At 27.3% G+C, this 144179-nt stretch overlaps 4 protein-coding genes and 1 long non-coding RNA gene across 12 annotated transcripts; 4 read left to right on the forward strand and 1 right to left on the reverse strand.

Annotated features, from left to right (window-relative positions):
* The first annotated feature begins 15729 nt into the window (after positions 1-15729).
* On the forward strand, positions 15730-93366 carry LOC135931679 (uncharacterized). Of its 5 annotated transcripts, none has more exons than XM_065468943.1 (12): positions 15730-15765; positions 56444-56563; positions 56986-57120; positions 63160-63249; positions 63627-63719; positions 64887-65010; positions 66953-67138; positions 69311-70004; positions 71236-71939; positions 76294-76682; positions 87603-87933; positions 92806-93366. In XM_065468943.1, the coding sequence occupies exons 1-12, from the start codon at positions 15745-15747 to the stop codon at positions 92895-92897; spliced, it is 2979 nt and encodes a 992-aa protein (XP_065325015.1). In that variant the 5' UTR covers positions 15730-15744; the 3' UTR covers positions 92898-93366. The 5 variants fall into 5 exon arrangements, with proteins under 5 accessions (XP_065325015.1, XP_065325017.1, XP_065325014.1 ...); XM_065468945.1 differs by having other exon boundaries at positions 15736-15861; positions 92806-93365; XM_065468942.1 differs by lacking the exon at positions 15730-15765 and adding an exon at positions 31043-31176 and having other exon boundaries at positions 92806-93365.
* Positions 21459-22997, forward strand: LOC135922084 (jerky protein homolog-like). Of its 2 annotated transcripts, XM_065456501.1 has the most exons (4): positions 21459-21672; positions 21715-22437; positions 22485-22653; positions 22695-22997. In XM_065456501.1, the coding sequence occupies exons 3-4, from the start codon at positions 22488-22490 to the stop codon at positions 22910-22912; spliced, it is 384 nt and encodes a 127-aa protein (XP_065312573.1). In that variant the 5' UTR covers positions 21459-21672; positions 21715-22437; positions 22485-22487; the 3' UTR covers positions 22913-22997. The 2 variants fall into 2 exon arrangements, with proteins under 2 accessions (XP_065312573.1, XP_065312572.1); XM_065456500.1 differs by having other exon boundaries at positions 21715-22653.
* Positions 93367-103106: 9740 nt separating the features above from the next.
* Positions 103107-104335, forward strand: LOC135922228 (uncharacterized). 3 transcript variants are annotated; one of them, XR_010570797.1, is made up of 7 exons: positions 103107-103217; positions 103302-103367; positions 103413-103546; positions 103682-103799; positions 103841-103968; positions 104013-104084; positions 104163-104335. It is a non-coding gene; the product is annotated as an uncharacterized LOC135922228 (long non-coding RNA). The 3 variants fall into 3 exon arrangements; XR_010570798.1 differs by having other exon boundaries at positions 103413-103473; XR_010570796.1 differs by having other exon boundaries at positions 103413-103799.
* A 2286-nt stretch (positions 104336-106621) lies between these two features.
* Positions 106622-108462, forward strand: LOC135923855 (uncharacterized). Its single transcript, XM_065458833.1, has 7 exons — positions 106622-106921; positions 107643-107712; positions 107752-107793; positions 107837-107908; positions 107957-108013; positions 108051-108116; positions 108162-108462. Exons 1-7 carry the CDS (start codon positions 106622-106624, stop codon positions 108386-108388), a joined length of 834 nt encoding a protein of 277 aa, XP_065314905.1. The 3' UTR covers positions 108389-108462.
* A 15827-nt stretch (positions 108463-124289) lies between these two features.
* On the reverse strand, positions 124290-125568 carry LOC135923869 (mitochondrial substrate carrier family protein Y-like). Its single transcript, XM_065458854.1, has 2 exons — positions 125226-125568; positions 124290-125041 (listed from the first exon to the last, which is right to left on the reverse strand). The coding sequence occupies exons 1-2, from the start codon at positions 125566-125568 to the stop codon at positions 124290-124292; spliced, it is 1095 nt and encodes a 364-aa protein (XP_065314926.1).
* Between the last annotated feature and the right edge of the window lie 18611 nt (positions 125569-144179).

A 144179-nucleotide genomic window follows, 5' to 3' on the forward strand; every position in this document is an offset into this window, starting at 1 on the left:
GTCTAGCTATATATTTTAAATAGCCATTATTATCTATAAAAATTGAAAATAAATATAATATATTTTTTAAAAATCCAGACCAGGCCATGTCAAATTTTTTTTTTTAAATCCAGGACATGCTGTGGAAATGGTACCTACAGGTCTCTGTATATTTATTACCTTCAATATAAATATATAATCGGAACATATGAATTTTCATTATTAATTTCATAAAATCTAAAAATTGTATTTATGTGATCCATAAAAAAATATTCCTAAATGAATTTTTATACATTTATTTGCAATTTAAAACCTAAAAAATGTATTCTTGATAGATGAAGGTTTTGCCTAACTTAAACCAGTCTATATTCTGTGTATAAACTGAAAGATATTGGGTTGGTGAGTGGAAGGGTTAAAAAATATTTTTAAAACAATGGGCAGGTGAATTTGAAATATATTTCAGGCAAAATGAGCAACTGACTTCTATTTATTATTATATATCATTTTTTTATTTCATAATTAGTAATACACACAACCAATATAATAATCTTTAAACATTGGACAAGAAGTTAAACCAAATTTTTGAATAAATGAATAAACAGGTGCACCAAAACCTGCCCATTGCAGACCTTTAGTCAGAATGACATCGGAAACAGCACATCATAATGGATTTTACCTCTGCCAAAGAATCCATTTATAAATGCGTATGCCACTTTTATTTTCCCATCACCAGAGGTCTGAAAATGGCAACATTTTCAGGCCCAACGAGAATTTAGTTAATGCCCATCCCAAGTTTTGCTTGGTCCAATTGTAATTTTTTTAAAGATTGTAACAAAAATATATAATTGTATAAAATGCAAATATTTATTAGATTGTGTGAATATTTATTGGATTACACAAAGTATTCCTTGTTATTTGTTCTCCAGAGTTTTGTGATTTTATTCATGTAAATAAAATTTGTTAAAAATTATACTTTTGGAAAATGAATATTTTACCTGCGCCTAACTTGCCATTTTTTGCAGTAGAAAGAAAAATTGGTAAAATTTATGAATGAGAAAATCATTATTTTCATATCATTTTTTTCCAATTAGCTCTTAAAGCAAAATCATAAATTTTATATCATTTTGAGATCCAATGTGAAATATTTATTAATAGAAAATCATCTGCAATATAAATTACCAATATCTTAACATCTTCTGATAAGGAATCTTGGATTGAGTATATAAAATCATCGCCATTAAATATAAAAAATAATCTGTAAATCACATGATAAAATTATTATTGACTTAAAACTGCTATGATGATTATCAATTGACAAATATTTTTTAATAGAATACTTTTGGCTTGACTTTTTAAGAGGATTATATATATTATAGATGCATTCCTTACTACATAACTTCAACTTGATTAATAAAATAAATGGGCAAGTAATTAGAAGAAAAAATAAATACATTTAGGACATATAATTATTTAAATATTTTTAAATGGAAAATGAAATTGCTGAAATAGTTTTTGTCAAACGGCAGGATCTGATCTGATTTTTTTAAAAAGCCTAACTTAATATTTTATCTAGAAAAATATGATGCAAGCTTAAAGATTTTGATAATAGATGGCACACAGGTTTGGACATCTATTAATTGCCATCTATTAATAGAAACTCAAGGCTTAGGCAATATTTTTCTGGCTAAAATATTGAGTTAGCTTTTTTTTTAAATCAGCTCAAATCGAGCCATTTAACAACATTATGCTGGAGGATAGAATAGCTCCATTTAATATTTTGGTGTAGTTGAGCATAAATTACATTTAACTTTTACTATATTATTTATTATATTGTTAATTTAAAAAAAATATATCATATAAGAGTGTTAAATTATACTTAGAAGAGGATGTTAATTTTGTACAAGTGAAAATTATTATAAAAATAATAGCTTAATAAAAATAAACTTAACCGAATAAATATTTTCTGCTTCTATTTCTCTGTAATTATATATATTATAAATATAATGTTTTAATAAAAAAAACTCCGAATTGGATCTATATCTTAGTAATTTATCAAGCTGAGATGAGATATTAATTATTTCTCTCTGGTTAATATTCAATATTTAAATTAATAAATTGTTGATTTGCAATTAAAATACGATATCAAAAAAAAAACAAAAAGAGAATAAATTACGAAAAATAACAATACCATCAAATACATAAAATAAACCAACATAGGGTGCCCTCGATCAAATACTTTTTAGCCTATACTAAAAAGCAATTAAATATCCAAATTAAGCCGACCTAGGACACGGTCTAAATACTTTTTATTTTTAAGTTTTTAAACTATAAATAAATACTAAATATTTTCTATAATTTAAAAATATATATAAATACAAATATAATTTGGTATTTTAAATACAAATATTCGCGTTACTGCTCAATCCTGATTGTAATGAGCATAATATAATATAATATTTTGATAAAAGATTTATCAGAAAAAAAATTTATATTTAAAAAAAAAAATTAATGCTGTAAACATTTTTTGAAAAAATTGTACATTTAACGTTCATTGACAAAAATCAAAAGCGTTCACGTTCAAAAAAAAGGAACGCGTTCACATTCAGGAACGCCTTCACGTTCGTTCAAAATTATAAATTTTTTTTAAATTAAATTTAATATAAATAAATTATATTTTTTAAAACAATATATTATTCATATTAAAAAATAATATAGTTTTATTTGATAATATAGTTATAAATAAATTATAACAGTGAATAAAAAAAGATATTTTTATTTATAAAAAATTTTATTAATTTTTAATAACAATTGTTTTTCAAAATTTTCACCCGATAGACAGGAACGCTTGGCAGTTAATACGGCATTAGCTATACTAAAAATGCACTCTACAGGGGCAGATGAGGGGATTGCTGTATTATACTTAATAAACAACTCTTTTAACGAGGGAAATTTATTAACATTTATTGTTTTGACCTTTGCTTCAATAAATTGAGATAAATTATCCTCCTCCAATTCATCCTCTACTTCCTCGTTTTATATTAAATATTTTTATAAAAACATTAAATTTGTCATTTACAGCATTTTTTTGTAAATAAAAATATAAAATCCTAGGTATAGTGGATTCAAAGAAATCATTTTTATAACTTTTATATATCATATAAAGGTTAATTATTTCTACAATATAAAAATTTATACTTCAAATTGTGTTCAACAATTAAAATATAAAATCCTTGATTAAAATAATAGTGATTAGATTATAATTTCAAAAAATGACATTAAAAATAAATTCTAAATGATATCAACCAATAAATTGTTAACTGGTTACTTAGTTATATTGTATAGAATAAAATAAAATAATTAAACAATCAAATGTCGTTTTAAATTGGAATTTGAAGATTTTGAAACTGTTATAATACATTTTAGGCACATTTTAGATTTGGTAAGTATTGAATTAGTTCCTTCAATATAGGATGTTACTGTAAAATATTGTCATATTTGGGTTATGGTAATGTTAATTCATCTGATTTTGAATTTTCAGAATCAAATGATGATGAAGAAATAATAATATTCATGCTTATGTTAATCTATTAAATTAATATATAAACAATAACATTCAAATTAATAAACTATAATAATGGTTTGTTAAAAAAATTGAAATGTTAAAAAAGAAAAAAAGCTGATTAAAAAATGTAAGACTTTTTTCTAAAAAAATTCGGATTAATATTAAATTTTTCAAATAAAATAATAAAAAGTGTTTTTAAAATTGAACCAACGTTAAATTCGAACGCGTTCATCAAAGTACGTCAAAAATAATAAGAACACCGTTCATCATTTTTATAAAAAAACGAACTTCGTTCACGAAAGCATTCATTTAAAGCACTAAAAAAATAATCCATAAAGAAATAATACTTCTTTATTAATACATTATTATAAACATATGAATCATAGTTTATGTAAGAATAAAATATAGTTACAATTTTCATTATGCAACCGAACATAATTTACAATATATGACATTCAACTATATTAGATTCTAATTTAAGATAAAACTAAAATCGGTCGTAGAATAATTTAAGAAATTTATGACTCAGATATATAAAGATGTGCTACAAGAGAAAAAATTCTAATCATCAGGAGAGAAAGAATTAATGAAACAAACGTAATTAGCCTTAAGAATGGATATTACGATCCTTTGCCTTAAGTAAAAGCTTTTTGATTAAATATTAATTAAATAAAACGATGTCTTAATCAAATTTTTCATATACTGGCCCATATTTTACCATGGTGTAGAAACCTGACCCCTCCACCCCCTAGTTGTATAATTCTTTTGGCAAAGCCAATATAACACTGAATTAAATAAAATTTAAATATATAATAAATAAATTTTTTAATGGAAGCAATATGTGAAAACATTATAATCCCTCACATAAAATGAAATAATACCCCGAAATTGGCGTCTAGTAGATTCACGGCCGGGGGTATTAGCCACAAACAAATATAAGAATAGAAACCTGGTATATAAAAACCAGTTCTATAATAATGGAATTAAATTTGAAAAGTTGTTTATCAGCCAACAATTTAACTAAAAATATAAATTTATTACCCCAATCACCTCCGAATTATAACATAAACATTTTGGAATCAGCAACAGTATGGATCGAAATATATTATTTCCATAATATTGTAATAAACTAAGAATTATGAATGATTAAAACTTTTAATATAATATTAAATTTCAAAGTTTTTTGTTTTACCCATATTTTACACTTATAATGTAATTGCATAGTATATAATATATAAAAATCATTTATATATATATTTAAATATAGTTATTTTGAAAAAATTTATGTAAAACAACTAATTTATGTAATTAAATAGCATGATTAATAGAAATGCTTAGTATAAAGTCAAAAATGATTATAAATTACAAAATAAGTTATAATTTTCACAATTATTGGGAAAAAAATATATAATATTAGTAAATCACAATTATATAAAGCATTAATTTTTGCTGTCTGATCTGAGATCTAAGTTCCCTTCTAATATCAAAGTTATAATTGGGAGTAAAATAACTATCTATTCTATGTATAGGATGTTCAATCAGGGCGTTTCAGTGATTAAGAGTATAAAGCTGAAATAATTGCTCTTTATTATGTTCAGGGGTAACGTAGGTAGAATTCCTCGTTGGGATCCTCGGTCCTAGCAGAGATCCGTTTTCCCAGCTTTTTAAAAGGCCAGGGCTTGAGAGCCGATGAAGCTATGAAGGCAATCAAAATAATAAAACCCAATGAGAGCAGTTTAGGATTATGAATTAATCAAGATAAAGGTGAATATTGTCATCTTAGGATCATTGACCTTAACCACGATTCTATGTTCAACCATCACCATTGAACGCTTTGACACATCTCGGATCTCCAGTAGATTAAGACGAGTCCTTTAACAAGTCTTCACCGATATTTTAGGAGATATGTGCCTCATGCGCGATACCCTATCCCGCCTCCCAGCCAACCAAGCTTTCTTCCCATTTAAGAACTACCTTCTAATCCCGAGAATTTTATATACACTCCCATCATAACGAATCTTTGAATACGATGTCAACCTCGTTGCGCATGAACTGAAGATTAAACGCTTACCGAAGATATACTCAATCTTAAATTTGGAGATCTATCTTGGTTACAGGCTACCTTACCAACCAAATCCGGTGGCATTGGGTTTGCCCTCCTTACTTTTCGTTAGTGCGTTCATATCCTCTCGCCTGTCTTGCGAACCCATTATACACACAAAAAATCCTGGCCCCTTGCTTCTGTAGGAAATTGATCTTTGGAAGTTTCTCTCATTAGTCGATCCTCCCTCATCAGCATTATGGAATCGCTGGGATAAGCTTATAGTCGAGGAGCCAACAGGAGGACTATTCTCTACACTTCTCCATTTCCGCAGATAACGGGTAATAATTTCTCGAGGCTTTCACATCGCGAAACCTTGACCAGCTCCTAAGTAATGATGAGCTACATCATGTCATCGGTCTTAGACATAATTGTGATATGGTGATATCCTATCACTGTATCCTCTGTCAGACATTGGTCAACTCCAAAGGCCGCCACTCTTTACACTGCGAGCGCTGTATAGGCAGATTTATTAGGCATTCAAAATGCATTGATACTATTTCCAGGGCCTTGAAATCTGCTGGCATCCTGTCTACCCTCGAGCCTACTGGCCAGTGGCGTAGCTAGGAATTTTCCTTAGAGAGGGTCCATACATATAAAAGTTGGGGGGCTTCGCCCCCCAGACCCCTTTATCTGGCCTTCGGCCCTTTTGCCCGGCCTTCGGCAGGGTTTATCTTACATATAACCATATCTTCGATAATATATAATAAATATATTTTTTAAATGCATCAATAATATGTTATTATAATTTAGTAGATTATTCTCAATGACTTTATAATAATACTATCCAAAATAATTTCAATAGTAATATAATATCCTTTCACAAACATCAAAACCAGAAAAATATAATTCATATAAAATCACTTTTAAGTCTTTTGAACGTATAATCTAAAAAAAATTTTTGCTCTGGAAGGGGTCCAAACCCGAAAACCACCCCCGTAGCTACGCTACTGCTACTGGCCTTTACAATACCAATGGTAAGCAGCCTGATGGTTCTACCATGATTTCTTGAAAGAGGGAGGAAAATTTTTAACTTGGGATTTCTCATGCATCGATCCTCTTGCTCCTTTTAATATAAATAGGGGTGCTCTACTGGATGTCGAGACGAATAAACTCGTTAAATATTCGCCATCGCTACCTGTCAACTATACATTCCTACCACTAATCGCCACAATCCTAACATCGGTGGGCCACCTAGTATACCATCGTCGGTATGTCAATTATGAAGATTTAGCTTGCATTGGTCATTTATGCCTTGTATTAGTCTCTTTATGCCCAGACAGAACAAAAAGGAAACTAGAGGGTCATATTGTTGTATTCCATCTCTAGAAGGAATATCTATCTCCAAATAGAAGATGCGAATTGAAGATAAATTGTGAGTATTCTGGGGAGAGTGTGAGAATAGAATTTAGAAAGGCTCTACGCCTTAGAGTGTTAAAGGCTTTCGAAAAGTCTATTTTAACTAGGATATCGTCACTGGGCTCTCTAAATGCATCCGGGCCTTGTGAAGGGTTACCACACATCCACCTTTTACGTTGATCCCTAATTGATTCGGGCACAGGTGAATATTGTGAACAATATTCTGCTTACTACTAACTTGCTGTTTAATCGGCGCCAAGTGGTTCCAATAGCGATAGAGCGAATATCTTTATTAAGTTTATGGAGAGCGATGAATTTAGCTCCGTATAGGAGGGGAACAATGGTGGGTGGTGTACTTAGTAAGAGTACTGTTGATGAGTTGGGTAATTTTTCACAAAAAAGTGATAAATTTCTGAAAGGGGGGGGGATTTCCCTTTGCCCCCTCCTATGACTACGCTTATGAATATACCTCAAGGAAGGCAAACACTCTTATTTAACATTAGTTTGCGATCAATTTGGTTTATTGTGTAATTTAGAATCTCAAATTTAGTTGATTTAAATGATTTATAAGAATATGATATTAGATTAGAGTGAATATAATGTTATTTTAAGTGGTTTTTAACTGAGTAATATATATTTTAGCTTAATTGCATATTAGCTTTAAAAAAACAGCTGTTGGGCTGAAAAATAAATTATATTAAATATAATTAAAACTAAATCATTTAATTCTATAATATTAAATCAAGTTGCGCATATATATTTCCAAAAATCATATTAAAATTATTACTTAAATATAAACCTTATTCCTTTCTTTGAAGATAACTTACAAATGGTTAAGTTTTAATTCTTATCTATGTTTAAATCTAATAACCTAAACTAAAACAAAATGATATATTTAAAAAAAAAATTTGTCTATTAATATTTTTTCAATAGAGACTTGGGGAAAAAATGATCTCACACATAGTTTTATAATAAAAAAATTTCACTGGGTTATATATATCCTTGTATAAAAATTCGAATAATGTAAAATAATCTTAATAGTAAATTTTTTTATTGCAGAAAACATGTTTATGTAAAAAGTTCTCCCAATAATGGATCCCAGGGGGGTAAGATAGAGGCGTTAAGATTTTTCATATTTATTTAATATTTTTATAAAAAATTAATAAATGACTTATTTTATATTAATCATAATATTTATTATTGGTATAATGTACTGTGTCACAACGACAGGTTTGTCATTGTGCATCAAAACCTAAATATAAAAATAGAAAACAAATATATATATATAAAGGAAATTAATAATAATTAGGAATCACGAAATCATAAAATCAACTTTAATTCTTTATTCAAAATTATAATAGTAAAAATCATAAAAAAAATAAAATAAAATATAATTAAAAAAGTTAATAATTTAAAAAAACATCAAAGATTGTTTGTATCGTAAAAATTTTGCCTTTTTATACTCTTTTCAATCTTCTTATAACTAATCATAACTATTCAAATATAATCTTTTTATCACGCGTTATAACAATAAATCCACAAGAATTCTTTATGCAAATTACATATAAAGTACAACAAAATCCAACAGAAATCTTTATGCAAATTCAATCTTACATTTACAACATACTGTTATATAAATTAATTGAAGATTTTATTAATTAAGATGTTAATAAATTCGTTATAAAATACATAAGATGTATATGTTAAAAAATAATTTCTTAGAGGAATATTTAATTATTATATGTATTGCACTGGTAATAATTTTAATGGTTTTCGTTTGTGGACAGATGGGCCAAAGAATAGTAATACAGGTTACTTTTGATAGGGATGTTATAGAATATTAGGAAAGAGATCATGAGTAATAAGTGGATAGGAAGTAATGAAAGGATAGGGGCAATAATATGTTATAATTGTGGTCAAGGCGGTCATATATCACGGATGTGTGGTAATACACCTGTGAATTGTGTAAGATGTGGTCGAAAAAGGTATTTAGAAATAAATTGTAGAGCCATAAGATGCAATAAGTGTAATAAGTTTGGACATTTAGAAGTTAAATGTTTTGTAAATATGAATAAATAACTAGATAAAAATAAAATTAATAGTTATAGATTATTAAGTAAGCGATAATTTAAAATTTTGTAATATAAATTTAATAAATGTAATAATAATATAAATAGGGTAGATTTTGAGGAGGTAGAGGATAGGTTTCCTAGAGTTGAGGTCATGTTATTAGGATGTAGAGACAAATTTTTGTTAGATACGGGTTCAGTAATCAGTGACATGAGTGTTAAGCAATTCAATAAGATTTGGCCGGGGCATACATTTACAAAGGAGAAGATGAAGGTGACTCAGTTTGATGGGATAATAATGATTTTAGGATTTTATTCAATTGAATACCAGGTATTAATAGTAGTATTAAATTATGGTTGGCCACCCAGAAACTGAACCGATATTAGGAAAGGATAATATTAAGATTAGGTCCAAGTAACGCATGGTGGAATTTATTTAAGGTACAAAAAAGTAAAGAGAAGTTTTGTAAAAATGGTGTGAATAAAGGAAATAATCGTGGTAATATTATTAAGGAATATGTTAACGATGAACATATTAAAAATCGTATTAATAAGGAGGAGAATAAATATAATAATGAAATAAATAAAATAAATGTGGAGGATTATAATATTAAGTTTTCCGATATATACGTGTGCAGATAAATTATATAAGGGAGATAATAATCGGGGTAATATGAAAGTAGAGGATGAGGTTAAAATTAGTAATAAGGGTATAAAAGTAATAAGATTTTATATGTGCGGGAATTGAAGAAGGTACTAAATAATAATAATTTTAGTATGCCAGATGATGAAACTTTTGCCATGGAAATGTTAAAGGATAAGTTAGCTTATAGGACGATTGTGGCGAAAAAAATTCTTAAATATAGATGACAGAATAAAGGGGATTTATGGTGAACAATTACAAAGGATTAATGACGATAATATAAATAACTATAATGAGGGAGACAAATTACCAAAAGGAGAAGATAATATCCAACCTAATAATAACAAATATACTGGTGAAGATAAATTATGCAAAAGTAATGATGGCGGTGTGGAAACGGATAATGAAAATAATGATAAAATAAATAACACAAATAATGATAATATAAATATGGATTCTTAAGAGGAGAGGGGTTTAAAGAAAATAATGCAATAAAGGATAATGGAGAAGATATTGAATAGGGGAACATGGTTTGGGTGAATAAAGACGGAAATGAAGTAATAGTAACAAATGACAATAATATGGTGAAGGAAGCAGATAAGGTGCTGGAAGATAAATGTACACAAGAGATGGATGAATTATTGATACGACACAATGAGATTTTTGTAAAGGAATTGGGTACATTAGTGAAAGGATACATTTGGATTTTTTTGAGTAAGGGAGAAAAAATATAATTTTAGTGGAGGTTTTTCAAATAGATTGATTGCTCAAAGGTGTCGAGATTAACGTCAGTTATAGTTATACGAAGATTGAAGGATTTTTTGGGAAATATGGAATGGTAAAGATGATAGTAACGGATGGTGGTACGGCGTTTACAAGTGTAGCGTTTAAGGCGTTTTATAAGATACACAGTATAAAGCATGTTATAATGGCTCCAAATCATCCTAGTTCCAATTGTCAGGCCGAGAGAATGGTTGCAGTGGTGAAATCGTGGTTGAAAAAGGAAAGGTATGGTGACGGTGAAAGATGGTCATCGCAATTGTTTTACTAATAGCAGGAATGAAGATTTATCTCCGGGGGAAATTTCTTGCGATGAAAGACATTTTTAATGCTGGATTCACTAAAGGAAGGAGGAAATGAAAAGGCTGGATGTGTAGTGAAGTCTAGTTAATTTGACTTGAGGGAAGAAGTGTATATTTTTATGTTCAAGGACGATGGGAAAGGTAGAAGAAATAATTGGCAATGCCAAATACAAGTTTAAAGATGACAATGGAATAGTATATTGTAGGCATCAAGATGAATTGAGGCTAGAGAGGGGTGCAAAGGATTGGAGATGTTGTAATTATGAGTATATGATAGAGAGATATGTTGATTGATGTTGGAGAATGTGGTGTATTTTTTTTTAAATGAATAACGTTTTTTATTTATTATGTTTGAAGGAAGAAGGGGAAAAAGATATTTTTTTGATGATTGATAAAATGTTTTTGGATAAAGATGTCATATGACTTCATAGCTTGACTTTTATTAGGTAAATTATCAGGTTCGGTCTCTTCTGTAACATCATTCATGTCATAACTTTCTGCACTATCATACCCTTCTAGAAAATAAGATAAATCTTTCATTGCAGATTATGTGAAAATTAATATTATGTCTTTCCTAAATCTTTGCAGCCAACTAGCAGTAGGAATCCCTAGAATGTAAAAAAATATAGATATTTTATAAAGGTAATTAGAACTAACTTCATAATGTTTTGCCGTAAATTCTAGCCTTTTCCAGCATGAAAAGGCAATTTAGGGCACAATTTTTACTTCTCATCTGTGCAAACCAAATTAATAATGCTTCCTTTGTTTTCGGGAGACTACTATTTCTGATTCTATTAGTTGCTGCTGGTTTATTTGTAAGTCATTGCGATAATATGTTTTTTTTGGATTCAATTCTGTAGATTTTAGAGATGTGGCAATTATAAACTTTTGCTAAGTGATCCTTCGTATATGTTTCTAATTTACAATAACTTCTATCTTTTGTTTAGTATCAATGTTTTAAATTTATTATAAAAATATAACGATTTAAGCATAAAATATTAATTAATTTCCATAATTCAAATTGTAATTCAAGAATAATTTTTTAAATATTTAGTGCTTAATCTCCCATTTAAAAATCTTCGCTTCGCACTTATCCGATAAAAAATTACATTGTTGACATATAAATGGTACTTAAAATTTTTCGCATTTAACCGATTTATGGCAATTAACCGATTTGCATTTAAAAATATATTTTAACATTATGCCATTGTAGATTTTAACAAAATGGCGCTTTTTCGCATTTAAGAGTATTTGCACTTAAGTGATATGCAATTAAGCGGTTTTGACTTAAAATTTATTATCAAATTATAAACATTTTATTAATGCCAAGTATAAAAGAATCTACAAAAGGCATAATTTAAAATCTGCAAAATCATTTAATTTTTAAATGAGCCAAGAAATAGCCGAAGTTATAAAACCTATATCCATATGAAGATCACCTTCAAGGATCTTCAATGATTTGCCAAAAACTCTATAACATAATTATTGTTTACGAAAAAATAACGATTATTTTGATATTTACTTGGCTAAATTTTTTAATAATTTACGTTTTTTAGAGTTATAGCGCATAAGCCTAATGTTATGATATAAATGATCAAGCGATTTTTTTCAAAATATTTTATATAACAATATCATGGATTAATATTAATCACATCATAATTTCTAATTGTATCTTCAGACGTATTTGGGAACATATTTTGTTTGTTCCACAAAGATTAACACTTTTGAATTAAGCATTGGGATATAATTTTAAAGCTCCAATTTTAATTTAGGCCTAAAATGCGAAGTCTTCTAAGTGATCTCACTATGTTATGAAATTATTTCGATGAAAACTAGTGTGTATATTTTTTTTTTATAGGTATATCAATATTTATCAATCGTTTTTGAATTTTTAAATAATTAAAATTTTAAGTAACCACATAAAATTGACTGCTGCATATATGCACCGTTAACTATAGCATTATAAATTATTTAAAAAAATTCAAACAAATCAAATTTAACATATAATTTTTTATATTATACTTAAAACCAGTACAGTCACTAAAATGGGGGGGGGGGCTCAAACCCACTGAAAATTTTGAAATTTTTTTATACCCAAAAAAGGTCTTTTGAAAATAATTTTTAAAAAAATTTTTGAATTCCCAGAAATTAAATCATTGTTCCTTTTATAATTTTTTTCTCTCAATCAAATTATATGAAATTATTTGCAAATATTCAGTTCAAATATTTAAAAATATTTAAAATTATTTTTAAAAATTTAAAATTATTTATAACCTCTTCCTTGCTGAACATTTTATTTTATCTTAAAATTTATTTAATTTTTTCTTATTATGCACCTGTTTTGTCAATTCAATCAAAATTATCAATATAATAGATGACTAATTAAAAAATCTGGACTATACGAAATAAAACGAAATAAATATTTAATTTTTTTAATTAAAATACCTAAATGAATCGCAAATGAACAAGCCCTGCACAACTTTTTGAAGAGGAACCAATTGAAGAAAGAGATATAGTTCTAATTCCACCAAACTCCTCTGCAATTAGTGACGAAGAAGATTTTGATGAAAATGACTTAATAAATGACGAATTTTTACCTTCAGATACTGCTATTGAATTGGAGATTAGATTCATAATTCATGATGACGACATTCCAGAACCATGTTATACAAGAAGTTATCCTGCAATTCTTTGCCATTTAAAATGTAGAAAAACCTATGCGTTCTATTCTACATGCCCTTTCAATGAGGAAAATGGATATAATAAAACTTGAAGACGATTTACATGGTAAAAGTTTAACAGATATATCTTTAATTTTCGACGAAGACTTATATTCCCTAATTGTAGATCAAAGTAATCTTTATTCAAAAAACATGTATTAGGCCTAATATATGTATAACCATCCCAGATATAAGATTTATTGGAATTCTATTACAAGAAAGGATGTATTGGTTTAATGATAGTGATATTTATATTTAATCCGAAATATAATGACCAAATTACAATTTGAAATATAATATTCATTTGGCAGACTATACTAAAATAGATATGCATGAGAGATTTTATAAAGTTAGGCCTTAAATTAATATATTGAATAATAAATTTCAACAATTGGGAACTTTCAAACATCATTTATCAATAGATGAACAGATGATACTAATATGTTTTAACATATATATATAATAATAATCAAATAAAAATAAAGATATACCTTTTTAATAAAATCTTTATTGAACACAATGAAAAATAAAATATATAAAATGTTAAAAAAATAAAAATATTATTCAAAATATCTCAAATCCACATCATCAATCGCATGATAATAATAAAAATCATAATATTCAATAATATCTCGCATGATTATATAAAATGAATGAATGCTCATTTCCACTTTTTCCTTTTCATTCGACATCCCATATATACGACATCCCATATATATCATCATACATAACATCTCCCCTCTTTATTTAGCCCTGCCCTCCTCCTATTCTCTAAGTATTGACTTACCTACAACCCAAATCCTAGCTTTATAACAACTAGTTTCCTAGCTGTTATTTTTTCAATACTTCCCGCATCTGATGTACTCGTACATCAATGCTCTAATTCTTGTGTCATCCTCGTACTTCGACTACAACAATTCCGTCTATTTCACCACATCATCTGTCTTATCCTTTATCGTTATCATTTTCTTTATGCACCATTTACTTCATATCATTCATCCTTCTTTTTCGCCCTTTAACTTCTCTATTCCTCATTTCATCTCCATTCTCACTCTTTCCCCCAAAATTCATTTCTTCAATATATCTTAATCGTAAATAAACGCCTATGTATATTAATTGTGATCATTGTTATAATAAAAGAAATCTGCCCGAATAACCAATTTATATGTTAAAATGTTTATGTGTGACTTATATAATACAATATTGTGAAATTTTTCTTTTTTGGTTGTGTTTATATCAACATGGAATGTTTATCATGTGTGCATATGTATTATAATATTATTTTTTTATGTAAAAAAAAAAGACAGATCTATTTAGTTAACAAATAGATAGAACAATTATAAATTAAAATTCCTAAGTGCATTACATAATTATCACTATTCAAACTGAATTATATAAAACTAAAGGATATAGAAAATATAGCATCATATTACAAATAATCCTGACTAGTAAATCAAGTCCAAAAGAATATTTAATTTTACAATAGATAAAACATAACAAAATTCTAATTTTTTAATGATCGATTTATTTTTATCACTCCTTTCCTAGCAGCCTTGATATCTACCATTCCTTATCGATAATTTCCATTACCCCTACCCCACATTCCTAAACTTTTAAATCCCTTCTTTATTTTCCTTTACAAGTTCCACGTTAAAAATATTGTTAATAAAATCATGTTCCAACAATGGCTAAAAAAATAATATTAAACCAGAATTAAAATAACAATGGCTAAAAAAAATATTCAACCAGAATTAAAATAAAAATCCAGTGTAGGCTTGTTAGTACTATGACGTACGCTTATAAAAAAAATCTGGTTAAAAATGTAATAGAATTAAACCTATTGTCTTCTGATATAATTTTATTAACTCCTACAAGAATCATTTAATTTAACTATATACAAAAATCCTCTTTTTATTTTTTTCCTTTACATCTTTTTTTTCTTATATCATCCATTTACCAAAATACTTTTATGCATTTCCAAAAAAAATCCTAATTTAAAAATAATCATTACTTCATTTATATTTGCCCAACCAAATCATCATTAATTAATAAACACAAAACTTATACATTTATCCTTCCATCTACATTCAATATATTCGTCCTTAATACTTCACCTCTTTCCCCTTTATTTTATGATATTAAATTTATGTTGCCTACCAATTTTTATATCAAATCTTATTAAAATTTACCCAAATAAAAATCCGACCTCTAATTGAGCTCGATTGTGGCATGAATTTTCAAATGATGAAAGTCAATTAAATTTAAGATAATTTTGTTTAATTACAATACAATATACCAAATATTATACACTCATTCTATCCCTGGTATTCTAAATAAAAATAAAAGGTAAATATTTAATAAAATTATTATATTATCAATTATCCCTTTATCCTTTTAATGTCAACATAAATTATATACCCATATTTATTTATTAAATTAAATATTTTGATTTTTAAGTTAATAAATAACATCCTATAATTTATTTCTCTACATAAATCTCCTAATTACGAATAATCCCTGAAATTTTAACAAATTTATAAGATAATTTATTGTTAAATATTATATAACGTCCATTTATTCCACATCTTATCTCCGATCTCTCTTTCCTTCCTTTTCTTTCTCCTTAAGTCAATTTTTCCTCTTATTTCCTTATCTTCCTCTCCTTTCATTGATTCTGTGTTCTATTTCCTTCTCCCCTCTTCTTTCCTTCCGTTTCCCATTCGAATAATTTCAATAATCGAGTCGTTCTTCAATGAATACTCCTATCGTATTTTCGTATTAGTCGTCAACTACTTTATCTTTTTATTCAATTTGAATCCTTCGACTTGAATACTTCCTCGAATTATTCGCCGAATTACTTTATTCATTCAACGCTTAGTTCTATTATTCTATTCTGCCGAATTTTCCTAAATCAAATAATTCTATTTCACCTCCCGACTCTTACGAATATACTTATATTTATATTCAACAACCTCCGCGTCGATTATTAATACAAAAATATTACATTTTTCGTAATTCGTTATGGGTTTAACTGTTTACTTACCCCTTACTTATTCTCTTCCCCTTAATTGATCCTCATGCCTGACCATACTAATCTCATTAACTAATACTAAATAAGTTCTACTCCCTGTCAGTTTATTTATTATTCCTTTCACCCATTTATTTACTCCCCGTAAACATTCTTACACAAACTGCTTGACCCTCCACGAATCGTGTTAACCCCTCTTTTCTCTCCGTTCGTTATCCTTTTCCTTTAATATATCTAAAAATAATCTGGTTCTCCTTCCCAAAAATTTTCCGACGGTATCTTGCACTATTATTATAATATAACCACAAAATCCATATTTCTCCCCCTTCTTCTCTCGATTTCTTTAACCACAACTTCACTAACACTACTATCCTCTGTGCTTGTCCATTAGAGCTTGGATGGTATGGGGGTGATAAAATGTGTTTAATACCTAAACCTTTACAAAAACTGAACCTGGCGCTTATAAATGGCGGCCTTCCGTCTGATATTAACGTCTTTATTAACCCGTATCTACCCATCCATAACTCCAATTTCTTTATCGTTACGTTAACCCAGTCACCTTTCCCCACTCTATCCATTTTGGAAATTCATCTACTATGATAAAAAGTTCTTTCCATCTATTTCCAAAATCTATATGTATTCTTTCTCCTGGCTCTTTCGACGGTTCCCACTTATCATTATTCCTTATTATCGGCATCTTAGCCCATTTATTACAAGTTTCACATCTTCTACTTATTCCCTCTATCTGTTCATTCATTCCTGGCCACCACATATATTCCCTTCTAAGTCTTTTCATCCTTACTATCCCCTGATGACCTGCATGTAACAACTCTATCATTCTTTGCCTTAATTTAGTATTGAACAAGGGAGAAAAGTGTTCAATTTAGAGTAATTTAAATATATCGTTTTTATTTGAAAGTATTAATCCAGAATAATTTAAATATATCGTCTTTATTTGAAAGTGTTAATCCAGAATAATTTATTATATAAAAATAGAATCGAATATAAGAAAAACAAGTGATACAATTAAATTCGTTTTCACAAAATCTCAATATATATATCTATCGTAAATCAATTTATGGTCAATCAATTGTGGCTAAAGGCTTCGTATATAAAAATACAATATAATATGTGAATCATTTTTAATAATATATTATGCAACAGTATCACATCTTCCACCTCTTACTATACAATCATCCTCTATTGTCAATTCTTTTATATGCTCTTTCCATTTCTCTTTCTCCGTTAAACATTCCTTTACCCTACTCATCTCTCTATCCTTTAAAGTCTCTTCTCTTATATCTTCCCATGTAACTTTATTATCTTGAATTATCCTGGTTATCCTTTTTATCATTTGATTATTAATAACTTCTTCTACTCCCTCTTTATCCTCTTCTTTACCCTCCCCTATTGTCATTCTTGACAATACATCCGGGAGATTATTCTCTCTACCCTTCCTATATTTAATCTCCACATCAAAACCCCCTACCATTATGATCCATTTTTGTAACCTAGTGGAAAGCATCATATCCTTGTGTTCCCTTTAAATAATCCTAATAAGGGCTTATGCTCTGTCCAAATCGTAAATCTTCTACCCATAACATATTCTCTACATTTAATAAACCCAAAATTACAGCCAATGCTTCTTTTTCTATTACCGAATAATTTTCCTCCTCGTTTCGATTTCCTCGAAAATTAATACTGGTCTCTCATAATCATCCACTAACTATAATAATGCTCCTCCAATTCCTTTCATTGAAGCATCCACTGCTAATATTACTTCTTTCTCTCTATCAAAACAATGTAAAATCGGGTTTCTTCCTATTAATTCCTTAAGTTTATTAAAATTACCATCTTGTTCCTCTCCCCTTTTAAATTTAATAGCCTTTTTAACCAACTCATATAACGGACTAGCCAATTCTGCAAATGAATTTATAAACCTATGATAATAACTTATCATACCCAAAAAGGATTGTATTTCCATTTTGTTCCTAGGTTGTCTCATCTTCTTTATACTTTCTATATTGTTATTTAACGATTCTACTTCATCTCCTCTTATTTTATGTCCCAAATATTCAACTCCTTCCCCAAATATACTTTTCCTTTAACTTGCTCTCGAACCTTTCTCTCTTATTCTTTTTAACACTTCTTCCAATCTCTCGTCATGTTCTTCCTTCTTTCCTGTTACCAATACAACATCTATGGAAAAAAATACTCCAACTAATCCTTGAAATATTCCAGCCATAGTTCTTTGGAATACTGGAGCTGAAATATTTAAACCAAACGGCAATCATAAAAAAGCAAATAACCCTTTCGGCATGGTTAAAGTCAATAACCTACTGGTCTGCCTACTCACCGGCAATTGTAAGTATGCATTTGAAAAATCTAATTTGGAAAAATATTTTCTTCCTTTTAAAGCCGCTAATATTTCTTCAATCCTCGGTAATGGATATTTAACTTCCATTATCCAGGGATTCAGAGTTATTCTATAATCTGCGCATAGTCTCAAATCTCCGTTTGGCTGTCTTATTGGAACCAGCGGAGTAGCCCACTCGCTATTATCAACCTGTATAATTATACCTTCTTTTACCCATTTATCTAATTCTTCATTTACCTTATCTCTCCATTCATAAGGTACTCTCTTCTTTAACCTTATTTCTACCTCAAATTTTTTTAAACACCCTAACTCTTCCTTGAAAATCTCTCCATATCTTGTTATTAATCCTTATCCCTTCTTTCCAATTTATATTTTGTTTCATCTCCTCGGACATTTCTATTAATACTCTTTCATCCTTATCCACCCTTATCTCTGTTTCTTGGTTCTTAACCATATAAATCTTTCCATTTGTTTCCTCTCGGCCATTTTTCATTTAATTCGTTCTGATTCTTCGTTAATTGTTCCTCTGAACGATTCCTACTTAATGTTCCATTATCTCTATGTGTATCTTGTAACCTCTTATCAATTTTAATTTCACACCTTATTTTCCTCTCATTATTTTCCTCTGTCTCTTCTTTAACCTTTCTCGTCATGGTTTTAAATATCTCCCTCTGGTTTTACTTTATTTCAGGGATTCCTGTCTTAATCTTCTGATACATCTCTTCATTTATATCTTCTTTTATCATTTCATCAACTCCTTTAATATCTCTTAATGTATCCTTCATAAGCAATTAACCCCCAAATAGAAAACCTCGTTTACTTACTCCTCTTTCATCCACTACCTCGCCGTCTTCTATTTTCTCTTTAGACACTGTTACAATACTACATAATATATTCTTTACCCACTGCCATTCTTGTCTTAAACTATCTACCCTTCCTACAAGCCCTATACTTCTCTCTGAGCACCTTTCTAATTTTACCATTGTTATTTTTCTTTCACTACCTTCTTTTTTGGGAAATATACCCCACCAATTCACTTCTGGGCCTATAAATTTAGCCCAATCTCATCCCCTTATATTCTCTGTCTCTCTTTCTGTTACTCATATTTCTTATCTACGTTTGTTACCCACAGTTCTCACCTCTTCCCAAATCTTTCCTATTATGTATATTTCGGTTCCATCAAATTGATGTACTTTATGTTTATTAGGATATATTCTTCTCGTAGGCCATAATTTCTTAATTTCAGTTAAACATATTATGGTAATCATGGTTCCCGTATCTAATAACATAGTTACAATTTCTCCCTCCACATTGACCTTTAATATTGGACAATCCTCTTTTTAATTTAATTCACTAATCTGATATAAGTTTACTTCTGATATATATTTCTGATTATGATCTTGCTGATGAGACTCTACTCCATTCTTATTTCTTGTTATGCCTTCCTCCTCTCTCCTCTGTCTCCCATTATTCTTGCAATGTCTTTGTTCTACTTCATGGCATATAAAACCTCTTGTCCCTTCTCTTTTCCTATAATATCTCCTCCATACTTTCTCTTTATCTCGGCTACCAAATAACATTTCTAATATTAATACCACTAATGTATATATCATTGCTAATATAAAAATTATAATCTTATCTTTTTCATTAATTGATAAGTACATTATCCTAGATTTTTACTCATAATGTATTTATTAATAATTTAACAATTAAAACTCTTACTTCTCTAAAATTTAAAATAATGATTTAGATCAATAAAATTGTCTGCCACATATTAAAATTTTCTTTATATATTGTTTAAATTAATTATTTTATTTAATATTTCTTCTAAATCCTTCTTTTAGACTTCCAATTAGTATTTATACAAAATTCTTCTAAAAATTTCTTTATTGTAACTCAGGTTCATTATTTCAATGATTATTTGTCAGCGGTACCAATAATATGCTTTAACATATATATATAATAATCAAATTAAAATAAAATAAAATATACCTTTTTGATAAAATCTATATTAAACACAATGAAAAATAAAATATATAAAATGTTAAAAAAATAAAAAATATTATTCCAAATATCTCAAATCAACATCATCAATCACATGATAATAATAAAAATCATTATACAATCAAAACCGTTTAATTGCATATCGCTTAAGTGCAAAAACTTTTAAATGCGAAAAAAACCCGCGATTTTGATAATAATTACTATGGTATAATGTTAAATTTATAATTGCAAATCGGTTAATTGCGAAATATCGGATAATTGCAAAATTTTTCAGGTCCCATTTATATAACAATAACGTTAATTTAATCGGATAAGTGAAAAAATAAAAAAATTTATCGAAAAAAATTATTCATCATTTTTTTTATTTAACCTTTTTCCATTCATTCATTCATTCATTACCACGCCAGAAATTAATATAAAAATGGTAAAAAAATCATTCCAAACATTAACACTGAAGCATAAAAAAGAAATAATTGATAAATTAAACACTACATCAAAAACACAATTAGCATCAAATTACAATTGCCACGTCTCGACAATCTACCGTTTAATTGCGAATAAAGAAAATCTATGCTCACAATTTCTAAGGAATAAACCTCCTACAACTAAAGGAGTTAGAATGAGTTGTTACCCAAAGACAGAAGCAGCTTTATTGGTTTGGTTTACCCAAATGCGAAGTAAAAATTGCAGTCTAAATGGGCCAGTGATGTTAGAAAAAGCTATGTTTTTAGCCAAACATTCAATGAATGTAATTATAAGTTTTTATAATATATATATATATAAATTATAGGCATTCCTACTAGCAGCTGGTTGCAGAGATTTAGGAAAAGACAGAATATAAATTTTCAAAATGTTTGCAATGAAAAGGGGAGTGCAGATATTATTAATGCAAATGAGTGGAGCAGAAATACACTCCCATCTCTGATTAAAGATTATCAAAGGAGTAATATTTACAATTGTGATGAGACAGGACTATACTACCTAGCATTACCAAAGGGCACAATGGAATTTAGTGGAACTCAACCACTGGGCTTCAAACCAGACAAGAAAAAGGTCACAGTTCTATTTATCATAAATGGGGATGGATCTGATAAAAAATTATATGTTGTAGGGAAATTTAAAAACCCTAGGTGCTTTAAAAATAAAAAATTACCAGTTAAATACTACTCCAATAAAAGCAGCTGGATGACAACCTCAACTTTTGAAGATATTCTTAAAGAATGAGATTCCTCATTAAAGAAGAAAATTTTATTGTTTTGTGACAATGCTTCTTGTCACAAAACAAAATTAACATTTAACAATATAAAATTAATTTTTTTACCAGCAAATACAACATCATTAATTCAACCTTTGGACATGGGTGCAATTAGATCCTTTAAATGTCATTATAGAAAGGGTATCATGAGAAAAATGATAACATTGATGGAAGGAAATGACACCACCTCTTTTTATAAAAGATTTACACTTTATGATAGCCTCTATCTTATAAAATTTGCATGGGGTGAGGTGACAAGTACTACAATCATAAAGTGTTTTATTGAAGCTAAATTTTTTGATAAGTCTATGGCATTTGATTGGGAATCGGAGGATGATATAGCATTAACTGACAACGAAGAATATGAATTTGATCCCATATTTGAAGAATATGCGTTACACGATGATGATGCTAGCTGCCATGGAATTTTAGATGATCAGGATATTTGTAATCAGATAAGATTAGAGTTGGAAGGTTTAATTACTTAAAATTTTAATTAATCTTATTTTTTATAGAAGGTTATGAAAGCTCCGAGAATGATGAAGGGAACCTAGAGATATCTGATCATTTAATTACAAAAAATCAGGCTCTTAATGGTTATTATACTTTTCTTGAATATGCTCATGAACATCTAAGGGATCAAGATTCACTTAGAAAGCTAGAGAATATAGTGGAAAAAGAATTATTTACTCCAGAGTCTAGCCAAACTCTTATCACAAAATATTTTTATTAAATCTTATATTACTTTATAATAATTGTGATACATGTATAATAAAATTAGTTCAAATAAAATCTTATGTTATAAAGCATTAATAAACTTTCATTCCAGCATGGTCTGTTAATACATTTACATTTATAATATTAGAATTTATAAGATTTGAATAGGCATAGGATTTTAAATCAAATATCATGTGAATGAAAACAAAACACTTAATAAACTTAAATTCTTTTATATTAATCTTATTGTTTCCAGTTTTTTAGGCAAAATATTTTAAAATTTGGCTTTAATAATAAATTAGAATTTAAAAAGTGATAATATATTTGTGTAAAATTATTTCAGTAAATTTAATGAAGGTAAAATGACAAAAGTAGTTAAAATTAATGGAAATAAATATAAGGGTATTGTAAAGGAAAAAATGTTATTATCTTTCACAAAAGCTTTTTTTGCTTTAATTCTTACATATCTTAAATAAAAAATGAGATAAAATCAAGTAAACAAATTTAATTATAATTTTATTCAATAAAAAATAATTTATCAACAACGCTAATACATAAATAATTACAATCTTTTTATAATTAAGTCTTGTTTTCTTTGTTCCTTTCTGTCTATAATCATGTCTAGATCTAGAGAAAATATAAATATATATATCACATTACTTTCAAGTGCTTCAGATATTTTAATATTATTTGATTGATCTAAATTAATTGAATACTTTTTATAAAATAATAACTTGATGAATTGACGATAAAAATAAAGGATTATTGGTGGGAAGAAAAAAAAAGCTATGATCATATGTTTCAACAAATAAGATAAATTTTTAAAATTTAGTTTTTGTATTCGTTACATAACTTATTCAAATTAAAATAAATAGTTGGTTACATTAATTAAAAATTGTATTTATTGCAAAGTTTGATGGCTTATATGATTAAAATATATATAGATGATAAATATCTTTATAAAAAACACAAACTGATTTTTAATAAATAAATTGTTGAATTTTAATCGTATAATTGCGAAAAATCGGATAATTGCGAAATTTTAAATATTTTGGTCCCAAGCTTTCGCAATTAAACGGTTTTGACTGTATTTAATAATACCTGGTATGATTATATAAAATGAATGAATACTCTTTATTTCCACTTTTTCCTTTCTATTCGACATCCCATATATATCATCATATATAACAGATCGGTATGACTAGCTAAAAAGCAATTAATCATAAGCAATCAAAATTTATTTATATAATATTTTTAAAAATAATTTTTATTTTTTTTAATGTACATAAATCAATTTTTTATTAAGTAAAAAATTGAGATTAAATATCAAATAATTATTAAATAAATACATTTACTAGCTTATTACAACTTAATTTTATTTTTCAATTATAATATTTAACAAATATATATCCATAAGAGGGCGTTAAATACATAAATATGAAAATATATTCTTAGGAAACCAGAATATTTATTGGATAGCGCTTTTTTTATATTTGGGTGTAAATGCATGTGAAAAACCTAAATTTTTTTAAAAAAATATAGGTTTCTTTGACATTTAATTAATGAGTATGAGTGGATTTAGAATCGAAAAATAGTAGAAAATTTGTAAGGCACATATTGCTTGCGTTATTGATCAAATTCTCTACATTTTTGGTTTATACGTGTATATTTAGGTATTAAACATTATCCTAAAAAATATTTTGAAAATATTATGATTTGACCAAATGCCGAGCTCAAAACCTTACTAAATATTCGATCGACCAAATTTGGTATTAATATTTAGAAAATGATTATTTTTGGTTAATTTATCTATATATACGTGTAAAACATTATCCCAAAAAATATTTTAAAAATATCGTGATTTGACCGATAACCGATTTGAAAACGGGCCAAATTGCTAGCGTTATCCATGGAAAATTCTTCATTTTTGGTTTGAACAATAACGTGCTAAGTATTATCCTGAAAAATATTTTAAAAATATTATGATTTGGCCGAATGCCAAGCTCAAACCCCACCACTTAATAAATAATCTTAATTATAAAAAATTTTTAATGTTCCAAAAAAAATAATTTCAATATTACAAAAAATTATTCCTCCCTCCACCTCCGTCGAGATTACCTTAATGCCTGGTATTTTTCAATTTCATGAAAATTTAAATTTTTTAAAAATATTTTGGCATTTTCCTAAAGCTAAAATAAATGAAAAGTGAAAGTACGTAAAAAATATAATAAACAAATGAATAATAATTTTAAATATAGCGGTTAAAATTTAAAAATATTATATAATTCTAAATCATATTGTTTTAAAAATGTCTGATTTCCTGCTATATTTAATTTGGCAAGCTGAGATCGTGCCAGGCCCTCCTAATTGTCTTTATTTAAACTATATATCTATAATTTTAAAGTAAAGACGATTGATATAAACATATCAATATACAATTGGGGTAAACTAAAATATGGCGGAGTTTACATTATATATAAATCATGGCTTATTACAAAATAGTCGGAAATTTTTAAGGGTATCCCTGGTGAGTTAAAAAGGTTATTAATTCAAGTTTGATAAAAAGTATTATAACCTTGTGTCGCATTTATATGCATAAGACTTTATTTCTGCTCACCCGAGGAGGGTATCCTTAATAAGTTTCCGACCCTAAGAGAAGGGAAGTCTATCGACTTTACAATGCTTAGCAAATAAATTTATCGATCATATATAGGGGCTTATCGGCGCTTATAAAATTAAGTATTTGGGTTTGGCGGACTATTATCCCCTATATTGGTGTTTTATTTACGAAAATATGTGTACTATATCAATTTATAATTGCTATAAAATGTATTAGTGACAAAGGCTATCAAGTATTAAAGAGTATGTTATTGCGGGGGAGGTAAGACACGTTCCTCTGGGTCAGGGGAGGGTTCCTCATTGTCCAAGAGTTCGTCCGATCCGACCGTATTATTGCCTTCGGTTAGATTTAACTTTCGTCAAACTAAACAAAAATGAACTTTTCAATTAATATTACTATCAAATTTGATCGAATATTTAGTAAGTAGTCGGTTTTGAGAACGGCATTCGGTAACATGATATTTTCAAAAATTTTTTTAGGATAATGCTTAACATCTAAATATACACGTATAAACCAAAAATGAAAAATTTTCCCTGGATAACGCCAGCAATGCAGTATTTCGGTTCCAAATCGGTTATCCGTCAAATCACGATATTATAAAAATATTTCTTGGGATATTGTTTTACACGTATTTATAGATAAATAAACCACAGATGAACATTTTCCACATAATATTACTACCAAATTTGGTCGATCAAATATTTAGTAAGTGGTCGGTTTTGAGCTCGGCATTCGGTCAAATCATAATATTTTCAAAATATTTTTTAGGATAATGTTTAACACCTACACGTATAAACCAACAATGAAGAGATTTTGATCAATAACGCCAGCAATATATGCCTTACAAATTTTCTACTATTTTTCGATTTTAAACCTACTCATACTCATTAATTAAATGTCAAAGAAACCTATATTTTTAAATTTTTTTTTAGGTTTTTCACATGTATTTACACCCAAATATAAAATAGCGCTATCCAATAAATATTCTGATTTCCTAAAATATATCTTCATATTTATGTATTTAACGCCCTCTTATGGATATATATTTGTTAAATATTGTAATTGGAAAATAAAATTTAAGTTGTAATAAGCTAGTAAAAATATTTATTTTCCCATTAATAATAAGTAAAAATAGAATATTATATTAGATATTTAATCTCAATTTTTTACTTAATAAAAAATTGATTTATGTACATTAAAAAAATGTTTCTAAAAATTATATAATCAAATTTTGATTGATTATGATTAATTGCTTTTTGGCAATACATTTTAGCAATGCAGTTTAGCAATGCAGTATTTAGTCATACCCCATAACAGATACCATACCAAGGAAGACATTCTTGCAAATTGTTCCTAAAAGGAAAACCAAATAGATTCGGATACAAATCTTGAATATTGGCTTCTTCCGACGGTTACATATTTTCATTTGATATATATCAAATCATAAAACTATTAAAGGCATTACAAAAATCAATTATCATAAAATATATTTTGATAATTTCTTTACCTCATTTAAACTTTTGTAATACAACGAATAGGATATTTTACAATTACAAATTATGATTATGAAAAATTACGAGATATTATTAGTTTGTTGGAATGATATTTATATAACTAATACCAAAATAACTAATTTCAATTTTCCAAATTTTATTTATTCAATTTCACTTTCCAAAAATAAATTAAATTATCTCCATCATTCTATAATTTTATAAAACCCAATCACACAATGAAAAAAAACAAAATGATCCTTTTCAAAAATTAAAAATAATCAAAAAAAATAAATTATTGATTGACATTCTTTTTTTTAAAAAAAGAAAAACATTTTTCTCCGTCTTTAATTCAACATCTGCGACACGCCCACCCTTCATAAGCGAAGTTACCATCTAATTATCGTAATTTGAGGGCATTGATCATTTCTTTCGTCATTTATCGAATCGTACCTTTGAATTTTGTCGACTTTTAACCTGGTTAATTACACTTTTGAATTGCAATTTGACATATGAAATGTGGGTTATAATACATGTATTTATATGAAATAATTAATATAATTTGTTTTACAAGTGTTTCATAATACATATACCCGTATAATTTTGATTAATAAAATCCGTATTTATGATTGTTTTATTCAAACAAAAAAATCAACATATAATTTTTAACCACTTTTATTTTACTTTAATAGGTCAATACAATAAAGAAAATTACATATAATAATTAAAATAATAATGTCTAATAATCATTTATAAGGTCCAACGAAAATTTATTTTGTTGTAAATTTAAATCAAAGAACACATAAGGTTTTATGGTATAACATTACTAATCTAGATCTTTTTTCTTTATTTTATTAATGTACTATAAATATATATATAGACAAAATATAATACCTATCAGTATAAATAAATCGGATAATTCTTTGATTTCCCTGGAAATCTGCCGGTCCAATTTTTTAAGCATTCACTCTTCTCTAAGGTGATTTGTACCCTTTTTTTAAACATTTTAAACATTTTTATTTTATCCCATTTCTCATTTATACATACATATTTTTTAAACATTTTTATTTTATCCCATTTCTCATTTATACATACATATTTTTTAATTCATTTTTTATATATCATTAGATTTTTTATATATATTTTTTTAATTAAAATTATTATAAAAGTTTAAAGATTTAATCATATTTTTTTTTAAATAAATTTTACAATTATTTTTCTTTTTAATTTTCAATTATAAAACCAATAAGTATGGACCACAAAAAAAATATAAAGATATGAAGAGGGGTAAAAAAAATATAAATTTATAATTATAACTTTTAGAACTTTTAGAACTATAAACATGGAATATAACAACATTCTATTTGTTTTTTTTTAAAAGGAAAAAAAAATGAATATACATATCGCTTTAATTAACATATGTTGTAAATTTTAATATTATATACATTCACATTGCTGATCTTAACAAAATTACAAAAATAAAATTGTTAAAATTAAAAGGACATATTTAAGGAATACCACTTCATTAAGTACTATCCTTTTACAAAATAATTCATGCCTGAAATTTTTTTTTAAAATAATAAATCTTTTCACTAAATTTATTTATTTTATATCCACAATTAATTCGATATGTTGGGTTTAAGACTACCCATATACCAAGAAAAAATGTTATATCATTGAAAATCACCCCCAATTTGGTTTTGCACAAAACCAAAATTTCATACCCATCAAATTGTCTAACACATTGATTCTTTCTCAAGTGTACCATCAGACCAATATTTATAATAATTTGCTCTAGACATTATTGAAATGCTTGCTCCAGTGTTAAACAACATTCCTATATTTTGTCTATCAATTTTTATATTTACACGAGGACATGAACACTGATTAACATCTTTCTCAGTCATTAAAATTTTATTCATTCTAATCAGCTGAATTATATTTATTATATTTAAATTATCACTAAATCATTAATATTCATGCATAAATTCAACTCTGAATTTAATGGGTTCTGAATATCTATAATTCATTTATTAAATATATCAAAATAATTATTAACAACACTATATATATTACAAATTTTATTATTAATATATGATTTTTCAATTTTTATATGATTCTCTTTCAAATTATATAGTCACTGCAATCCACTCATGGATTGAACACAATTCAGAGCAACATGATCCATTTCCTCACACTTGAAACACATTCGGTCATTATCCGAATTACATACATCTTTTTCACTTAAATTTGCAATAATAAGATCTTTTATATTACGAACTAATGGATTTATCAATACTGGTGGTCTCCTTGGAAAACCATCTTTAAAATTTACTTCTTTCACCATACAATTTCTCTTTATATGACCTGTGAAACCACATCGATGACAGATTATATCATTTTTATCATTAATTTTTACACTCACATTTTCATTAATTTTTCTATCACGTGAAAAACAATTTTTCCCACTATGACTTTTTCGGCCACAAATATCGCAATTTTCCCTAAAATTATTATTTTTATTTCTAAGTATATATATATCTCTAGAAATATTTTTTAAAATTTTTCTAATTTCTTTGATCTCATTTGGAATTAAACATTCATTATCCATTTGTTTAACATTGTTAGTAACACCATTACTTTTTATAACCTTCAAAGGTTTATCAATCACAATTTTAGATATTTGCTTTTTAATTTTACTCACAAATGTTTTAAACTATCACTTATATCTTTTGATATCATAATACTTTTACAGTATTTGACTTCTCATTCCCACTGGAATTATTTATTTTTTGAATATTCAAATTTCTAAGTTCAAGTAAAATCAAAATATCTTCAAAAAAATCTAAAGACTTAGCAGATGTCATAGAATTTACATCCAGAACACTTGAATCATCTAACTTACTCACTTTATATATAAAATATTTTCTCTTAATTATCTTCATTAATTGTATAATAAAAATCAATGAAATATATAAGATGAAAAAAATTAAAGCTGTAACCTTGGTCACATCCAATTTATCAAAACTTGAATTAAATATTTTGAATATATTATTCTTATAAATCTGCATCTTATTAAAAGTGAAATTCCTATGAGTACTAATAAATATTCTCATTTAAATATTTATAATAAAAATTTTATCATTAAAATTGTACCACTTGTGTATAAGAATATATTTAAACAAAATTTCTTTTACCTTGAAATCCTGATACGAATGATCTTCTTTAGGAACCTCGTCCTGGAATTTTGTTTTTCTCTATTAAAATATTTTTCCCAATTAAAATTCAGATCCTGGTAACCAGCGTCACCATTAATATAACTAATACCAAAATAACAAAATAACTATCAATTTTCCAAATTTTATTTATTCGTTCACTTTCCAAAAATAAATTAAATTATCTCCATCATTCCATAATTTTTTAAAACCCAATCACATAATGAAAAAAAAAACAGAACGATCCTTTTCAATCGAAATTAAAAAAAAAATTAATGATTGATATTCTTTTTTTAAAAAGAAAAACATTTTTCTCCATCTTTAATTCAATATCTGCGACAATATTGATAATTCGGCGATGACCGTTGCATCGATATACCACACCTCTCTTTGCTCTCTAATGTTTCAAAATATTCCAAGAGAATATCTTCCAATTCCTTAACTAAATATGATCACTGCTTATAACCAACACATGGGTGGTATTGATCTGTGTGATAATCTTATATCTACAAATAAAATAAAAAGAGGGAAAAAATGGCAGTGACCAATATTCACCGATTTTATCGATGTACCTTTGATAAATTCGTGGAAAATCTGAAAATTCCTAAGTCAAGAGACGAGAAGCCACTAAATATCTCCTTCGAGCTCCAGTAAAAATTGAAAAATATTTAAGTACTAAAGCCAGTTTGCATAACAGAGTGAACCCTACTGATTTATCTGAACATTATTTCTCCAAATTATAGATGGAAAAAGACATAGATGAGATGATATTGCCATATGCCTCAAGATATATATGCCAAACATGTCAAATCACACTTTATTTCATTCCTAATATATTTGTGGATCACCTATCCAAAATTAAATTAATAATGGTTAAGCAAACCGTATTATTTTTTATTACATGTCGCCCCCATATAAAAACCTATTGAATAATGATTGTCCTTTAAGGCCGACTGTGAGTTTATTTTGAAAAATATTTTATTTTTAAGATATATTATTATTTTAATATTATCAGTATATTTAATTAAGATATCGATTTTATAAGACAAAAATAAAAAAAATTATTTAATATAAAAATACAATTTTTTTATTAAAATTCATATACAAATATGATAAAATATTATTAAAAAATTAACATTATAATATAAAGAATATAATAAAATATGTCATATATAAGTTTAAGTTAAAAAAAAAGATTTATACAAATGTATATTTTTATAAAAAGAAAAAACATTTAAAAAAATAAATATCAAGTGGCGAGATTGGGCCATGTTTTAAATATTTAATAATTAGATCTAATTATAGATATGGTGTTTTTTGCTTGAGTCATAAAATGGAGACAGGTATGATTTTTTTATTGATTTGAATTTTATTTTGAAGAGATCTAATGCTGCTTGTCCAAAAGAGCAGGTTGATGTAGCTGCTATGGGAACAAAGTGGTTGTCACACATTAGGTGTCTTTACACTTAAAAAAAACAATATACATTTGAAAATATTTTAAAATCATTAGAAGACAATTTTGTTTATTTACTGATTAAAATTCTTATGATGAAACATAATTTTTAATATTCTAAACCTTATCCTAAAAATGAAATTGATTGCAATTTTTCTTACTGAATTTTGGAATTAATCTAATTAAATATATAAGTTACATTGCTAAAAACAGTAACCAATTTGCATTAAATAACATCCTAATTTGGCTAGAAGATTCATGATGATTTTTTTTAACCAGGATGGGTGGAATATAACGTATTATTTACAATTTTACAATTTTTATAAAAATTCCTATATATACATCTATGATATTAATATAGCAGATCTCTGTTACATTTTTCTATAAATGCTATTTTACTTTCGTTTTTAGCATATAATGATAATTTAACCATTATAATTTATTGTCAGTATATTTACATAAAACATAAGGCTTAAATACACCTTTGAAGTGTAGGTGGATACATTCTAAAATTTAAAGTCTCAAAAATAATGTGAATGAGCCCATAAGAATATTTTGGCCCTAAGATGCTTGCAATACATTACTGGTATTTGGTATACCTTAGGCTAATATGATTATTATTGAATAAGAATTTTATTTCATAAAATTATGGCTACTAAAATAGGAATTGAATTGAATAATGCATTATTATATTAACTATTAATATTACAAATATATTCATATTTGTATGAACAATTAAATTATTATTCAATTTGTTGATTATTTAAAAAATTTAACGTTTTTCAAAAGTAAATAGATGGATGATTCTTATGCATAATGATTAAAATCAAATATTTGAATCATCACTGATTCTAATATTTATTGATAAGATTGACAAGGCAAATTTAAAATAATAACATCCAGTTAAATTTTCATTTTATTAAAAAATTCAAAAAAATGGTGTTTACAATATAAATGTGAGATCCACTAGCAAAATTCCAAAGTTAACAAATAATGTCAAATTTTTATCTAACAATAAGTTTTGAATACAATTGAACAAATGATAAAAGATTTGTTTGTATGCCTAATTGATTTGTGATGCATCACCAATGTTATTTTTACTGTTCAACTTTTGCAACTAAAATATGACTTTTTTTTTTAAATATGTCAAGTTTTTGATAGCAATATTAAAATATTTTATTTATTGGCATTAGTGTTGTTAAACGGCTGGTTGTGAACTTAGCGGCTAACTTAAAACTTCATCCAGATAAATATTACACAAACCTGAAGATGTTCATAGAAGGAACAAAGCTCTAGACATATATTATCGAAATCCGAGGCTTATACAATATTTTTCCTGCTAAAATATTGAGTTAGCCGTTTTTTAAAATCGGCTCAAAACGAGCCGTTTAACGACACTAATTGGCATTTATTATTTTTTTTTTCTGGAAAAATTTATCATACTTTTTATGTTTATAAAAAATGTCCAATCAATTTACAAAAAAACAAACATATTTTTTTATTTGTAATTTTCTTTTTGAAATAATTTTTACACATACGATATCCCCAACTCATATCGTTCCATTTATTGACAATTTAGTTTTTTGAATTTCTTTAGAAATCCTAAATTTGTAAAATATTTCCCGCCTTTATTCTTCCTCAGTTCTAACATAATAAACGATCGCTAATAATTGGAGCCCTGTATGCATCGTAAGCTGTTTTAACGGTCCTGCTTGTCCTAAATTAATCGGATTTTTTTATGTCCTCCGACAATAATAGGTTCTACATATTTCCAAGTTTTCCTCACTATATTTGTTTATAGTACAATATAATCATTGTTTCAACATAAAATTTTTAATACCCCGCCACACAAGTAATTAAAATTTTATTATTTTTGTTTTTCTTACAAAAAAAAGTGTTTTCTTCTCGAAGATCGACTACGAAAGAAAGATAAATGGAAGGAAATAATGATGGCATGTTTTTAAAAAATTTTTTGGTTCTTGATTTCATTACAAGGAAAAGAATATATGAGAAAAAATGTGTTTTTTGAAATTTAAAACAAATTAGTTATTAGATAAATCGTTGCTGATGACACAAAAGAAAAATAATCAATAATTTAAATCAATTATAATATAATAACTAAATAAGACACGCGGCAAGGACTTCCTTTACTATTGTAGTACGTTAATGGGTTATATTATAATTATAACAATACAAAGTACGAATTTTATAAGTTCCACTAAGTACATAATAGAGCATCATAAATCGAGTGTTGCAAAATAGCATTTCCAAAAAATTATATATTTCGGGCATTTTTTGTAATTGCATTAATACCTAATATTTTAAAATCACACATTTAGAACTACCCTGTATAATTTTATAGCTTTATTTATTTAGTTTTATTTTATTATTAAGGACTCAGATTTTTGGGTAATGATGTATAGCGCCATCCAACTTTATTGTTTCTTTGTGTTTTTATTAAAATAATGAATAACTTCGCTAATTATCTTTACACACGCATCCATTGCGCAGTCATCATAGACGTTAATTGGGGAATTACTTTTAAACTTTGCCATCGATCGAATCCAGAAAGAACAAGTTTTTTTTCTCCTGAAGAACTAGGTATTCCCTTGCTACGGGGTATAAAATATTGCAGATCGGAAACTAACATGATTTGGGGTAAGTAATATTATATTAAAAATGGGTCTTACATTTTAAATTTGGCCTTTGTTTAGTAAATTACTATGTAGTGATTGACGGCATACATCATTAACAGATTTCTCTAAAGCTGACATTCCTATATAATAAGCGCGATTTTCTCAATTAAATACGCATAATTTATAAATATGGAGCGAAATGATGAAATGATAAAATTGCATAAAACATATGTTGCGACATATATTTCAAAATAATTGTCGATGCAAAGAAATAGCTGTGATTTCGATAGCGTTTAATACCGCACCACTTTGACAAAGTGCGTACTATAAATTAGGCATAGACAAATTTTATTTGCCGCCTTTTACAAACTCTAAATAATACGCGCTTTTATTGATTATTAATATATAATTTTGTTCAAGACTTTGGACAATTTTATCAAAATTTAAGTTTATATATACGCCAATTCGGAATCAATGGATAACACCGAAAAACCAGTTAACTTTTATCGCTCATGGTTGACCTTAGATCTTTTTGTTTGTGTTAACTTCTAACGATATTATTTGTCATATGCCATTGTTATTAATATCGTTTATGTTGCCGAGTTGGCCTAAATTTCCTGTATAGTTTTCTATCGTAAATAAATTTCAAGTTACAGCTTACGAATAAATTTTAGTACAGCTTGCGTTATACTTTTTGGTGCAACGAGTTTGTAAAACAATTTTAAAAATTGTTTAACACATCCATCTTAATGTATCATTGTTCCATCAATATGATTATCAAATCTTTACAATATTTGAGAGAGATTTTGTTCTCCACCTCCTCCAGTCAATCAAAAAAAAACTACCACTGTATATGAGAAATGAATACTGACAGTAAATGAAGCTCGCGATTAATAATATTTATTTGAACATATCCATTTTATCCTTAATAGTTTTTTTAAATAAAATCTCAAAATACTCTTGATAGCGAGTACTAAATATTTGGAGAATACAACTCAACCGTTTGCTTGTGGACTATTTGCACTATGCTAATTACTAAATTTTAACCCAATCATAATAGATTATTTATAATATATAGTAACAAATAATTTTCGCATGCGAGTGCGCATCTATTTTGGTTGGAAGGCATGTTGAACAACCTATTAAGTTCATATCTTGAATATAATTAGAAATAAGGCATCGTAGAGTTAGTTAACTACAACTTAGCATTTATGATGTAAATAAGTGACTCCACCGACTATAACGGACCTTTTTTAATGCTATGTAAGAATTTAATTCGAGTTTTCTATCCGTAGACGCCGAGAGAGAAAAAAACATAGAGCAGTTTAGGCCAAAGAATGATCGAGCATCTACAATGCATTTTGCGCAATCGGTTACAATAAATGAAAGTCACAGAGAAAATTGATTTAGTTTATCATCAGTTTTTGAACCCCATTATACTCCCTCCTTCGCCCATATTCACGCCATTACCTTTTACTTTGGTCGCGCATGTTTCCGATATCTTTATCGAGATGAGAGAGTTTATTTATCATTCGTTCTCTTAGCCCTCAAATAAAACGAATAAACAAAATAAATGATAAAAGGTTGACAAAAAATAAGTATATTTTTTATGACATAAGCTTTGCGTTGAGTTTTTTAGATTTAGTGCATGCTATGCTATTTTATTATCCATTTCGATCTCTTTCATGCTTTAAATAATTTTTTAAAATTTTAAATATATATTTTGCCTCCCATTTTTTTGTCACTCTTTATGCCGCCATTAGGCAATGCATAACGGTAAGCGGAAAATAATCTCCGGAAAAAAATCACCAATAATAATTCCCCGGAATTGATTTTCTCAAAATTTTAAAATATTTTATTTGAAAATTTTTATTTTATGGATATATTTATAGGGAATTTTTTCTCCTATTTTATTAATTTTGTAATTTTTTAATATCTTAAAAAACGGGAATTTTTTTTTCGGAGATTTTCCTAGATTCATGCATAACTAATGCAAGCCGTAGGGATGCCCCTGGATAGAACGCTCTAGCACGGTCGCTATTATTGATTAAAAAATTTAAAAAAAATTCCCTCCCCGAATAAATTTATTGGTTAAAGTTATAAAATTGATTATTTTTTAAAACGTTATTATCTCAAATTAGTATTTTATATATGGCCATTTCACCTCCTTTCTGCTTATTATACAGGTAAATTAGTTTTAATTTAAATAAAACCCTCCAAAACAATATTACTTTATACTTGTTTATTATCATTATACATTTTTAAATGGCTTGCAAATATACATAATTATTAGTCTTGTTAAAGGTATCTTGTTACAGTTACTGGTAACATTCTTATAAAGATAACTATATTGCAAGTTACTTTTTAAATAATTTTTATAACACATTATATTAATATAATAATTATTTATTTTTTTTAAAAAAAAATTAGCATCAAAGGCATTTAAATAAAAATTTAAATTTAGAAATAATTGCACTGAAAAAATATAAACATTTTCATCATAAAATGTCAAAATATTATATATATATATATCAGAGACCTGCAGGCCCGGCCCTAAGCCCGGCCCGGGCCGGGCCGTATTTTAAATTTTTTAAATATACTTGGGCCGGGCCGGGCCTAAAATTTTTTTTTTTTTAAAAATATATCCGGGCCGGGCCTAAGATTGTTAAACCCGGGCCGGGCCTTAATATTTTTTATAAAAATTTTTACATTATGAGTTAATGGTTATAAGATTATATTATATTATAGTTATGATTAATATAATATTGGGTGATGGTTAACACACCTAACACCCATAGATCGATCTAATTATTAATTTCCTGCAAATTTATTTAAAGTATTAATATATTTTTTTATAATTCATATCTAAATTTTTACAACATATTTTACCAAAACAATCAAATAAAGGAATATCTTAACCCAATATTCAAGTATTAATAATATATTTTTTATAATTCATATCTAAATTTTTAGAATATTTACCAAAACAATCAAATAAAGGAATATCATGGCACAAAATACTAATGATATAATTAATAAAATTAAAAATAATATTTATTCTTTTAGAAATACAAATAATAATTTAAAATCTGAAATATGGGCTAAATTTAACATCATCATAGATGAAAATAAAAAAAACATTGGCTACGTACAATGTAAGAATTGTTCAAGTATATTATCTTATAATTATAAACATGGTACATCCTAAAAAGACATAAATGTGATGGTAAATCTATGAAAATTAATAATTTTTTTTTACACCTGAAAAACCAACCTATAAATGTAATATAAAATATTTAAAAATTATAAAATAAATTATATTAATATTGTGCAATTAGATTATATTTTCAAAATACTATTTATTATACATGCATTTTTTTAAATAGCGATTTATTTTTATTTTATAAATTAAATAGTAAATTAAATACAATATATTATATTCTCAAAATATTTTCCATTTTTATAAATTAAATATTAGTTTTATTTTTTTTAAATGCAATATAAAATATAGTATATGCTCAAAATATTATTACCATTTTTATGAATATTAGTTTTATTTTTATAAATGCAAAAAATATAGTATATGCTCAAAATATCCATTTTTATAAATAACAGTTTTATAATTTATATAAATTCAATATAATATTCTCAAAATATTAGCTTTTTTCATGTATTTTTTAAATAATAAGCGATAATACTCGCTGAAAAATATGGTAAAATACCTCATAGGTGAATTTTTGTATATACCAGGTCGAATATAATTTTAAAAAATATTGAGCCGGGCCTTATATTTTTAAATCCGTAACGGGCCGGGCCGGGTTGTAAAAAATTTTTTTAAAATTTATCCGGGCAGGGCCTTAAATCTTTAAATCCGGGCCGGGCCGTGCAAATGGTGCCTCTGCAGGTCTCTGATAAATATATCAGAAACCTGCAGAGACAGACCATGCCCGGATACACCGTCTGGGTCGTATATTTTAAAACGAAATATCAATAATCACCATTGTTATCTATAAAAATAAAAAATAAATTTAATATATTTAAAAATACCGGGGTGGATCTGAAAATATTTCTTTATAAAAATCCGGACTGGGCCGAAAATTTTTTCTTAAAAACGGTCCGGTTTGTTAATGCGACATTATATTAGAATAGTGATTTTAAATTTAAAGCAATGTATTTTAACATTACGATGCAAAAAAATAACTATTTACAGCAACTACATTTATTTTTCAAATAAATATAGCAAGTTACTTTAACAACACTTATAATTATATAACCAAAAGTTATTATTACATATTATGATCGATATCGTTTACTTTTATTTGTAATATACAATAAATATTACGAAACGCATTCTAATTAATTATACCATGTCATACTACATTTTCATTCATAAACATATCATGTAAACGACACCCTCCCCCATCCCCTTTAAAAGAAGATTATTTGTACACTTATATAATACACTCCCCAATGTCATGTCATAATCATTGATATTTTTATATAACCTCTTCCTGTTTTTATTGTAAACTTATATTATAATGATAATTATACTCAATTATTATCTCATCTATTCATTTTAATAAAAATGAGTTGTTCTATGTTCTGTCCACGTTATCGTGAAATGTAATGTAATATAACCCAGTAAGGTTATTATCTAAACTCTTTGAGTATCTATAATTTTGATTATTTCATACGTAATTTTGTTTAGTTTCTTTTATAGTATAAATGTAGAATAAATAATTTTCCCAACATTTTATCATTCCATTTTAAATATGATATCGTTCGTGAATTATCTGTAAAACGATTACCTATTTATTAGATGTATACAGTGATATACGTCATTTCATGACATTTAAAAATATTTAAAAAAATGAATAAAAAACCATCAACAAAATAACTCAACGGTGAATACAAAACCCTATCGTGGGAGGATTTCGAGATTGGTTATTATTTAAAAAAAAAATTATATATCTCCTTTTTTTTGAAAAACTAAGATTTATCGTTATTTGGAGTGATGAGGAATGAGTGGGTGTCAACTTAAATATTCTTATTTTTTTTAGGGTTATCGATTTAATTAATTAGATTTAAATCATGATTATAAAATTATGTAAAAGCAATAATTTTTAGAATTAGAAACAATGAATTTTTGAATATGGACGAAGATTTACATCTATTTTATTTATTTTTGCTTGTAATTGAAATAATTATTAGTTTTTTTTTAATTTTTAAATAAAAACATTTTATTATATCTTATTCTATTTTTTTCATTAAATGTAATACCAAAATTTATTTAAAATGCAAGTTAAACAATTTTATAAGAGTTGTTACAAATATATGGAAATGGTTTACAGTAAATAAAATTATATTACTGTAAAAACTAAATCCAATGCAACTATCAATATTTAATATTTGACCAATTTATTCTCCTAATTTTAATACATTATAATATTTTTTTTTAAATGTAGGATAATGGTTGATTTACTAATATTTTATTTTTATATAAATTTGGAATTAAAAATAAAAATTTTTATATTTATTATTTTAAATTTACCAACCCCCCTAATTTCGATTGTTCATAATAATACTTCTTACGAATCCCGGAAAAAAACCCCGGAAAATTTACCCCCGGAAAATAAACCCCCCGAAAAAACCCCCGGAAAATAAACCACCCGGAAAATAAACCACCCGGAAAATAAACCCCCAAGGATTTTTTTTCATTTTTATAGAATTTAGTTAAGACCTAATAATATAGGTATATTTTTATTTGGCCTACTCTCCATAAAAAATGCTTAAATAAGAAAAACTGATGTTTAAATTGGTACTGGGAAAAAATGCCTCAGTAAAATAACTATGTATTGTAAAAAATTTTTGCTATAGTAAAAATACAATACAATCTTTAAATATGATATTAAATAGACTTAATTTGACAAAACTTAGAAATAAGAAATGTTTATTTTATTGGTAAATCATGATTATGTATATACAAATTTTATAATAATAATTATATAGGTTGACATCGAATATTGAAGGAAATCGCTCTTATAAAATCTGGAAGGCTTCGCACACCATCACAGTATTCTTCGCAAAGTTTCTTTAGACGAATCTGGTTGTTAGAACTCTGCGATTTTGTTTTCGATGTCCAACTACCTACGCGCCATCTTTCAAGTTTGGTTTCATCGGCAGCCACCTCGCATTTCATTTTTTAAATGAGTACCCAGATTGATGGGTGTTTATTCCCAACCAGATTAGAAAAACGATGATTCCAACCTTCGCATTGATTATTTGTTCGTTCTTCGTCTGAGAGAATGCTCTGATTCACGTTCCAGGTTTCTGGAGGAAATCGAGGCTCAATTCGACGTGTTTGGGATTGAGAATTGCTTCTCATGACCTCCCTTGATACTCCATTGACATAATTTTTATCGAAATAATCAAGAATGTCCTTACCATTGCTCGGAGTAACTGATCTCAGGAATGTCATTGCATTGTCCATATCACATAACGGAACGAATGCTAAGCCGTCCATCATGCCACAAAAAAAAGTTTCATCGGTCCTGTATTCGCTTTCCAGACCCAGCTTCTGAATTTTTCTATGTGTACTTTGACACAAATGGTAAAAACATCCTCTAATTACGATGTGATCCCCTAATTGAAAAAATAAATATAAATTATTAAACATATTAATAATCATACCAATGATACTCTTAACCGCGGTCATAGCAGAATTTTCGAAATCCATGTATATATATAATGGATCAGGAAATAAATCCCTTTCCTGACATTTAGACATTATTGTTTGAAATATTTAACGGAACGAATGCTAAGCCGTCCATCATGCCACAAAAAAAAGTTTCATCGGTCCTGTATTCGCTTTCCAGACCCAGCTTCTGAATTTTTCTATGTGTACTTTGACACAAATGGTAAAAACATCCTCTAATTACGATGTGATCCCCTAATTGAAAAAATAAATATAAATTATTAAACATATTAATAATCATACCAATGATACTCTTAACCGCGGTCATAGCAGACTTTTCGAAATCCATGTATATATAATGGATCAGGAAATAAATCCCTTTCCTGACATTTAGACATTATTGTTTGAAATATTATTTCAGAGTTTTTTTCTGGAGTACACAATAAACCGCTGTGATAAAAATATTGTTTATTGCTACTCTAATCACATATAATTGTAGAAAACTTTTTGGGGACATGGCAAAATTACCATCCATATACCACTCTGTCCTATTAGATATTAGATTCAAGGAATCATCTGTTACGAACATTATTATGCGTTCTTCAGCTTGTGGGCCATTATCAAATAATAAAAATCGTTTTGAGTTCTGGGAGCCACAATTTGCCCAATCACCTATAATATTTAAATTTTTATGAAAATATAATTATATTTAAACTAATACCTTCAAAACTAGGCCTTCCAAATTCTCAAGATTTGAAGGGTTTGCATTGCTTTGTGATTCCTTAGAGTTCTTTTTATAGAATCTTCCGATAACATATACGATTGAACTCTTTGGTCTAATTTTACAATTTCCTCTGCATAAATTTGAAGAGGTTTTGCCAAAGAGTCTGCACATCGCTTCTTCATGTTGGCAATGGATTTCATTGCTACTAGTCCATCAATATTTGATGGATGATTATGAGCTGTATCAAGAACCTGGTCTTGATTATCGAGTGTTGAAAAAAGTATTGCTCTACTTTGAGCAGCGCCATCTAATCTTGTTTGAGCATTTTTTATGTATGGTATAAGAATAACCTTCAAATATGAGCTTTCCAGGATGAATAAGATCCATTAAATTTTTTTTATAAAATATAAATTTATGAATAAAATATTTTTGTAAATTTAATTTTTTTTTTGTCTTTATATACGGCATAAAGATCCAAATTATTATTGTTTAATTTTATAAATAAATACCAATTATAACGTTTTTAATTGATAAACAATTTTTATTCTTTTGATTAAAAATACATTTTAAAACATAATGATCATAATACATTTTAATATCTGTTCATTTAACTAGTTGCTGAACAATAATATTTTTAACAAATTATTAACTTGCAATTGTCTAAATACCAATTATAGCGTTTTTAATTTATAAACAATTTTTATTCTTTTGATTAAAAATACATTTTAAAACTTAATGATCATAATACATTTTAAAACTTAATGATCATAATACATTTTAAAACTTAATGATCATAATACATTTTAATAAGCTAAAAACTAAAGGTAGTTGCGTATCAATGAGGTGAGAAATCATGAATAAATTAAAATTATCACATATATTCAAAATACCAAATGCAAAAAAATCGAGTATTTTCCCTTTGCATTTTACTGGTTTCAACTGAATTAAATTGTATATTGGGTGAATGTATATTTGTTTCTATTATAATAAATCACGAATTTATTTCAATATTCATCTTTTAAATATGCAATGAATTAAGTTTCTATTTCTTTATATACTGGCTGCTAACAACCAATCAATTTATATACAGATGTAATTCTAAAAATTGATTATTTGCTTAAATAAATTTGTATTTTAAAAAAATCTGTTTGGATTGGCCTATTTATGCAAGCAGTTACTTCTAATAATTTGGAATATATACATAACGTTTTAAGTAAACCCATCATATTGGGGGGTAAATTTGGATGTTGCATCATATTCATAGGAGGCGCACTAACTCCAGCAAGGCCCATGACAGTAGGAGAAGGTGGGGGTGGAAGCATGAATGGTCTATCAGCAAAAAGTTGATGAGGTCATAATATTTTTAACAAATTATTAACTTGCAATTGTCTAAATATAAATTATTGCTAGATTATACTTAAATATGAGAGTGTATAAAAATAATCCCAAGGGGTTTTTTCCGAGGGTTTTATTTTCTAGGGGTTTTTTTCCGGGGGTTTTATTTCCTGGGAGTTTTTTCCGAAGGTTTTATTTCCTGGGGGTTTTTTTCCGGGGGTTTTTTCCGGTTTTTTTTCCTATTACCACTTCTTACAGTTCTTGAATCTTTCTTTTTTTTTCAATTTTCAATTTTTTCTTTCCCCCATTTTTCTTGTTTATACCTTATTTTTTGTTCTTAATAATACTTTTTATACTTTATGTATCTAGTCTTATTTTATAATTATTATTATTTATTTATTTTAAATTTACCAACCCCTCTAATCTCGATTATACTTCTGATAGGATAGCTGATGTATCCTTCTTTTTTTTTCAATTTAGATTTTTTTCCCCATTTCGCTTGTTAATATCTTTTTGGTTTCTATTTCTCCTATTCAAAGTTATATCCGTTAATATTTTTTTTTGTTTTCTCCCTTTCAAAGCCATCCCATGGTAAACTCTTGTTGTCAAGTATGCTTAAAAATAATTTCGCTTAATTTAAATGGCGTGTTTAGGAAACATGGTTTACCCGCTTGCCCCAATTCTGGAAAATTTCCCCTCTCCTCCGGCCCATATCCTTTTATTAACGCTCCTCACTCGTATGACCCCAGTCCGGCCTGTTGTTCCTCAAGCTCTGTTGATTTATTCCTTAATTCGCATAAGCCCCCAGTTCTTTCTAGGATTTCTATAGCCGCTCGAGAGTCTATCTCAAGGTTCCTTACGCCTCTTATGAATAATTTAAACTCAGATTTCTCCTCGATACCCTTGTAGTTAGATTTAATTAGTTTCTACTTTCGAGTTTTAGTTAAGCCCAAGAATAGAATAAATAACTTATCTGCTCAATCAAGGAGAAAGTGTCCAATTTTGGAAATACTATTATCGATGAATTTTCTCCATCTAACTCCTTAAATCCCAACTCTTTCCGTTGTAAATTGATTTCTGAATTAGATCTTGGAGATATTCGCGGTGCTGCCCGAATATTGACTTACGATGATACTATTTCACCTATCAACGTTACTCAACTCTCGAGAAACATCCACTAGCTTCCCCTTTTAACATTCACCCGCATGCCTCTTCCCCTATTCCTTTTACCTGTGATGAAGTACTTAAGTGCTTAAAGTCCTTTAAAAAAGGGACGATAGGTGGGCTGGACGGTTTCAGACCTGGTTTTTTTGTGGATTTAATTCAATGCTCTGATAGTGGTTTTATTGACCCTTTGCTGAAATCATTAACTGAACTTTGCAATAATATCCTCTTATGCGAAGTTCCTCTTTGTATTCGTCCTATTCTTTTTGGCGCACGTCTTGTTTCTTTAACCAAACCGGATGATGGCATTAGACCCATAGCCATAGGGTCATTCTTTCGTCGTTTAGTCGCCAAGGCTATTGTAAATAGGATCCGGCCTAAGGCCAGTTCCCTCTTATTTCCCTCATAGTTAGGATTTGGAGGGAGAGGTGGGTGTGAAGTGGCCCCACATGTTGCGCGTATTTTTATAAATACTCAGGCCGATAAGGTTTTCTGCAAGTTACAGAAATGCCTTCAACACCATCCATAGGGGAGGGCATTCTTACCATCTTTTTTACATCATTTCCCAAAATACAGGAATTTCCTTAATTCCTGTTATGGATTCCCTTCGTTCGGGGAATTTTCCATATCCTCTGGAGAGGAGATTTAGCAAGGTGATCCACTAGGTCCCTTGCTCTTTACTATAGGGATTCAGGATTTGATCAAAAATTTAAAATCTGATTTCAAATTAGACCTTAATTTATGGTATCTCGACGATTGCTCTTTTGGCGGTTCTTTATCCAATGTTATGTCGGCCATAAAGTACGTTGAAATGGAAGCTTCTAAATTTGGTCTTTCCCTAAATAGGAAAAAGTGTGAAATTTCCTCCCTCAACAATAAGGATTTTATCCCTCCCTTAGATTTTACAATCATTCCGCACGAGGAACTCTGTCTTTTAGGTTCCCCTCAAAAAACTTTTGAGGATTTGTTCCAGTCCCTTTCCAATTCACTTAAGAATCTTCCTCATCTCCCCAAGCATCAGTTCTTCTTTCTCACCAAAAAATGTCTTTTTCTACCGAAATTCTTACATTTATTTAAATCTTCCCCCGTTTTCCAGTACAATCTCCTTAAGGCCTTCGAATTAAAATTTAAACATTTTATTGAATCCCTTTTAGGCTTTTTCCGATTTCTGGTCCCTCGCCTCTATGCCCGTTTACTGGGGTGGTCTTGGATTTTCACCCCCCTTCCTAATGGCAATTGCGTGCTTTCTTTCATCTCGAATACCCTTTAACGATTCTATTTCCTCGCTTATCGAGTTGGACGATCCCCTCTATCTTCAGCTAAACAAGAGTGGCTTACTCAAGTTATCCAAGGCTCCGAGCAGCCAGTTTCCAGTCATCTAAAGAGCTTCCTGGTCCCTATGATTCAATGCGCGTTTGAAAAACTTTGTATGTGTCCCGATCTAACTAACCTTCAACTGCTCAGAAACGGAAAAAAAAACTCTAACGGCCATGAATGGCTAGACACGATTCCGAGTGGTAAAAAGGAAACGTTACTCACAGACGATGAGTTTCAAACTGCCATTGGCCATAGGCTTGGTTGCCTTATCCCTTCTGTGGACACCCGTGCTGCCTGTCACAAACAGGTTGATCCTTTCTCTAGACATTGTTTTTCGTGTCTCAAAGTCAGTGGCCGTTTCCTGAGGCACGACAACCTTAATAGGTTAATCGGCAAAGCCTTGATTTCGGTCGGTTTCCCCAATAGTTTGGAGCCATTAGATCTCCTAAATGCGGAAGGTAAGCGTCCCGACGGCATGTCTTTAACGTCTTGGCACGGTGGCAAAGATTTGCCTACGACGTCTCTTGTGTTACCTCCTTTCCGGCTAACGGAAATACCGACCCCTTGGAACTACAAGAAACCAATAAGTTTAATAAATATAGATACCTCCCTAATTCTTTTATATTTATTCCCCTAATTTTTAGCGTCCTTGGAAACCCTGGTCCCCAATCCCTAAAGTTCTTAAATCAATTGGATAGAAGAATTTCATTGTCAAAAACGAGTCCCTATCTCTTAAACAAAAAATCCAATTTGAAATCTTAAAGGGGAACTACAAATGTTTTTTCGAAACACTCCTATTTCCTTCCTAGTTCATCAAATATAGTTATTTACAATAAATTTTTAATATAATCTGTATAAAATTTCTACATTTTGTAATTTATTTTATTAAATATTTTATATATTTTTTTTTATATACTTGATATAATTATTTTATAAAACAATTTTTTCTATATTCATTAGTTCGACAGAATATAGATATTTTTTTTTTGAGAAATTCCATATTGTTTATTTTTCAAAATTTATTCGCTTTTGTTTCATGGATGTTTAACTATTTTCTTTTTATTTAAATAATTATAATCTTTATATTTTATAATTATCATTACCCTCTAGGAATCGAAAAATCTATCGGCAAATTATTAAAAGGTAAAAAATTTTTTTAATTAAATACAAATATCTATTATAACCAGAAATTAAAATTAATATTTTTATATAAGCTCTATAGATTAATTTTCTTACTATCAAAATAGTTGCTATTTATTTAAATAGGGACAATTTGAAATAATTATAAATTATTCCTTTAATTTCAACAATAATAATTAAAAATTACATATTAAAAATTTTTTAGGATCAACTCAGTAGAAATAATTTTTATTCTTATCACAAAATATAATATAAAACATAAAATTCTTTTAATCTTAGTCTTACTTACAATTAAATTTAAAAAAATGTCAAATTTATAGAGAGAAAAAAACCTAAATTATAAATTTATATCACAATATTAGTTAACAATCATATTATCTTAACATAATTAAATTGTAAATATAATAAGAGCTATAAAAAGTATATAAAAGATAAATTAATGTGATAATGTTACAAGAAATATATGAAATTGCACAGTAAAAAAACATAATTAAGTGGATTATTAAGCATCCCATAATAACAATTTTTATATATAAACTATAAATAACTTATTAGATATATTCATATATATTAAGGAAATAATTGCACTAAAATAGAAATAACTATACTTAAAGAAAGTAGGATATAAAACATAATTTACAAAAATATAGCAAAAGGTTTCTGATATAAGAAGAATAAAATATGAGAAAAAAATTATGTCATATATATTATGAGAATTAAGAGGGTTAAGGAAATGTTTCAAAGAAACACTTGTAATTCCCTCTTAGAATTTGAATTGCGTTATGTGCTTTAGGAATACTGACAACTCTATTTTTTTCCAGTCCTTATTGACAATTAGACTTTTTGGTTTCTTGTCCGAGGTGAGAGATCTATTTAGAAGAGAATGAGATGATGCATGACACATTCTACATAAACCTTTTAACGCTGTGCCAAGAAGTTAAGGACATGCCATCAGGACTGTCATCCTCATTTAAAAAGCTTAATGGCTTCATGCTAGTGGGGACTTGCAGAAATCAAGGTTTGCCAATCAATTTATTTAAAATCATTTAAAATAAATTTTGGTATTAACTGAATGCAAAAATAGTAAAATATGATATAATAAAAATTTTATAAGAAAGTTATAAATAAAAGGTTTTGCTACAAATCATACTATAATACTATATTGTCAATCCATTATAGTCTCAATTACCAATCGTTTATAAATAAATTTCACAAAAAAACAATATTTAATATATGAATGTGTGTTCAACTGATAACTTTTTCCAGAGGAATTATTTTTTTCTATGACACATGTTATAAAATATTTTTATGTAATTTTAATGCCTCCATAGCAGAGTTGTTAAAGTAGCGCGCTAACTTTTTTGGTAGCTATAGCTAATAGCGGCTACTTTTTTTGTAATAATTTTTTAGCGCGCTACTTTTTTTGAAAGTAGCTTAGTAGCTGCTACTTCGCTACTTTAAAAAAATATAATGAAGGTAAGTGTAAACATGAAAATTTAAATATATTATCAAAATTAATTATAATTTTTATGATTTATTATTTAATTTTGAAATTAAAATATAATTTCAATTTGTAATTTATATTTTCATTTGTATTATAAACCTAAATCACGTGTTAATAATTTAAAATGTCATCGCCTATGGATATCCAAATCGTTGAAAGTGATTCAGACAATGATATTAATGAATGAAGATACCATGGAAGAAAATGTTTTTAATAGCTATAATACAAATTTCCCATTCCCTAGATTAAATTTATTTCTTTAAAATGTAAAAAAAAATATTTCCTCAAATCAATCCAGTAGCTATAACCTCAAGAAACACCTAAAGGTAAATTGTCATTTTTACATTCTAATAATATTTATTTTATAAGACTGTTCATGAGTTTTAAGGAAATCGAGAAACATCTAAATTATTTTGGTATAGGCGACTCTACATCCAAAAAGACTAATTCAATTCAAACCAAATTAATTAATAATGCAAATGACAATATTTCTCAGAAATTGGCTGATAAAGTTATTGTTGATTTTATAATTAATACATTTCAGCCAATGTCCTTAGTTGATAATCCATCATTTACCATGATAATTAACACTATCCCCTGGTACAACAATTTTATGCGCCAGACACTAATGAATAAAATAGCAGATAACTTTAAAATGATGAAAGATGCTCTAATAGTAGAGTTATCAGAGATATCATATATATATGTACCACGAGAGATAGTTGAACACATAACAGAAGGTAAAACTTATTTATATTTATAAATTGATCTGATTAAATATTTTTGAGCTTATTTGGGAATCACAGGCCATTGGCTAGACCCTGGAACTTTAAAAAGAAGATCTGTGGCATTAGCCCTCAAAATGATAATAGGATGCCAGACATACGTGATAATCTATCTTATATTAAAAATATGATAAGATTAAATACGCCCTTACCCTCAAGTGCTAGTCGAGAGATTATTTAATAAGGCAAAACTTATACTTTCTAATCGTCGCTCTAGACTTGGGGATGATAATATCGAAATGATTTTATCATTAAAATGCAACAAATTACCATAAATATTTATTTTTATTATATAAATTTTTTTATAATCAAAACTAACTATATTTTAATATTTATAAATGTTGATTTTTATATATTTACTATACAATAACATAAGCAAAAAATAAAAAATTTGTTTGTAAATTTTTTTAATAAAAAGTAGCTTTAGTAGCTAATAGCGAGCTACTTTTTTTGACAAATAGCGATAGCGGTAGCGCGCTACTTTTTTTAACAAATAACGATAGCAGTAGCGCGCTACTTTTAAAAGTAGCGTTTAACAACTCTGCCATAGTCACAAACACCTTGGGAGCCTTTGGGGACGAGGCTTATATTTAATTAAGAGGCTGGAAAAAAAACTGTCGGCACCTCCAAATAAGGAGTACCTACGATAGAATCTCTGCAGAGATTTGTCGATTTAACGTTCTAAGCATCCACCTCCCTAAGATGACCCCACACTCTTATATATATAATTTTTTTTATATTTAGTTTTCTTTTTTTATAATGCATTTTTTAGTCATGTTTTAAACCACTCTTTTAGAAATTTTTTCTTCTATATTTATGCACCCTTATTTATACAATATATGCTTTTTTTAAAATGTTTTTTTTTTATTTTTTAACCAAAAGCTTAAATCTTTGGATATTCTTTTTTTCCTAAAGAGAAAACATTTTTGATCAAATTTACCTAAAAATCACAAATTTTTTTTGAAAGAAAAATTAAAAAGATAGTGATTTAATCAAAAAAATCGATTTTAAAAATATTTTTTTATAAAAAAATTCATTATTTTATGCCAACCCTAAACATATCTTCATTCTTGAAGGTGTGACTAGCAGGGCTGTTAGTCATAATTGGTAAAGATAAATACATTTATTTTTAAATTAGTTGCACATTTTCACAATTTTATGTTGTACATATCTATCAAGTTGCATTCCATCTCATTTATTACGAATGATTTAATAGATTAAAAGATTTCTCAGTAATATTCTATTTATTTTGAAAAAATATTTAAACACGTAATTTTTTGCTACGAAGAAAACCCGTGTGATGAACTTGGTTGGAAATTTTGCATTTAAAAAAAAGTAAAATAAATTACTTCACCACATTATCCCTTATCTCACCGAAATATATTTCTTTGATTCTGAACAAAATAATAAAAAAAATTCCCCCGCAATCTGATTAAAATTTTATCTTGTTTAATTTTGATTTTTTGAGAATATGCACATGTCAAATAACAGAGTATAAAATATTAAATCTTCATTATATAACAGAGCTTGTAAGGTGCCCAACACTTTTTTTAAGAATCACCAAAGATTGATCAAAAATCTTATTAGCATATGAATTCTTCAAGGAACAAAATTATTTTGAAGAGTATTTCAAACTCTATTGTATAATATTTAAAAATGTGTTTTTTAGCGGCATTTTATATTTTACTTGGGGTGGTTTTTGACATTTATGTCATTGCTCTAGTGGTAAAGGTAATGATTGATTGATTTATAAGATGATCCTCAAATGTCAACAAACCATATACCTATTGTAGATAAAAGAAAAAGTATAATATTTTTTTGCATAATTTACTTCTTAAAAATATAATCATTTAGATAAAATCAAAAATTAGGGTAAAATTCGAACAAAAATCAATAGATAACTGAATAATCTCTATAGATCTAGAATATATATCATTCAGATACGACTCGATTCTCTGAGAAAAATAAAAATTATTTCTGTTTAATAGGGGAAAAAATAGATATTTTTGCTGTATCAAACCAATAATCTAAGAATTAGCACCAGATTGGCAGGCAATTTTTTATGCGTAAATAGTTGGAATATCGAATACAATTATGTTATAATTAACAAAATTATTATAAAAAAGGGAAGAATGGGCCGATTCAAAATTTGTTTAAAAACATAAGCTGCTGTTTTCTTTTGTGTATAACTGACCCCTTCTTAAGATATGATTACAAATCCAGGGTCCGAGGAATATATTCTTCAGGTGAACGTGCTTTATGAAACATTTGAGCCATTATCATCTCAATGGAGAATCCATTTAGCCTCTCCAATGCTCCCTCATATAAGATGACAGATTTTTGCACCCTACGTTCAAATGTGCAAGGAATGCAATATGAATGAGGCTGGCAAGAGGTTGTAGAGGGTGACAGATTTACGTGTGAGATTGGCATAAACACACATACATTAATATCTCGAAAGGGTTATTTAGTAAATATAATTACAAATTAATGGAATTTTTTGTTGATTTTATTCAATTTCCATTATATATGAAATAAAAAATATTTTATAAGACTTGCAAAAGTACTGCACAACCCGCCCCAGATTTTAAAAAATTTGGCCCGGAATATAATTAAAAATTATTTAAAAAAAATTTAGACATGGGCCGGATCTGTTTTATTTAAACAAACTTAAAATACGGCAGGTCTCTGATATATATATTTACACAATCATAAAATATTCAAAAACAATGATAATATGGGATCGGATCAGTTTTTTTGAAAAATGGGCCCGGGCCGATTTTTGAGATCGGTTCCGATTTATCCTATATTTAATATCGGAACAATAAATTTGTGTTTTATTATAAAAATTAATATGTTTGGGTTCCTTAACGACATAATTAGATTAACCTTCTTTTTTCATGAAAGTCATATCCTCCTTTTTCGTTGGAACTTTTATGTCTTTTATATTATTTTTATCTATAACATCCTTTGAGAGATTCAATTAACATTGTTTAGGTTGAAAATCTTTACGATTTCTGAGTTTTCTTGTCATACCTGTTTCATTTTCATTATCTACTACAATATTTATATGATTGATTACATTACCATAGTTAAGATTACAAATAATGATAATTTCTCATTTTTCGATGAAGCATTATTCAAGGTATACAGATTATTAGAGAAGCTACACTAAAATATACACGGGAAGGGAAAGTGAATCTACGAATAGTATCAATTAAAAATTCCGCATCATCTGATAATTCCAATCATTTTTGTTTTAGCCCTAAGTCTATACCTGTTAATTTAATAAGATTTTGTATAATCTTGTAAATCAATAACCTTATTATTTTATAATAAAAAATGTTTTAATAAACAATAAAAAAAAATTTCAATACCTTAGAATAGGTTAAATCTTCCATTTCATTAATCATGTGATTAAGAGAATTTAATTATATAATAGCAGTGCGATGATATAAAGATTCCGTTCCAATCAAAACAAATATTTTTTTAAGAAAAAGAAGCGAGTTAATAACAAGTATCGTCTTTCTTACTGCGCAAGGCCTTCTAACGACTCATTCATAGTTAGCCCGATACAAAATACGTTATATTTTTATATTCTCCGCCAACCCCTCATTCACGTTTAGCATAAATTTTTGGCGAAGTATACAAATTATTTTTTTTATATACTTAGCCTCAAATTCGCGCTAATTGATTTTTTTCTTTCAAAAAACACATTTTTTACAGAAATGTGTTTATATCTACAAAACCAGCTATCATCTCTTATAGGATCATTAACCAATTAAAATTTTTTTTTTTATTTAATAACATAACACCATATTTATAAAAGGAAAGAGCAAGTCACACCAAAACCTCGTTAACTGATATTTCAAACACTTTGCTCTTGCAAATTTTTTAAAAATTGTGATCAAAATTGTAATCAAAATTTTAATTCAAAACTTCTTGACTGATATTTTTTCCCAATTTTTGCAAATTCTTTTTTATATAGTAGAACCAAATTATTATGTTATTAAAGTCTTTGAAACTTTTTTCTAAAAATAGTTGTTTTGGCAGAATTTAATAGTAGAACCAAATTTTTTGATAATTTTATTGCTATTATATCATTCATTCATTACCTTCTGATTGATCACAAAATGAATTAAATTGAAGATTTAAATTATTGTAAGGTATTGTAATTATTTTTATTGTTTATTAAAACATTAATTTATAATGATAAAATTATTTATTAATTTACAAGGTAAATCTTATTAAATTTTCAGATCCAGGCCTTGAGCTAAAAATAAATGAAGTTACCGGGGATGATATGGAACCTTCTAAATTGATATTATATATAAAATTCGATGATAATTATATTTTACTGATAAATAAATATTTTATAAAATTATTAGGTACAGGCAGTTTAGTTTGAACTAAAAAATGATTGGAATTATCAGATGACGTGAAACTTTTTATAATGATATTATTTGTAAATTTACCTTGTTCACCCTTACCCATTGTATTATAATTAAGTTGTGGATGAAAATAATATAAAAGACATAGGGAGTGCGACAAAAAAATGTTTTAAAAAAACTAAGAATGACAGGAGAAAGAAAAGTATATGGATTTTAAGAGAAATAAAGGGCGGATCTGATTATGTCATCAAGGGACCCTGACATATGAAATTTTTATTTATAATAAAACACAAACTTACAGGGTTGTACCGATATTAAGTATCGGATCGGAGGCGATATTTTCAAAAAATTGGCTTTTTGGTTATTTTATAAATACAATAATATTTTTTATTTTAAACATAATTTCTTATCAAAAAAAATTGAATAAAAAATCAACAAAAATTTAGTCACCAATCAGCTTTATACATTGCCCATAAAACGCCAAAATTTATTATTTTCCTATAGCGCTTATTATCTATCCACCTTCCTCGAAAAAATGTACGAATCGACTCGAAGTTGAATGAACCTATTTCCAAAAAGAACCCACAGATTCGATTCGAACTCAAACCTTAGAAAATAACGGATTGGGGTACCTTAACTTCTTGAACCTCGATGAAAAAAACTGTCTATAAATCAGATAACAAAACTCTTCATTGAAGCAAATATTAAGCATTTGAAATGCGGGTTAAAGATCGGTATTCTAAGCAACACAATTTTTATTTCTGCAAATTAGGTAAGTCTATTCAAAAACGAATACTCTAAACAAATCTAACGATTTTGATATTCGTATGGTTTATATAACTTATTCGATTCATATAATTAAGGAGTGTTGAAACGGCTCTGTTTGAGCCAATTTTTAAAAATGGCTAACTCAATATATTATCATTAAAAATATTACGTAGGCCTAAAGATTTTGCTCATAGATGGCAAAAGTTCTAGACTTAGGCAATATTCATCTAGCTAAAATATTGAGTTAGCCGTTTTTAAAAATCGGTTAGGAATAGTAATATTTGTTCCTTTAAAATAATCAATAAAATAAATGTAAAAACATTCATATGTTTTGTTTCATTTTTTATAATCCATTCTTCTTTCTTTTTATTAATGATATAAAAACGACAAACTAGTAATAATTGCTCCATCCTCCTATTTGTTTTTCTGGCAATCTTAATTATTTTCTTAAAATTTCTTTACATGTTTAACCTTCAAGAAACAAACAATTTTTTTTCTAAAAAATATATAAACATCATATATTGCCATTAATTTTATTTGCGGGGAAAAAAAAAAAATTGAAAAATTTTTTAAATCAATTTCTTTTCCTTTCTTTATCAACAAAAAAATGAAAAAAAAAATGTTTACAACATGTACAATGTATATCAAATTTTTTTGTATGTCGATAGTGACAGATGTCGCGACAAATATTAGTAGAGATGTACATGACCCATATTTTTTTTTCAACCTATATTAGAAAAGAATTAATTACCCGGCCGGTTGCGGTATCTTATAAAAAATATTGACCAACTCTCATACATAGAGCGTAAATTTAATTTGTTTAAAAATATATTTATATTTATTAGTGTATCTTTCAACGGTAGAATAAATATGACTAATTGACAATATTCAGCCGCTTAACTACAGGGAGGGAGCACCCCAAAGAATATCCGGCCTCAAACATGGCCTCGAAATCTGTTTCTAAGGGTTTATGAAATAAAAATAATTCTACCAAAAATATTGGACTCTATTAGCATCTTCAAGATAAATATAATTAATCGACAGTATTCCACTCCGTTGCCACGAGGCTAAAATATTTTTTGTCCCCTTAAACATGATCTCCTGTTTTCCATTAGCTTACATAAGAAAAATAACTAATCATGTCCCAAAATAATATCATTGACCTCCAAATTAATTGCCCTCCCCCTACTCAACTGACACTTCCTGGTTATGTGTCTGATAGTATTCAATATTTTAACCAATATATATTTTTTTGTTTTGTTACTACTTTTCACTAATTTTACATATTTTAAACAAGAATTTTTTTAAAAATGAACCGATCAAGAATTCGCCATTTTAAGTGCCGGTCGGATTGACAGAGAAATTTTCATTTAGGGGGATAAAATATAAAAAAACTACCACACAGGGTTCAATTGGCAGAATAAACGGATTATCATTGGAGCAATTGGGTAGAAATATAGTGGCACGTACAAGACAATAACTACTTTTGTTATAAAGGGTGGCTAGTATAGGTCCATATCCTCCTAGATTTGAGGCAACATATAATTTTAGTTGCTAAGAGGCCCTGGTGCTTGCAGGTCCTAATCGTGACCTTGGCAATATCTTATCCTATGACCAATTGAGATTGATAGCTGCCATAGTTCTACATCCAGGATTCACCCACGCATATTATATTTAATGTAAAACAATGGCCACCCCAAATGGGGGACGGGGACTTAATGGACCCCTAAACCAACGTCACGTCTCAATGAATTTAATGGTTAGTCGGAGACTCAGAGCAGAACATTTACCAAAATAAAATATTATCGAATCGACTATTCTATCATCAGAAGAAAATCAGAGACCTGGTAGATTAACTTAGACAGCTTCACGGTCTAAACTGACCCGTGAAGATTTTTATAAAGGTTTATTGACCCGGCTCAAAAAATATTTAACGTAGATTGCCCTACACATTATTTCCTATGACAGGAAAATGATAAATTTGCTCGGTTTAAAATAATGCTAGAGAATTTTTTTGCACAAATTACCAGGGCCGAATTTTTTCTTCTTCAGATTTCTGCATTGACTACAATCCATTAAGCAGCAACCAATCTTTAATTTGAGACATATGTCTATCTCATCCCTGGCAGTTGAAAACAGTATCCGCTAAACGCCGCATCAAAGAAAATAAACTTTGTTTTTTTTACTTCATTAGTGTTTGTTCACTAATGAGAAATTAAAATTCGTATGTATCAAGGTTACAACATTTGTACTATTTGAAAGATGAAAAAAAATGAATATTTAATTTATAAATTATTTTTTTTTAAACCAGGGTCGAATCGACGAATCTCTGACAAACGGGTACGTAAGCCCTGATCCCAAACCTATGAACATATTCATCGACCTGCCCTTCATAGAAGATGTCACCAAATTCGCTGTTGAAGAGATGGCGGTAATTTCGTATAATTTTTTAAAAATATTTAGATTAGATCAATCACATATAATACTACCTACACTGAGATTCATTCTTTTAAATGTGTACCAACACCAGTCAGCTTTTGAAACGCCATTTTGGGATTAACTCAACCACAACCATGATACCACATGCAATATTGACCAAGTCTGTAATTTTGGCAGAATTAGAGTTGTAGTTAACAGGGAACTTATAATTATCCCTACCCCACCTTCCCTACCTCCTCCCAATTTTCCCGTGAATTTTTTCCACCATAGACATAGTTAAATGGGGGGGGGGTCTGAAATCAGCTCGGTCTCCTTGGGTTTGGGATAAACTCGTCTGCCAGCCATTTGAATTTTTTTTATATAAAATCAACGTTAACCTTTTTAAATGAAAAATTATTTTATTTTGGTCTTCAGAGACAAATCACTCTCATCGATTGGGGAATTTTCAGATCGATAACGTTGGAAGAGTTTCTCAGCTACGCTTGGGACAGCAAAAATAAACGCGACAGCTCTACTTCGGTCGCCAAATTCACCAACCAGTTTAACACGGTTTTTTTAACACTCCACATACATGATTAGATTATATTACATGTTTGCCTCTTCCCATACAAAAAATTGCAGGGTTATATTAGGTTTTAGGCCAAGTATTACTCTAAAATAAAAAAATTACTATTTTGGAAATACTTAATATCATGCATTTTCTATTTCTGAATTAAATGTTTCAATTTAAACTTTCATAAGTGTAAATAAAATATGAATCGATTTTTAGATATTTTTTTTAAAAAAAATACACAAATCGATTTTTGTTAGAAATTAAATTACAATTATATAATATATATATTTAATAATATAATTTTAATAAAAATAACTTTGACATGAATACGAAATAAAAAAAAGGTAATATGGATGTGAATAGTGTTAAACGGCTCGATTTGAGCCGATTTTGAAAACGGCCAACTCAATATTATATCCAGAAAAATATTACACTATTCAATGTTACTCATTTTTCTTATTCACTAACATTATATCTATTCTTAAAAAAATTTAAACTTGGGACAGCTATGGGTTTTTTAGTTATTGCGATTTTAATAATCAAAAAAGAAATATTTTTTTCAAAAATATATGGCACTCCTTTATAAAATAACGCGTTTTATTAAAATTATTATTTTTTTAATTTTTTTTCCATTTTTAAACATAAATAATAAGATTTTCCACCATCAATATAATGAGAAAATATAATTTAGGTCGTTTGATAGGCTTACTTATTATTATTATTATATTGATAACCTGTAAAAATTACTTATTTTTATAATAAATGTTTAAATTCCTAAAAAGATACTTACGATTCCAGTATCTCCTACAAGAAAATATAATAACTAATTGTTGTTAGATAAAAGCCAGTTTTCATGCACCGGCCCTGAAATTAATTAATTTTTATTTTACAAATATTTCGAAATTAATTTCTTAAAATTTTTTATAACTTATAAATATAAATGAGCAAATCCTTTAAAAAATCTAAACACTTTAATTATAAAAAGAACCTGCGTAAAGTCATGACGTGGATGACACAATTTCCAAACATTGAGGCGGAATATTATATTAGTGATAAATATCTTATATGTTTATCACAAAAAATATTGAAAATATAAATATAATCAATAATATGAAATTTCAATTTCCTAATTTGTCTAAATATAAAAAATATTAATTGCTAACCATTCTACCTCTAATTGGAGCGCAAATAAAATAAAAACGGAATTCAACGCTACATATTATATGGCATATAATTCCAAAATCATTTTAGAGGAAAAGGGGATTTTTAAACTCCAAATCGAAAGCCTGCAAAATATCTCCATCAAAAAACAGTTGATATTGTTAACAAAATTTTTGCAGTGATGAAGTTAATAGGGTATTACAAGAGGGAAAAGATTGCATATCTATCATTGAAAAGGGGGAACGAGTGAACGCTCACAAAGGTTAGTCCTTAATAATTTAAAAGAAATATATAACATTTTAAGGAGAGTAATTCAAACATAGCAATTGGATTATCGAAATTTGATAGCTTGACCAAAAAATTGTATATTAGCAGGGGCTAGCAGAATACATATTCTATGCGTTTGTAGCATAACACCAGAATATTAAACTTATGATTTTAGGCTGTGAATTAGCAACATTGACTAAAAATGGTGAGGATATATTAACAATTTATAGAGATGCCATAGGCAGAATGATTTACCCCATTACTCACCTGTTATTTTGGTGACTGCAACGAGTGTCCTGGCTCGGCACTCTTAAAAGAGCGCATCTAAATTATTTATAAAAAATGTTATAGCTCTTGTTACGTTTAAACAGTGGGTTTCGGTAGATAGAACAACTCTGGGGACTGTTTCTCAATCTTCAAACGAAATGAATATTCTCATATATTCATTTATTTGTGAACAATAAAGTTCATTTCACTATATTCTTAAAAATAGTTTAGAAAATAATCACTATCTAATTATTTGTGACTTTCCAGAAAATAATTCCTTTATTGTCCAAGACGAAGTTCAGGGTTATCATTGGACAACTTCGCAAGTTATGTTGCGTCCATTCTCAATTTATTATATATAGGAGATCAAATAAACAACCTAAGTTTTGTGTTAATATCGGAATCCTTAATTTATAATACTGCTTCATTCTATTTATTCCAATGGCATTTGATTCATTTTTAAAAAAATAAATTCGACACTCCACCAGGAAAAATTCACTATTTTTCTAATGCTTTGGCAGGACAATATAAAAATAGGAAAAACTTCATCAAAGTTTGTTACCATGAAATCGATTTTGGTTCAAGCAGAATGACAATTTTTTCTTACGGCACATGGTAAAAGTGCCTGCGACGGCATAGGCGTCACAAAAACAGGTTAGTTCCCAAGGCAAGCTTACAAAAACCTTATACTGATCAGATAATTACACCTTTACAATTTTATAAATATGAGGGAGAGCATATAAAAGGAATAAATTTTTCTTATGTCACCATACTAGAGTATGAGGAGGAAGAGATAAGACTAAATGAGAGATTTAGTAAATCTATCTCAATACCTAGGACACAAAAAATTCACGCAGTGTTTCCGATCTTTAACTAAGCTCAACACTAAACTATATTTTAATTCGCACACATTTATTGTGGAGAATATAGTATCCACGTGATGATTTTTTAATTGAGGATCTGTTAATCAATGAGATTAGAGGAAATGTAACCGGTGTGTATGAAAACGATAGGTTGTTAGGATTTGTACAAGAAGTGAATATAATTAGAGATGAAATAAAAATTAATTTTCTTCATCTTAAAGGACCAGCAAATTCTTTTGTTTATCCTGCGGCACAAGATCTCCTTTTCATACCAAAATATAATATTTTAATAGTTAGCCCATCAACGGCTACTAGACTCTCATGTAATTTATCGCAAAACGAAATTATCATGGCGTCAAAAAAACTAAATTTAATGAAAAACCGAAAATAGGTAATATCTTTCATGAATTTTAATTTATCTATTATATTTACAAAATTAATAAAATATATTTACGAAAATCAAAATATCTTACAAGAAAAAAATGATTACAACCGCAGGTAAATAATCTCATTTCAATATTAATGCTGGAAGATCTTATTATTTATGTTTTACAAATGGGAAAAAAGTTTAAGAAAAAAATAATTTAACAAAATGCATTATTTATAAAGGAGCGTCCATCTATTTTTGAAAAAAAATATTTATTTTTTGATTTTCTAATCGCAATAACTAAAAAACCCATGGCTGTCCCAAGTTTAAATTTCTTTTATGAATAGATATAATGTTAATGAATAAGAAAATATTAAATTCAAAAAAAATTTGGGAAGTGAAACACCTGGAATTTTCATGTTTAAAATTTATAAAGTAAAAAAATCCCTAATATTTAATAAAGGGCCTTTAATAGAGTTACAAAATGACATATAATTTTTATTTTTAGCATCATTATTTTTTAACTTATCTCAATTTTTAAAAATCATATTTTTCGAAAAAGGTCTATTTTGGCAATTTTGACCATTGATATCTCAGATACTATTATTACTAGAAGGCTGAAATTTTAGACTATGCTTTCTAATGATATCCTCTTAATATGCAAGTTTTATCGAAATTAAAAAGGTCGGGCTGAAAAATTATCGATTTGGCATATTTAAAAAAATTACAAACAAATTTGTTTTATTCAATTATAATACAACTAGTTGATAACCCGTCAAGAATGGCAGGAATAATAAAATCTTGAACTATTATATGAAATTTTTTTTAAAATACATTTTGTAAAATAAATGACAAATTTTAGTGATCATTTATTCAATTTATTAAATATAGCGTAAAATATATGAAATTGTAATCTAAAATGTAGGGTAGATTTTAATAAATTGGTATTGTATGTCATTTCCAAAGTTCAAATATTGTTGAGATAAAAATTTTATACTGGCATATTTTGGGGTGGTAATATGAGATTGTTTATTTTTCAATTGGCTAAATATAATTTAAATTTATTTGTTAAATCTAAATTCTAATAAGTACTTGGATTAGTGAGGGAGGTTCATTTTCTGGCATGGGAAGATATTGATAAATAGGTATTTTATACTATTTGCAGAGCTCCCATATTGTGGTTGTTGAAATAATTTTTTTTTACTGCCATATTTTGGGGTGGTAAATAATTTAAATTTATTAGTTAAATCTAAATTGTAATATAAAAATAATTTTATAAAAATTAATAAATTTTACTTTGATTGAATATAAATACTTATGTTAAAATTAATATGAAATAAATGTTTATTTTTCAATTGGCTAAATATAATTTAATTTGTATTTTAAATTTAATAATATTCATTCTTACCATAATTTGAGGTGAGGTTAGTATTCTTTTTAATATAACACAATAAGATCTAAATTATATAAATTAATTGAAAAATCAATGTTAATAGCAAAATAATAACACATATAAGAAAGATTATATTACAAAATTTAATATAGAAGGTGGCTGAGTGGAAGAACGCTTGCCTCGTTTGCCTTTAAAACGTTAAGTTATAGGTTCGAATCCCGTGATGTTCAAAATTTATCTTAAAATTTAACATTAGATATATATAGTCACCATCGATTTATTTAAAATTAAGAGGATAGGAAAGTTGATGGAAAAAATAAAAATTAACATTAAGGTTAAAAATCAACATTTATGAATATTTGAATATAATTAGTTATTGATTATTAAAGAATTTATATAAAAAGACTAAAATTAATTTAATAAAAAATAAATGGTAATATTTATTTTTTCATATTTTTTTACATTTTAATAATAAAATCATTTCTATATTATCATCCCTAAGTCCAAACCGGCGATCACTAAGTATAATTTTTGCCTCACTAAATAATGGCACAACACTAACACTTAAGATTAATGGGAAATTTATTAATAAATCATTTTTTAAAATAAGTATAATCGTCAAAAATGTTTGTGATTTAAAAATGGCATCTAAGGAATTCTCTATTAGATTAGTATTCCTTATTTCAAAAAAAATTATCCGAAGAAGTCGTTTTTAGGTTCTAACTAATGCATCTTTGTTTAGTATAAGATTATTCAGCTTTATAATGAACCGATCACGTTGATCTTTAGACCCAAACGAGTTGATATATGACCAGTAAAGTTTAAAATTTGGATGTATCATGGCAGCTAACACATTATCATCATTGTATAGATTGGGGGATCTAAATTTAATCCAAAATGATTTAAACTATTAAATTATGTATCTATCATGATTAAATTTATTTTGGCTATAAAACATAATTTCCAGGATATAGAAAATTACCTTCTCTCAAAGTCTTTTAGCATACTAGGCTGGCACAAGTTTAGATTTAATCTCTTTTTGTATTTAGGATACTCAAAATATCCCATCTCCATATTATCCTCACCTTTCAAAATTTCAAGGGAAGCGGCCCCATCTCTGTATACTCATAGTATGCTCTTCATCGTTAATCCATTAAATTTTAACTTGTTCATAAAGAAAATCCATTTTCAATCTTCTTTCATCCAGAACAAATGCTACTAATTTGATTTCATTATAAACAGAATTCCATCTAGGGGTGTTAGGAGTTAATAAATACCTGCCTAATTTGAGGATATATTTTCCTACATTTTGAACAGATTGTTTTTCCATTAATTTCAAAAATTTTTTTGGTATTATTGTTGTCAAGAATTTTATTTTCTTCCAGTGCTTCCATTTCGTTAATATTTTTATTGTCTGACTCACTTATCGATTTCAATAGGTTTTACACCAGATGGTTTAGGTTTATAATACAAATTTTGAAAATATAAATTTCAATTTCAAAATTAAATTATGAAATATAAAAGTATGAAAAATTTTTTTGTTATAGTTATATTCATACCTTTTTATTTCTAAAAAAGAGCGCATTACCGCTATCCCTATTTTTTTTAAAGTAGCACGCTATTAGCTACCGCTCCTAAAAATTTATTGCGTAGCGCGCTACTTTAGCAACTCTTGTAGAAACTTATTTTATTAATTCAAAAAACAAAAATAATATAGATTAGTTTTTGGGTAATCGGCGAAATATTGAAATCGAATATGCCGAAAAGAAGAGCGGCAGTGGTGTCTTATTTCATAAAATTAGCCAAGGTTTTTATTACGATTACTATATTAATTTAATAACCAATACCGTTTAAGTTTTTCGGAATCCGATTTACGTAAAGTTTTGTCACCTCTTTCAATATAGCCATAGAAATAGAGAACTTAACCTTAATGATGTGATTGTATCGATGCAACTCCTTTGATTTTTCTTTTGTCCCTTGAATCATCGAAATTTCTAACAATCGAGGCTTTACCATTATTCTTACATGAGAGAGGAGGGAGTGTCGAGCTCGCTACGCGAATATTTTATCTTTGCGTTAATTGAGTTTAACTCTAGCTTTTAACATATTCCCTGGAATTTTTTTAAAAAAATCTATATTACTTTTAAAACTAATTCTTTTTTAAAAATAAATATACATATTTAGAAATTGCATTTAATCAACAACATCCATTCGGAATTTGCCATATTATCTGCCCTCAGAAGCGCTTCCATTTACAGGCTCGAAAGGACTTGGAACGTTAGAATTTTAAAACAAAAATCTAAATATAATTTTTATCTTTAATACAAGACTAATTCCTAGCAAACGATTAAAATTGTGTGATTCATTCGCAAGGGTAAAAAAATCCTATGTGAAGTACAGCAGCCAGATGGTAAAACAGTATACTTTTTATTTAGAAACATACCCATTAAAGTCAATTAAATTTCACAATTTTAATTGCTTGCTAAATTCTCAGTCTTAACTTACAGAATATGACAGCTTATATTTACCTAAAATGGCCCTTTTGATTGCCTTTATTCATGATAAGGAGAAACTAAGAAGCTAAAATAAGTCGACTATAGTTGTTATGCTATAGTGATAAGAGATGAGAATCGAGAAGTGCCATGAAACAATTATTTAAATTTCAAAACGATACCTAAAATCGATTATAAAAAAAATCGACCAATATTTTATTAACATTCATTTACATTAACCAGAGTTTAAAGGGAAAAAATAATTATTTATAGCCCAAAATTTTGAGCCAAAAATCTTTGAATATCACAAAATTGAAAAATGATATTTTTTTAAGAAGATTTTGTTATTTCTTCGTATAAAATTTTTTTTTTTTTAAAAAATTGTAATATTATGTAAAATTTTATCAAAAATCCTCTTTGAACATTTCTCAAATAAAATCTTCTTTATTTTATTTTGAAAAGCATTTCAACTCTGTAAAAAAACAATAAATAATCATATTAAAACCAAAAAAATAAACTGATCTTTGATTTCACCCCCTAGAGAGAAACATCTATTTCTATCACTATAGAAGGTTTCAAAATCATAGTAATTCTTATTTAAACACATTATGTCCTTTATCCTTGGGAAAAGGCTGGTCATGTCCTGACTTGTTTTATTTCTAAACATAAATCTGTTTAGCTGTCTACGTAGCTTAATCTAAAAATATTAGATTTAGAACTAAAAACATAGAATAGACTAAACAAAAATAAGTTACAAAAATAAGACAAACCAGGACACAACTACTATGTTTTTGAGAAAAAAGGCCATTATGAATTTTGAAAAAGACATTAGGCCTCAAATTCTGCAAATTATCAAATTCCTTGCAAATTATATATGAAACTTTTTAGTCGATTAATAAATACCCCCCCCCCCCCCCCCCCCCGTTACTCTCCCGCTATCCCGCTAATTTAGCTCGTTCCGAAAAGGCATAAATATCAAATGGAGAAACTTCTCAAACTTTTTTCGGAGACTGATAATCATTCCGAGCTAAGAAATTACCTGAACAACATAAAACTTCCATGTATCCCTTACACTGGTACTAACATATATATACTTTGTTTACAATTTATAATTTTTTAAAGATAATATGTTCTTCGATAAAACAAAATAAATCTTTTTAAAATGTGTTTTTTTGAAAAGAATATTTATAAAAGAATTGTGAATGAAAAATTTTTTCGAGGTCCGAATCCCCCTCGTCCCCAAATTAAGATTTTTAAATCATTGTCCAATCCTGCTAATACAAATTTCGTTGGATTAGGTCATTTCTAGGCTCTCTACCTTCAAACTGTATATTATTATCAATATAAGAAAGTACACATTTTTATGTGTTAGAATTAGTGTCATAAAGTAAGGTCAAAAGTAACGACGCTACCTTTTTTGAAGAAAAGGAACGTCATTTGATACCTTCTTCTACAGATAACGAGTAACGGTAGCATTTCTTTTTTTTTGAGTAACGGCAACGCAAAACATTACTCGTTACTCCAAATCTTTCTTAAAAAATATGGGAAAAACATTTATTGCATTATAAAATTACTTTTATTTATTTTTTAAATTTTATAAATAATTTAAGCCTAGTTTTTAATTCACATCAACCACCAAATTCCTTAATTTAAACTTTCGTTGTTAAATTTTCAGTCAAGATTGTTAATCCAATTAATATTGAATCAATCAATTACATGTAAATTTATATTCTTATTAATATTATAATTTACTTTATAAAGATTTTTATGTCAATTGCATATTTTCTTCAGGTGAAGATGAGTAAAGCCTGCCTTGGCTCCAACATTTTTTACACTGATAAAGAAAACTATTAGTACAAAGTTTACACCTTATAAGTGTAAATTGTGTACCAACTCAAATATTTTAACCTCAATTGTGGAATAAACACGGGCATCCTAAACTGTGCAGCCATTTTTAAGAAAAAAATTGGATATCTGATTAAATAGTTATAACAAGATGGAAATATAATCTTATTATGGAGAATAGCTACAAATTTGGGGAAACTCGTGATAAATTCATATTTATATATTTATATGAATTTTTAGGTTATGGAACCTGTTCACGGCTCTTTCGATTTTAGAGAGAGAAAAGGAAATACATTTGGGAAATCTCACTCTCACCCTCACTATAACTATTATAATATTTAAAAAATGTCATTTTTTAAGCAATTTATTAATGAAATTCTGCATGACAAAGATAAAAGGTATACAGTTGAAGTATTGTTCACAATTTATTTTTTTGATAATATTTTATTTCAATTGAATATATATTATCAGCGAATTCACCCGCTATTTAAAACAGATTGGACTTGGTAAAACTAGATTTCAGCTAATGTAGGAAACTTGAACTTATTTCCTCTTTGAGAAAAGATCTTGACAAAGAAAAGGCAAACTTCATTTCTTTAAAAAACATCACACGTACAGATTATTTTCTAATAAAGATCTTAAAAATTGAATGAGTATCTAATGAAAATTCTTTTGACGACGAACTAAGCTTTTTTTAAAATAAAGATTATTCTTATATTTTTAGTAAATTCCCCCAATTAAAATTTTTATTTATCCAATATAATACAACCCTCCCATCTTCTGCACCAGCTGAACGTGTGCTCTATGCTTAGCACTAGGCATTCTTGTTTATCTGATCTAAATTTTAAAAATCAATTGTTTAATTATAAAAAATTATTACAAAAATATCTTATCTTATAATATATTATTTTATTTATAAATATATTATATGTATAAGGGGAAATTTTTTTTTGTATATTAATTTTTTTAATAAAGAGTAACCCGTTATTTTTTTGGAATAGCCAGTAACGCACATTACTTTTTTCACAAGGTAAAGAGTAGACATAACTAGTAACGCGTTTATTTTTTGAAGTACGCACTAGTTAGAATCACTTAAAGGGTAGGTATAATAAATGTGACCATCCCATCATTTGATATTTTTGTTGTACAATTTTATGCTTATCAATCCAAAAGGCCTTTACCTGACCGACCTGGTGTACATAAATCACGTGAAAGAGGTGAACACGAGATCCCCAGCTAATAAGACGCGATCTTCGCGACCTCACGACAATTGGCTCTCTCTCACCTGTTCCAAAACTAGCCAATCACAGATTGACCGCATTTTGCGCATACTCTCCGAGTACCAGAGATCGAATTACGGTAAGAAAAAAAATCCATATAGAGAATTTTATGATATGATAAATATTTATTCATTATAATACTTTGATTTATTTAATATTTATGATGTATTTATTATATGGTATAAAGTAAAACTATTCAAAAATATATTAGTTTTATTATCATGGTTCAAAAATCATATGAGGCATCATACACATAAAAAGTACTATAAATCAAAATGAACGCCATTAGCGTTCGAGAAATCAAAATTGTCACTTACTTATAAGGTCTTTAATACTAATGACTACGATCTTAACTCTTTTAGGAACCTTCTTTTGAAAAATTTCCACAAATGCTTTAACCGTATAAAATTGCATTTATTTTAGGTCTTGTTTGACTATGCCTTTTTTAACAATAAAAGTCTTTGCACTTTCTTTTGGGTTTAAATCGGTGCTGATGTAAGTAATCTTAGTAAAGGAGACCGTTTGTCTAATAGAAAATATTGGTCAATTCTAATGTAAGACATGGCATAGTGCATTTAGCTGAATAAATAATTCCTTCAATAAAAACATGTTGCCCAGACCTTTTCACGTCGTAAATCACATATTATTTCTGGGGGATTTGGGCGCCCTTTTAAAACATTCAGACTCTATCCGGAAGTGCTACCAAATTATTTATAAACGAATAATCACGCTCAAATCTGCTTTCATCATTGAAATTTATCTTTATAAGGCCTTTTCTTTGCCTTAAAAATGACTGATTTCAATGAATATTTTTTAAAGATATAAATGCACCTTATAAAATGTTAAACCTAGTGTTGTTAAACGGCTCGATTTGAGCCGATTTTTAAAAATGGCTAACTCAATATTTCAGCCAGAAAAATATTGGCGCCTCGAGATTTCGCTAATAGATGTTCAAACACATTTGTGCTATCTATAATCAAAATCTCCAGGCTTGGTAAAATTTTTTTGTTAATATATTAAATTAGCCTTTTTTAAAATCAGCTCAAATCGGGTCGTTTAACATAGCCAATAAACCAATGAAACGATTTTTTTCTATTATAAGTACTAATAGAATTATTCTTTTTTATCAAGAAATTTCACTAAGTAATAAATACCATGATGCATGAAAGTTTAGTTTTCTTTGGTGGAATTTTTTAAACACATCAAATCTCGTTTTGTTTTAACACTTTTTCTACCTCTTTTCCGCTGGACGAATAATTTCAAAACAAATCAACATTTCAGAAATTTTTCAACAGAGCATGTTTATAAAATTTGAGTATACTTTTTATATTCAAATAAGTTAACCGCGCATTACTTAAAATGTAACTTGAAAAAGTATTTCTAAATACAAAACAATAGGAGAATATAAAAATCAAACCTATTAATCTGAAAAATTTATCAATTCAAAGGGTAATGGCGATCAATTTGATTCACAAATGCTGAGTGGCTTTTCGAGTTGATATGTATTTTATTTATTAAAATTTACATATCTTTAATAATTATTGATATATTGATTTTACCCTTTAAATATATATAAGGCATATAAGTTTCTAAAGGATTAATAGATAAAGACAATATGAAATGTTATGTTGAAATTTAATATTAATGGGAGATAAAAATTTATGGCGATCTAATTTGATATAAGGTAGTATATAGGTTATGATTTTATGGGACAAAAATTTATAAAAGTTACAGTTAAAATGCAAAATATCATAAAGGAGACAGTTCATTTGCGGCTTTTAAACCTTATAAAATTCATTTGAGGTTTGAAAGTTCTCCAAAATTTTTTAACAAAATAAGTAAAACACCTATTAGTTGTTTATATATGTTTTAAAATTACAAAAATAAGAGTTAAAATTTGTATAAATCAAATTTTTTTTTTTAGATTTAGAAAATTATGAAGGAATTTGGTTAATTCTATTACTGTTAATAATAATAAAGGTTATATTTTTGTCTTAAAAATGATTTTTATAAAAAATCCCAATTTTTTGTTGCTTTAAAATTCAAAACTTTACAAAAAAATTGCCTATTTCTCCAGGCCATTTTTTATAGAAAAATAACATGCCCTCACCAGTTTTAGAACTACAGTATTATGCAACATCGTAATAAATAAAATTAAGAGATAAGAAGAGTGTTTTTTTATGTGAATAATTTATTATATCCCCCCTGTTTTACCGATAAATCATAGCTCCTTTCATTTCTTTCACATTAGATTTCTTGTATGCTCCGGCCTCGTTTATTTTGGATTATCTTTTGGCTCTTTCCGAAAAAGGCGTCTCCCGATCATCCCTCAAATTTTTGGAGTCGACCTATTATGCCCGCAGCTTGAACCTTGAACCACCGGCCTTGCCCCCACGTGCTGCGCCGCCCATTTGCGCTCCCTTTTTCGCTTTTGGTAGTCGTCTCTACGATTACAACGCGGATGATAGCTTAGAGGCCGCTGATAACTTGAACTCGAATATCCTGGGATGCGATGCGAAGGAGAAAATCGTCAATGTAAAATCGATCGTTACTAGGGCAGAAAACGGTGACCTATTAGCTGATAAGGATCCAACCCTTAGCAGTAAAATAAAACGCAACGATAACGACCTTGAAGCAGAACGGGCCCTCGACTACGATAAAAATAACGAATCACCTAAAACCGATCAACTTGCTAATCCCAAACATCCCGAAATCACTGAAAATGGTAAACCTTTTAAACCTACCAATGCAAATGGAAAACAGTCGATAGCAAACGGCGATGAAAATGGAAGGCGTCAAGCTGTGGCTAAAAATAAGGAAAGGCGTTTTACATTGGAGTACCCTTGTGGCGCTCTTTTTGGTCAAAGCAATGACGTTATCGAGGACGTCATAGTTAAGGCCGGTTTGAGATCTCTGCCCAGAGGCAATGGCATGTCTGGTAGCAAGTAACGGGATATTATTTTTATTTTTGTCATAAATAAAAATTTAAGAGCGCTATATAATTTAGTTTTACCATATTTTAAGTTAATAAATTGAAAATGTTTGTTAATTTAAAAATTATTTTATTCCCTATTTATCGGAGACCTGGAGAAGGTACTGTTTATACGACCCATCCTTGTTTTAAACAATTTTTTATTTTTGATCATTTTTATGGTCTCGTTCATAATTTTTTAAAATTTGGTTATTTGTATAATTTTGGCTCTTATTTTGTAAATTTTTTCAAATGGGATTATATGATTTTCCAACTGATCAATTTTAATATGATTTAAATCAGGGATTCGAAACCGAACCCAGAGAACACCCGGGTTTTTGGGGAAAAATATGAACACGAAACGAACCTGAACCCCGTTTATAAAATTTTCAAAACCCTGAACCGAACCCGTGAATTTTATTTAAACCCGGGTTCAACCGGGTTAAGTCTATTGTTTAAAATCATATAAGATATTTATATAATTGTAAATACAAATATTAATAATTTAATTGAGATTTTATAATATTTTCAAATTTCCAATTAAGCAAAATGTTAATAAATTTTAAACAACTTAATTCATTTACGCCATTTTTAAATTTTTTTAAATTTATTCCTAAAGATTCCTATTGGAGTGTTAATAAATTTTAAACAATTAAATTCATTTACGCCATTTATTTTTAATTTTAACTTATTCTCAAAGATTATTAATTAGAGGAAAATGAAAATGAACAAGTCAAAGTAAAAATTATTATATTGGATATTGTTAATTTAAAGAAATACGTTTAAATAAAAATTTTTAAATCTATAAATGACTATGCTTTGTATTTTTTAACTATATTTTGCCTAGTAATTAAATAAAAAATTTATTTTTTATACCAAATTTATGTCTAGTTTTTTAATTATGATTTAAATATATAATTTTTTTTTATCAATTTAAAAATTTTTAAACCCGAACTGAACCCGGAACCAAGCCCGGGTACAAAAATATTTCTCTGAACCGAACCCGAACCGAACCCACCTATTTTTTTAACCTTAAACTGAACCCGTGCCGGGTTCGCATCTCTGGTTTAAATTAATTTTATAGAAATCTACCCGGATCAATTTTTTGGAAAAAATACATCTTCATTCTAGGCTTTATTTCGGGGCCTGCAGATCTCTGCTATTTATCAATCCTTTTATAATAGAAATATGATTTTTTTTTAAAGAGTGCCCCTCTTGCTTACCACTACGTCCCCGGAGTCGAATGGTGGCCCCTACGGGTTCAATATTTCCGCCCCATCCGGCAATCATGGACCCCTGGGGCACTCAACACTTCGCCATCGGGCCTCTTTCTCCGAAGATCGTGCCAAACCCCTGCCCTATCTCGAAAGGGCCCGTCTTCGTATTCATTCGCGCCTTACCCATCTGATCCACACCCTAACTCGTTCTCCACCCTCCCCGTCGCCCTGTGATTATTTGGATTTTGGTAACCGTGGAGAGGCTATTAGACCCGTTTGCATTTCGGCTATCGAGGAGGGTGACAGAAGGCTTAACGAAAAACATCGCACTAATAACGGTTTTTTGCCCCACAACAAAAACGAAAGCCTAAATAAGTATCTTTTCTGCGAAAATGACGTCTCCCAAAACGTAAACTTGATTCCTCGTAAACCCTACCCCCTCAGCTTAGAGCAACGTGATATTATCGATAATGAACGTACAAATGACATCTCACCGGAACAATACGAATCCTCCTTTGTTACTCGTTTTTTTTCTCCCCTCACGCGTATCGTATCACCAGCCGTCTGCTCATCACGGTACCGCGTCGCGAGCAAGGCGTTTCGGGGAGGTAGCGGCAGGAAAACGCTTTCGCGAGCGGCACTTCTAACTATGGGTGGAATTTGTAATGACGGGCAACTTGTGGAATATGCCGGTTTCATAATTTAACAAGCTATCATCTTCATTAGTTATGATCAGGGTTGCCATGTCTCCCCTCATCAGTGGGAGTCTCCCACAATTTTTTAGTTTACCCACATACATCTCACTCCCACAAAACTCCCACAATTAGAAATCTCCCACAATTTTTTAATTTCTCCCACAATTTTTTTTTTAGCATTTTAATGTTTTTAAATATTTAACGACTCCAAAATAAGTGCTAACTTTACTTATGGTAGGACAAAAATGAGCAAGGCTATCACAAATGTGTTAGGACCTGAATCCAAGAGGTCAATTCTAGACGATTTGAAAGAAGGACATCCATGTGTTATTTTAACAGATGCATCAAATAAGGGAAATATTAAAACATTTCCCGATCCTTCGCTATTTCAACAAGAATAAGGGCATTTCTATAAAACTATTGAAATTTTTTTCATCCGATAGTGAAAAATCCAACGATATAGCTAACCACATTATGGTAAATATAGCTGATTCAGGGTTATCAATGAGTTGCATGTCAGCTTTCTGCGCTGATAATGCCTCTGTTAATTTTGGCAAAAATCAAAGTGTATTTACCGAATTGAGGCAGCACAATAATGAATTAATACCAATTGGCTGTATATGCCATATACTGCATAATTCTTGCAAGAAGGCAATGAATGTACTATCTGTAGATGTCGAAGTAATTGTGATGAAATGTTTTAACGAATTTAGTTCATCAACTAAAAGAGTCACTGAATTAAAAGAATTGGTGGAGTGGTCTGATTTGGAATGGTGAGAGTTGTTGCGATATGTACCTATCAGGTGGTTATCATTAATACCTGCCATCGAGAGGATTTTAAAATTTTACGAACCCTTAAAGAAATACTTCTTAAATAAAGATTTTAAAAGCTGTCCTAGAAAAATTTTTTCGAGGATGAAATGTCAGAAGCATATTTGGGATTAGTTTCACATGTAGGAAATCTACTTCATGTAGTTAATATTCAGTTGCAATCAGAAGATTCTTTATTGATAAAGATTCACAAAATCATGCTACAGCTCTGTTCATTTAAAAATAGATAATAAATTTTATGGCGCTATTGCTAAAAATATCATATTAAAATGTTCAAATATTACTATAATTAACGTATTTTTAAATGAAGCAAATATTTTTATTAAGACAATTTTAGAATATTTACAATCAAGATTTGATTTTAATAACTCTATTTACAAGTGTATAAATATTATGACCTTGGAACAGAAACCATCAATGGTTTTTGTAATTTAATAAATATATTAAAATTACCGATAGACATTGAAGCCTTGTTTGAAGAGATTGTAATTTTTTCCATTTTTTATGATTCGCCAGAATACTTAAAGTTAGATGGTCTAAAAGCAGAGGAGAAATGGGTGGAATTTTTTCGTAATAACGATAAATCCCCATGCTTGGAAAAAATTTGCGAGTATGTTTTCTCCTTACCTCATTCTAATGCCTCATCGGAGCGCATTTTTAGCCTGATGAGGACTGCCTGGAGAAAGGAGAGAAATCGAATAGCTTTAACAACATTAGAGGCCGAGTTAATGGTTAAACAAAATTATAAAATGTCATGCCAGGAATTTTATAAATATCTTAATAACGACGGTAAACGTTTAGTTCCATTATTTAAATCTCAAATAAAATATAATTAACTATAAATATTTGACTTTCTATATTTTATAAAATCTTATTTATACATTTGCATAAAATCAAATTTTATTTTTTACATTGTAAAATTAATATTTTGAATATTTTGGCAAATCATAAAAATAAAGAAGCATTACAATCTCCTCAAACATGACATCATATTAAATCTTATTAATAATTATCCGATAATAGTAATAATATTCTTACTTTGGTATTTCTGCAGCATAATTTAGTGAACCTTTATTAAATTATATTCTTCTGATTGCAACTGCATATTAACAGCATATAGTAGATTTCCTAGATGTAAAATTCCTAAATATACTTCTGCCATTTATTTTTGAAAATTTTTTTCAAAATATTAGGACTGCTTTTATAATCTATTTATTTTTTAAAGGTTTGTAAAATTTTAAAATTCTACGATGGCGCGTATTAGAAGGAACCTGCCAACCAACATTATGCTGACTCAATTCTGTAAATACACTCTGGATTTTGCCAAATTCACTGAGGAATTATCAGATCAGAAAGCTGCCATGCAATTCATTGGCAATGCCAAATCTGCCATATTTACCATTATATATGGTTAGCTATGTCTTTGGATATTTCATATCATGAGAAATTTTTTAAAATAGTTTTATTGAAATGACATTAATTTTGTTGAAATAGGGGAGGATCAAGGGAAATGTTTTGATATCTCCTTATTAGATGCATCTGTTAGAATTGCATATGTTTGCACATCTTTCAAATCGTCAAGAATTGACCTTCTGGATTTATATCCTAAAACATTGATGATAGCCTTGCTCATTTGTGTTCTACAAAGTATACTTTTCATTTATATTAGTCGTTAAATATTATGGGGAAAGATTCTACCAACATTGTGATGTTAAGTAGCTCTCTGAATGTTGTACTGCATGATAGGTATTTACCATTTCCGCAACTGTAGTTGCATCTGTATTATTTCTTATTTTTGAAGAATATTTTTGTTTTGCAATAGATGTTGATAGACTGCCCTGTACTGATTTATGCTTTGAAGATTTTTGATGCCTCAAAATATCATATTCCCTTCCCCCATTGGATTAACGAAATACTGTAGAACAACTTTCCCGCACTGATTATAATTATTTTTTACATTGTAAATTTAAAATTGTTTGTTTTTTTATAAAATTTTATCTTGTTTACATTCTTTTGTATTTAAAAAAGATCGTTGGTTATTATTTTTAAACAAAATTAATTTATTATTTTTAAACAAAATTAATTTATTATTTTTAACAAAATTAATTTATTATTTTTAAACAAAATTAATATATTATAATAAATCAATATGTTATTTTAATAATAAAGATAGTATTTAAGAAATTTTGTGTCGTACTATAATTACCTATTTTGAAAAATAGTTGCGTATTTTATTTTGGAAAATTGTTACCTATTTTATTTTGAAAAAGAGTTGGATATTTTATTTTGATCAAATTTTTTTTTTTTAGCAATTTTCATATTTCTCCCACAATTTATATATTACTCCCACAAAATACCGAATTTCTCCCACAATTTGAAAATTTTGACCTGGCAACCCTGGTTATGATCAGAATGTTTTTTTCAATTTATTCTTCTCCTTTATGATATTAAAACCAATTTTGCAGAGTTTAAATGAATGTTTCAGTCCTTATTAATATCTCACTATTCGCAAGAGTGGCTTATTAACCCAATATAACCGCCATGCAGAATAGAGTGAGAGCCACAGCCATTTTTATTATAGATTTCGGCAAATATTAACTCATTGGTGTTGTGTTTCGGTGGGGTCAGGCAAGTTCTGGTAAGTAGGCGAGTTAGATCAAATTATTTTTTTGCCGAAATGAGTTCCCCCCCCTCCCTCTTCCACCCCTCCTCCCCCATTACATGGACTTGAGGCCATTCATATAATGATTATACTGCTCTCGGGGGATCATCTTATCAAATATCCAAATAGCGAAACAAAAATTTGATTTGAAAAATAAATTCACAGACCGGCAACCCCGAAACCTGGACAACACATTTTTACGGTATTTACATAAATATTTATCGTTAACGAAATAAAATTTGGCCCTGCCTAATTATTCATTCATATGTTACTTTAAGGTAATGGTTGATAAAAATCAAGGAAAAGAGAAATGAATGAAGTTTTAACACTCATTAATGCAATCATTTTTATTCTTTTTTTTCAATGGGGAAAATTGCTAAGTATGAGGTTGGGGCCTGAGCCCCGCTAATTAATTTTTTTTAAGTTGAGTCCAGTTCGAAATTTTTATTAATTTTAAGGCCCGACCCGGTCCTGTTTATTTTAGGCAAATTTTTGATTAAGTACACATATTTATAAAGTTAAAATAAAATTTAAAAAAATCACTTAATTGTTTTGTTCTAATCTCTTCCAATTATTTTTAATGAAAGACGCGAAGAATAATTTTTTAAGCCCAATGCTTATTTTTAGGGCTGAGCCGATCGACTTATAGGGCTCTGACTGTGGCGGACATTTTTAAAATTGTCATGAACACCTGGGAGGAAATGTTAGAAGATACATGATAACGTTTCAAAAATTTCTTCTTTTTACCTAAAAATTATATCTACAACTCTAGGAACCTTTTATGTAATAAAATAATATAAACTCTAAAAGTTTAAAGATAATTTATAAAAAATATTACCCCACCCCATTTCTTTTTAGAACCATTATTCTCGACCGCCTCCGTCACGAGGAGCCGCCCTTCCCTTAGTCCGGTTAGGATAATCAATTACACCTCATTTGACAAAAAGACGTGCATCCCATCAAACGGCAACTGTCTTCCGGATCACCAGTTCGATACTACCAACCACGAAAATAACATGCTTGAAGAAGGGGAGGAAAGAGCCGTTCTGTATTTCATGGAAGGGGATCTTCCCCCCTACAAACTTGACTGCCTTAACTCCAAGTGCAATCTGTACGTTCCGGAAGAAGGTACTCCACCTACTAACCTCGGTTTTAGCGAACGAGGCCCCCGCCGCTCTCTATATTCGCCTACGTTCCTAGTCCAGGGCGATTGGGACCTTAAGATTTTGGATTACCTCAATGAAAAGGTAATTGAATTATTTATATTGGATATAATTTCCCTTTTAAAGGAGTAGTAGGGTTATAACCTCATTCGTATACAAATTTTCCATGTTGAATTCTCGTTAGTAGATGCTTAAATTTTTTTATAATCCAAATATCTCATCTTAAAAAGTTTCATTAAAATTAATCTCAACATTGTAACTCTGATTGTGAAATAACATTTTAATGTAAACCAAATTATTTTTCATATAAAATAAATGCCAAAAAACTAGATTTTCATACGATTATCTTTGAAATGAACCAAACTTGGCATTATAGTTATCTATGTTGTATTTTTTGATAAACTCAAAATTTTAGAGTGCTAGCTAGCTCAACAAAATTCAAAGATATACGCCTTCAAAGTCAAAAATTACGCAATGCGTGATTTCATTATAGCTTGTTTTTTTTTAAAAAAATACTTAAAATAGAGTTACAAATTATGTATCATTTTATAGCCCTTATTAAAATTTACATTGGAAAATGTTGAAAAAAATTGTAAATTTTTTTTTATTTCTGGTACAAAATTAAAATTGTTGAGAAGGGATTTTTTTGGGTGTTGATATTCTCTAAAAATGTTTATTACCTTTATATTAAACAGACTATTTAATAAAAAATCTTGATAGCCATTTTTGTTTTTTAAATTTTTATTATTTTTATAAGAAAAGATAATATAAGATGGCGCTATATTTAAAAATTATTATAATATAATATATTTAATAAAAATATGTATTGTATTGGTATTAAAATTTAAAAAATCGATTGAGTATAAACAATAAGATGTCGGGCTATATGTAAGCTAACAGCCCATACTGATATGATTATTAGGACGCTATATTTTAAAATTTTATATACAAACTATTATAAAAAAATACCTCTTGTTTTAATCTTATTCCATTTGCGGCAATTAATATTTTCCGGAGGCGATAATTTGTAAGTACGTCCTGTCACTGTTATGGGATCTACTATCTTTATTTGGTGTCACCTATGGGGTAGAAGAAGGATGTGGAGGTCCATTCCCATTAATAAGTCCAGTTCTGGATACATTTTAACACCAGTTAATTTATATCAGTTTTCTAAACAAAATATGCCATCAGTAAATTTTACATATATAAGCAACGAATAATACAATTTAGTAGAGGTTTAACTTCAAGAAAGATTCAATTTAGCTCGCCCCATTCCAGGAGTTCGGGAAATACATGCTGTTAAGTAAATTTAAATCAAAAATATAATCATATATAGAGGACTTTAAAATTAACAATATCTTAAATGCCGATAATTTGCCTTTTGTCGATATCAAAGGATTCGTAACATATGTTTATGACGATTTTTGGTGGTTATCCACATTACTTAAAAAGAATGAAATTACCGATGAGATATATATTTCCTTTTTGCATTTGCATGGACCATCACCATCCTTCTTTTACCCACAATTAAGGGAAAGATACGATTGTCCATTAACCAAATAATAACAATAGTAGATCCCATAACAGTGTCAGGACGTACTTACAAATTATCGCCTCAGGAAAGTCTATTAATTGGCCAAAAATGGAGTAAGATTAAAACAAGAAGCACATTTTTTAATAGTTTGTAAATAAAATTTTAAAATATGTTTATTTTAAAATATAGCGTTCTAATAATCATATCAGTATGAGCTGCTTTACATATACCCCGACATCATATTGTATATACTCAATTGATTTTTTACAATGCATATTTTTATTAAATATATTATATTATAATAATTTTTAAATATAACGCCAGCTATATTATCTTTTTTATATAGAAATAAACATTTTTAGAGAATATTAACACTTCAAAAAAATTCCTTCTTAACAATGTTAATTTTTTTTTGATATTTTCCATTGTAGAATTTGGCTATAGAATGGTATATAATTTGTAACTCTATCTTAAGTATTTTTTAAAAAAACAAGATTTAATGAAATCACGCATTGCGCGATTCTTAATTTTGAAGGCGTATATCTTGAGATCTGGTTGAGTTAGCACTCTAAAATTTTGAGTTTACTAAAATATACAACATAGAAAATTAATTTACTAAAATATATAACATAGAAAATTAACATGTCAAGTTTCATTAATGTTTGAGATGGTCGGCCGAATCTTTGGTCGATTTGTCATGAAATTACCCAAATACTATATTTATACCGGCTTAAATTTATCGATTAACTAGTAAAGCTTACTTAATATTTAAACTTCGAAATTCCTCCATTTACACAATCACTACATCAATAATATTTATCAATCGCTACTGGGGAGGGTTGAGCATTGCATCGCGGCAAAATGGAACGCCTCCATTGTATTAAACCTATTTTTTAATTATTTTTTTGCGATAATTTTAAAAAATAATATAAGAATCGGTATTTGACTCAATTATTCCTGGTCATATTCCTAATACACAGTATGTCATATAAATTATACCTTGACATCTAAACCTTTCTTCTATACTTTTTTATAAAATGCCAATACTAAAATCAATTCTAGAAATATATAATGACACGAATAATAATTATATTATTTCAAAATATGGAACCTAGTGAGATTCGAATCTCAATTTTAAATCCCTAACTGAGAGCGATTTTAGAATTGATGATTTCGAAGGAAATGTATTCCAGAATATGTGGAGTGCTTGCCATGACAATTTTAGCCATCAAATTTTGTGTTATTCTAATTTATAATAGATATTGATTTCCAAAGTTCAAGACAAATTTACCTGGAGATTCAGACAAAAAATAACGGCGCGGGGTTTAGGTTCGTTTTATGAAAATAAATGATATAGGTTCCGTTTGAAACCTATAAAAGCCAGATTTCAACCCCCTTTCACATAAGATCTTAATAAAATTATGTCAGAACAGAAGAGCACATTTTTACTAATTTTATTACAATAATCCCATAAAAACAACTAACAATTATGATATTAGTCAGATACTTGCATGGTCTAAATTTTTGGCCCAGTCCCGGATTTAAAAATATTTTCGAAGAGAGGGGCAAGTAAATTAATATTAAATTCTCTATTTTATGATTTTTGAACTGATTGATTGATATAAATATAATTTATTTTTTAAAATTCGACTTATATTAATGATAATACACCCTAAAAAATATATAATTAACAATCCTTTTTATCAAATTATTAAGGAGAAAGAATAAATATTATAGATAGCATTTTTCTCTACACTAGTTTTGGGGTAGCAACAACATAATAACAATATCAAAAAATGGGCTTGGCCGGATATATTTTAATGTTGAGCCATTATGATATAAACAGGTTCAAACTGCAGAGGTGGTGTTATTTCACCTCCAGAAAGAGGTGCTTTTCGTTATTTGTTTCAGAGTCTTCAGATTGCAAGTAAACAGGGAAAAGATTAATGTTTAAAATTGTTGATATGACCTGATAGTTTTTTGAGATCCAGTTAGATGTGAAGTTATATCTTTTATTAATTTAGCTAGAGACTTCAGAATCTTTGGTTTGGCTATTTGCACCATAGAGCCTTTAGGATATTTGGAGATAATGAGAGATTTGTATGATTTTAGGGAATTGATCATGTCGTTATGAGGGGTAGGACAGGGTTATAAATAAATTGAATATGTTAGAAGATAATTAGTATCACGGTGAATGGAAAATGGGGCATTTAAAAGATAGAAGGATATTTTTCAGATTTGGTACATGAGAGGCCTTCGATGCTATGAGAAGCAGGTTTGGTGATTACTATTATTTTAAATATGCTGAACAGCGTTTCAGACAGGTTTAATAATTAGTTTCAGGCTTAATTGGAAGATGAGATCTTAAAAAGTTGAGGGGGTAGTGGAAGTTAAATGATTGGAGGTGTTTAGTGGGAGAAAATGATGCGATATGAAAAATAATTCAACAGGAAAAAAAGTAACCTAAGTTTTGGGAATAAGTTTAAAAGTTATTATGTTTTTTAGAATAAAATAAAAAAATATATTATATATAAACTGTTAATTAAGTATTGTATAATATTTATCTGTTTAAATTAGGGATGTACCGATATTTTTTATGTGATCGGATTTGGCCGATTATTTCTCTTTTTTAAATATCGACAGCCGTTTTTATCAAATTTTTTGATCAGATAAATTGACATTTTGATTTAAGAATTTTATAGCATCGATATAATATTTAAAAAAAATACATTTATTAAGTTAAAAATATTCTTATATGATTGAAGTGATAACTTATAAAAACGAACTAAATAATTAAAAAATAATAGAATACATAATTTATTTTTATAAGGATGTTCGGAATACTACTTCCTACACGATAGAAAGACTTTTGAGTTTGCTATATAAATAAATGTTTGAATGGATATTACTGAATAAATGAGCCTAAAATAATAGGCTAATTAAAATTGGATTTAAAGTATAATGACTTATGTTATGGTTATCATACATAGATGGTTGCATACTATAAAAAAAGTAGATTGGGAAATTAAAATATATTGGTATAACGAACAAAATCAGATTAGTGATATCGGATCGGTATTGATTGGTATCAATATACATAGGACTTGTCCAGGATTTTGCTAAGGAGGGGGCGCTATTAGGTTGATTTCTCTTCCCTTAAATTTACTGTAGGTTTTTAGGGTCATCTATTTTAGGCTTTTGGCTATGATCTTTATAAAAATGCATTTTTAGGGTTTAACTTTTTTTATAAAAATGCTTTAAATTTTTTTTTTGAATTAGTGTTATTTTAAAATTTTTTTAGCTTTTACTAATTTTCTTTCAAACTTGTTAGTTATATATGATATAAATTTTTGGGAAGAGAGGTGGGTATATGAGGAGGGGGGGGGATTTTTTAAAAGCCTAAAATTATATTTACTATTTACGATAACAGGTAAATTTCCAAGGAGGGAAATTTTCTCTTATCTCTCCTGGCTATGCCTATGTCAATATAATATAGGATCGGCCTCCAAAATGGTAAACGGTACACCTTTAGCCAAAATCATTATGAATTGTGAAAGTAAGGATGGGGGAAATTTTTTTTAAAAAAGGAGTATAAAATTAAAAATAAACAAAATAAAAAGAAAGTTATTTGATTATTATTAAAAACAGTTGTTAATAATGCTGAAAGACTTTTAGTTTGCTTCATGAATGTTGATGATATAAGAATTAAGTGGGTGAGGAATGTAAATTTTTTTTGAATTAAAATTGAGCGAATATAAATATTTGTAGAATCTTTTGGAAGATAAAAAAAATGCACAAATGGTGCAATATGATGTTAAAATGAGGAGTGTATAGAGAATATATAAGAATCGAAAATGAAGAAAATTATGAATAAAACTATATAATATAAATGAAATTGTTGGAGTATGTATGTGGTGTTGGTTAATATATAAAAAAAGGGTTCGTTTATTGCATAATGAATATTGATAAGGATATAATGGTTGGAAAGTAACTGAGTATAAAATAAGACTGTTCTGAACCTTAATTAAACCTACAAAACTGTTTAATTGTAGAAGTTAAATCTTAGCTAGGCCCCGAATTAAATTTATAGGTTAAGTAGTTTTGGGCTAGAGTTTTCCTTTAAAACTGTGTCCTAAATATAAAAAATATGAATAAATAAATTTATAATTTTGAAAAAAATAAAATAACAAGCTAATTTTAATGTAAAAATAAAATAGTGCTGTAAATAATTTTTAACTTGAAAAGTTTTTAACAAGATTGTTAATTAATTAATTAATTTTTGAAATGATTTAGAACACCATTTTATTTTTACATAGCTTATGTTATTTTTTTTGTCAAAATTATTTATTTATATATATTTTTTTATATTTAGGACACAGCCTTATCAAAAAAACAAATACTTTTAAATTTTAACATCACCTAATGGATATTTTTTATTGCAGTTTAAAATGGTAAATTAACTTCTGGGATATATAATTTGGGAAATAGATATACTTTAGGTGAATGCTAAATAATAGAGCTATATAATATTAGATAATTAATTTAGATCTTATAGCAGAAAATTATTAATGAGATAATAAAACATACTTTCACAAAAGGATGGTTAACCAAAAATGAGGCCGAAATTAGTTAATATATATTCCATCTTTATTAATAAAATATAAACATTCATTTCTTTGTGGCATGCTATAATCATCTTTTTTTGCAAGGTTATTTGCAAAAATTTGGAAATTTCAATTTTTAATAATATAATAAAAATAAAAAACACATAAACAACTTAAAACATGGCAAATGTAAAAATTTAAAAAAAACATAAGAAGATGGTTAAAAAAAGCAAATGAGGCCTTCATTGAGATACTAGTACTTAAATGGTGGCCTCGGAACACGACAATTTCAGTTGATTATAACATTTTAAAAGAGGATCCATGATTACCCTTAATTTGAGAATTTTTTTAACCTAAAATTTTAGAAAAATGATAGCTTTAAGGACCACCCATTGGTGAAAATAATTATTAAGATAACTTGAAAATCTCAAGGGTCGTAATATTAAACGAGGTAAAATAAATTTTAAAAATGACAAACGGAACACTACCAATGAATTTATAGGGTTATCACCCAGACATTCTTTTAAACCGTTTTTCCCCCGGTGATCCAATATCGAAACAGCTTCATTTTTTGGACCTAAAAACATTTTCTATTTAATATTTTCTAATTTTTATTGCCCTTATTGACTGATCCTTTTTACATATATTAGCCAGAGGTCTGCTAAGCCCGGTCCTGTGGGAATTTAGTTACTACCCGGCTCGGCCCAGTTTCAATTTTTTTCATTAAGGTTGCCTTGCCCTGTTTTTAATTATTTTTTTAAATACATGGTCTAAACTAAAATTTATGTTGAACACCAAAATAAACAACTATTTTAAATCATTGAGAGTTGGTTGAATTAAAAACACTATACTTTTTGGATGATCACGGATATGATATATCAGAATTCATCAAATATATATACCAAAAATTTTTTTTGCCTGGCCCGACCCAAAAAAATTCTTTCAGACGTTACCCAGGCCAGGCATTGCTAATATTTTATATTAGCGATATTATTTATTTTTTATAAAAATTCTCAGGTCCATTTGTTTTAAAAGAGGCTCAGGTAAATATTTTAACTATATAATTTACTAAAATATTTACTAGGGATGTAACTATATTATTTATCGGATCGGGCCGATATTTCATCCTTTTTAAAATATCGGTTATTGGCCAATATTATAAAAATTTCTGATCCGATCCTATGAGATTGCGTCTTCATTTGTAAAAAATTTATTTTAAATTTCAATAACTTCTTATGTAAATAGATTAATTTTATTATATAAATAAGTGATTTATTATTAAAAATATTTATAGACTTTTAGATTCATGAATATAAACTATAACTGATCATTATAATATATTTAAATGATTTTTGTTATAGTATAGTTAAATTATAGATTATACTAATAAGTATATTAGATGAATAAATGTACGTATACATTAAAAATTAAAACGATTAGTCTGTTTACAGAATACAAAATCAGATATGATACCGGAATTTAGGCCGATATCAATTTAATATCAGATAGGATTGGCTTCCAAAAAGTGATATCGGTACAACCCTAATATTTACAAATTTAATTTTATAAAATACTTTTTAGACCTATTATAGCAGTTTTTATTTTCATATTCTTATCTTATATTAAATAACTAATTTTATTTTTTACGTTTCTATATTGTAACATTGGGAACTCAAACCTTATTTACTATTTTTAAAAGTTGAAACCACGTAAATTATTAAAGCTATATGATAATATATGTGTGGCTCATTTATTTAGCCACTTCAATATTAAAGGATCGTGATAATATTCAAAAATAAAGATTATCAAACAACATCAATTTACTTTGAGCCATCTGGTGTTAGAAATCATAGTGTAGGTGAAGGCTTTGTAATAGATAATATTGGTGCTAGATAATTAAAATCTCGGGCAACCATTAAGCATGAATCACATAAAGAAATAAATTTATATTTAAATAGATGATATCATTTAAAACAAAAAAAATTAAACGATTACATATAAACTGTAATCGTGATTTAATTCCACAATATTCCCAATTCTCTTTTTTTCGGGATCATACAAATCTATCTTATCCTGTGAGATATTTTGAATTTTATTTTAATATAAACTTTGAATTGTTTTATTTCTTGAAATACGGAAAGAACACTTCACAGAAGGGATGTGAACCCATACTATTAACTCTAACTCTGGTATTTTGGCTGAACTTAACGCAATCTTTTTAAAAGTGGAGGATTCCAGGTGTCAAAAAAATTTTTCTTATATATTAAAAAAAAATTATAATTTAATTTTTTATCTAGGAACCATTTTTTTTCTCCTCCCATTTTTCAAAATTTTCTGGATACTTCCATATAGGTGTTATCTTGTTTTAATTTATATTAATTTTAGAAAGTGAAATATTGTGAATGTTGTATTGTAGGTATTAATACCTTATTGTTATGATTTAGACTTTGCGATTAAATATAACATTAAAAATATAAATTATTTTAAAATTTTTTTACTTGTAAATTATGTATTTGTATATTTATATGGAGTATAGAAGAAAAATTGCGTTATTTTGAGTCAATATTTCTTTATTTTCCAAACCCGGACTCTCAACCCAAACCCTTTTTTAAAAAATTTATTCCTGAATTCAGACCCGGCTTTTTTTATCAAAGGGTTCTCATGAATGCTTCAGGGGAAGGGATGTAGCTAAAATTTTCAAATTCATTTCAGAGAATAAGATATAATGGAATTCATTGTAGTATTGTATCTTAAAACCAAATCGATGTGCATTATGTACAATAATACACGAAAGGCTTGCAAAAAATGTTGTGTTAATCTAATCTAAGTAAAACTTGTTTTTAATAGAGATTTGACGTTGATAGTTAAAATTATGTAATTTACATTTTAGGCATATATTATTTTAATATTAATTGGAATTTATTTTAAATATAAAAATTTTTTTAAACCTTTTCTAACATGCTTATCTCCAGGTGCTACAATAAATGAACAATTTTCTAGGGAACTATATAAAAAGAAGGACTTTTCTTATTTACAACAATTGATAAAAATCATTAAAAAAATATTAGTTGGGCTTTTTAAGTGGTTGGACTCGTAATAATCTATAAAATATTCCAAGTAAAAAATGTCTTCATTTTAATGCCTTATCAAAATATATTAAGAATATGTTCTCTTTTCCATTAAAAAGGATCTGGTAACCTTACCAGTAAATGAATATCGTACAAGGCGAATTAACCTTTTGAAATAGAATCCAGCAAACTAATGGCGCACCACATCCCACACTTCAATTTTCCCTTAGTCATAATTTTGACAAATAAATATATCTAAAATAGAATTAAACCAATATTAATTTAAAGGAATAAGAATTGAAAGTATGCATTATATCTAAAGTTGAAACAATCATAAACATGAGGTAAAACAAATTTTACAAGTCTAATAAATATCCCAAAACAATGACAAATAGAACAATGCCAAAAACTGTGTAACCTCCCAAAACAATCAATTCAAATCTATTAAACTGATAGATAGCACATAGAGGTCTGCATTGGGCGGTGTTTCGGCCCGCCCTGGGCGGGTGGATGTGCGGGTAAAAAATTTTTCGAGAATGGGCAGGCGGGCGGGTTAAAAAAATTTTGAAACTATAGGCGGGTGGGTGGGCGGGTTAAGATTTAAACAATGTGCGGGAGGGTTAAGGAAATTTAAAATTTTTGCTCAAAAACAAACTAAAAAAAATCATAATTAATTAAATGATCAATAATATTTCTTTTTTTATAGTACCAATGGAGATTTTTAAGTGAAGAACACTTTACTAGTTTTCTACTTCTTTATCTAATTGTTCCCATCATATATAATGTCTCGTAATGGATTTCATTGATGTAATACCCGGATGTCCCATATGCAATATATGTAAAACTCTTTTTTGAAGTGAGTACGGAATGATTAATTTGCCATTCCAAAATAAATACCGTCATCATTTTCTATTTCTTCTTGTTCTAAAAGCTAATTTCGGTGCTTGATTTTGTATATTTGTACCATTTATTAATCTTTTTGTTGGCTTTCGTTCCCTCGTTGGATATCTTGAATTCCTTCTTGACTTGGTTCGATTGTTTCTATTGTTTTATCATCTCCTAGCTTTATATTGTCATTTGTTTATATTGATTCGGTTTCAACTGGTTCTTCCATTGTTCATAGTTGGTCGGCATGTTTTCCTACCATTTTTTCTTTTTCTTCTTCCTTTTTTCAGGGTTGTGATGGCGGATTCCCCTGGTATACGGCAACACTTGGTATATTGATCAAATAAATTGTCCATAATTTAAATTGATTATTTTTTTATTAATTTTTTTCCCTAAATTATAAACTTTTTGTAGAAATGTAATGCTGAAATATTTATATTAAATGCTTAAAAAATTAAAAGAATGAACATAATTAAATTTTATAAACGGGCTTGGGTTAAAATTTTATAAATAATGGGCAGGCTTGTAAAAAATTTTACACTAATGGGCGGGCAGGTTGGCGGGTAAGGAATTTTAGACAAATGGTCGGGTCGGGCGGGTATATATTTTTTGAAAACTATGGGCGGGCTGGGCGAGCGGGTTAAATTTTTTTAAAACACTGGGTGGGCGGGCTTTTGGTCTAAAAACCCGCCCAATGCAGACCCTTATAGCACATCACGTATTTATATTAGTCATAATTTTGAAATATTTATTGATTACTCTCAAAAATATAATCACACACCATGTTACATATTACTATGTTCCCCAGGCTATTCGATTCGAGAGTCTAGTATCGTTCTCCATATAGGACTTCGATTGCAATTCTAAACCTATTTTTGCTTATTAATTAATTTCATATTTTTATTTCGAAAAGATGGCACCTTGGCAAACGTACCACGTCGAGATGACGAAAGAAGAACTGTTTCTTTATCGGGTTGATTTTGTTCCCTATGATGCACGTGATACACCCATTAGCGATGAGCAGTTCACAGTCGCAGCCACGAATCCTTCGCAGGATTCCCATGACGCCCTGGATCAATCAATCATAGCCCTCTACCCACCACCATTTTTGGTATTGGATGAACACCTTTACCGTTCCAACATAAAATTCAACCAGCTGTTCCAGGTCGTGCCCAACAAAATAGCCGCCTTTTTATACGATCGACCCATCGTCAATACTTTTGCCCTGCTGAACCAAAAAAAAAGTTTTTACTATTTTTTGAAAGTTAATTATCTAGCTGAAATACATATGATTTGATCAGATCAAAGGGGCTCACAAAAATCAATGGTATTGATATGATGTGTCTAAGACCGCTTTATTGATTTTTTTTTACTTGTATCCCGAAATGATATTTTAAAAAATCTCGTTTTTATTGTATATCGGTACAGCAAATGCTAGTGTTTTTATCTGGATGAAGAATTAGATGATAGAATTTTATTAAGAAAGGAGGCATAAATGTTAGTTTGCTTACATGTAAACTCTATCAAAGATTAGCTTAGATAGTAATATATTTATCAATAATATTACGCTGTTTATTTCTACAAAAACTACATATATTTACTAATATTACAATATTTATTTTATGCCAAAAAAACTAAATATATTTACTAATGATATTTATTCGCGAACGCTGTTATAATATTATGATATTGTTTAAATTGCGAATTATAAATACTCATTATCAAATTGAAATCACTAAATTTCACCACTGCTTCACACCCGTTAATAGAATCCAAATCATCCTTTCCCAACATTTCATAGAAATTTTGGGACGTAATGATATTTGTGAAGTAGGGGTGAAATTTAGTGATTTCATTTTATTAATAAATAATCATTATCAAAATAAAGCCATTATATCACTTCTACTAAACAGATCTCCCGCTAATAATACTCCAAATCATCCTCTCCCAACACGAACTCTAATTCAGAGTTTGGGATCCTATACTACAGCCAATCCCCGATCTCCTCCGTCATATGCATGGCCACCAACTTTGCTTCAATATCGTCACCCTCAACGTTTCTATGTATGACGTCCCTTCCCTACCCGATAGGCATTGGGAGCTTCCCATGTGCTGTCTTTCGCCGATTACATCTCAATTGCTATCACGATCGAGGTAACAAAGGAGAGGGAAGCGGCCCAACACCCTTAGGGTAGGGAAGGGGCGCAATATATACAATCGTTGAGGATGGCGATACTGAAGCAACATTGTTGGCCACGATGGCGGAGAGGATAGGGGATTGGTTATAGTATATGATCACAAACTCTGAATTAGAGTTAGTGTTGGGAGAGGATGATATACAGTTTTATTAGCGGGGGAGCTGTGTAGTAGGAGATATAATGTCTTCATTTTGATAATGATTATTATTAAAATGAAATCACTAAATTTCACCCCCACTTCACAAATATTATTACAGCACAAAATTTCTAATATGATTTTTTGCTTTTATATCCATTGAGCTTTGATTATGTTATTTCTTTCGCTTTTTATACCCTTACCATTATCCCTGACCATAATATATTGCCACTACTCATGTTTCACAGAATATTCTCACGTACGTTATTTCCCCACATTATTTACCACTTTCGTCAGCAACATTTTATATCATACAACTCAATAAAACAGTTTTACAAGGCGCCTAAAAGTTCCTTTACAGATAAAAGATGATGCCATTTTACGTTTTCACCCGCATTTTCGTTTTGCTACCAGCAACTAATCATTTTCATCTGCGATATCAACCTTTCTTTCTTTTAAACTAAATACAGAATTGCAATTTTGTCAATTTTATATTAAGCATTTGCCACGCCAAAATCTTGCTTTCTTCACATAGCTGTAGGTACACATCATAAACATCCTTTTGCTTCCATGTTTATTTTCTATTTCAAAATTTTATTTTATTTTTTACAAGACATTTGATCCTTGGCATACAACAATGAACTTGACCCTTCACTTACTTTTATTCTGGCCGTCACTTATATCTATCACAATTATTAGTGAACCCAATATTGACCCCTATTGCAGCCGAGACTATTCCTATAAATTGTTTTGGCAACCTATGTCTGTGCCTTCACACATCAATCATTCACCCAATAAGGACCCTTTAATACGGGGAAGGGTTACGATAGAATTACGTCATTGAAATTTTGAGTGTTAACCACATAGTCGTATTCATTTTTAGACATCAGGAGTATCATCATTAGATGAAGGAAGGGTTCAGTGGACACTGTATTTTTCTCCCGAATGCCTATTTGCTTTAGCTTTCAAATGTTCTTAGAGGTTTGCAAAATAATTTTTCACAGCCCTAGTCCGGCCCGAGAACACATTTTTTAGTCGAACCCGATCCGAGGCCGAATAAAATTTTACAATTTGAGTTTGAATATTATAATAACCAAAAAAATTTTATGTGTATTTATTCATCGCCAACCTAAATAAAAGTTTATTTGACGGCCATAATCTAATCAAGATATATGTTAAGTTATTTTATTTAATTTGTAAAAAATATTATAAAAAAGTTAAAATACAATCGAATTTAAAAATTATTGCGATTATATTAAAAACAATAAGCATGATTTATGTCGAATATAGATGATATTATAGTTAATATAAAGACTAAAAAATATAATAATGAACATATTATAATGAAATATCAATATCATTATCAAAATTAACACAAGCGTTTAATTGTAATATATAAATAATGAGGAGTCCAGTTTATCTGGCTTTAAAAAACCTTTTCTTTTTAAAGGCCCTGCCAGCAGCTGCAAACGCTCTTTCGCTGCTGGCCGACGAAGCAGGGATAGCTAGGAATTTAAGAGCTAAAATACTTAAATTTGGAAAGTCATTAAAGTTTGTCTTCCATCAATTTAAAATATTATCATCTTCAATGTATAATTTAGCATCTAGGTATTTTTGAAGTTCGTTAACTTCAACGCTAGCATCAGAAAACACATTGTCAGCCTCTCATAGAGAGAAATCCAAAAACTATCTCAGTATTTTCATAAGAAAAACAATATTCATAATATAATTATAATAATTTTAAAAGATATATATTTATTTTATTATTTTTTAATTAATTTTATTATTAATCTAGAACCTTTATTTACTACTCTATGAGTTGAGTAGGAGCTAGATGGTGAGTTGGTATTTATTGATTTTTGCCCAATCATATCTCTGTTCATCTTCTCTGCACTAATCAATGTGTTAATATGTTGGCACAAATCTTTATAATGTTCTCGAAATAAAATTTTCATATTCCGAAATTTTGGGCACAAAGATGTCGAAATTTGGATATATCTATTTGAAATTTTTCCACAATTATTTCCCGACATCTTTACGATAGCAGGTTAAGCTGCGAGTTTATTTTTGGATGAGCTAAAAAACTCAATATTTTGTGATAACTCAATATAACTTTGGGAATGGTGGGTTTTAAATCACTCGCAATTTTAAAAGACGTCAGAAACTTGAAAAGGTCTCTTATCATTTCAAAATCTATATTTTCGAACCTAATCGACTTTTCTCTAGAACTGGGAATCTCCAATATTTCATTGAATTGATTAAAAATCGATTCAATCATCTTTAGTCTGCTATTCCATCCAGTCTCAACACACAAATGTATGATTTTCAAATGCCTTAATCATATTAGCTCCTTGGTCTGTAATGAATGGTATTTCAGATAAAAAAATACATTGATTTTTATAATTATTTTTAATGAAATCATTACCTAATAAGGTGATTTCTAATAATTTCCTTTTTAATATTTTTACCCGTCTTTTTTTCTTCTTCAAACTTGCATATAAACAATACTAATTTATTGAGTTTCCAGGAATCGTTAGAAATGAATAGTAAGAGTTACACAGGATACTTTCTTATAATCATCAGCCCAAAGGTCTGTGGTGGCTATAAAATTTTTTAAATTTTCATATATTTGTTACCAGCACATCGACCCTTTTTCATATATACGTTTATTTTCGGAATTAATTTATTGCGTATACCATCAGCAATGTCTATTAAATTTCTATAAATTATCGTGGGATTTGATGCTTTTAACATCAATATTTCCATATATTTGAGCCAATTTTGGCAAAATATTGGCAACAATCCACAAAGCCTTCCACATGAATTGTATCAAATGATCTCAAAACTCGTCCACAAAACATGGTTTAGCACCTTTGTATTTTTCATTTGGTACAACTTTTGAGTTTTTTGGGATCGTACCAAAAGGGCTATCAATTGTTAATTGAGTCTTTTTACTCTCTATTCTAAATACACATTTATGCCTTTTTAGTTGATTTGTGCCTAAAATTTACTAATAATATATATTTTGTGTATAAATATACTAAACCTGTTGTTATAAAATTATAAACATATATATATGCAAAAATTGCAACTTACATAATTAAGTTTTTCTTTATTTTCATCATATACAAATGAAAACTTTTTCCAGACCTCAGATTTGCCATTGGCATTTTCCCTTACTTCCTATTCATTGCTCTTAATCTTTTCATTAATTTTTCTTAATTTGGCCCATTGAAATAATTATTTTACTATAAAAATATGAGGCTATTTAATTAAATAGATATTAGTAAAATAATTTTATCTAACTTGGTAGAATATGATGAAAATAAAGTATGCAATAATATCGTTTGACTATGCAATGTACTAAAATATAATCACATAAAATAGTTTGGTATAGGGTTGTTATGTAAATTATAAAATAATAATTAAAAATGACATGTTATACTGATTGACATTTTTAGGATAAAATGTGATAAATAAAAAATGATATGGTTTTATAGTTGACTGAATTATAATGATTATTTAAGATATTTATTTGTCTAGTCGGGTTTCGGGTCGGACAGCTCTTACCGAGCCCGAACCAGAATTTTTTTATGTCCAAACCCGAGCCTGGCTCAGGTCAGGCTACGGACAACCCATGCTTACAACTTATTTACCGGATGCCTTTCTGCAGTAAATCAATTGAATGTTAACACTTCTTATAAATGGTTGATTTTTTTTTGTCTTGCTTAATATGATGAAGTAAATCCTCTCTAATACGATTAATTTATTTTTACATATAGGTATACTTTACATATTTTACAATTCCGACCTGGAAAAATGCCACGAATGGAAAGGACATTTCAACGAAATCTACAAAAATCAGAAAAATTAAATGACTAAAATATTTAATATTTTCATTTTTTAAAAATAATATAAAAAAATGTGAAATTATTAATTGAAATACAACTAACTGAATACAAAATAATCTTATTTAACCTTTTTTAATCCAAAAACCCTTGTATTTAAAGTTCCTATACTCTCCCCTAAACGTCCATAGCCAATATTTTTAAACGTTACTTTTAAACAATTGTTTTTTTAAGATAAAATTAGCTTTGGACATGTAGAATTATAAAAATTAAAAGATCACAAAATGTTTATAATTTGAACTTAATATGTATTTAATAAATCGTTTTCTTTTATTGTTGTTTTTTTTAAAAAAGCCGAAATTCATTGTATATTGTTTCGTATTAATATTAAACACCTACTAATTTTTTTTTGGATACATTTAATGTCTAAAAACATTCGTATGTTTTTTTACAATCATTTCAAGTGTGCTATATTTTTAAAATGATTTTAACCTACTGCTAATGATATTTAAATAAGTCTACAATATTTATGAAGTGCAAATATTTAATATTATTATGGAATCACATGTAATAATAATTTAATAATATATTTTAAACATATTTTTGAAAACTATTTGTTACATTACAAAACGAGGAATGGTGATGTTTTATTTTGTTAATCCATGTTACATTTTACATAATTATTAACCCGCCTTTACCGATTTATAGTAATATAATAAATATATTTATTTCACTCTGACTTATTGGGTAATAAATATGATCAGCACTTATATTTTGTTTATTTGGTTACCACTTGTATCCTTTGTTTTTTAAAATAAATAATAGGTTAGCAAAGCTTATGAACGATATTCCTATAATATAGGTTTAAAAGGGAATATACTTCTGGAATTTAGCTTGATAATTTAAAAAATTATAGTAAGTAATTTTTAACACATCTAAAGGTGTTTTATTTACGTGACTTGTGTTTGTTGGATAAACAGTAAACACAATTCTGGTATTTTATTGGAAATTTTTTATATACATTTAATCAGCCAAGTATATTTTATTCCTGATCATTGAGTGTATTTTTAATAATTTTTTTTTAAAGTAAAAAAATCTGATTTTTTAAATATTTTCTCGAATAAAAAGAAAAATTGGATTTTATATGACTAACGTTTTAAACGTGGGGATTTACGAATAAAATGTATATATAACATCTTAATTATATGATTATAAATATTAAAGGGGAATGCTTTCATAATTTTATACGAATACACGAAAAAAAATTTTTTTAAAATCTTTACAAACAAAAGAAATTCAAATTTACAATTTGAAAAAATAAATCTCATTATGTTGTTAAATGGCTCGTGAGTCGATTTTTTTATCCAGAAAAATATTACGCCTGAAGATTTTGCTCATATATGGCACAAAGGTTTGAACATCTATTAGCAAAATCTCGCTCGATCTTACGTTATTGGAATTTTATAGGATATATTTTGAAGGTTTTTCAAAATTATAAATGAAATATAATAGTTTTAATTATGAATATGATATAATAATCGTCATTTTTAAAGATACAACATTCATTTTAATAATAATAAGTCTATGTTTATAATGATTTGAATTAAATATTTCATATACTTATGAATTATTTTTATTTATTTAATACGTATATAAAAATATAAATTGCAAGATATAAAATTTTTCAAATAGATATAAAATAAAAATAATTAACTTTTGTTTAAAAATTCGTATATAAATGTATATGTTAGCGTCAATGTGCTATTTTCGGCATTGTACACATTGCCTAAATAACCAAGCAATGTATTCTTTTTTTACAAATTAATAAATTTATTTAATATTAATTTATAAATTTATTTTTATAATTTATAGATTTTGTTAGATATATTTTATAAATAATATTTTTAAGATTGTTAAGGTTTTTTGATCTTTTAGTATTTTTTTAAATATTGGACGGTTAAAGTTTATTTATCTTACTAGCTAATAACCCGTCAAGAATGACGGGGTTGAGGGGTAATTAGTTTGTGTATATGGTACATACAGATACAGATTCTTTGTGAAGAAATGAATCTTAGATGCAGATACTAGTATGATTTTCTAAAATAAACTATTTAAATTAATTCTTTTTTAAATCAAATTTATTATTATTTCTTTATATCTAAAAACATAGTATATATATATATAAAAAAGTTAATTTGAACATATTAAACAATCAACTTAAATAATATAAGATATTCAAATGATATAACGTTAATATATTTTAAAAATAAATAATATTCAAATAAGACTAATCAACATTTTCAAAAAGATATTTTAAATACAAGATACTTTTAAATTATCATTATCAATTAAATTATAGCTTATAAAATACAATTTTTACTATTTATTTGTGAAGAACATAACATACACATATAAGAATGAATTTACAATAATTAATAAAACACTTAATGATGAGTTAATTATAATAATCAGGCATTTTAATATTAGTATTAGCCCATTCTTAGCATAGATTAAGAAGGGAGACTAGTATTTTTAATGTGAGTTGAAATTTTAATTTGTAAAAGAGTATTTAAAATACATTCATAATAAGATAATCAAATTTTTCAAATAATTTATCATTAGACCTTTGTCGTTTCGGCGTACTTAATTGTACCAAAACTTAATAACCTTTCAATTGGAGCTGATGAAGGTATTGCAGTATTATATGTATTAAAAATTTCCATAATAGAAGGATAATAATTAAGAATTTATAATATATTTCGACTTAATATAATTTAAAATCTCCAGCCAATGTTGTTTGTATTATTGAACTCAGCACCATTTGTTTTACCAAAAGGAAAATGATAATCATTCTCTTTATTAGATGCTAATCTATTGGTTTTATAGTTTGAGCTTTATTATTTACTCTGGTTCTTCATTTAGGACTTTTTTTATTAATATATTTTGAAATTATTTATTTTATTATCCGACTCAATCCATAAGTTCTTAAAATATGGATGTGATATTGATGTCAAGAAAGCCACATTATATTCAAATCATAGGAAAATATTTTCTTAAAATCTTTTACCCATACAATCTTGGGCAGCTTTTAAAGGTAGACAATATTGTAAACTTATATTTTAGATAACCTATGCCCCTTTTAACTACACATAAATAATATAATATAATAGGTTTAACAAAATTTGTGTTTAACCCTTTATCATATTTTTGATTATACAGATTTTACATTTAGCCTGTAAATTGTCTTTTTTAACTTTTATTTAAAAAAAGTTCCATATAAAATTTTAAGATTATATGATTCAGGGGAACTTATTTCTATAATTTAAATTTCACTACCAAAAGTGTTAATCATCCTAACATTAAAAATATTATATAAAATTGGTAATGATATTCTATAGAGTTACATTTATATATAAAATATAATCTATACATATTTTGTTTTGGTGTTGTTATTTTTATCTTTCTACCTTAATATGATTTGTAAATTTTCCAGATAATTTTGGCAGTCAATATATTAAAATATGGCGGGAAAAAATCAAGAAATTAGTGGTTCGAATCTCGTTAATGTACAAAAAATTTTTTTTAAATACTTTCTTTTTTTTTGAAAAAAAAATTTAAAATTAGAGGTATATCTCCTTCGATTTATTTAACATTACGATGATAGGAAAGTTGATGGAAAAAATTAAGATTAAGATTATACGAAAACGTTCATTTCTTGATTACGGCGATTATATATATTAGATAAATATATTTTTTGAGATTTATCTTTTGAGATTATTATATCGATTAAAGTTTAAAAACAATAATGAATTTTATTTGTAATTCTTTTGTATATATAAACTTTTATATAATTATCAAATTTAACTTCTAATAATATGCAATTAACCTCGATAATATGATATTAAATGTAGGAAAGTTATAATATTGTTACAAATATAATATTCAAATTATAACCTTTTAAAAATATATTAATAACATATCTTATTTCCCACCAAGTTAAGATCTTCTATCAATCTTGTTTACCAAGTTCAAGTTCATCTATTTGTTTCTACTGTTTTATCATCTCCTAACTTTATAATGTAATTTGTTTTTAGTACGTTTTTTTTCTCCTTCTTCCCTTTTCCAGGATTGACTGCAATCCCTGGAAGATTTCTTATATTTCACTGTTTTATTTTAGCTTGTTATTCTATCATCATTTTTCTCTGGTTTTGCGATAAAGCATCTGCAATTATATTATTAGGGCCATTCTTGTACATTATATCATAATCATATGCAGAAAATTTGTCAACATAATAATCTTTGGTTTGTTAACGAGCTTAAATATCTGTTATCACCATATAAGGTTTGTGGTCCGTTCGTATTTTAAATTTTCGCCCATACAAATAGTTATGAAATTTTTCTACGCCGTTTATTATTGCTTTGGATTCTTTGAATTCTTCAAACGTTGGTAGAATGTGATAGTCTGAAATTTACGTTCCACTATCATTGGAGTACTCCAGGTTACTCTTGTTGTTGATGGATCTATTTTCTTTATTATGTTATTTTCTTCCAAACGTTTCAGTTCATTTTCAATTTCTACTTTTAAAGGCAACGGTACTCTTCTAACTGGTAGTGCAATTGGTTTTGTATTTTCTTCCAATTTTAGTTTGGTTCGACATTTTTTATTAATCCTAATTTATTATCAAATACCGTAGCGAATTCTTTATATAGTTTGTCAATATTCACGTTACCATTATCATTATTATTATATTTATTGTTGATCATATTGATTTTTACATTTGTGGCGATAGACCAAATTCTATAGTCTATGGAAGTCCAAATAGTGCTGCATCATTTGTTTTTATAACTAATAACGGAAGCCATTTTATTTTATCATCTAATTGCACTTTTATAAACTTCGCCCATAATTTTTATTGTATTGTTTCCATATGTAGTTGGAGTTCTAGCAGGAGCGTACGCAGGAATTTGGTCTGGAGGGGGGGGGGGAGATAATAAATTTTTTTAAGAAATATTATTGTTATTTAAAAATATCAAGCATACAAGCATAAATTTATTAGAACTAATAACTATTTCTAATACACAATTTTAAATTATATGAATTATAAAAAAATTATATATATAAACCGGCTCATAAAAAACTATAAAATAAATGTGAATTAAAAAAATATAAAGTGAATATAACCACCATATGAATCACTTAAATGACCTAAAATAGAAATTTGAATTTTTTAACCTTTAAAATTTATATATATAGTATAAAAAATTTAGATATTGGAAGTATAAATATTAATACACAAAAAGTTTCTTAAGAATAATTGTATTTTGTATTATATTTACAAAGTAAAATCCAATCTTCGTTGATTGAGCCAATTTTTCAATTACTCATCCTTGCTTGGCGTCAAATGCCTATAAATATTTAAAAGATCCAAACCATTCAATCCACTTTTAGAAGTTGTACTTCTTAGGTATGTTTTTCAGACTGCAGGTCCAGTTCCCCGGCCGGATCATATTTTAATTTTTTGAATATACCCGAGTCGGGCCCAAATTTTTTTAAAAAAAACATCCAAGCGAGGCCTGAAAATTTTTAAAACGGGCCCGGCTATATATTTTAAAACCAAATATTTGAAATTAGCTATAAAAATCAAAAATAAATATAATTTATTTAAAAATATCCTTGCCGGACCTGAAAATTTTATTTTAAAAAAAGCCAGGCCGGGCCGAAAAAATTTTGAAAAAAATTCCGGGCCGTGCCCTGCAAATGGTACCTCGGCATGGCTCTGTTATTTCTTAAAAAAGAGAATGTTCTTAACAAAATTAAGACTTTACTTGAAACCTAATCTTATTGTTTTACGGCTAACTCAAAATTCACACAACCTTTTTCTATAACTCAATTTATTTTTTCTACGAAGAACAAAGTAATAATTTATTATCCATAATTTATATATAAAAAAAATAAATTTTCTTCCCAAAAAAATAATAATAATCTTTTTTATAATTTTTAAAAAAAAAATCCAAAAAAAATATATAACGTGTCTTATTATTATAATTATTAACCAATCAACCTTATTTTCATCGGTTGATTGGCATTACGCATAAAAATGTATAAATATAAAAATACGACATGCCACCCCTTTATGGGATCAGGGCATGTCGGTAAACCAAAAATTAAATTTTTACATGTATCTATTTATATTTGCGAAAAAAAAATTAACGTTCATGCTTACATTAATGTTACACGAATATTCCCATCCATAGTCACCTTAGGCCGACATGGGATTGCCCCAAAAATCATCTGCGCTGGTCGTCGGTAGAACACCAGTGGCTATAGTGGCCACAGCTCTCTGCAACACATCTCCTTCTCTATGTCCGCGAGATTCCCCCAATTGCTGCGCCCCATCATTATAATTTTGTCTTTTCGGAGGACGTCTATCAGTAGGTATGGCCGGTCCTCTAAGAACGGAAGTTGTCGGCTGCCCCAAATTCATCTCATTATATATCCTCTTTTGTCCCTCATATGGCTGTACCCGCGGATTCTCCGATAACACACCCATAGGTACACGATCCCTGGGTAGTTGCGTGCATTGATGTCTAAGATGACCCTGGCCCTGACAATTATAACATTTTTTCCGTCTAATCCCATATGTCGGTGGCTGATTTTTATTCCGGCGTCCTTCTCCCAGGGTCATACCATCATGCTTCTTGATTAACGTGACCTGGAGATAAAAATCTCCAAGGTCCACGAATCGGGAGGTTATCTCCATCTCTCGAATGTGATGAAATATTTATGGATATCTGGTTCAAGGATATACGTTGACTTTTTCTTTATCTTAGTTTTCAGAAAAATAGTAGTAATGATTTAATGTAAAAAAAAAATGACTTTACAACAACAAAAATTTCAATTTAATAAAAAAAATATAATTTAAAATTAAAAAAAAACAGGTATATTCTTTTTATTTTTTTAAAAAAAAATATAATTTACAATTTTGGGGAATTAAAAAAAATAATCCAACAACTTATAACATATTCTTCCCATAAACATTAATTACATTATGGAACGTTTCTTCTCGCTGCCTGAAAAAAATATAATTTATAAAGGGAGGAAAAGATAAAAAAAATAAACACAAAAAAAAATAAACACATACTCCATATATAGTACCCTCTCGCATTATCATAATATATAATCTCCTCCTTTTAAATGATCGGCCAACCAAACCAAAACTTCTTAATTCACTTTTTTACAAATATCAAAACAAAAACTTTTTAATTCCTTTTTTTTACGAATATCTTCCCAGTACCAAGACTAATGTTCAACAGCCGCAATTTTCCTATAAAGCTATGCACAAAAATGTACGCACCAAATGAATTACAACTTTTTACCCCTTCTTCTTTTAATAATAATTACACTATATTCACGAAATGAATTACAACACTTTCTATTCCTTTTATTTTTTACACTTTTATTCATTTACAATAAATATATTACCACAATTTCAATCTTTTTTCCTTGTTTATTACCGAGAGCCGGAACATTAACCAGTTTTCTTAACATTACATATATCTACATATACTTTAATTTCTCGTAATATTATCGAGAAAACCTCCTTTTCCATTACAAACCTGATATAATTTAAACTACGAATACATAAACCAAAACTTTATTTACATTTATTTCACCCTTATGCTTTATTTTTGCATAAATATACATATGCACTATTGCTCTAAGATGAAAAACCCTCGGGTTGCAACCAACACAATTAAACTAAAAAAATAAAAAACTACTTGAAATCCCTAATTGTACATCTTTATCATACATCATTTTTTTTTAATCCTAGCTAAATTCTACTTTAACCTCCTTCCAACTACCCTCTACTTCTGACATGATCATTATGGCGCAAAACCGTGCCGCCCCTTTCCAACTGAACCACGTTCAATTTCGAACCTCTATTCTCGCTAACAATACCCCTGACCCATTTTTCCCCCTTCCCATCAAACAAGCGGGTCCATACCTTTTTCCAACACCGAATTTAATTTTCTGGCATTCCAGAACTGCCTTCCCTTTGTCCCTTATCTTTAAAAAATCCAACGGCAACTTAGTCCTCCGACCCAGGAATAATTCCGTAAGACTCATTCCCTCCTGATTTCGTGAGTTAAGATAATATAACTGAGCTAAGTACGCTCCATCCTTATAATTTACCGCTTTCCTTAACCAATTCTTAACGACGGCTACCATTCTCTCAGCCTGCCCATTCGAGCTGGGATGATAAGGCGGAGTCAAAACATGTCGAGTCTGGGTTCCCACACATAACTGTTTGAATTCATCGCTCACAAATGCTGGTCCTCCTTCAGAAACAATGGTATCTGGCAAACCAAATCGGGCATACAAATCCCGTAATTTTTTAATCACTATTCTGGTGGTATATCCTTAACCTCGGTGTATTCCACCCATTTTGAATACGAATCAACCAACAAAAAATAAGCCCTTTTATCCAGATCAAAGAAATCTACATGAAAACGCTCTCAAGGTTTCCTTGCCCGGGGCCAAACCTGACCTACCTCCTTATTGGTCATAGCTGCACACGTATTACAAGGAACGCATTTCCTTTTAATTTTTTCAATATCATCGCCCATACTTGGCCACCAAACATACTCCCTCGCCCAAGATTTCATCCTTTCCCTACCTTGATGTCCCGCATGTAATAAATTCAAAATTTTGACACGTAATCTACAAGGAATTACCGCTCTATTTGCCCTCATTACACAATCATCAACAATTGACAATTCCCTTTCAATTTTTTTAAAATCTTTACCATTATTTTCCCACGGTTTCTTCCCCGTTAAATATAATTTTATTTGACTCAGCTCTTTATCTTCTAAAGTACTGACTTTAAGTTCCTCCCAGTTGGTAGGACCTCCCCGTAGCATATGTGAAAGTGAACAAACCAATGCTTTCTCATTGTTCCGAACCTTATCCTTGTTCCCTTCATCATTTCCTTCATTTAATCCCAATCGGGATAGAATATCAGGCAAACAATTCTCTTTACCGCGACGATATCGGATATCCACATTAAAGCTGCCCACCAACAACAACCAACGTTGTAACCGGGGAGACATCATTAACTCCCGATTGTTTTTCCGAAATAAGTGAATTAACGGCTTGTGATCAGTAAAAATTACAATTTTTTTACCAATCAAATATTCACGACATTTTGTCAACCCGAAAATCACAGCCAGGGCCTCCTGTTCAATCACGGAATACCTGGTTTCCACCTCACGAAAAACACGCGAGAAAAACAATACGGGTCTCTCCAAGCCCTCTATTACCTGTAATAACGCCCCACCAACTCCTTTATTCGAAGCATCCACCGCCAAAACAATTTCCAATTCATTATCAACACACACCAAAACCGGTTCCCTTCCAATTTTTTCCTTTAAAATTTCAAAAGCAATTTGCTGTACATCCTTCCACTCAAAATGAATTCCCTTTTTCAATAAATCATATAACGGCGCCGCAACCTTTGCAAAATCTTCCACGAACCTATGGTAATAATTGACCATACCCAAAAAAGACTGCATATGTTCGATATATTCTTCAAATTTTTATCCAAAGGTTTCACCTCAATTCCATTAATCCGATGACCCAAATATTCAACCTCCATTACCCCCAGAACACTTTTCTCCTTACTAGCTCTCAAGCCTTTATCACGAATTCTCCTAAACACTTCCTCCAAACGTTGATTATGCTGCTCCGGCGTCACGCCAGTAATTAACACATCATCCATATAATAAAATACTCCTTCCAATCCTTGAAAAACTGACGCCATGGTCCGTTGAAAAATGGGAGCAGATACACTCAATCCAAATGGTAATCTACAAAACGCGAACAATCCCTTTGGAGTCGTTATCGTCAATAATTTACGGATTTCCTTTCTCAAAGGTAACTGCAAATACGCCGACGAAAAATCCACCTTGGAAAAATATTTCGCACCCTTCAACTGAGCCAAAATCTCCTCAATCCTAGGCAATGGATATTTAACCTCCACCACCCATCGATTTACCGTGACCCTGAAATCCGCACAAAGTCTTAATTTACCATTTGCCTTTTTAACCGGTGTAACGTTTTAAAAATACTCCATTTTTTTATATACTCCTTTAAGCTTATTTGTGGAGTATTTTTAGATCATATTGTTCCGTATCGTCCCGTAGTCTCGAATTATTATTAACTTTATACGTTTTGTCGCTTTACGAAAAGGTGAAAAAAGGTGAAATTGAATTTACAAGCTAAATACCATTTTTCAATAATCAACCCAGCATAATACTTTGAGTTTATATAAATAGGAAGTATAAAGGTAACCAATTTTTTTTAAACTATTAATTAAATATGACATGGAGATATTTTATGCTATTATAATTACATAATTATATTTATATAGTATATAAAGGTGCATATACTAATATCAATCAAAAGGGTCACATCCTACCCAGACCAAATCTGATATGTATTATTATGATATTTTGTTTTCTATTATAATATTAAATTTTAGTAGATCAACTTGCCCATAAATATAGACCTTTCAATACTTCATTCAGTCTATAGGAAATATTGTACATATTCTCCAATACTAATATTTTAAATATTATCTTAAATAAAATTAAGATATATCATACATTCAATAAAGTATTATTACTTTAAAAGTATTTTGTAATAATATTATACTTTGGCTATATTATTTGAAATTAAGATATAATCTTAGTTAAGGAAAATTATTACTATTTTTTTTAACAAAATATAATCCACTAATACCTGTTTCAGATGGCTATGCCTAATCACTTTAAAAAGCATACTGCTTACTTTACATACACAAATAAACCATGCCTTGGACCCTGGATTGTTAAGAACAATTTATTTACTATATCCAAAGAATGCACGAGTATATTAATTATAGATAAATTTTATATTAATATATTATAGATGCAATCTGCCTTCAAAAAAATTATTTTTCTGTATGATGCTAAAGAATTATAAAGCTATTCAAGATGATATTCCTATTCTCACCCAAGAAGCTGTTGTCAGTTAAAACAATTATGCATTAATTCCATGTAAATATAATATGATTAATACATTTACTATATCAATTATAAAGTTATTCAAGATGATATTCCTATTCACACCCAAGAAGCTGTTGTCAGTAAAAATAATTATGCATCAATTCCATGTAAAATTCTATATTAATAATAATCATTATATCAATTTAATTGCAATGATATTCAAAATTTATTTTCTTTTTAAATAGATCAATCACAATTCAATTTTCAAGATTTATTTTTTTTAAAAAAATCAATTTATAAATTAATAAAATCAAAATATAATAATGACTTTTTATATTCTAATAAGTATTTGTACATTAATGATAAATTAATATATTATAAATGCCATACAAAACATTGTAAAGGGAGGAGGATTTTAAATACTCATTTTATAATGACACAAGCATATTGATCATAATGATGAAGATATAAATAATACGCTCATCACGATCAATATGCTTAAAACAGAACTTATGTTAAATCAAAATATCAGTATTAGAAAGACATACAGAAAGGTTATGAGAGACAGAAAACTCGATCCTTTCTGTATGCAAAACCCCAAAACGTTACCTACCTTTTTATCAGTTAAATCCATTATGGGACGTGTTATTCAATTAACACGACACCCCCTTCCCCTTTCAAATGGTGATATTATATTAACCCAAGAGCACACAAAATCACATTTAAGTTTTTTTAAAACTACAATGTCTACTTTTGCCATATATTCTTTTTTCACGATTTTTCCTCCGTCATGTAATTATATTAATTGTTCAATAATTTCCATGTTGTCAATAAAATAACAGCTATTAGTCTAAGTATTTATATTCTAGTCGGGTCATACAGAAGTGGTATACGCCAATTACAATATTATGGTCGTTCTTACATTTATAGCCTAATTTTATATTGTATTTATCCACAATTTTTGTGATTTTTTATTTATTTATTAACGTTTTGTATTGCATTTATGCGCATTTTTTATCCAATTATTTTTTTCTGTATTTAACGTTATTCGTATATTTATACTAAATGATACCCTTATAAATAATGTATTATAAGATTATATATTTATTTGTGAATCCAATATTATTTAATAAAATAAATTAATATCCTTTATTGCTAATAAATGTATAACATTGCAATAAGTATTAATCCAACGATAAAAAATTTATTCAGGTATTTCCTACTAAGTTAGGTAACATATACTAATAGAATCTCAAAAAAATTAAAAGATGTGAGGAAATCTGTTGATTATATAAATAAGTATAAATCCAACGATAAAAAATTTTTTCAGGGATTTCCTACTAAGTTAGGTAACTTATATATACTAATAGAATCTCAATAAAATTAAAAGATGTGAGGAAATCTGATGATTATATAAATAAGTATAAATCCAAAGATAAAAAATTTATTCAGGGATTTCCTACTAAGTTAGGTAACTTATATATACTAATAGAATCTCAAAAAAATTAAAAGATGTGAGGAAATCTAATGATTATATAAATAAGTAAAAATCCAACGATAAAAAATTTATTTAGAGATTTCTTAGTAAGTTAAGTAATTAACATATACCAATTAATCATAAAGCAATATATTATATAAACCAATATATATTTATATATCGAAATATATTATAAATAATTATAATTAAATTTTATATATGATGTAAATATATTATATTAAATATATATTCAATTATATTCAATATATAAGTAAATTAATATATAAAATATATTATACTAACTATGTTAATAATATTAACTATTATATTAAATTTAAATATATTGATTATGTTATATTAAATACTACAAACAATCATATATTTAATTATTTTATATATCAATTAATTTAATATTAAATACATATATTAAATATTTAAATATATTATAAATATTTAAATTTTATATATGATGTAAATAAATAATTATATTCAATATATATATACTAACTATGTTAATAATATTAACTATTATATTAAATTTAATTATATTGATTACATTATATTAAATACTACAAACAATCCTATATTTAATTTTTTTATATATCAATTAATTAATAAATATTTAAATTGTATTATTTACTTTATTAAATTACAAATTTCTAATAATTCGTTACTAATTTAATATTAATTTAAATTATAAAATCTCTCTCATATGTAGTAACCGATTGAAATTTTTTGGCGGCCATATTTTAATTTTATATTTATAATTTAAAATCTCTCGCTTCAACCTTTAGGGGCCATATTGGTCGCCATTTTAGCTTATTTGTATTTTTGATACTTTTTACTCAATATAAATATAATCGAGTTTATTATATATGTAAATATGGACTGAAAAAAAAATAAGTCTAGAGGTATAAGATCCTCATCTAGTCTTCGCAAGGAATGTATTTTTATGTTTACAGTCTTTCTTCAGTGTGATAAACTAAATGTGTATTCTTTAGATATTGTCACATTTGTAAAAGATCATAAAAACCATGATCTAGGTTAGACATATTTATTTGATTTTTAACTAACATGATTTATATAATCAAAATAAAAAACTATATGAGATGCTCTCTAAACAAAGAAGGCTTTCTCCAATAAAAAAAACAAATTGTGGAGCAAGCTATCACTTTTAAAGCTAATAAGGTGAAAATACAAGAATATGTTCTTAATTCAGGTCAGATGATGACTCTGAGAGATATTCATAATATTTCAGCCAAATTAAACAAGCCATCTGATAATGTATTACTTGATGTAATAAATCAACTCAGGGAAGATAATGGAGCTGTGGTGGAAATCCTAGAAAATGATAGTGAATTGTTGGGCATTTACTTTCAAGATGCTAGCATGCTCCATTATCTTAAAAATTATCCTGAGGTGATATTCATTGATGCTACCTACAAATTAAACAATCTAGGTATGCCACTGTTTATTCTACTTGTAATAGATAGTCATGGACAATCTCAAATTGTCGCTTTATGGCTTGTAAAGGCGGAATCATATTTTTGTGTTAAAAATATGTGCATGATGCTTGGTACCAGATGAAAAAATTGTCTGCGGGAAAATGGCTGATGTTAAATTGTTTTATATATTTTCTTCAAGATACATTTAAAATATTTGCCTTTAAAATGCCATCTCCGAGAAATAATGGAATGCCATATCTTTATTTGAATGGAAAACAGGCCTATTTAATCTTTTATATTTTATAGATATCAATAAAAATCACTTTATCATCATTGGAGGAGACCTTAACATGAAATTATGTAATGAAATCACTAATTCTCTTATTGGTTTTGCTACTTTAAATAATCAACTTTTTATAAACAAAGAAACAATAAATATCACACATACTTCAAACCCTCAAACAAATATACTCCTATAATCCTTAAAAAATATAATATCTCTAATCTTAATTTACCAACCCCAGCAAATAATTTTCTACATAATTTGAATCAAATCAACAATAATGACTCATGGTTAAACATTTCAAACTCAATTATCAAAACAGCAAATACCCATCTTAATATTAATTATCAATATCTATACATAAATACAAATGTGTTATTTTAATTATTTCTGCTAGCAATATAATTATACATGAATGGGTTTAAATTTAATCGTCAATATGTGTCATTAAATCATCACAACACAAATTCTCATTAAATATTTTCTTTGTTATTTTTTATTTTTCAATATTATTTTTTAGATGTTACAAGAATTAATTATATATTTATATATTTATCAAGATGACACAATTAAATCAGGACAGAAAAAATGTTAATACTTTTAAAAATTTATTAAATAACTTTAAACAGTTCCTAGGTCAAGTGAAAAGTTTCATTCTAGTACCATAAAAGGTATACAATGGATTTTATTATTAAATAATATTCCTTTTTTTAGATGATGATGAAAATTTTCAAGAACCAGCTATTAAAAATCTAAAGCTTAATGCGGAAGAAAATCATATGAAGGGTAATATTTTCATATATTTAATATTAAATCCTTTTTGAAAATATCTAGTTATGAATATACTAAATTCGATAGTTGGAGAGGATTATAATTGTATAAACAAAAAAGGTATAATAAAAAAAATCTAATATACATATTTTTTTAGATGATGGAGTTAAGACACCAGAAAAAGCATCGAAAATGCTAGAGCCTAATGACATTCGACCTTTTGGTAACATTTTTAAGATTTGATAAAATCAATTTTTTAATCTAATAGGTGCCCCGCCGGAGAGGACGGGCATGGCTCAAAATGCCGTTTATGGTACAGAGGTGGAGATAGTTGCAATGACAACTATGCTCCAGACAAATATTTTAATACATACTATTTATAAATGGGCATACTATATGCCCATTAAAAAATTAAGTAATATTAAAAAATTTAATGTAAATATTTATTTAATAAATCATAGCGAACATATTGATCGCATAATTAATTTTAATTAATATTTATATCGCATATAGCATATATTATTTATATAGCATATATTATTTATATCGCATATATTATTAATTGATTTTTTTATCTTTATATTTACAAATTAAATAAAGGATTTTAATAAATTATTCTGAAAATTGTTTCTAACTTTGAGTAGTAACGTGATAATAGATAGTGCAAGATATATATGTTAATCTTTGATATTTTCGAATTAAACCTTAAATAAATATATAAATTTTTAACACTTAATATTAAATCTAATAATTTCTAAAGAGAATAAGGCAAAATTGCCTTAAATATCATAGGACATAGAAAAAATAATATTTATTATTCATACGTCAGTTATAAATGCCAATTCACTAAATTTATTATATTTAATATTTATATGTCAGTCATAAACGTCAATATCACTAAAAATGTAATATTTAATATATGCACGTCAGTCATAAACGTCAATATCACTAAATATTGGAGTATATAAAAAAATGGAGTATTTTTAAAACATTACACCGGCACTAGCCCATTCGCTATATCCCACAGGAATAATAATGCCGTCCTTCACCCATCTATCTAATTCCTCATCGATCTCCTTCCTCCATTCGAAAGGAACTTGCCGACAAGCCTAAATGATCGGTGAAAAACCCTCCCTCAGTTGAACATCAACTTGGTAATCATTTAAACAACCTAATTTTTCATCAAAAATAATGCCATACTGCCTCACTAGAATAGGAATAGCTTGATTAACCTTATTCCAATCCTCTTTTCCCCCGGCCACAATTTGCTTCTCATTTCCCTCATCATTAAAATCCAACTTACTCGATTTCTCCATCATCTCCTCCGAAATTTCACAAATTTTACTATCGGTATTATCCAAATTTCCATCCTCTCCGACATCCATTATTACATTATCACTAAAATTAAAAATATTCCAATAATTATTGGGAGGACCAAGCTTGGTAATCCAATCCCACCCCATGACAGTCTCAACATTTTCCTTTACTACCCATAAATCAAGGAAAAATATAGTATTATTAAGATTAACCCCCACTCTGGCCTTTCCCAACACAGCGACTTCCGACCCATCAAACTGCCTGACACACATAGCCTCTTTTTCCAGTTTACCCCCAGGCCAATACTTATAAAAATTCTCCTGCGACATTAGAGAAATACTAGCCCCGGTGTCAAATAGCATTATTATATTCCTATGGTCAATCTTCAAACTAACCCTCGGACACAAACATGGTCCATCTAATCTTTCCGTCATTAAAATATCATATGTTTTAATCGGAGAATCAGCGTTTATTTTATCTAAAATAATAATTTCATTGGCATTCTCATTGCCCCTTAAATTCAACTCGGAATTTAAATTTTTATTACTGACAATTACATTTCTTTTAACAAGATTTGTGAGACATCTTTCCCAAATAAAATTCTTAACATCCCTTCTAAGAGAATAACGGACAATATTCCTCGGATATTGTTCCCACCTAAATCGACTAATCTCCCTCTCAGGGAAATTACGAGAATGATTTCTTATTTTAATTCTATCATTTCCCTCATTTCGACTAATATTATTAAATATTTTATTATACAAATTTTTCCGAACTCTCGGAGCCCCGACTCCTATATGATTCACTCTGCAATCATATAGTCAACACGAATTTTGAGATACTTCCATGCAGTCCATAGCTACATGTCCCGGCCTTTTACATTTAAAACATAATCGGGCCCTATTTAAACTAACCATTTTTACATTAGCATTTCCCATTTCAGGTCTCTTTAACGGAAATCCATCTTTAAACCTTTGCTCTGGGACCACGCAGGTATCCCTTTTATGTCCTCGCCATCCGCAACGATGGCAAATGATCATTTCCACAAATCTTTTATTTTCCGACAATCCTTTATTTTCCTCGTAATCATTAAATTTCTTATTCATATTTCTATCACCCACCTGGCTCTTAACCAAACTTTTGCTCTCCTTTATCAACGCATTGATGGCTTCTTTCATTTCTTTCATTTCCAGGAGGATCCTATCTGACCTCTCCCCAACATTTCCAGCCTTGATTTCCTCTAAAACATCTTTTAGATTACTTTCCAAGTCTGCTATTTTCTTCCCATAAATATCCGATATTAAATTAAAATACGTTTCTGCCATTTTCTTTTTATAAACATCTAACACCGCAGTGTCCTTCTTCCAATTGCAATACATGCCAGCCAGTACCGCAGTACCCTTTTTATCAAATATTTCACCAAAATGATCAATATATAAATTATTACCAATATTTCAATTACCATGCCCTGCTTAATTAAATCCAACTCATCAAACTTTTTACAAAACTTTAAGACCCAAATTCTTATATAGTGAAATCTTAGCAGCCACACTATAATCATCATGATACCTAAAAAAATGAACCATTTGGTCATGAATCGTCTAATCAATACTAATATTCAATTACAAAAACTTTAAATATTTGTAGAAAATATTAATACAGCACTTTAAATAAAAACATCACTAGCAAAATCGTATAATGGTTAGTACAAATGATGCGCAGTCAAAAATTCTAAGAAAATTATATAATTAAAAATTTTTTGTTTTACTTTCTAAACCGAATAACTAGGAAACTATCAGCATCACAAGGCACCACTAACAAAATTAAGACTTTACTTGAAACCTAATCTTATTGTTTTACGGCTAACTCAAAATTCACACAACCTTTTTCTATAACTCAATTTATTTTTTCTACGAAGAACAAAGTAATAATTTATTATCCATAATTTATATATAAAAAAAAAAAAATTTTCTTCCCAAAAAAAAAATAATCTTTTTTTTAAAAATATATCACGTGTCTTATTGGCATTACGCATAAAAATGTATAAATTTGTATAAAAATACGACAGTTCTCTCGTTAGTTTGCTAATGGGAAGAGTTGCTAATATATATATATAATCATTTTAATCCATTGGGAATATAATCTAAAATGTGTTTCAAAACATCCATAGCATTTTTTGGGCCTATATCTTAGTTAATCTTTTAAATATAGTTATTCAGCTAATAAGGCAACAAACAAATATTATTTTTTTCTATCACAATCTGAAAAAGATTGGGAAGGCTTTTGTGGAAGTCGAAGTTCATAGAACTATTCGTCCTCTAGTCGACTCCAATTAACGACTCAAGTTCATAGAACTATTTGTCCTCTAGTTGACTCAATTATAAAATTCTTATTCACCACTCAAGTTAGAAGTCTAAAGTAAAAAAATGTAAAAAACAGAACAAATATCTTAATTAATAATATCTGAAATATTGGTCCTCTAGTCGACTCAATTTGACGATTAGAGGACGAATATTTTATGAACTTGTGTTCACGACTCGAGTCGACTTGAGTTTACCCAAGTTCATAACTCAAGTCAGTTTGGGTCAATTTTTTTGACCCAAAACTTGGCTCAGTTTTCGACTAAGTCGACTCGACACAGTCTATTAACAATACTAGTGGAAGTAATATCTGTAGATTGGTAAGTGCTGCATGATGAATTAAAAATCATTCATTTATTTGGATTATAGTTTTATAATCCTTTTCTACTGATCTTATACTAATGTTTTGACGATGAGCTTGCCTTGCTGCAAGTCGAGGGAGACAAACATTAAACACGTATAGCTCTCCTTTTGACTCAACAATAACATATAAAACTTAAATTCTTTATCAACATTAGCCCTAATTTCTATGAGTTCTAATAAAATGCTCTCCGCTATTCTCATTTTCTTAATCAAGTCAATGCCATGTTTTTGAAAAGTATTACATAAAATAGTAGTATAATTAAATAATACATTCTAATGAGAAAAAAGAATTTGAAATAAGTATGGAATCCAATAATTTTCTTGCTTCCGAGGAAATATTTCCTTCAGGCCATTGTGATATTTCAGTAATAGCATTAATAATCGGCGCTTCTAACTCTATAAAAGCTGTTACTGCTTGATGGCGGAGACTCCATCTCGTTGGGCAAGCTTGCACTTTCTTTCTCCTTGTTGGACAAGGAGTTTCAGAAAAATTATTATTTGATTAGAAATATGAAAATAGTAGATAAATATTACGCCACTAGAAATTTGAAAATAATAGGTAAATATTACGCTAATGAAAACTTGAAATCGAAATTAATTGATAAAATAACTTAATAGATGAATGTGATAAATAAATGTAACTAAATATATTAATATGGTTAGGAATAAATATTAAAAAATATAAATTAATATAAACATATATATTTTTGAAAAATATATCTGGCATCTGCATTTTTTGGCTTGGGGGGGGGGGGGGGAATTTGTCCCCCTGCCCCACCCCCCGCTGCGTACGCGCCTGAGCTCTAGCCATTCTAAGTTTTGGCCTCCCAATTTTATTCCATATTGTTACATTAATGATGTTTACTGCTGAACCTGTATCATATTCCATTTTAATTTCGTGATTGTTTATTAATACCGTAATTGTTGGGTGCTGTCCATATTCTCATTGAGAAATCTGAATCGTCGTCGTTACTATTGTAATTTGTACCGTAAACTTTTCCTCTAGTTTTACAACACACGGCAAAGTGGTTTGGTCTCTTACATTTGTTGCACGTTTTCCATATGCTGGACAATTAATTTCATGAAAACGATTACAAAAAAGCACGGTTTTCTTGTTTTTATTTGTGTGATAGTTATTATAACCATTATCATATTGATATTGTCGATTATCATTATCATTATACTGCCGATTATTATTATCATTTTGATTTAATCGTTTATTATTATCATTATTTTTGGTCGTCTCTTTATAGCATTAAAGTTTTGAAAAATTTAAAAACACCATGAATTTTCGGGCGTGAATCAAGATATTGTCTTTCGTGAGCGGGCGGGTCGGGTCGAAAATTTTTTAGTGCTAGGCATGAATATCATTGCCACATTTATTTTTTTACATTTAATTTATATTAAAACCATTTTTTCGAGTATTTATTTAAAGCATAAAAGTAATACATATTAAATATCTCCAAAAAATAAAATTTTCTGGTGGCAGCCAGGCGGCAAAAAAATATAATTTAATTGTTTAAAAAAAAAGATTCCGAATCCCCTTATAAATTTTTTTCAAAAAAATTAATTTTTGTTATTAATATCTGAACCATAACCGTAACCTAGCCGATATAATTATTTTTTGGAGGAGTAAAAAGAACCTTTATAAAAAAAACGGATAAACCGGTTCAAACTGGTTCAGTTTTTATATTTTAGAAATGGAAATAATTTGAATATCCAGAATTATATAAACGTGCTGCTCTTATAGTACTGGGTTTCTGCAACACAATTTCTGTAGAAATGGCTTTTTCGGGGCAAAAATTTGTGTTATCGCCACAACGATCAAAAAGGAATCCATTTATACTTGAAAATATATTACTTATAAGTTCAAATAATATATTTAAAAATGAGTTATTTTGAACTTATATATTTTATATAATAAAAATAAATTAGAAGATGGTGTTGCTTCAATAAAAAAAAAATTCTAACCGTAATGAACCTTTATAAACCTTTATAATTAGCTGAACCGAACCTTTATAAATTTCTTCTCAAGAACCGTAACCAAAACGTAACCATTATAATTTTTTAAATACTGAACCGTAACCAAACTGAACCGTTAAAAATAACGGTTCGGGTCCCTGCTTAAATGTTCAACAAAATACTATATTGCATTGAATAATTGTTGCAATAATTCGGATTTTTTATAAATATATTTTTTAATATTTTTTAAAACAAAAAAGTCTTAAACCTCATCCCTTTTCATTCATTATATGCCTTAATTTTATACTATTTACTTTTTTTAAATTCTCTTTTTAAATCCCTTATTTTGGCCTTTTAATTATATGGTGCCAGCCGCAAAAAAAGAGAAGAAAAAGTAATTATATTATTTTTTTATGGGGATTCAAAATATTTTTTAAATATTTAAAAAAAAAATATTTAAAAAAAAATATTTAAAAAAAAAGATCCCGAATAAAACTGAATCCCCAAGTTGGGATGCCGAATCCCACATGATTCCATATCCCAATACAACAATAATATTGTATTACAAATATAATATTCAAATTATAACCTTTTAAAATATATAAGATATTTAGATATAACAGAGATAAATTATTTTTTTTTGTTAAATTATTTTTTAATATATTTTTTTGAGATTTTTTATGTTATATGATTTTTTTGGTAACTCACTGAAACTCGGGAAAATTTTTAATATTATTTATTTTATTTTTTTATTTTAAAATAATAAATATGCCATCGTTTGGATAGGGTCGAAATTTTTTGATGAATAATTCAAAGTTTCATTACTCAACAAAAGTTTTAAGAATTTCCTATTTTTTTCTTGTGAAAATTTTCACAATTCTTTAATTTTACTTTGAAAATGGAAAAGGTGATGCTATATTAAATGAGGACTATAAATTTTTTTATGAAAATTTTCACAATTCTTTAATTTTACATTTATTATTTAAAAATTTTAAAATGACGTGTGCTGTATTGGATGCTACTAAATTAGGACTATTAAATCAAATACTAGATAATTAAGAAATTTAATTGAATAAACATAATATATGAACTGATAATATAGGTTTATATCTTTAAGGAAAAACATAAATAGTTCTATATAAATTTATATCATTTAAAAATTTAATTAATTTACTTAAATTTGACAATTTTTTAATATTAAGAAATTAAGAATATTCACATATATATAAATTAAAGGAAGATTTTCTTTCGCCTTAGATCCCTCCATAAACGCTCAATACGTTGAGTATGGGTCGATATATCACTTGGGTCTATAAAGTTTCTGATGTGATTGACCGAGTAATGATCATATCCATTTTGATTAAGATTGTTATAACTTGAAAAAATATTAAATTTTAAGATTTGTGCGATCGCTTATTTGTTATTTTAAAAAAATATTTAAAAAAATATAAAAACAATAATACTAAAAAATTTTCCCAGTTTCAGTGAGATCTATTTTTTGATTGATAATTTTTTTAAATATATATTTTTTAAATGATTTTTTATATATTTATTTTTTACGTACTTTTTTTCTGATATATCTTTTGATCGTTAATATTTTTGAATATATTTTTTTTAAAATGATTTTTTATTTATTTTATACGTACTATTTTCTGATATATCTTTTGATCGGTAATATTTTAGGTAAAAATATATATTGTTAACATGGAAATTAAAATTTCAGTGAAGATGTACTATAATACGTTGAGTATGGGTCGATATATCACTTGGGTCTATAAAGTTTCTGATGTGATTGACCGAGTAATGATCATATCCATTTTGATTAAGATTGTTATAACTTGAAAAAATATTAAATTTTAAGATTTGTGCGATCGCTTATTTGTTATTTTAAAAAAATATTTAAAAAAATATAAAAACAATAATACTAAAAAATTTTCCCAGTTTCAGTGAGATCTATTTTTTGATTGATAATTTTTTTAAATATATATTTTTTAAATGATTTTTTATATATTTATTTTTTACGTACTTTTTTTCTGATATATCTTTTGATCGTTAATATTTTTGAATATATTTTTTTTAAAATGATTTTTTATTTATTTTATACGTACTATTTTCTGATATATCTTTTGATCGGTAATATTTTAGGTAAAAATATATATTGTTAACATGGAAATTAAAATTTCAGTGAAGATGTACTATAGAAAAGTGACAAATGTCATAATGGTTATTTTTGAACTTTTTTAAAGTAAATAGGTAAAAATATGTTTTGTAAACATGTTAAATTAATATTTCAGTGATGATCTACTATAGAAAAGTGACAATTGTCATAATAGTTATTTTTGAACTTTTTTGAATTTTTTTAAAGTAAATAGATAAAAATATGTTTTGTAAACATGTTAAAAATTTCAATTATGATTTTATAGAAAAGTGACAATTCGTTACTTTTGGACTTTTTTGAGTTTTTTTAAAATAAATAGTTAAAAATATGTTTTGGAAACATGTTAAATTAAAATTTCATAGAAGATGTACTATAGAAAAGTGACAATTGTCATAATCGTTATTTTTGAACTTTTTTGAATTTTTTTAAAGCAAATAGGTGCAAATATATGTTCTAAACATGTTAAATTAAAATTTTAGTGATGATATAGTCGTAGTTCGCAATATTTTTCTTTAGTTTATATAAAATTAGTAAAAATGTCAATCATTTTTAATAAAAACTTTAATTTTTTTGATATTATTTTTTTTATCGTTTTTTGTAAAATTATTTTTTATTTAATTATTAATTTTTGTGCGTGCTTAAATTTTAAAAACGATCATTAATTTTTTTATGCTTAAATTTATAAAATAATTTTTTTTATGCTTAAAATCAGAGTTGTTAATCTAGATACTGTGTTTAGATATAAAAATGTTATATCTGTATCTAGATAGATTTTTTATTAAAGTATCTGTATCTAGATATTATTTTAGAGGTATCTGTTTTTAGATACTTTTTAAGATACATTTTGATATACTTCTATTTAACGCTTCTTTATATTATAAATAAAAATACTTGAGTGTAAAATTTATTTTATTTCATATGAGCATATAAATTAATATCACAGAATCGGCGATGAGAAAAGCAATTAAGAACAAGAGAGGAATATTCATATGGAAGAAGAAAAACTGAAGGGCAAACTATGAAAACTCATAATTCTTTTAAATCATATGCTCAATTTATTATATTAATTTACTATATATTTATTTATATTATTTAAATATATTATTATATATCCTTAAAAGATATACTAACAAATGTGATTATTTTTTAAATTGACATATTAATGAAATTTACTATTATATTGATCGTTATTATATCATACATTTTATATTACGCTTTATATAAATTATATACTTTTTAAAACTCATTCCGATCATATATTATATGTTATCCTAATTCAAGAATCAATAAAATATTATTTACAAATAAAAAAAAAATAAATAAAATAATAATATATATATTAAAAAATTATATATATATGTAAAATATTAAAACTTATAAAAAAGAATATATAATTATTAGTTAAATATTAATTAAATATTATGTCCGAGTTATCAATAACAAGCAAATTCTGATATTTCAATCCATCTCAAGGAATTTGCCATTTTTAATTGCAATGGAATTGGTATTTTATTTTATTCTATCATATTAATTTTTAAGATTAATATTGATGACGAAAATGACGACATTCCATGGCCAATTTATAGACCATATTTTAAAATAATATCTCAAAATAAAGAAAACAAATCTCTGATAGTAAAATGTTTGACATGTCAAATATGAAAATTACATTGTAAAACATTTAAGGGTATAGATACTAAATAAATGTTTACAATTTTAAATTTTAAGAGAAAACATCAAACACTCTTACTCCAAATAAAAAAGGGGAAGGAGAAAAAATCTATTAAAGAAAATATTGGACTAAGCTCATCGTCCATTGATTTTTTTTCAAGAGACCTCAGACTTTAACCCAAACCATTTTAGATGATTTAATATCTGATTTTATTATAGATAGCATTCAGCCATTTTCAATGTTGCAAATCCATCATCTATAAAAATGATCAAAACATTAGCTCAACAAAAAAATATAATTTGCAGACAGACAGTGGTTGCTAGAATTTCCTAAAGATGGGAGAATGAAAAGAAAGAAATCATTAAAAGTCTAATAGAACCATCGTTAATATGCACAACAGCAGATTGTTGGAGTGCCTATCGCCGGTAAACATATTTCCCAGCTCATTATTAAATTGAAAAATTTTAAACAAATAAACCTGAAATTTTGTTTACCACTCTTAAATGATTTACTTAAAGGAATTGAAGATAGGTAAATTAATAATAAATTAATCAGTATTTAATAATTCTAGGTTTTTTGGGACAATTTTAAGATGAAAATATTTTAGCAACTATGCTTCATCCTTTTTTTAAACTAGATTGGACATGGTTGCAAATGGATGAAAATTTTAATTAAAAAAAACAATTAATACAAAGATTAGTTGAGGAATTATCAAAGTCTTCAAATGAGTGCAAATTAACCTGTGAAAAAAAAACCAATAATTTAATATCCGAGTTTTTTCAGTATCCCACAGCAGGAGATATGAATGTTAATGATTTAAATTCTGATAATCAACAAATTTTAAATAGTTTTTTCAAAAATGAATGCCGAGATTTTAGTATTTTTAAACAATATCATGATATAAAAATGTTATTCATTAAATATCACCACAATCCCTTTCAGCGCCTCTGTTGAAATTTTTAGTATAGCTAAGAATGTCTTTACAGATAAACGAGGATGTCTTAAACCAGAATTTTGAAAATATTTTATTACTGAAATCTAATAATTATTTATAATCATTTAATATTATATTATTTTATTATGATATATAATAATCATTTATATTAATCATATATTATATTAATATCTAAAAATCATTAATTATATTTTGATAAATGTGATATTGAATCAATAAATTTTTTAGATCATTTCATGAATTTTCACAATAGAATCCTAATTAATTTAGGTATATTCAAACCTTATCTAAGAGTATAATAAAAAATGTATCTGTATCTAGATACATTTTAAATTGTATATGTATCAAGATAACTTTTTACAAGCTGTATCTGTATCTAGATAATTTTTTAGACTATGTATCTGTATCTAGATCCATTTAAAATGTATCTTTTAACAACTCTGCTTAAAATTATAAGATTAATTTTTTTTGTGTGCTTAAAATAAAAAAACGATTAATATCATTTGTGTTGAAATTTTCAAAAACGAAGAATTAATTTTTCTAAGATTTTGTTTTATCAAGTTTGATTTATAAGAGTTATCGAAGTAGTATTGAGATATCTGTGTAAGTCTTTGGTTGTAAGTTCTTTTTCGTAAGCTCTTTGATTTTTGTAAGTTCCCTCATTTTTGGGTTCTTGTGATTTATTGATTTTCTGTAAGTATTTTTTTTTATATTTTGGATTTTGGTAAGTTTTTTTCTCTTTATTTTGTTTGATATATTTTATATTTTATAGACACTAGCAGTACTATTAACAATAAAATTTCTAAATTCGCTTTTATTTATATATTCAAAATTAATGATGAGTTATTTTTCTGCAAATCGTCAATGTAAAATCTAATTTTTCGAAATAACTTTTTTTTAATGACTTCAAACAATAAAAAATCCCACTATTATGATTAAACTTTACTTTTCATAGCGAAATTTTTTTACATAATTTATAATAGTAGGCCGATGTATAATTAATTCATTTTTAAAATTAATTTATTTTTTCTAAAATTTTAATTGCGAAATATATTAAAATAAAAAATCCTGCATCGGTTATTTTGTATATCAACTAACTATAATATCTTTGCATATTAATTTCAAATCTGTGAGGAAATATATTTTAAATATTTATTCACTTTAGTGAACGATATAAACTTACAAGTTAGAGCTAATATTGAAATGTAAATCTATCAAAGTATTTTACAGCTTTCGAAATATATTTCTGTGAATATATTTATAAACGAAATAAATTTTAGCATTTTTCAATGTTGCAATATAGCACAGATTAAATTTTATTAGCCCTCATATTTATATTTATTCTTAACAATAACTAAGATTATATGCCAAACACTATAATATCTAAAATTTTTGGAGATGAAGGATATAGGTAATTTTTTTAACTAATTTTTTTGAATAATTTTACGCTCCCTTTTTAAAGGCCTTTGGCCAGTTTATGTTTTAAATTGAGTTTATACTCCTTTTTTTTAAATTTCTCGCAAATTTTATAAGGACATTATTTTTTATATATTTATGACATCATATACTCATTTTTAGTTTTTTTGATAGGGGTAAATTCTTTATTATTTTTAAATAATATTTACCAAATCAGAAACATTTGGTAAAAGGGGTGGGGTTTTAACTTCTTTAATTTAACATGTTTACAAAAATTTTTTTACCTATTAGCTTTAAAAAATATTCAAAAATGTTCAAAAATAACGATTATGACAATTGTCACTTATCTATAGTTCATTTTCACTAAAATTTTGATTTAACAAGTTTACAATATGTATTTTTACCTATTTATTTAAAATAAATTCAAAATAGTTCAAAAATAATGATTATGACAATTGTCAATTTTAATATGTTATATCTTCACTGAAATTTTAATTTAATATGTTTACAATATATACTTTTACCTATTTACTTTAAAAAACTCAAAAAAAGTTCAAAGAAAACGATTATGACAATGTCACTTTTCTATGGTACATCTACACTTAAATTTTAATTTAACATGTTTACAATATATATTTTTACCTATTAACTTTAATTCAAAAATAAAGATTTTGACAATTGTCACTTTTCTTTGATACATCTTCACTGAAATTTTAATTTAACATGTTTACAATATATATTTTACCTAAAAATTAGCGATTAAAAGATATATCAGAAAAAAATACGTAAAAAATAATCTTAAAAAATATTAATAATTAGGGATCAAAAGATATATCAAAAAAAAGTTGGTAAAAAAATTAATAAATCATTTAAAAAATATACAGGATCCAAACCAAACCTGAACCGAACCTTTAATCCGCTAAAAACCGGCATTTTTTATTGAACCTGAACCGTAAAGAAATTTCTAGCCGGACCTGAACCGAATTGCTAAAATTCCTCTGAACCGGTTCGAGTCTCATAATTTTACGTTTGTGTAAGTTATTATTAGTATATATTGCGAAAATTTTAATTATATTCGAATTGTTTTAAAGATTATTATCAATCACATTTGATTGATAAGTGTAAGTCATAATTTTTATAAACTTTAATATATTGCCATTTTAAAACATTTTTTAAATATTTTAAGCTTATAAATTATAATGCCTAGAGAAAAATTAAATCCAATATATAAATTATTTACATATAGTTTTATAAATGACACATCAAATCTGATATAATACTTATAGAGAAAACGAAAAATATATTTTTATTATCTGTTTTATTATACTTTTTTACAACGTATTTATATCATTTTTACAAAAGTAATATTTGAATAAATAAAACTAAAATGAAAATACAATCTTAAAATAAACTAAAATATAAGTTACGACTAAAATAAAGTTACAATTTGTAAAACGAAAATTATATTATTCAACATTCTCCTTCTTCTAAAGAAGCCTTTTCATGTGCTGTCATAGTTAGTTTGTTGTCCAAAATGTTTTAACGTTTTGACCATCAAGTTGTTTCATAAGTCATAGTAATCGCTGGCTTGTCCCAATCGTTGGTTTGTTTAAATCGATTTTGCACGTTGGGTTGTTTAAATCGTAATATTGATATCCTTATCGTAAGTTGTCCTTATAAATCGTGAATATGACATATAGCTTGCTTGTAATGCTCAGTCGTTATTATTATCAATTTTCAAAATTGTTATTATCATCAATACGTTGTGAATAATGAGAAATAATAGTTCATCAAGTTGGATATAAGAATAAATGAAGAATGATAAATCAATAAGATTGTTATATAATATTTTCAGCGTTTTCATTTTTTCCGTTTAAGTGTAAGCGTTTTAATATTTAATTTATTTTATGCATTTTAATATTTATTTTTATATTTTAAGTTATGTAGTCTTTTAAATAAGCAGGTTTTTGTTTAATTCGCATTGGTCTAGAAATCGGTGTTATATCATTTTTATCAGTAATTTTTATATTTTTGTCCACACTTCCCTTCTTAAAAGAATCCTTAGAGTCATAATTAATAAGTGTGTTAAAACAGTTTCTAATTCTTAATTGATCTAAATGTCTCCTCAAAATACCTTTATCTGTCTTAATTTGGAACATCATGTCACTTTCTTTGTATGTGATCATGCCTTTACGCCATTTGTCATCACATTGTACTTTGTACCAAACAAAATCTCCTACTTTAAAGGTTCTATTTCGTGGTAAAGTAACGTTTATTTTGTTCTCCTTCTCCTTCAACGGTCTTAATACATCCCATTTAATTCTAATATCTCGATTGAACATTCTCTGTGTAACTCCTGTAGTACCATTACGCGTATTTCTCTAATTAAATAAAAATTTATCAAGTGCGATGTCTAAGTCAATTTTGATATTCCTTTTCATATGTGTTTTGATCTCACCATGCGTTCTAACTGGTTATTTTGCTGGCGATAAGCAGATGTGAGCACATGTTTGATACCATAATTGTTGCAAAATTTTTCAAAATCGTTACTCGTAAAGTTAGTGCCGTTATCAGTAACTATAGTTTCAGGTATTCCAGCGAAATAGTTTTAAAAATTTCTTTTAAAGTAACATCGGTCGTAATATTTTTAACAGGAACAATAATTGGAAATTTGCTGTAGGCATCGCCTATTATCAACCAATTTCTTGTGAAGAACGGGCCCGCATAATCCATGTGTATCTTTTCAAACGGTTTGGTTGCCGAAACCCAAGGTTTTTGTATCTTTTTAGGATTATCATGATATATGTTACAATCGTCACAACTTTTCACTTCCATTTCTATGATTATTTATACCAGACCACCATATGTAATCTTTGGCTAAGGATTTGATTTTTCCTGCTCCCAGGTGACCTTCATGTAATGACTGTAGTACATTTTTTCTCATAGAAGACGGAATTATGATTCTGTTGCTTTTGATCCTTAATTATACTTAATTCCGATTCAATGTTTTTATAGATATTGTTAATTATAGGCCTGTTGTTCTTAATATCATTTATGACTTGTTTTAATTCAATATCTTTCAAAGTTTCATCACGAATTTGATTAAAATTTATAGGTAAATCCCCATATTCATTTAATATAGTGATATTTTCAACAGCTTCATCATGACATTCTTGTGGTAATCTCGAGAGACAATCAGGAACAACATTATATTTACCGGCTTTATACTTTTTATTAAAATCATATCCTTCTAATGTTATATTCCACTTCTGGAGTCTTAAGGACATAGTACTATTATCCTTAAGACCCTTGGTAAAGATGTGAACTAAAGGTTTATGGTCAGTAATAATTGTAAATTTTGTGCCGATTAAGTATTCCTGGAACCTCTTTATAGCGAACATAATAGCGAGAGCCTCACGCTTAATATTGGTATAATTCATTTCGGATTTTAATAAAGTTCTTGACGTGATAGCTATAGGTTTTTCTTTACCGTCTTTTTCAGTATGAAATAATACAGCTCCTAAACCACATTTAGATGCGTCAGTGGCTATCCCTATAGGTAATTCAGGGTTAAAATATGTCAAAGCAGGTGGAAGACTAATCAACTTCTTAAGATCATTAAAACTTTTAGAGTGTTCTAAGTTCCAAGCCCATTTTTCTTTGTTGACGATTTTATATAGAGGATCGGCTATTTCTGCAAAATTGTTTAAAAATTTTCTATAGTAGCCAGCCATTTCCAGAAATGTTGATAATTCAGCAGCTGATTTTGGTTCTGGCATATTAATTATTGCTTCAATTTTGTCGTGATTAGCATGAATCCCCCTTGGCGTCAATATTATGACACAGGTCACTGTGTTTTGGATGAACACACTTTTGTTAAAGTTATGTACTTGCCCAAATGATGATATTCTATCAAACACTTTTTTTATGTTATTATGGTCTTCATCGTTTTTCCCAGTTATAAGTAAATCATCAATATAAAATATGACGTCATCCATGTCACCGAAGATTTGATCCATGATCTGTTGGAAGATTGCAGATGAGGTCCCCAAAAGGAAGTCTAGTAAATTGGTAATATCCCTTGTGCGTAGATATAGTTAAAATATTTCTGCAACTTTTATCAATCGGGACCTGTAAGAAAGCATTTTTAAAGTCAATCTTTGTAAATTTCTTTCCTTCTGAAAGTTTAGCTATTAGATCATTGATTGTGATAGAGGGTATCTGAAATCTTCTAGAGCTGGGTTCACACTATCCTTAAAATCAGCACAAAGCCTAATGCTCCCATCATCTTTGTAGACAGCGGTAACTGGACTTGCCCATCGGACATCATTCACCGGCTCAATAATTTTATCAGGTATCCATTTTTTAAGTTCATTGCTCATAAGATCAATTTTTAAATAAGGAATACGACTAGGCGGTATAATTTTAGGTTGGGCATCTCTTTTTAAATGTAACTTGACACTTGCTTTGTTGATTGGCCCATTAGTCAATTTGGATTCACACTCTTTAATCAATTTTTTTATTTCATCTTCATAATTAATGTCAACATTTGCTATAAATTTTTTTAAGATATTTTTGAAAGCGTTGATCCATATACGTCCCAACAAGGCATTTTTTCTTGATTCAACGACCACCACTTGTAAATATTTTGAGATACCTTCATAAGTCACTTTAACTTGAGTAATGCCGATGATCTTGATTAAATTTCCGTCATAAGCAGTAAGTTGTAACTCGGATTTCTTAACATCTCTAATACCAAGTTTTTTAGCCAGACCATGAGGTATGATAGTATGTTTGGAGCCTATGTCGACTTGCATACTCGTAACAATATCGTTCACTTTTAAAGTAGTCATAAATACATTATCTTTATCATTAAGCATGTCCCCAGATAAGTTGTTAACATTGAAATCGTTATCATCTTTGTTCTTTGTAGAGTCGACTTTCTCTTCAATAATTTAATTAATATTCATATTGTAATCGTTGTTGTTGTATTGTATTTGCTTTCTATTATTGTTGTCGCTACCTCTATAATTATTTGAATTTGCTATAAGATTGGTAAATGTTACAATTTACGCCACCGTATTGGATCTGTTTTCTTTGATTATTATCATGCCACGTATTATTTCTACCATAATTAGATTGATTATTATTGTTGTAGCGATAGTTGTTGTAATTATAGTTATTATAATTATCTTGGTATCTAGAATTATTATTACCGTAATTCCTATCATAGTATCTAAAATTATTGTTATAATTCTTATCTCTATTCCTATTATTATCTCTATTATCATAATTATTTCTAAAAATATTTCTAAAATTATTAACAGTTCTAAAATAATTATTATTGTCATTTCTATTTCTATTGTTAAAGTTTTTATCTTTATCAGACTTTTTATCGTTATTCATATAATTTATATTATCAATATCTGATTTATCATTCATACTATCTAATCTAATTCCTAACTCAACCATTTCATTTAAGGTTAAATTAATATTTTTACAAAATTTATATTTTATTTTGTCATTTAAGGTAGACATAGGTAATTTTTCTTTTAATCTACTGTCGTCTGAAAATACATTTTTAATGCAGTTTTGATACTCTTATGTACCATTGCATGAAATTCTCACTCGAATTCTGCTGTAATAAGTTGAATTTGTTTATTAAAATATTTTTATCTTGTACAGGTAAAAGGTAAGTTAATTTCTTAATCACTATCTTAAGATCTAATATATCGGTATCAGAGCAAATTGATTTAATATTATCAAACACATCATCAGATAAATTATTAAGTAAAGTATTTATTTTAATAGAGTCAGGTAATGCGCTGGTCGAAAAATAACGTACTATTCTGTTTAAGTAAATCTCAGTGAGTGGTCCAACCAGTTTTAGAATTTTGTATATTAATTCTGGTTTAGTGTCCATTATTTATTAATGATTTTTATAATATTTCATATAAGTATTTGAAAATAATAATGACACTTTATATTTTTATAAATATATACCGGAGTTGAATAAACTCCGAATCGTTATAAAGTAAAATTTTCCATTAAGTTGTTTAAAATATTTAATCATTTCCATGAGACTAAAAAATTCAAAAATAACATAATCACTATTGGGTTCTCTTGAATATTGTATATCATAATCATAAGTAAATTCATAAAGTATATCGTAAATTGATATATCCAAAGGTATATTAATAAGTTTGAAGGAAAACATATTAAGAATAATTTTAAAATGATTTTTACCTTTTTTTTCCCTTCTTTTATAGAATTTATTTGTTTCGTTTTTTTTATATTATTAATATTTTTACATATAACATCTCATAAAAATATATGGAAGAGGAAAAAAAAAAATTTTTTTTTAAAATTAAAAAAAAATTGCATGGTGGCGAGTCTTTTTTGCCAACCTTACACCGAGGCAACATTTAGAATAAAAAATATATTTTTATTATCTGTTTTATTATACTTTTTTACAAAGTATTTATATCTTTTTACAAAAGTAGGGGAGACCGGGGTAAAACGATAGGCATTTTGCATATTTACCATAAAAATTTTAAACAAGAGTCAAACACAACAAATTATAGATCAATGTGTAGCCCCATCTCTCTTCTACAAGATAAAAAAAAGTGTAGCCCTCTACCTATAATATTTTAGGAGCTATGATTAGTTATGTAAAACTACTCATTTTCGCCATTTTACCCTGGGTACAGGGTAAAATGGATAAGCACTAGGGTAAAGTGGTTAAAATAATATTTGACACATATTTATTGTTTTATTTAACAAATATTACAAATTTAAGATTTATTTATGATTTTTATTTAAAAACTAATCGATACAATAAGGACATGTAAAATAATTATCATAATTAGCACATTTAGAATGTGCCCATTCAAGGCACATTGTACATTTTAGCCATTCATCGCCCTCGCGACTATTTTTATAGTTTTTATTACAAATAACACATACACAATTATTTTTTGATATCTTTTTTTTACTCTGAATTAATAATTTTTTTTTATAAGGTGTAGATGTTAATATTTCTGAATTCTTTTTTTTAGATATTTTATCCGATGAAATATTGAATAATTTTGGAATAGGTATTATAGATGAAGGATTGAATACTTTATTATAATTTTTTGAGCATGATGGTAACATATCATGATAAGGTTCATCAATATCATCTGGAACATTTTCGTTCAATAATATAGATAAATCACTATCATTATTTTGAGTCACTGTAATATTTTCATCATTATTTTCAAATTCAATATTTGAGTTAGCATTTGAATTATTACAGCAGATATAATCTTGTTCTGTAAATATATTTGGGTTTAAAGGAAATATGCCACATGCTAAGAATCCATTTAATATATTATTTGATGTCACTGCCCTTGGTATTTCATTTTTTAACACTCCTGGAATATCATAAATCTGAAATTGTTGCCCCACATTATTTTTAGATTGAGCATTATTAAAATTATGAAATACAATATAATTTCAATTGAGCATTTTTATTAAAGTTACCAAATTAATAATATTTAGATTGAGCATTATTAAAATTATGAAATACAATATAATTTCAATTGAGCATTTTTAAATTAATATTGATATTTAGATTGAGCATTATTAAAATTATGAAATACAATATAATTTCAATTGAGCATTTTTATTAAAGTTACCAAATTAATATTGATATTTAAATTGAGTTATTAAAATTATGAAATACAATATAATACAAACAATATAATTTAATTACTTGTTTAGGCGTTAATCCCATAAATGACCTACTTGCTTCTAATATGTAGTCACACAATCTAGATTCTTCTTCATTTGTAAATATTTGTTTATGATGATCTGAACTTTTAATACCAATTTTACATCTCCTTCTCAACGTTGTATAAGGTATGTTAAATTTTTTAGCAGACAAATTTAATGAAGTATTATTTGTTATTTTATATTTTATGGCTTCATTTATTATATTTACATCTCTGTATATGGTTTTTCTTTTATAATTTCTCATTATTTGGTTGATCCAATAAAAATTATAATAAATAAATTAATGAAAAATTAATGTGAATAATTTTATATTTTAACCGTTTTACCCATAACAGCTTTACCCCTAGGTGACATATATTATAAATATCGTTATTGCGTGACTTCTAATATAGCTAAAGATGTCAGATAAATTTTATTTTATAGCTAATACATTAAGGAACATGTGTGCCAAATTTTGAATCCTGAGGATATGTAAATTTTACTAAAAGCAAAATATACAAGAGAATGATTTTTATATTTTTTGGGTAAAAAACAGTTTTTTGACAAAATATATAAAACCAGGTAAGTTTTTTAAAAGATGAACATAGGTAAGAAATTAGATATAAAAATACATCTTCACACCAAATTTAAGGTCTTTATACTCAATGGTTAAAAAGTTATTCGCGTTAACATTGTTACCCCGTCAATCGCTTTACCCCGGTCTCCCCTAATATTTGAATAAATAAAACTAAAATGAAAATATAATCTTAAAATAAACTAAAATATAAGTTACGTACGACTAAAATAAAGGTTGCAATTTATAAAACTAAAATTATATTATTCAACAATACTGGAAGTGCCAGCTACCCAAATTAGGTGGAAAGATGTTTTTCAACAATTTAATTTATATTATCTTCTTATAGATGTAATTTGAGTGAGACGGATTTTGAAAATATATTAATTGTGCGCTTAATAAAAAAATTTTAAGTAATTGCTTATAATAAAATTAATCATTGATATTTATTTTTATTATATTTATAAATTAAATATTATTTTATAATGTGCAATTAATAAAAATGAAGGTTTTATGTATGTGTTTTTTATTTAAATTATGAAATAAAAAAAATTTTTCCCCATAAATAATTCGAATGTAGGTTTGAATATAAAAGTGTTCCAACCGGGTTTTAGAGGTTCGAACCGAACCGATATTTTTATTTTTTGCGAACCGAACCTGAACCTTGAACCGTTATTTTTATCCCAACCTGAACCTAAACCGAGCCGATATTCGTTTCGGTTTGGATCCCTGAAAATATATATTTAATAAAAATACTTTTAAAAAAATCAACGATCAAAAGATTCCGAAAAAAAGTACTTAAATAATAAATATATAAAAATCATTTAAAAAATATATATTTAAAAAAATTACCAATCAAAAATATATTAAAAAATGAAAATATATTATAGCAAAAAAATTATTAAAAAAATCAAAATTGGTTATTTTTTTTTTCTTATTTTTTTTCATATTTTTTTTTTTTTAATTAATATATCAATTTTTTATTTAAATTTTAAAAAAGTATTTTCTACCAATTTTTATAGATATTTTAAAAAAGTTTTTTCTACAAAATTTTGTATTAGGGGTAAAATATAGGAATTCATAATTCCGATTATTCTCAGCGTTTATATATAAGGGGGGGGGGGTGAGAGGGGTAGGATAATTTTGCCTACAAATTTAATTTTTTATTTAAGATATTTTATAATAAAATTCAATTAATAAATAAAATTGTATTATTTAATAATTATATTTCGTGTATAAATTTTAATACTATTGCGTCATTTAATACTATATTTCTTAACCTTTCACTACAAAAGTTAAAAAAACCACTTAAACTTCAAAGGTAGGGTCTATTTTACCCCTATTACAAAATTTTAGATTATTATTTATTTCCAGAAAAAAGTTATGCTATTTTTCCTAAAGCTTCTTAAATTTTATTTATTTATAAGATCTTCCTTTAATCATAGTAATAACAAAAAAAAACAAATTTAAAATGCAAAGTTTCATCTACCAAAAATTTCTCTTACCCCCATACCCCCTTTAATAACTTTGTAAGCATTTTTCATTTATGGGATCTTCCTCTTAGTATTATAACCAAAAGAAATTTAATATGCATAATTTCATCTACCAAAAATTTTGTATAAAAAAATATTTTAAAATATCTTAAGTAAAAAATTAAATTTGTATTCAAAATTTTCCTACCCCCCCCCCCCCCTTCCCTTCCCCATATATAAACGCTAAGAAGAATCGGAATTAAGAATTCCTATATTTAACCCCTAATACAAAATTTTATAGAAAAAACTTTTTTAAATATCTTATTTTAAAAATTTTTTTTAAATATCTTTAAATAAAAAATTGATTTATTAATTTTAAAAATAATATAAAAAAAATAAAATAAAAAAAAAAATAATATGCCCCCCGAAAGTGGCAATAACCAAAAAAAATCATATACAAAATAAAATAATTTTTAGCGATCAAAGGATATTCAGAAAAAAGTATGTAAAAAATAAATATATAAAAAATCATCCTAAAAAAATATTATATTTAAAAAACATTATATTAATCTAAAAAAAAAGATTATAAATTATTCAAGTAAAATATTAATCTTATCTTTAAAGGCGTGACAGTTGGGAGATTGAGAGGTGAACTGATAGAGATGGCCTATGTCTGGCCTATCCTTTTGCAAAATTTCTAAGGCTTTGTCTACCTCTTCTGGGCTTCCGCTAATAATCCCGTCATCTATGTACCAGATATGAAGATCTAACAGGCAGCTGCTTTTAATTTTTTTAAATGATTGTCTATTCCTAGACAGAATAATATAGAGCCTAGGGGATCACCCTGTTGAATTCCTTCTGAAGAAGAAAGCTTATATTCACCATATTGTAAGATGGAGGGATTCGCATAGCAGCTTAAAATATAGCTGGAGTAGCATGGGAAGCTATTGATGAAGGATTTTGGGAAAACAGACCGTTTTATTGTGTTGTATGCATTGTTAAAGTCAATTTTAATTAGGTGTTTATTTAGAAGATTATTTTGAAGATAGATGCGGGTTATATAAACGGCAGACTCACAGCCGCCTTTGACACCACCCCTAGTTGAGTTGAAGTGAGAATTGTGGAGACTCTCATTGATTCGAGTCGAAATTAATTTTGATACTAATCTCCTAAAGAGGGTGCCTATGGCAATTGGGCGTAGGTCCTTGTTGGGTTTTGTAAGAGCGATTAGTTTTGCTCCAATCATAATTGGCTGGGCGAAGATAGAACGTCACCTTGTAAGATCCTGTTACAAAGTAGAGTTATACTGTTGAGTAATGTAGTTTGTTTAGAAGAGGGTTTGTTAGGTCTTGAAAATATATCGGTCTCATGCCTTCATGCATAATCTTTTTGGAAGGTTGAGATTGCTTTTCTCACTTCCTCTGGGGTAGATTCTATGGATAAGATGTGGGATTTACACCAGGTAATTCAGTTGTAGATGCCTGATGTGTGGGGTGCTTCATAGCCAATCGGGTATAAGTTTGAAAATTAATGGGGGCTAGTGTATCTGATAAAGAGACTAGACAAAGTGCCTCTTTTATATCTAAATTATCGATTTTTTCCCACTAAATGTACTTTTATATTAAAAGGATTTATGGATAACTTAGGTTTGGAGGTTATGCCCATTGAAATGTTGTCTAGATCATTTAACCTGTTATTAATTTGTTGAGTGAGGGACAGTTTGCTCTTGTCAGGGAACCTGAAAGGCATGGAAGCCAAATAATAAAAACTTTTTCCAGTGCAGTGGGGAGTTAAAATTGGTTAGAAGGTTATTAATACTTTACTATATGATTTCCAGGCTACTTCGAATAATTTAAACAATATGGAGGAACCACTTATGCAACTTCCCACGCATAAGTCTTTCTTCTTAATTAAAAATTTCTTCAATATACCAAAGATCCTATATGCTGTACGGTCAACTGCTGTTTTTAAATATCCTAAACTCTTAAGAGCATATGAATCCATAATTAAAAACATCATGGAAAAAATAACTAACCTCAAATTTAACTCCAATTCGTGGCATCAAGCCACTCTCCCCTGCAATAAATGAGGCTTAGGGTTACGATCACCCATAGCCTTATCAATTAGTGGTTTCATTTCGTCCAGATTGGCAAGCTCTAAAATAATAACTGATCACCTTGCCAGATGCACTGCTTGACGAAGCCTATGTCATATGGAAAGCCTCAGTTGGAGATGAATGTCAACCATAGCCTCCCATAAACAAAAATATTGGGATAATCCGATGATTACAAGGTCCGTTGATTACCTCTTTTCGACACTGCAATTTGAAGATCACGCCCTAATGGCTTCCCTCAACCATGGTTCAGGACATGAATACTTGGATGCCATCCCTTCTAAAAATCTTGATCACGAACTTTCAAATCATGAATTCAGTTTTGATGTAGCCATTCGCTTAAATGTAACAGCCTCAATTTCATATAAACACGCCAAGTGCAAAAGGCCAGTAAGTCAAACTGGTCGTCATTGCCTCCAATGTATCTTTAGCAGTGGACGCTCAATCCGGCATAACAGATGTAATGCTCTCATAAAACGAGCTTTACAGTCCGCAGGCTTTCCTGCCACTTTAGAACCCTCAGGTCTCTTTACTGATGGGAGACGGATGGAATTACACAAATTCCTTGGGAGAATGACCGATTTCTAACGTGGAATTTCTCCTGCGTTGACCCCCTCTCACCCTTCAACATCAATAAAGACATTTTAAAATACACCGATGATTTTAAAACAAATAAATATGCGGATATTCCAGATGAGTATAAATTCGTACCAGTTGTCACGATACCCTTAAGATCCCTTGGAAGTCGGGCTCTTAACCTAATTAAAAAGATTGGCAGAACCTTAAGAACAAAATCAGAAGACCCAAAAGAAGGTGTCTACTGACGTCAACGCATAGGAATTCAGATTATAAAATCTAATTTCACATGCTTCATAGGTTCATTCTCCGAGAAGCCCGATTAATCTAGATTTTCTTCTTCTTCCCTAACTTATTTAAAATCCCCCCCCCCCCTTCTTCCTCATATAATCATTTACACTAATTAAATTTCCATTATATCTATTATTATACTTTGTATTTTGAAGTCGTTGGTTGTTAAAATTTCTAGAATTTCTAGAATTGTTAAAATATATATTTTTTTAAAATTCCGTTATGTACAACAAAAATTACTTATATTTTATTGTAATTATATATTTTTTTTTAAATACAGTATTTTTTTTTTAATATATGAAGAATTAGTATAAAATTTTACCAATTCAAATTTACGAGAAATTTAATATTTTAATATACTAATTTATTATACGAAACTTAAGTTCTGATGGTCAAATAATTTGTCAATTTAATTTTATCATTTTTTTTTTCAATATTAAGTATTTTTATTTTTAATAAACTATATATTTTTTTAAAATTATTAATAATATAATATTACAAAAATACCACATTGCCTGATTTGACCAAATAACAAATTCACCCTACCTACCACTATAACTATTGGCAACCACCGATGGACCGTTAAGTCAAGTGAGACCGGACCATGGGACCATCGGTCCGGTTCGGTCCGATTCCATCTAAAAAAAATTTTTTTATGAAAAGTGTTAAATTACCAATATTTTAATTATATCATCAAATCATTATTATATTATACAATAAAAATGCCTAATATTTCAAAAATATTAAAATGCAAATTTATTGAATATAATTTAAATCAATTTGATAATTAGTTTTTTTTGATAATATATATAATGCGATAGATATTTAATTATAAAACAAATTATATATAAATAAATATTTTAATTATCTTCTAAAAAATCAAAAATTATTCCGTTATAGATTGAACCATCTTTAGATTCAATCTATTTCGTTTTTTTATTTTATCATTAACTTTAGAAAAGATTCGTTCACATGTTACAGGTGTAGCCTGCTGCTGTAGGAGATAGTCCATTGCTATTTTGGCTAGAACTGGAAATTAATATTGATTCCCTTCCCAACAATCTAGTATGTTGGAATTAATCGGATATAAAATATCAGATAAGCTTTGGATATATCATCTTTCTCTGCTGATGTCCCAGTTCCTATGAGCCTATCCTTGGCTATTCTCTCCCTCAAGGATATTTCCTTAAATAATAATGATCAATAAAATAAATAAATATTTTTATATACTTTGTTTGTCTTTATGCCAGTTGATATAGTGCTCGCATATTTTTCACATTTCTTTAAATTGAATAAAAGTATTTAATAAATTACACATGTGAACCTAAATAAAAATAAATTATGTAATATATTATAAAGAATTAGGAATAACTTTTTTAATTCTGGGGTCTAATAGACTACCAATATAGGACTCCATATTTAAAAATTTATGAATATAGTGATTAACTTTTTTAGTGACTTTCATTGCAAAAGGTGCATCAATAAAAGAGGGGAAAGAATTAGAAGTAAAAATACTTCCAATGTATGTTTGTATATTTTTCATCAGCATAAGATATATGCCTAAATAAGAGAAAAACCATTTAAAAATATTAAATAAAAGATATTCAACCAATGGTGGGATAGGAGGATCCAGATAAATCAAAGGTAGTTTCATAAAATGGCTTCAATAAAGGAATTAGTTCATCTATTTTATTTTTATCACTATTTGTCAAGGCAATGTTGCCAAGGATTTCATATTCAGAATAACACAAAGTTTTTATCAGGGGTTCGAACCGAACCGAACCGCAAAACCGGAATGAACCGTTATGATTTTCTGAACCGTAACCTTAACCGAACCGTTATGAAGAAAATATTAAAAGAGCGAACCGAACCGTTATAAATATCTTGAACTGGTTTAAACCGGTTCAAAACGGTTTTATAAATAATTAATTTTAAATTATTAACCTAAATTTAAAATTTTAATTTTCCTTGGGGGCATTTTTTAAATTGGTGATTTCTTTTCAAATTTAATATTTCTATATTATCAACATTATATATCAAATTAAATATTTTTATATTATCAACATTATATATCAAATAATACCAGGTTTGTTGTTTTTTCTTTAAATACTTAATTTATATAGATTAGACAATTTATCTGTTAATTAAATAAGATATCTTAAAATAATTAGTGACATATTAAAAGCTTTATATCCAGCTTATGTTTTGACAAAATATTTACAAAGTGAACAATTGACAATGGGCGATTTTTATGCTGCGTGGATCAAATGTCTCATGCAAACGATTAAAGTAGACACTCCATTTGCCAGACTTTTAGTTTCTACGATGAAAGCACGAGAAATAAATTTCAAAAATGAAGTTTTTTGCTCTGCTATATCTCGACCCTAGATATAATGTATTTTTAACTTTTGAAGAAAGAGAGATCGCCAGAAAACATCTTTGTAAAACTTGGAACTTGATACAAAATCTAAATAATCAGAATATTGAAATTCTAAATACTATGCCTACGTGTTCGTATTCGAAGGATAATTTAGATGATGATTTTGAAGATTTGTTAAAGTCGCATGAAAGTCTTAATAAGAATAATTCTCAGGGCATCGAAAATTATAATAAATGTATAGAAATAGAATATATAATTCGGTCATTTGATAATATAGAAAGATTAAAAAAAGATACTAATCTTTTGAATTATTGGGAAAATGTAAAGAATAGTATGCCAGAACTTTATAAGTTAGCTATAACTGTGCTAGCAGTTCCAGCTATGCAGGTCTCCGTATAAAGAGCATTTTCAAGCCTTAAGTTTATACTCTCTGCGCAGAGAACTAAATTAAATCCTGAAATATTAGAAAATATTTAGTTATCCGTTCGAATTCTCTTTTTAAACCTAAATAGTATAGTATACATATTATTTTATTCATTATTGTATTTACGCATGTTTGTTTTTATCTTATTTATTTATGAAATAAAAAAAAACTAATTTGTCTAATTTATATTTCCTAAATTTAATAAAAATATTTATTAGATTATCATGGATAAATTAAATAAGAAATTATAAACTAAAAAGATTTTTCTCTAAAATTAATATATACATGGTTAATGATTAATTTTTTCTTAAATGAAATTTATAAAAACCGGAACAAACCGAAAAGAACCGTTATAAATTATAAACCGAACCGAACCGATATGATTTTTTTTAAAAAAACCGAAATGGAACAAAACCTTTATAAAATTTTAAATTAAAAACCGGAACGAACCGAACCGTTATACAAAACGGTTCGAAACCCTGGTTTTTATAGTCTCAAATTTCTAATAATAAAAAATATATAATCCTATTAATAAAGAGAAAGATAGATAATTTACGTAAGGAACTTCACCAACATCAAATATGTTGAATTCAAGCGGGTTTCAACATTTCAGCAATATGTTATTTTTTCAACTTTGAATTTTTTTTTGAGCACGTTTATCTTAAATTTAAAATTTGATTTTACCAGAAATGCATTCTATCATGTTTAGAAAACCTATTCTCTGATTTTGATTATTTGGAAACTTTTGCCATCAACTTTTGGTCCCATAGATTTTTAAACAAATCTTTTTTTGCAGATCTCTAGTATCCATTGTTTACCTAATAGGCATTTTGGGAATGTAGTAGTGAACTAGATGTAGTATGATTATTTTTTTTTATCTCTTCTTGTTCGGATTCCTATTTTTTATTCTTTATTTCTTATGTAACAATGATATAGTGATGTGGCTATCAGGCGCCTAGCCAGCGGGTATACTTTTTTCAAAAATTAAAAGTATCAAAATATTTTTTTTGAGGGAGGTCAAAAGGTTTGGCATAGTCGAACCCCCATATCCTCCCCCCCCCAGTACTTATGGCCTGCTATATAAATAGACAGTGATAATACTCCCCCTTCCTAAGCTAGAAAAAATGAATATTATTAAAATATTTTTAAAAATACCTTCACTATAAAGTATCATGGCTATAAATGCTTTTATGAAAGAAAAGGCAGTGGCCTGAAAAACACATTTCATCAGAAAAGGAGGCTTTGACATTCGAAAATTTGTTAGTTTTAAAATGTTTGTATACTAACAGAGTTGTTAAAGTATCTAGATATAAAAATATAGTATCTTTATCTAGATAAATTTTTTATTAAAGTATCTGTATCTAGATATTATTTTAGAGGTATCTGTCTTAGTTTTATATATGAATTTATATTAATTTTTGCATAATGCCAATCAACCAAAATAAATAAGGTTGATTGGATTATAATTAATATTAAAGAACACGTGATATAAAAAAATGTTTTTATAGTGTTCGAATAAAATTGTAGATTATTATGATTTTTCTGATAAAAATTGTGGAATTACTTTTTTTTCTTTCTTATAAAATATTGATTATTAAAAAATCATATTAATAAAATATTTTAATAAAAGTATCGGGTTGTTACGAAATAACTGTCTTGAAATTCTTAGAAAAGATTCTAGTTGAATTAGTTGTCCTTAAATTGTAATTTGAGTGTAGGAAGGGATTTCAAGATATTTTTTCATAACTTTTTCAGTATCTATATTTGTTTTTAGATACTTTTTAAGATACATTTTGATACACTCTTATTTGACGCTTTTTTATATTATAAATAAAAATACTTGAATGTAAAATTTATTTTATTTCATATGAGCATATAATTCAATATTAATATATATGTTAGCGGCAATGTGAAATATTCGGCAATGTGAGGTAGTGGTAGGCAGGGTAAATTTGTTATTACGGCAAAGTATACATTGCTGATATAAGGCAATGTGTTATTTTTGTAATATTATATTATTATAATTTTTTCATTATTATTAATAATTTTTTAAGATTAATATTAAATTTTAATTTGTTATATTTATTTTTTACATAAATTTTTTCGGGTAGGTCTATAAGTCGAAAGGCTTGGTAATACGAAAGGCTAAAAAATAATATTGAAAATAAAAATAACAAAGAAAATGTTTAATGAGATATTTGATTGATTTATTGCTTTTTTTAGAGAAAAAATATTATTATACATTATAATATATTAAAAATATGGAAATTTTAAGATCTTTTCAATTTTTTTATTAATTCTTTGAAATAATTTGCGATTTTTAAAAATTAATTTTATTATATTAATTTTTAAATTAATATTTTTTAATTAAATTAATATTTGGTTATGATTTTATATATTTAGTAAGTATAAATATATTGTAATTACTTGATAAAGAAGTAAAGGAAAACATAAATTTTTTAAGGTATTTTTAATTTGAGAAAGCATTTTATAGGGGAAAGGCTAACATCTTAAATGTAATTTTGAATATAATTATATCATTGAACTCAGAATTTAACTCTCTATCCAAAACCGCTTAGATGTATTTTTTTACGTTTCCGGTTCACAAAATAAATATTTTGTCGCGAAAGACTTTTATAGGTGAAAGGCTAACATCTTAAACGTAATTTTTAATATAATTATATCATTGAACTTAGAATTTAATTCTCTCTCTGAACCGGAAACGTAAAAAAATACATCTAAGCGGTTTTGGATAGAGATTTAAATTCTGAGTTCAATGATATAAATATATTCAAAATTACATTTAAAATGTTAGCCTTTCTCCTATAAATGTCTTTCGCGACAAAAAATTTATTTTGAGAACCGGAAACGTAAAAAAATACATCTAAGCGGTTTTGGATAGAGTATTAAATTCTGAGTTGAATGATATAAATATATTCAAAATTACTTTTAAAATGTTAGCCTTTCCCCTATAAATGTCTTTCGCGACAAAATATTTATTTTGTGAACCGGAAACGTAAAAAAATACATCTAAGCGGTTTTGGATAGAGAATTAAATTCTGAGTTTAATGATATAAATATATTCAAAATTACTTTTAAAATGTTAGCCTTTCCCATATAAATGTCTTTCGCGACAAAAATTTTATTTTGTGAACCGGAAACGTAAAAAAATACACCTAAGCGGTTTTGGATAGATTATTAAATTCTGAGTTCAATGATATAAATATATTAATTACTTTTAAAATGTTAGCCTTTCCCCTATAAATGTCTTTCGCGACAAAAGATTTATTTTGTGAACCGGAAACGTAAAAAAATACATCTAAGCGATTTTGGATAGAGAATTAAATTCTGAGTTCATAAATATATTTAAAATTACTTTTAAAATGTTAGCCTTTCCCATATAAATGTCTTTCGCGACAAAAAATTTATTTTGTGAACCGGAAACGTAAAAAAATACATCTAAGCGGTTAAATTCTGAGTTTAATGATATAATTATATTCAAAATTACGTTTAAGATGTTAGCCTTTCCCCTCTTAAATGCTATCTCAAATTAAAAATACCTTAAAAAATTTATGTTTCTCATTTACTTCTTTATCAAGTAATTACAATATATTTATACTTACTTAATATATAAAATCATAACCAAATATTAATTTAACTAAAAATATTAAAAAATTTAAAAGATCTTAAAATTTCCATATTTTTAATATATTATAATGTATTACAATATTTTTTCTCTAAAAAAAGCAATAAATCAATCAAATATCTCATTAAACATTTTCTTTGTTATTTTTATTTTCAATATTATTTTTTAGCCTTTCGTATTACCAAGCCTTTCGACTTATAGACCTTGCGAATTTTTCAATATATTTTTTTGATTGATATTTTTTTAAATATATATTTCTTTTTAATACGGTATGACTAAATACTGAATTGCTAAAATGAATTGCTAAAAAGCAATTAATCTTATAGCAACATAATCAATCATAAATCAATCAAAATTTTATTATGTATATTTTATTTAATGAAAATCTTTAAACCTTTTTAAAATATACTTAAATTATTTTTTTATTAAATGAAGGATACTGATTAAATATCATATAATATATAATTTTATTTTGAGTTAATATTATTATAAAAGAATTATTTTCATAGCTTATTAAAACATAAATAAATTTTTTTCAATTTTAAAAATTAACATATATCCGTAAGAGGGCGTTATATGCGTAAATATGTAAGTATCATTTTAGGAAACCGGAATGATGATTGGATAGCGCTTTTTTTATATTTGGGTATATATACATATGAAAAACCTAAAAATTAAAAAAAATTTTAGGTTTCTTTGATGTTTAATTTATGAGTAGGTTTAGAATAGTAAAATAATGGAAATTTTCTAAGGTAAATATTGCTGGCGTTATTTATCAAAATCTCTTAATTTTTGTTTTATATGTGTATATTTACGTACTAAGCATTATCCTAAAAAAATTTTTGAAAATAATTTGATTTGACCGATTGCCGAGTTTAAAACCGACCACTTACTAAATATTCGATTGACCAAATTTACTAGTAATATAATTTGAAAAATGTTGATTTTCGTTTTATATATCTATAAATACGTATAAAACATAATCCCAAAAAATATTTTTAAAATATCGCTATTTGGCGGATAACCAACCGACTCGTAGCCCACCCAATGACTAAATAATGAATTGCTGGCGTTTTAAATCAAAATATCTTAATTTTTGTTTTATATGTGTATATTTACGTGCTAAGCATTATCCTAAAAAATTTTTAAAAATAATTTGATTTGACCGATTGCCGAGCTCAAAACCGACCACTTACTAAATATTCGATTGACCAAATTTATTAGTAATATAATTTGAAAAATGTTGATTTTCGTTTTATATGTCTATAAATACGTGTAAAACATAATTCTAAAAAATATTTTTAAAATATCGTGAAACATTTTTCAAATTATATTACTAGTAAATTTGGTCAATCGAATATTTAGTAAGTGGTCGGTTTTAAGCTCGGCAATCGGTCAAATCAAATTATTTTCAAAAAATTTTTTTAGGTTTCCATTATTTTACTATTCTAAACCTACTCATAAATTAAACATCAAAGAAACCTAAATTTTTTTTTAATTTTTAGGTTTTTCATATGTATATATACCCAAATATAAAAAAAGCGCTATCCAATCATCATTCCGGTTTCCTAAAATGATACTTACATATTTACGCATATAACGCCCTCTTACGGATATATATTTGTTAATTTTTAAAATTGAAAAAAAATTTATTTATGTTTTAATAAGCTATGAAAATATTTCTTTTATAATAATATTAACTCAAAATTAAATTATATATTATATGATATTTAATCAGTATCCTTCATTTAATAAAAAAATAATTTAAGTATATTTTAAAAAAAATTTAAAAATTTTCATTAAATAAAATATACATAATAATATTTTGATTGATTTATGATTGATTATGATTAATTGCTTTTTAGCAATAATTTTAGCAAATCATTTTAGCAATTTAGTATTTAGTCATACCGTGTATTTTTTTTTTAATATATATTTTTTTTAATATCTATTTTTTTTTAATATATATTTTTTTTTCAATATTATTTTTTTGATTGATATATTTTTTAATATATATTTTTTTTAATATATATTCTGATCGCTAATTTTTTTTATTTTTTGTGTTATATGATTTTTTTAATAAATTTTTTTAAATATATTATTTTGATTGATATTTTTTTTAAAATATATAATTTTTATCTTGATATATCTTTTCATCGCTAATTTTTTTAATTTTTTGTGTTATATGATTTTTTTAATAAATTTTTTTAAATATATTGTTTTGATTGATATTTTTTTTAAAATATATATATTTTTTTTTTATATATATTTTGATCGCTAATTTTTTTTATTTTTTGTGTTATATGATTTTTTTAATAAATTTTTTTAAATATATTTTCTTGATTGATATTTTTTTTTAATATATATTTTTAAAATGATTTTTATATATTTATATTTTATGTAATTTTATCTATTATATATCTTTTGATAGTTAATTTTTTAGGTAAAAGTGACAAATGTCATAATCGTTATTTTAAAACTTTTTTGAGTTTTTTTAAAGTAAATAGGTATAAATACGTTTTGTAAGTAGGTTTACACAAAATGAGTCATAAAAATAAAATATTTTTAAAATCCCAAAAATAATATTTTTGACTAAACTGAGAATTGACATCAATTATTTTTTGAGTTATGATGTCAATTCTCAGTTTAGTCAAAAATATTTAGATTTTTGGTATCTTAAAAATATTTAATTTTTTGACTCATTTTGTGTAAACTTACTCATATAAACATAAAATGAAAAGAAATTTAAGTTTCCGTCATTATTTTTTGAGTTATGATGTCAATTCTCAGTTTAGTCAAAAATATTTAGATTTTTGGGATTTTAAAAATATTTTATTTTTTTTGACTCATTTTGTGTAAACCTACTCAAATAAACATAAAATGAAAAAAATTTAAGTTTCCGTCATTATTTTTTGAGTTATGATGACAATTGACAGTTTAGTTAAAAATATTTAGATTTTTGGGATTTAAAAATTTTTTTTTTTTGACTCTTAAATAAATGCAATAATTTATAGTTGTTATTGAATCGGAAATTAGTTTATATCAATTAAAATTTAGGGGCCTTTAAAAGGGCCGTTGGGTATTCATTGGTCTTAAAAATAACCGTTGGGTTATATCATAAATAAGTCTAACAATCGTTTTAATAATAGACTAAGGCTAACGAATTTTTTTATTATTCACTCATTTTTTTATTATTTTGTATCTTGGGTAAAATAGGATACTCAGTGTCGAACAATTCATTTTTTCTTCATACCTTCAAATGTTTTTGTATGAATCTGGTTCCGGTCAAATTAAATTATTAATTTAATTTAGATTAAACGACTTACATAATTATGTTGCACACCTGTGGTTTTTAAATAAATTTAGTTATTAAATACGGAAGTAGGACTTCAAGTACAAATTTCAAAGTTTTAAAAAGATAATTATTTTTATAAAATTAGTAAATATGTAATGTATATTACATAAAACGGTACTCGAAATATCTTACATAATATTTTATTCATCATTGTAAAAATGTTTACAGATATGGGAAAAAGTTATAAAATTAATATAATTATTTATCTCAATAGAATATATATAAAGGTAAAAAAAACTATTATTTATTAATATATAAATTCTCAATATGAGGTAAAAATTTTTTTTATATTTTACTAATTTAATGCTAGGTTGGTTCGGGCCTTGGAAAAGACTAATGAATACCCAACGGCCCTTTTAAGGACCCCTAAATTTTAATTGAAGTAAACTAGTTTTACTATTCATGTCAATAACTCAAAAAATAATGACTGAAACTTAAATTGTTTTTCATTTTATGTTTATATGAGTAAGTTTAAAAATGAGTCAAAAAAATAAAATATTTTTAAAATCCCAAAAATCTAAATATTGTTAACTAAACTTAGAATTGACATCATAACTCAATAAATAATGATGGAAACTTAAATTTTTTTTCATCATATGTTATGAGTAAGTTTACACAAAATGAGTCAAAAAAATAAAATATTTTTAAAATCCCAAAAATCAAAATATTTTTGTTTAAACTGATAATTGACATCATAACTCAAAAAATAATGACGGAAACTTAAATTTTCTTTCATTTTATGTTTATATGAGTAAGTTTACACAAAATGAGTCAAAAAAATAAAATATTTTTAAAATCCCAAAAATCATAATATTTTTGACTAAACTGAGAATTGACATCATAACTCAAAAAATAATGACGGAAACTTAAATTTTTTTTCATTTTATATTTATATGAGTGTAGGTTTACACAAAATGAGTCATAAAAATAAAATATTTTTAAAATCCCAAAAATAATATTTTTGACTAAACTGAGGAATTGACATCATAACTCAAAAAATAATGACGGAAACTTAATTTTTTTTTCATTTTATATTTATATGAGTAGGTTTACACAAAATGAGTCATAAAAATAAAATATTTATCCCAAAAATCTAAATATTTTTGACTAAACTGAGAATTGACATCATAACTCAAAAAATAATGACGGAAACTTAATTTTTTTTTCATTTTATGTTTATATGAGTAAGTTTACACAAAATGAGTCAAAAAAATAAAATATTTTTAAAATCCCAAAAATCTAAATATTTTTGACTAAACTGAGAATTAACATCATAACTCAATAAATAATGACGGAAACTTAAATTATTTTCATTTTTGTTTATATGAGTATACACAAAATGAGTCAAAAAAATAAAATATTTTTAAAATCCCAAAAATCTAAATATTTTTGACTAAACTGAGGAGTTGACATCATAACTCAAAAAATAATGACGGAAACTTATTTTTTTTTTCATTTTATATTTATATGAGTGTAGGTTTACACAAAATGAGTCAA

This window comes from Gordionus sp. m RMFG-2023, chromosome 1 (assembly GCF_954871325.1).
Source record: "Gordionus sp. m RMFG-2023 chromosome 1, tfGorSpeb1-WG-v2, whole genome shotgun sequence".
Classification (NCBI taxonomy): domain Eukaryota; kingdom Metazoa; phylum Nematomorpha; class Gordioida; order Chordodea; family Parachordodidae; genus Gordionus; species Gordionus sp. m RMFG-2023.

What these genes read in the sequence shown, in the direction of transcription:
- LOC135922084 (XM_065456500.1), top strand. Translation starts at nt 22,281, where the DNA reads ATGGGTGCAATTAGATCCTTTAAATGTCATTATAGAAAGGGTATCATG. An exon ending in GATAAGATTAGAGTTGGAAG is followed by an intron (nt 22,654 to 22,694) that starts GTTTAATTACTT and finishes TATTTTTTATAG; the next exon opens with AAGGTTATGAAAGCTCCGAG.
- LOC135931679 (XM_065468942.1), top strand. Translation starts at nt 31,123, where the DNA reads ATGTCGCCCCCATATAAAAACCTATTGAATAATGATTGTCCTTTAAGG. An exon ending in ATTGTCCTTTAAGGCCGACT is followed by an intron (nt 31,177 to 56,443) that starts GTGAGTTTATTT and finishes TTTTTAAACCAG; the next exon opens with GGTCGAATCGACGAATCTCT. An exon ending in GCAACTTGTGGAATATGCCG is followed by an intron (nt 71,940 to 76,293) that starts GTTTCATAATTT and finishes ATTTCTTTTTAG; the next exon opens with AACCATTATTCTCGACCGCC.
- LOC135923855 (XM_065458833.1), top strand. Translation starts at nt 106,622, where the DNA reads ATGACTCTGAGAGATATTCATAATATTTCAGCCAAATTAAACAAGCCA. An exon ending in TAAATCAGGACAGAAAAAAT is followed by an intron (nt 107,713 to 107,751) that starts GTTAATACTTTT and finishes AACTTTAAACAG; the next exon opens with TTCCTAGGTCAAGTGAAAAG. An exon ending in TAATTGTATAAACAAAAAAG is followed by an intron (nt 108,014 to 108,050) that starts GTATAATAAAAA and finishes ATATTTTTTTAG; the next exon opens with ATGATGGAGTTAAGACACCA.
- LOC135923869 (XM_065458854.1), bottom strand. Translation starts at nt 125,568, where the DNA reads ATGGTTGAGTTAGGAATTAGATTAGATAGTATGAATGATAAATCAGAT. An exon ending in TAATAATCAATCTAATTATG is followed by an intron (nt 125,042 to 125,225) that starts GTAGAAATAATA and finishes AAATTATTGAAG; the next exon opens with AGAAAGTCGACTCTACAAAG.